This window comes from Vombatus ursinus, unplaced genomic scaffold (genome assembly GCF_900497805.2).
Source record: "Vombatus ursinus unplaced genomic scaffold, bare-nosed wombat genome assembly UNPS02009205.1, whole genome shotgun sequence".
NCBI lineage: Eukaryota > Metazoa > Chordata > Mammalia > Diprotodontia > Vombatidae > Vombatus > Vombatus ursinus.
Window position 1 is genome coordinate 47,087,140 of NW_020948983.1, and position 141,788 is coordinate 47,228,927.

General features: G+C 36.8%; 4 protein-coding genes across 7 annotated transcripts in view; 2 read left to right on the plus strand and 2 right to left on the minus strand.

The window, feature by feature from the left end:
* Positions 1-35,706: 35,706 nt before the first annotated feature.
* On the minus strand, positions 35,707-58,798 carry MCEE (methylmalonyl-CoA epimerase). The gene is made up of 3 exons (XM_027852037.1): positions 58,680-58,798; positions 51,555-51,895; positions 35,707-36,007 (listed from the first exon to the last, which is right to left on the minus strand). The coding sequence occupies exons 1-3, from the start codon at positions 58,732-58,734 to the stop codon at positions 35,855-35,857; spliced, it is 549 nt and encodes a 182-aa protein (XP_027707838.1). The 5' UTR covers positions 58,735-58,798; the 3' UTR covers positions 35,707-35,854.
* A 170-nt stretch (positions 58,799-58,968) lies between these two features.
* MPHOSPH10 (M-phase phosphoprotein 10) lies at positions 58,969-75,889 on the plus strand. 2 transcript variants are annotated; one of them, XM_027852235.1, is made up of 11 exons: positions 58,969-59,402; positions 63,110-63,770; positions 65,180-65,334; positions 65,919-66,084; positions 66,521-66,662; positions 69,476-69,543; positions 70,404-70,541; positions 71,570-71,680; positions 72,756-72,863; positions 74,445-74,675; positions 75,658-75,889. In XM_027852235.1, the coding sequence occupies exons 1-11, from the start codon at positions 59,302-59,304 to the stop codon at positions 75,805-75,807; spliced, it is 2,031 nt and encodes a 676-aa protein (XP_027708036.1). In that variant the 5' UTR covers positions 58,969-59,301; the 3' UTR covers positions 75,808-75,889. The 2 variants fall into 2 exon arrangements, with proteins under 2 accessions (XP_027708036.1, XP_027708037.1); XM_027852236.1 differs by having other exon boundaries at positions 63,110-63,764.
* Positions 75,890-78,322: 2,433 nt separating this feature from the next.
* FAN1 (FANCD2 and FANCI associated nuclease 1) lies at positions 78,323-121,522 on the plus strand. Of its 3 annotated transcripts, XM_027851735.1 has the most exons (15): positions 78,323-78,360; positions 79,666-79,817; positions 80,459-81,939; positions 85,064-85,204; positions 91,626-91,827; positions 97,164-97,397; positions 101,167-101,298; positions 103,114-103,222; positions 104,772-104,891; positions 108,707-108,871; positions 109,451-109,613; positions 115,961-116,064; positions 116,592-116,786; positions 119,802-119,930; positions 121,335-121,522. In XM_027851735.1, the coding sequence occupies exons 3-15, from the start codon at positions 80,589-80,591 to the stop codon at positions 121,470-121,472; spliced, it is 3,183 nt and encodes a 1,060-aa protein (XP_027707536.1). In that variant the 5' UTR covers positions 78,323-78,360; positions 79,666-79,817; positions 80,459-80,588; the 3' UTR covers positions 121,473-121,522. The 3 variants fall into 3 exon arrangements, with proteins under 3 accessions (XP_027707536.1, XP_027707538.1, XP_027707537.1); XM_027851737.1 differs by lacking the exon at positions 78,323-78,360 and having other exon boundaries at positions 79,326-79,817; positions 80,459-80,877; XM_027851736.1 differs by lacking the exons at positions 78,323-78,360; positions 115,961-116,064; positions 119,802-119,930; positions 121,335-121,522 and having other exon boundaries at positions 79,326-79,817; positions 116,592-116,728.
* Positions 121,523-124,081: 2,559 nt separating this feature from the next.
* Positions 124,082-141,788, minus strand: part of MTMR10 (myotubularin related protein 10) — an 80,484-nt gene continuing 62,777 nt past the window's right edge. The window contains exons 14-16 of the mRNA XM_027851494.1: positions 139,044-139,214; positions 128,616-128,798; positions 124,082-127,643 (exon numbers count right to left, since the gene is read on the minus strand). Of these exons, the coding sequence (XP_027707295.1) occupies positions 127,050-127,643; positions 128,616-128,798; positions 139,044-139,214 (948 nt within the window). The 3' untranslated portion in view covers positions 124,082-127,049. The remainder of the gene's footprint in view (positions 127,644-128,615; positions 128,799-139,043; positions 139,215-141,788) is intronic.

The following is a 141,788-nucleotide window of genomic DNA, read 5'->3' on the forward strand; positions in this document are numbered from 1 at the left end:
AGCACAGGGGCAAAAGACAGTCCCTTCCCTCAAAGAACTTACAATCTAATGAGGGAGCCAACATGCAAACAATTATATACAAAGCAAGCTATATACAGGATAAATAGGAAATAATTAAACAAGGTGGGGAGGAGGCCATGGCAATTAAGAGACATTGGGGAAGGTTTCCAGAAGAAGGTGGGTGTATACTGATGGTTCTCAATCATTATAAATCCTAAGTTTTTGAAAACTCCTATTCACTACAGCTAAGAATTTCTCCATAAATAGACCACACTGAAATGTTGCTTGTTATGCATGACTCCAGACAACAAAGTTACAGGCATTCCATAGGAGAATGATTACTTGTATCTCCCACTCTTCCCCAAAAGTAGAAGAAATGAGAACTACACAAACTTTATTATTTGAACTTCAATGAAAATATTATCAAAACCTTTTCATTGTACGTGAATCCTAGTTCACAAAATAAACATTAAATAAAAAGCTCATACATGAAATGCTAATACTTTAAATTTGATAATGAAGGGCCATCTCAGGAGAGAGTTTTAGGAGCTAAGTACCAAAGTCAAAGGGATGAGATGATTGGTAGGAGTTGGAAGAGTATAGATGAGTCAATCAGTCTATTAGCATTTATTAAGTGCTTACTATGTGCCAGGCATTGTGCTAAGCATTGGGGACCCAAAAAAAAGCAAAAAAAAAAAATAGTCCCTGCCCTCAAGGAGCTCACAGTCTAATGGAGAAGACAACATGCAAATAATTACATACAAACAAAATAAATTGGGGATAGACTATAATAGTCTTGACTTGAAAAAAATTGACTTCTTTTGCCTAAAAATGGACAGGTCCTTTTTCTGTCTGGGTGATGTGGAAAGAACATTTTTGAGGTGTTGTGCAAAATAGAATATTAACTTTTGTATATACTCAGCAAGTGATTGGGCTTCTAATAATGACTGATAAGTTGAATAGGAGCATGCACATGAAGTCAGGAAGTTATTTTCACCTCACTGAGCCTAAAGTCATAATGAAAATTCAAAAGAGATATCTCAATAGTGTTCCCCAACCAGGATTGAAATACACTAACTAAAGCATTGCAGACTTCACTGAATTTCAGAATTATTTATATTCAATCAGACGACTGACTTGTAGAAAAATAAAAGTCAGAGCCAAATTAGAAGAATAACAATGAAATGATACAGCATACAACTGAGGCAAATCCAACTCAACTTGCTTAAATAAGCTATTGATGCAAAAAAGGGGGGGGAATGGATAAAAGAACAGACATTGATATAAATGATCACTATTTTTTAAAACAAGTTTAACCTACCCAAATCAATTGTCATAAAAAGAAGATCAAAAAAATAACAGCTTCCTTCAGAGCATAAACACTTGATATTCCTGACAAGAAAAAAAGATTTAGTAGTCAAAGCCAAAACCAGTTTATAGTATCGTCATCATCATCAATTAATAGCTAACATTTATATAACACTTTAAAATGTGCAAAATGCTTTTCTTTGCAATGAGATATATTACTTATTGATCCTCAAACAACCCTGTGTATTAGGTGCTATTATTATCTTCATTGTACAGTTGAGAAAACTGAAGTTGAGAAAGATAAAAGCAGTTTCTATGATGTTTAAAAAGCTGGTTGTTAAGATAAAAGCTGTTAGCAAGAAGATTAAAAACAATCAGCAAGGAATTTCCAAAGGAGGGGGATACTCAGGAGCTCCCATCCAAAGTCCTAAAAATCATTTTTATATTTTTTCCCAAAGTGCTGGTAATTGGCTACTAGATCAATCCACTCAAGGGCAAAATTAACCCAAAGAGTCCTAAAATCTGCACTTTCTTACTTACAACATACCCAGCTGGTGTTATGGGAGTATAGGACCTTAACTCACACACACACCCAATTCCACTAGTATTATAGCCCACAAAACACAGATAATCAGTGTATGAGGTTTTCAGGTCTTCTTAAGTAGAATTCCAGAGCTTTATCCACCACACCAATGGTGTCAAACCTAGGGCCAACGGGGTGCATGCATTCCTGAATTGTTCTGAACCAGATTAAAATGTAATTGGGAAATATTTAATGAAATAAGTAATTTAATATTTAAAATATAATAAAACATAAGTAATGTTAATATGTGGTTTTCTAATTGCCCACAAGGATCCTTATGTATGGTTTAGTCATTCTTCATTTCTCTTTGAGTTTGATATCACTGCGCTACACAATCTAGCTGCCTAGGTCCATAAAATCTTTTGGAGAGATGGTAGGATACCATGAGCAGCAGCATTTCGCAAAACAGCAGAAAAGTATATGAAAAAAAAAAAGAAAACAAGTTTAAGAAAACTTAGAGAAAGACTTAATTAAGCTAGATCATGCTAAGAGGATTAAAGGATGAAACTGGAAGGAAGACAACAAGCAGATGAAAAATGGAAATCATTTGTTTATATCTACATAAGAAACTACTTTATCCATTAATCATATACCAAGTACATTTTAATCCCCAAGATGCTGCATGAGGTAGTAGAAATGGCACACAAAATAAAGGGGGTTGGAGGAAGAGCAGCAGAAACAAAAAACCATACACAAAGGAGGTCCATACCAGACAAGACATAGTTTTGAGAGTGCTGAGTGGTTGATCTCAAGACATCAGAAGAGAAAGATTCTGATCAATTACAAAAAATCATTACTACTCTCCACAAAAGCAATCGGGAAGATATAATTAATGACTAACAAGATAAAAAAGTTTTCCAATGACCACCATATGTAGCAGTTTTCAGTGATCTCAGGAACTGATTTACCTTTGCTATTGTATAATATACTTGTACCTACAGAAACAATTCTTTGTAAAGACTGATTTATCCAACCCTGAAGCAGTACTCTATGCACTCACTACCTTCTCCCATGGCTTTCTTTGCACATACTTCTCCTACAAATTGACTCTCATCTAAATAACTTAAAACACTATAGGAAAAAGAGCTACTTGGTGTAAAAAGCTTCATCTGTGACATGTAAACACCATCTTAATGGAATATAGAACCTTATCATCTTTCATTTCAACTATAAGAACCTGGAGAACCCTCAATGACTGGGAACTTAACCAGATCCACCAAGCATAATATTGAATAATTTCAACTTTGTCCATCATTGACATTCCAAGATACCACAATCTGTGAATACAGGTATTATTATAACAATCAGTTTGCTTACTGAGTGGATTAACCATCCTGATAAGTCTTAGTAATGATTATATACTTTGCTATATACTATAAAAGATATTCTATATACTTTACATACTATTCAACCTCATCTAGCCCTCTGAGATGTGACCCAGCACCAGTAGGCACAAACTTGCATAATTCTAAACCTGGAGTCAAGATGTCCTGGAATCCCAGCTCTGCCACTTATTAGCTAAGTAATCATGGACAGTCACTTAACCTCTTTGAGCCTCAGTCACCTCATATATAAGATGGAAATAATAATATCTATGGTAGTTACCTCTTGTGGTTATGGTGAAGCTCAAATGAAAATCAGTCTATCAATCCATAAACATTTCCTATGTGTCAAGTAGTGTGCTAGGTGCTGGGGATACTAAGACAAAAATGAAAGAGTTTCTGCCCTCAATAAGCTTATATTCTATCAAGAACGTATATAAAGTACTTTGCAAACCTTCAATGCTACTTGAATTTCTATTACAATTCTATTCAGCCCTAGTTGCTCATCCTCTGAGCTGTTTCGAGTCCTACGCTTGAAGGATGGTTAGTTTCCAGTCAGCTCCTATATCTGTGCTTGTACCTGTATGTTTTCTCAGTGAGGCTGAATGGAAAGTGTCTTGCTTCGGCCATAACATTTTAGCAGTGGGCCATTTGCTCTGTTCAAATCCTATATGTGGTCACATAAGACTGTTAGTGGCCATGGATATGACATATCTGCTAGTTGGTATTTCAGTGAAGTATGTGACTGGGGCTCATTGCAATTCCTACCAACTTACCTCCTTACTAGGTGGATGTTTTGTCATGTATTTCCTCTCCATCTCATGAATACCATTCTGGAAGTGGTAGATACCCTGACTGTGATGGCTTACTTCCTCCTTGTGCTGAATCTTCTATTATTATGAAGGTTGCCCACTTATTCCTGAAAGAAATGTTTTAGCTCCAAGGTTATCCCTTTCAAATCACCTCTTCTGGGGTCAATTTAGTTCAATATAATAAATTTTTATCAAGCATATGACATGCACAAAATACTTGGCTAGGTGTTAAGAATACAAAGACAAAAATAAAGTAATTCCTGTCCTCAACAAGCTTATGTTTTACTGGGGAGAAACATGTGCATAGGTAAATATCATCCCAGTGTTGTTGTTGCCTGTCTTTTGTTCTCAAAGGGGACCAATGACATCAGGGAGGTGATGTCTTAACTTGCAAGTGAATTGGATTCAAGTGAGGCAGGGCTGTGCAAAGTCACCAGCCTCACTCTCTCCTCAAAAGCCATCAGGGTCCAGTGGCAACATATAGATCAGGATGATGGAGATGACCCAGATGCAGTTAGAGACCTTGGCCATAAGATAAGTAAATAAAAAGCAATATAAAGAGGGAGAAATCTGAGGGGCGAAGGGCAAGAGAGTGAGGGAAGGCTTGAAAGTTACCTGAGCCAAACCTTAAAGAAAAGGATTTTGAGAGGGTAAGATGAGGAGGAAATTCAATCCAGACAAGGATGGCTTGTGTGAATTCATGGAGGCAAAAGATGGAGTAATAGTCCGTCTTGGGAGGAACAATAAATACATGAAAGAGAGTAATAATGCTGGAAAAGTGGAATGGGACTACACTGTATTTGTATTTTGTCCCAGAAGCAATAGAGTCACTGAAGGTTTTTTAATAGGAGTGACATGATCAGCGCTATGACTTAGGAAAAGACTTTTGGCATCCATGCGGAGAATGAATGGGAGATGAGAGAAACCGGAAGAAGGTAGACCAATTAGAAGGTTATTATACTCGTCTAGGCAAGAGATGATGAAAGTGGTGACTGTATGAGTGGGGAGAAGGAGACAAGTTTGAGAAATGTTGTGGAAGTAGGATCAAGAAGGGAAGAGTCAAGGATGACTTCAAGTTCACAAAATCTTTGTGACTAGAAAGATGGTAGGGCCTTCAACTCAAGTTTATTTCCCAATTCTAGTCTGCATTATTCATGGACCTCAAGATAAAGAGTGAGTTTTTCACATCATATTAGAACCTGTTCAATGGGCAAACAAAGTGCATGGACCAGACCCTTGAGTAGAATATCAAATGCTATATCTCAGATCAAACTGACTTGATTGTCCTACTTTCCACTCCAAATTCTATTATAAAAATGAGCACATACTGTGTCCCCCAAACCCTGGGCCTTAGCATAGTGTCTAACACATAGGAAGCACTTAATAAATGCTTTATCTATCTATCTATCTATCTATCTATCTATCTATCTATTCATCAATTTAATGCAATTTACTTGTTTACTCAAAGTCTACGCTTTTAAAATGGTTTCCATGCCCAGTTTTTTATTTTATTGTTGGACCCATTCTGTGTACTATAGTCTTGACAGTTCATGACAACCTAGGCAAGTTAGAAATTCCCCAGGAAAACTTACAATACACCACATTAGGCAGCCAATGTGGCATATAAACAGATGGTCAAATAGCATGGCACCACTGGGGAGTCCTTATGTGTAAGGAAATAGGTCTGGCTGACTGCCTAAAACTTGTATACTGATAGACCTTTAGAAATATTTCTTGAAACTGGAAGAAAAGATGAGAATCCTCTTCTTTCTTACTTAGATAGTAGCTAGGATTAATCCCATTACTCTGCATCTATCCTGTATTTCACTGGCCGTTATTGTGATTGGTTCAACTGGACCATGAGCTACTTCTATTAAGTTACATGAGTTATTTCTATTTGCCCAGTTCCATTAATCATGGGTGGAGCAGAGTAATTTATAGTCCAAGAGATCCTAGATTCATGGAGGTAACATGGTTATGCCCAGTTACTTACATGCTTGTTGAATGACTAACTTACTCTAGTCAAGTACCTAGGAGATTGGTGGGGTTATGGACTCAAGGTAAAGAGATGAAAACCAAGGCAGAATGTACATGCCCCAGAAATGGGTGATATGTTTCAATAATATTACCCTACTAAGTCTTGAGTTCCATAAATGTATTCTAGAGAGAATGAAAGTTCTAAAGAAAATGAAATGGAAACACAACAACAACACAATGGAAATGGAGGGGATAGGGCTAATGTGCTGCTACCATTAAAAAACAATCAAACAATAACAATAAACTCCCAACTCTCTCATATGTAACCAAACCATCTTGTTGATGCCAATTGCTTCCCTTTGTCATGTATTTTCTGATTCCATAACTCTAGATTTTCAGTCCTTTTCCTAACTCTTATTTAGCTCCATGAATGAAGTCTATCTTAATTCAGCATGGCTTCCCATTTGCCTCTGGGTGTCCAGAATCCAGACTTTGGGCTACCCCCGCTTTCCATGGAAGTGGTCTTTATCTAGATTCCTGCAAGTTGCCCCCAATAGCTGGCATGACCTGACTGGTAAGATTTAGAAACCAGATGGCAAGAGTAGAAATAATTTATTACAAAACTGTAAGTGTCAATTTTTCAAGGGGCATCACAGCATGAAAATTTTAATTAGTTCTCTATAATTAACAATATGATCATTGCTATTTCTACCTCTTCTACTGCAACCTGTAAGATAAGATAGTAATAAAACTTATGGTTTATTTATAGGAAAATACAATATGCTGAATTACTTCCTAATAACTCAGTGCTATACTACAAAACATGCTTTTACTCTGCATTGTCTTTGGAGACATTGTGGTAGAAATATTTTGGGACTTTGCCAAAATACATACCTATATATACATAGGTATGTATATATGTATGTACGTGTGTATATGTATATATAAATTCTAATATTAGATGAAAATATCATTTCTACTATTTTATGTTGTCAATCATTTTTCTAAAACCAAATATTGTTAGATACACGAGACTAAATAATAATAAAATGAAATAAGATATTATAAAGTAAATTAAAAAGAATGAATTTATGGGAGATTTTAAGACCACTTAGTAACTTGTAAGAAACATCTAATTGTCTACAGCCATTTAAAAATGGCTGCTATCACAGATCAATTCAGGTACTGAAAGAAGGAAGTGTCCAACTGCAGCAAAATCAGAGCTCATTACACAGTGGGGCAAGCATAAACACGTGTACGTGCCTAAAGAAATTAAATTAAAGACTTCTGAAACTGTAGTAGTAGTGCATCAGAGGACTGGAAAACTCATAGATGTCTAAGAATTGTGAATTGGCCTCTGGATTATATGAGTGTGTCAGGATGTTCTCTTGATACTGATAGTTGATGGAATAAGCCTGGGCAAGTCCCTTAACCATGTTTGCCTCAGTTTCCTCAGCTGTAAAATGAGCTGGAGAAGGAAACGGTAAACTAATCCAATATCTTTGCCAAGAAAATCCTAAATGGGGTCACAAAAAGTTGGACATGACTAAAATGACTGAACAACAACTACAAAAAACCCTGACTAGCAATTTCTCCTTGGGTGTTTTGAGCAGACTTTGTCACCTCCCAAGCAAAAGTTGTAAGAAATTATCTCTTTCCTGCTTGATAATTGTTCCTGGTTCAGAACTGGGGTTCCCTCAGAGAGGGGCTAATCCAAATTTATGGTCATGGCTCCAATATATTTCCCAGATTCTTGTTGGATCTTATGCAAATGAGTGCTATTACAAAGGTAATAAGGCAGTCTGTGTCTTGGGGTCAAATTCATTGTCCTGGCCTTTTTTAAATACAATTGAGTTACACAAAGCTTCAGAATCCCATAATGCTTCACTTACATCTTTTTTTTTTTTTTTAGGCAATTGGGGTTAAGTGACTTGCCCAGGGTCACACAGCTAGTATCAAGTATTTGGTCTGAGGCTGGATTTGAACTCCGGTTCTCCTGACTTCAAGGCCAGTGCTCTATCCACTAGACCTCCTAGCTGCCCCTCTTCACTTCATCTTAAAGAGCATTTATCTTACATTTCATTGTCTCCACCTTTGCCCCTTACTACCTTCAACTTTGCTGAAATCTACATGGACAGCCAGAAACATCATGCAATCATAGTCAGTAACTGTGATACAGGTTGCTGAGCCAAAGGGATCAAAAGCAGAAGGCTGCATCTGGAGCAGAATCAGAATGAGTACTAAGATGAAGAACAAAGTTCAAAGACATATGGTCTGGGGTCAGACCCTGAAGGGTCTGGATCCTGAAATAAACAAGAGGCACAAGTTCAACAGATTCTGAGTCTGCTTGCATCTTCAATCCCATCAACTATTACTGAGGCTTTTTTCTTATGAAGAGATTACTAGGGGTTCACAATTGTGCCCTTCATATATCTCACTTGCCAGAGATTATTATCACTGTTCCTGGGTGCTATTATCACTTGTGAAGACTGTCACTAGGACCTAGAATGCACTGGACAAAATATTTAGGCAAAGAATGTATGCCTTGCCTCTCAATGATTCAAATTCACTTTGTGGGACAACCTGAATCTTCTGAAGATCTGCACCCAAAACACATCCTTAAATCACAGATGTGCACAGTTCAACCATATATATATACATATACAATCATATACATACATATACACTCCATAGGGTGAACCTCAATTACTGAGAATAGGGACTCTTGTTCTTGATCTTAATACTCATTCTGGTGCACTCAACGCAGCCTCTGAGGCTGTGATGCAACAGAGTATGGATCAATTCTCTACTGCTTGTGCTAATTCTGTCCTGACAATTAACACCAAGAAAACAGAGGTTCTCCATTAGCCAGCATTGCACCGACCATACACGAAAACATTGGTTATAACAAATGGAGAGATTTTGAATGCTGTGGATAAGTTCATTTAACTTTGGCAGTATACTTTCCAAGCATGTATAGATGATGAGGTTGATGCACACATTGCCAGAGCTAGCTCCGTGTTTGTGAAGCTCCAAAGGAAAAGTACGGGAGAGAAGAGGTATTAGGCTGCCTACCAAGCTGAAAGCTTCCAGAGCTTTTGTGCTGACCTCTTTTCTGTATGCCTATGAAACCTGGACAATCTATCAGCACCATGCCAGAAAACTGAATCACTTCCATTTGAATTGTCTTAGGAAGATTCTGAACATCATCTGACAAGATAAGGTACCAGGCATTGGTACCTTTTTCAAGTTGAACTGCCAAACATTCAAATTCTACTATAGAGAGTGCAACTCCAATGAGCTGGCCATTGTTTGAATTGCCAAACATGCATTTGCCTAAAAGACTGTTTTACAGAGAATTCATACAAGGCAAGCACTCACATGGAGGTCAGAAGAAGCAATTCAAGGACACTCTCAAGGTCTCTCTGAAGAACTTTGGTATTGATTGTGAGACATAGGAGACACTAGCACAGGGCCATCCAACATGGTGTGCCTGCATCAAAGAAGGTACTGTGTTCTATGAGCAAAGCAGAACTGTAGTAACTCAAAAGAAACATGAGATGCACAAATTTAGAGACATTTCCTTTCCAAATATTCATACAGATTGATCAGCCAGTCGGACACATTGTACATTGACTCTGACATTGTGATGTCATTTTGGTCCTTTTTGATTACCAAGGACAACAATGACTCATTCTGTTTCTGGTCTAGACCCAGATTTCTACCTTTGGTCTTTCACTCAGCTCCACAGCCCATATCCCAGGTATTGACTCTTCCCTAATTGTATTATGTTTCTCAATGGGAGTGTATGGGGTGCTCAGGGGGGACTAGCGCCTCTAGTGTGAGGGCTGCTGAGCTTTTTTCAAGGCAGTTCATCCACCTTTGGTGTCTACCTGTCACCCAGCTCTCACATTTGTGGCTCCAAGAAGCTGTAGCATGTACAGCAGCCATACTCCAGTAAAACTATCTCAGCAGATATACTAAACCAGGCCGAGGGTAACTGGCAGGACTCAAATTCATCAGTGAGTTAGGGAGATGTCAACCCCATGCATGTGAAGGCTTCCCTTGGTGAAATGGGTAGATGAGAACAATTTGTTCCAACGGCCATAAAGGCAGCTGAAGCAGGTGCTGTGGAGCTCTTAGAGCTTGGTCAGACATGCCAAGGTCATCCACTACATCCAGGGCCATTACCAGTCGTCTTGACTTTGTCTTATCACTGGACTTTATTGACTCAGAAACAGAGAGTGAGGCTGACAACTTTGCGCACCTCTGCCTTACTTAAATCCAATTCACTCACAAGTAAAGACATCATCCATCATCTACTATTTTACCCTGACCCCATCATAATGTTTTTGGTCCCCTTTGAACATGAAGGACAAACAACATGTTTCTCAATGGCCCTGAAGTCTGGGGGAACATTCTATCCTCAATTTTCATTCACTTCTCAATTAAGGACATTTCAAGTTGTTCCTAAGAACAGGCTCAGTCCCAGCTTATGATAGAGCCCACCCTTGTCCTCTGAGTGGGGCCAGGAAGAACAGTACATTTCTGAACTGAAAGTATAATTTTCAAGGTTCATTTTTCTTAGAGTAGTTTTTTTTAATCAAATGACTAGTGTTCTAAACTATTTTCTCAGCAGTAAGTTCCACAGTGGATAAAAATTACTTAGTAGTTGAAGTTATCTGTATAAAAATTCAGAAATCTTATCAAAAGAACCAATGAAAACAAAGCTCCATAATTCTTATCTTGGTGGTATCAAAATAAATGCTCTTTTGATGATGTTGATTTTTTTTTCTTTATGGGAAATAGAAACTGTTTTGCTGTCACTGAAATAACTCTTGGCCTAAGATTATTTTAATTTGTAATTTTCCCCAGACTGGCAGTTACAAATGAATTGTGGGGTTGTGTAAACTAGTCCTTTCGAAGGGTGCTTCCAAGGTGTTCTCCAGGAAGGCCAGTCCTAGACAAAAGTATAAAATAATGAAATTTGTCTTCTCTATCTATCCCCCATCCCAACTTCCCCTTCAGTATCATCATCTTATCACTTTGTCCTCACTTCCCCATGTGCTTGGTACACACATAGTACCACTGTCAATATTGAATTCAGGGCTATGTGATGGTCTTCTCCTTAATGACATTTGTGTCCTCCTTTTCCCCAATTGTCAACAAGCTCTCAGGTGGAGAGGAGAAAATAAACTCATTGACATTAAGGTTTTCATGACTGATAAATGTGTTAATAAATGTATGGCATCTGCATTTTTATAGTAATAACTTACTATTTCCTCTTGATTTGTATATTCCAACATAACTAACTTATATTAGTCTTCTTTTTTTTTTTTTTTTGGTGAGGCAATTGTGGTTAAGTGACTTGCCCAGGATCACACAACTAGTAAGTGTCAAGTGATGTCTGGTCTGAGCCCAGATCTGAACTCAGGTCCTTCTGACTACAAAGCCAGTGCTCTATCCAGTGTGCCACCTAGCAGCCCCTTTATTAGTCTTCTTTAATCTGTATTTTAACAGATGATTCCTGGGAGCCTATGTCTTCATCTAAAAGAATGAGAGGGAAAGGAACAGGCGACAAAAACAAAGGAGGTGAAAGGGCAATCGTTCCCATTTAAGATATTGGCCCTTTGAGAAGATTTGATTTAATGATGCTAATGTATGGAGAGCAGGGAGTGTCACGTGAGGGACCAGAGAATATGGTAGCAGCAACTACTCTTGGAGGGCAGGCAATAGTATGCTAGAGTTGGCTCATACCAGCTCATAAGAGCTGATTATAAATTTTCAGTGTGATCATTTACAACTCAGAAATCAACAAATGTTATAAATTAGGGCTTGATTCATTATTTTATTGATTGTCTAGACTTAAGAAAGTAATGGAGAAAGTGTTAATAATGCAGATTAAACTTAAAAGTATGTCATGCATGCATTCTTTTTTTTACAATCAGTTACTAAACATCTACCAGGACACCAGTGATGGCAAGTCACTAGGGAGATAAAATTTCCCAGAGCAAGGATAATGGGAAGAACAATGAAGATAAAGAAGAGGAAGAGCACTTGTTGATCATGATGGAATGGCCAATAATGATTGAGAATTTTTTTTAAAATACGAAAGATGAAATATTTTGGACTTTTACACAGAGAATCCTATTTAACTGATAAGCTATATTTTTGCTGGGAAATACAATTATACTATTAAAACCTGTGCTATGAGTGAAGAAAAATGCAGAACATGTAGATATGGAAGAAATTGAAGCAGCTAAAATAGAAAAAAACACATAAATGGAAGAAATGAGGGAAGAAAAAACCACTTTTGAGAGAAGGGGGGAAAAATACCAAGTAGTATGCAATGGCTGCTGATCAAAGACAATACTTTCTTTCATAGATCCAACATCATTTGTAGTTTTCTACACCATGAAGAAGACAAGAAAGTTGTAATCCATGACCCAGACAAATATTTGGAATTGAAAGACAGGAAAAGCAAGGAGAATTCACTCATGAATTGTGAACTAAGGAAGGTGCAATCACTTGGAAATAAAGGATTCTAATCTTGCCAAACTTACTTTTGAGATGAAATCTTTATTTTCAAGGAAATTGAAGAATATGCTCCATAATTATATTATTCCATAGGTTCCAAATTCTATCATATTCAAGACGATATGATAGAAAGAGCATTCAATTTGTAGGTTGAGCCAAGAAGTATTTGTTAAGCACTTGCTATGTGCCAAGCACTGTGCTAAGGTAGGAACTGAGGATCTGAATCCTGTTATTTACTACCTGTGTGACGTCAGGATAGGCCCAGAAGCATTCTGGGCCTCACTTTCCTCATCTGCAAACTAAGGGAGTTGGAAATCTCCCTGTGCTCTCACCTGATTGGCTTTTGTATTGGAGGGGAAGCCCTGCCCTATGTGGGTAAGTAGAAAAGAATAGTGGAATGTTTAAGCTGAAAAAAAGATTTAATGAGTTCATGTAGCAGCCTTCAAGTACTTAAAGGATTGTGATGGGGAAGAAAGATTAGATTATTCCACCTGGTTCCAGAGGGGAGGAGAATCTGATGGTTAACAAAAAGAGATTTACTTGTCTTGAGCAGAGGAAGGGTATTGCAGCAAGGACAGATAGTTGATTCAGCTGAGCACAACTCCCCTGTCTCTCTGTTGCCCTTGGTCTGCTCAAGCATCAGATGATGTCTATTGTCCTGCTTGGGTGACCAGGAAGCCATGTCAAGGGCCAAATGACTGTATATCGTGTTAAGGGAGGAGGAACACCTCTCGTATGAGGGATTGGCGAGCACTTTTCAGAGCTGCTGATCCACCTTTGTGTCCAACCTGGGCCATCACCAGTCATCCTGACCTATGTCTTGCACTGGACTCAGATGACCCTAGAGGAGAGAGTGAGTCTGATGACTTTGCACAGCTTTGCCTCACTTAAATCCAATTCACTTACAAGTCCAAACAACACTCTCATGATGTCATTGGTCCCCTTAGACAATGAAGGACAAGCAACAACAAAAGGATGTCTAAGATGTCAGTCTTATTCCCCTCCTTAAATGGAGGAGTTTATGGCTCTACTCTCTAATCAGAGAGATAGAAGGTACTGTTGAGATGTAAGTAACAAGACTAATTGGATCATTTCTTAATGATGAGTTTTCTGGGGGCATGGTGGAGAACCTGAAAAAGTCCAAAATGTCTCAGTTATGCTTGCCTGAGCAAAGCTGATTCCTTGGCCACCTTCTTTTATATTCTGGTTTTTGTTTGTTTTATACTTCAGAATAGTCCAGTAACAGTGTCCTTGAAAAATGAATTCAAAGGAATTTCCAGCCCTAATGGTAACCTGAGTTCAAGAGGTTGAGAATTTCTGAATCAGGTACTGCTGGGCAGCAAGAAATGATTCCACCACTACCATCACACAGATACTACAGTCAAAAGGACTAAGAAAGCCTAAGCCAAGCCTTGACTGGCCAGAAGACCTGGATCTTGTATATTGCTGACAAAGTGATGGTCTGAAGTAAAAGTGAAGTATCTGTTTCCGGAGTCCCACAGAATTGTCTTTACCTTTGAGAGAAGAATAATATATGTGATCAGTTACAGTTTTATGTTTTCTTGTATTTGTTAAATCATATTTTTGAGTTCTTTTGCATCTAGGCATTTTTAATGTTAGAGGAAGTAAACCACTGTCCTATACCTGACACCCATATTGTACACTGGCTACCTATTCTAGGAGGTACACTGTTCTGCACTTTTGGGGGAGTTAAACGTGAGTCATACCTAAGCTTTGTATTAGAGATTTCCCTAGAGTTAATCCCAAAAGGCATTGAGAAGCCAAAGAAAGATGAAGGGAAAACAAACCAAACCCTCTCTTTGTAGCCAGTCATCCTTTAAAATTTTTTTATTTATTTCATTTTTAATTTATGGAATAAAAAAAATTTCCATAACACGGTATAATAAAAAAAAGATGATTATACATGAAACAGCAAATCTATTACGTGCAGCTTGCTATTCCTTTTAAATATATAATAAAGTTATAATGTAATTTTTTTCCTTTTTTTCTTCTCTCCCCTTTCCTCTCCCCACTCCCACCCTAGAGATGGCTATCATTAGACACAAATATGTGTATATATATATATATATATATATATATATATAATACAAAATCATTTTATACATGCTCCTATTTATCAGTTCTTTCTCTGGATGCAGATAACATTTTCCTCCATATATCCTTCATAGTTCATTTGGGTATTTATAATAGTCAAAATTACTTACGCACTGTTCTTAAAACAATGTTGCTGTTACTATATACAATGTTCTCTTGGTTCTGCTCATTTTGCTCTTCATTATTTCATTATTTCATGCTCTTCATCATTTCAAACATTATCCATGTTTTTCTAAGATCACCAAGCTCATCTTTCCTTATAGCACGGTAGTATTCCATCACAATCACATACCACAGCTTGTTCAGTCATTCCCCAATTGATGGGCATCCCCTCACTTTCCAGTTCTTTGCCAACACAAAGACAGTTGCTATAAGTATTTCAGAATACATAGGTTCTTTTCCTTTTTCCCTAATCATGTTGGGGAATAGACTTACTAGTGGTGTTGCTGGGTCAAAGGGTATATAGGCAGTTTAATAACTCTTTGGACATAATTCCACATTGCTCTCTAAAATGGTTAGATCAGTTCACAATTCCACCAACAGTGAATTAGTTTCTCAGTTTTTCTATATCCCCTTCAACATTTGTCACTGTCCCCTTCAATCATTTTACCCAATCTGAAAGGTGGAAAATTATTATCTCAAGGTTATTTTGATTTGTATTTCTCCAGTCAATAATAATTTAGAACATTTTTTTCATGTGACTATAAATTGTTTTGGTTTCTTCATTGGAAAACTGCCTGTTCATATCCTTTGACTATCAATTGGGGAATAGCTCATGTTCTTATAGATTTTACAAGGTTCTTTATATATTTGAGATATGAGACCTTTATCTGAGAAACTGTCTACAAAATCCCCCTCAATTTCATGTTTTCCTTCTGATCTTGGTACATTTTATTTGTACAAAACCTTTTTAATTTAATGTAATCAAAATTATCCATTTTATACCTTACTCTGCTCTCTCTCTCTTGTTTCCTAAGAAAAAGCATCAGGATCAGATGGATTTACAAGTGAATTCTATCAAACATATACAGATCAACTAATTCCAATATTAATAAATTATTTGGAAACTAGGCAAAGAAGAGATACTACCAAATATCTTTTATGAAACGAATATGATACTGATACCGAAACCAGGAAGAGTAAAAACAGAGGAAGAAAATTAAAGATCAATTTCATTAATGAATATGGATACAAAAGATCCCAAATAAAATACTAGCTAAAAGATTACAACAGTATATTACAAGGATTATACATTGTGATCAAGTGAGATTTATACCAGGATTGTAGGAATGGTTTAATATAAGGAAAATGATTAACATGATTGATCATATCAATAATAAAAGTTTTAAAAAGTATGATTCTATCAATAGATGCAGAAAAAACTTTTGACAAAGTACAACACTCACTTCTATTAAAAAAAAACCACTTGAAAGCATAGGTATAAATGGATTTTTCCTTAAATTGATAAAAAGCATTTATCTAAAACCATCAGCAAGTATTGCTTGTAATGGGGATAAGCTAGAAGCCTTCCCAGTAAGATCAGATATGAAACAATGATGTCCATTGCCGCCAGTCTTCCTTAGTATAAACCCTCCCTGTGAGTTCATAGTTGGAGCCATGTGTGAGACAATGGCCCTAGGGCCACAGGCCATATTGTTTTTAAAAAGGAAGTTTGCTTCCCATATTTAAAGCCTATTAGGAGATAAAAAGTTAAGGTGTATTGTTTCCTCATACGAACTTTTAGTTAATAGGAAAGACCCCTTATGGTTAGCCAAAGCATTTAATTTCATTCCCATTTAATTCAGTTCCCAGGATTGGTGAGACAGATAGCTCAGAGAGAGAAGGGGAGAAGCAGAACAACTTGGCTAATTTTCAATAACCTGAAGGATGGTCTCCATCCTCAGCATGCAGTAAGAAAAAGAAGTTGATTGAAAGTCAAAATAAGCAAGCCAGTCAATTGCTCAGCTCATCTTGAGTCAAGTTTTGACAGTATAAGTTGATAATATAATTTAAATTCATGAATTCCCACAACATATGATTTTTACAGACATGAAAAATAACTGATCGGCATCCCCATCATAAAAACCTTTCATATGCTCAAAGGCAGTAATCAAGTCACCACTTAACTTTCTCCTTCCACTGCTGAACAACCTGAGTTTCATCAACCTTTCTTGGTAAGTCTTACTTACAATTTTAAAATTATCTTTGTCATTTTCCCCAGTTTCTTCACATTTAGAAAATATGGTGATTAAATGGTATTTATAATATAGATGCATCCTTGCTTTATGCAAATATGATATATGGAAATTTAAGTTTTTAAAATGGCTTGAAAGGAAGATGACTATATTAACTTGTAAAAATTCAGCTTGTAATTTGGTCATGTATATTTGTTTGGCAATGTACATTCATTTCCCTCTTTTTACTTCTTAGTATAATATTGCTCCATTCAAAACTATTTAATACCTGTACCACAACTGATTCCAATTTTCATGAATGTCCAAACACAGATAGGCAATAATAGTAAGATTTCTATTTCAATGTATGTCTTAGCAATTCTCTTAAGGATGTTAAAACTACTTTTAAACAAACAAATGACTGAACCTCTGATAATGACCTGGTGATCTCTTTTAGGTCTTTCAATAAAAAATGAAGTGTGGCGAGATCTGCCAAGAAAATATCAAGTAACTTGGCAACATGTTGTTTCCTAGTAGTCTTCCTTCAGTCTGAGGCTTTAAACAAAATCTGGGAGTAGAAAAGGGTGAAATTTTAGATCATCTTACTTTAAAAAATGCTTTCTAATGATATAAATACTACCATTATCAACAACACAGACTAAGCACCCACTCTAAGGAACTGAAAACTCAATGAAATATTTTTAACGTCTCTTCCTTCTACAGGAAAACAAATAAAATGAAAAAGAAAGCATATACTCAAATTCTGTTAGAGAAACTTTTTTAAGGAAACCTGTGGAACCAAGTGCTAACATTAAAAGGTAAATGAGACAAATCCAATCTCAGACACTTGACACTTACTAGCTGTATGACCTTGGGGAAGTCACTTAACCCTAATTGCCTCACCAAAAAAGCAAAAAAAAAAAGTAAATGGGAGAAATCAATTTACAAGAATGGAAATGGAGGAAAATACAAGCCTAACAAGTTATAATTATGAATGGATTTAGCTCCTAATAAAGTGAGATTTGGCAGAATGAAAAAATGAAACCTAATAAGTTGCTGAATATAAGAAACACATTTAAAAAGTAAAGATAGAATGAAAGTGAATGACAGGAACAAAATTTACTCAACATCAGTGTATTTCAGAAAATTAGGAATTGCAATCACAGCTTTAAAAAATGTACTTACTATGACTAAAGATATATTCCTAAACTTTGTATGTAATGAAAACACCATTGTTAACTGTATAGACACTAATTAGCAATGTCTAAATTAGTAAGAAAAATCTAAAAATTTGTTTACAAAATAGGTAGTAATAGTCTATTGTGTATAGTAGGTTGACTTTAATGTTCCTTCCACAGAGCAGCATAAATCTAACAGAAAGATAAACCAGAAAAATACAGTGGAAAAGACTGGTGGAAAAGTTATATTTGAAAAAATGTGTTATATCTTTTAAATGGGAACATTAAAAATACATATATGTTAGGTATGCCATGGCACTTTTCTAAAAATATATACTAAGATACAAAGGAATCATAAATTAACATAAAAAAGGAATAAGTTGTAGAATTGGGGCTCTAGTCTTCTAAAGACTTTATAATACTACAAGGATAGATGGGTAGATGAGTTAAGGAAATCTAAAGAAATACTATTAGGAAATTTTTTTTTCCTGTGGGAAGTATGCTTCTTTCAGGACAATGGAATTGCTTACTATTTGCCACAATCGATTTTCAACTAATGTATTATCTCTTTCTTAGGACATCACAAAAAATACCCTCCCATAGCTTTTCAGACACCTTATGTATCTCAAACGTATTTTCTCATTTGTATACCTTGACTAATCTCCCAATTCAATTGTTTTTTTGTCACAAATATGATCTAATCCATGTATAGTTTTCCTAAAAATGAACCAATCCCACATTCTTCATATAACCCCAGCTGGATCATAAAGAATATTTTTAAAGATATTGTTATATATTATTTTATTATATTTTATTCATTATTTTTGCATCAATTTTTATTAGAGATATTGGACTACAGTTTTCTGTCTCTGCTCTATATCTCTCTGGTTTAGGAATCAGGGGCATATTTGTCTTATAGAAGGAATTTGGTAGGATTCCTACTTTATTCTTGCAAACAATTTATGTAATATTTTAATGAATGCACTTGGAAATAAATCCATCAAATCTTGGTATTTTTTTCTCTTGGAATTTCCTATATTATATTAAATTATTTAAGTACAAATTGTGTTATTTAAATACAGATTGTATTATTTTAATTCTTTGTTTCTTATTCTGTTAATCTGGACATTTTATATTTTTGTAGATATTCATCCATTTCATTTGTTATCAATTTTGTTGTAATGTAATTGAGCAAAATAATTTCTAATAATTTCATCTATTTTTTCTTCTTTTGTTGTGAATTTTGGTAATTTGATTTTCCTCTCTTTTAAAAATTATATTAGCAAATAGTTGTTTTCATTAGTTTTTTACCCCAAAAGTTCTTAATTTATCAACTTAATCATTTATAATTTTGTTCATTACCTTTAAATTTCAAAATTTCTATTTTTGTGGTTAATTAGGGTATTTCGATTTATTGCTTTCCTAGTTTTTAGTCACATATCTAAATAATTGATTCTAAAAAAATAAAAAAAATAATTGATTTGTTCTTTTACTTTTGTTGATGAATGGATTTTAAGATATTTTAACATTTTGCCCTAGGGACTACCTTTGGATATATTCTTAACATTTTGGTGCGATGTTTCGTTTTTGTTATTTTCTTAGTGAAATTATCTATTTTTTCTATTGGGGATACTGTGTGAAGTGATCCAAAGTGAATTGAGCAGAACCAGAACTCTTTTTTTTTTTTTTTGGTGAGGCAATTGGGGTTAAGTGACTTGCTCAAGGTCACACAGCTAGTACGTGTCAAGTGTTTGGTCTGAGGCCAGATTTGAACTCAGGTCCTCCTGACTTCCTGGCTGTTGCTCTATCCACTGTGCCACCTAGCTGCCCCCAAGAACCAGAACTCTTTATACAACGACCACAACATTATAAAGTGAAACAACTTTGAAAGACTTAAAACCTCTGACTAAAACACTAACCCACCATGACTCCAAGGACCATAGTCCATGAGGTATCATGCCTCCCACCTGTTGATAAAAAGGGGATAGATAGATTAAAAATGAAACATACAAGAGGCAGAACCAAGATGGCAGAGTAAAAGCAGTCGCTTGCTTGAGCTCTCCCCCAAACCCCTCCAAATACCTGTAAAAAAATGGCTGTAACAAATTCTAAAGCAGCAGAACCTACAAAAAGACAGAGTGAAACAAATTTCCAGTCTAAGACAATTTGGATGGTTGATTGGAAAGGTATATTGCACCAAGCTGGGAGAGAAGTGCAGTTCAATGTGGGCAAGCAGGCCTCAGTGAACCTATAGCAGGCCTCAGAGGACTGAATCGCAGGCAGCTGTGCCAGCTTCCAGACTTTTCAACCTGTGAACGCCAAACACAACTTAGAAGGTCAGTAGGAAAAGTCTGTTTCTGCGGTGGTGAGAGAGAAGAGCAGTGAGGTTCCAGCCCCAGTTCCCGAGCTCGGCCCTGGGGCAGCAGCTGCCTCCAGAACTTCTGGCCCACAGACTGAGGGAGAATTGAGTAGTTGATGAGATGGGGATTGCAGGAATCTCTCTGTTGGTGCAGGATTCTCTTGCCTTGCCCATTCTTGGATCTGGGTCAAAGTTCTGAATGGCGGTCTTGGGGCGAGGAGGAGCACTGGTGTGGTGGAACTTGTAGTGGCTGTGGAGAGCAAATCCTCCTCACAATTCCAAGATAGAAAAGAGTGCCTGTGGTCACTCATAGACAGAGCACAGGCCAGGAAAGGAGTAAACACCTCACCCTTGATCACATCACCTTGGAAAAACTGAAAATTTACAGGTCCCTAGAAGTATCTCTGAAAACAGCTGCACAAAACCCCCGAAGCTTGGGACAGTACATTCTCCACACTGGAAGCAGACTCCTACCTTAACAAAGAGTTTACAACTCAAGTAATTGACTGGGATCATGAGCAAGCAGTGCAAAAAGAGTCAGACCATAGAATCTTTCTTTGGTAACAAAGAAGATCAAAACATATAACCAGAAGAAGACTACACAGTCAAAACTCCTACATCCAAAGCCTCCAAGAAAAATATCAATTGGTCCCAGGCCATGGAAAAACTCAAAAAGGACTTTGAGAAGCAAGTAAGAGAAGTAGAGGAAAAACTGGGAAGAGAAATGAAAGTGATGCAAGAAAATTATGAAAAACAAGTCAATAGCTTGCTAAAGGAGACCTAAAAAAACACTGAAGAAAATAATACCTTAAAAAATAGCTTAACCCAAATAGCAAAAGAGGTCCAAAAAGCCAATGAGGAGAAGAATGCCTTCAAAAGCAGGACTGGCCAGATGGAAAAGGAAGTCCAAAAGCTCACTGAGGAAAGTAATTCCTTAAAAATTAAAATGGATCAAATGGAAGCTAATGACTCCATGAAAAATCAAGAAATTATACAACAAAACCAAAAGAATGAAAAAATAGAAGATAATGTGAAATATCTCATTGGAAAAGCAACTGACCTGGAAAATAGATCCAGGAGAGATAATTTAAAAATTATTGGACTATCTGAAAGCCATGATCAAAAAAAGAGCATAGACATCATCTTTCAAGAAATTATCAAGGAAAATCGCCCTGATATTTTAGAACCAGAGGGCAAAATAGAAATTGAAGGAATCCACTGATTACTTCACAAAAGACATCCCCAAAGGAAAACTCCTGGGAATATTATAGTCAAATTCCAGAGTTCCCAGGGCAAGGAGAAAATATTGCAAGCAGCCAGAAAGAAACAATTCAAGTATTGTGGAAACACAACCAGGATAAGACAAGATTTAGCAACTTCTACATGAAGGGACAGCAGGGCTTGGAATATAATATCCCGGAGGGCAAAGGAAATAGGATTACAACCAAGAATCACCTACCCAGCAAAACTGAGCATAATCCTTCAGGGGAAAAAATGGAAATTCAGTGAAACAGAGGACTTTCAAGCATTCTTGATGAAAAGACCAGAGCTGAGGGGCAGCTAGGTGGCGCAGTGGATAGAGCACCGACCCTGGATTCAGGAGAACCTGAGTTCAAATCTAGCCTCCAACAGATAACACTTACTAGCTGTGTAACCCTGGGCAGGTCACTTAACCCCAATGCCTAACCACAAAAAAAAAAAAAAAAAAAAAAAAAGATTAGGGGCAGCTAGATGGCACAGTGTATAGAGCACAGGCCCTGAAGTCAGGAGGACCTGAGTTCAAATTCGACCTCAGACCAAACACTTGACACTTACTAGCTGTGTGACCTTGGAGAAGTCACTTAACCTCAATTGCCTAAAAAGAAAAAAAAGAAGAAAAAAAAAGAAAAGACCAGAGCTGAATAGAAAATTTGACTTTCAGATACAAGACTCAAGAGAAACATGAAGAGGTAAACACGAAAGAGAAATCATAAGAGACTTATTAAGGTTGAACTGTTTACATTCTGCATGGAAAGATGATATTTGTAACTCATGAGTCCTTTGTCAGTATTAGAGTAGTTGGAGGGGAAAAAAATTATATGTATGTATGTATAGATAGATAGATAGATAGATAGATAGATAGATAGATAGATAGAGGGCACAGGGTGAGTTGAAGATGAAGGGATGATATCTGGAGAATAAAATTAAGGGGTGAGAGAGGATTATACAATGAGAAAGAGAAAGGGAGAGGTAGAATGGGGTAAATTATCTCACATAAAACAGACAAGAAAAGGCTTTTACAGTGGAGAGGAAACAGGGGAAGGTGAAAGGGAATGAGTGAATCTTATTCTCATTGGATTTGGCTTAAGGAGAGAATAACAACTGTCTTACCCTATAGGAAAATGGGGGGAGGGGGAAAGGGACAAGAGAGCAGGAGGATGATAGAGGGGAGGGCAGATTGGGGCAGGGGGTAATCAAAAGCAAGCACTTTGAAGGAGGGACAAGGTCAAAAGAGAGAATAGAATAAATGGGGGGAGGGATAGGAATAAGGTAAATATACTTAGTTTTTCACAACATGACTACTACGGAAGTGTTTTGCATGACTACACATGTATAACCTGTATTGAGTTGCTTGTCTTCTGAATGAGGATGGGTGGGGAGGGAGGGAGGGAGAAAATCTGGAACCCAAAGTTTTAAAAACACATATTTAAAAATTATTGTTTTCACATGCAACTCGAAAATAAGATATATAGGAAATGGGGTATAGAAATCTATCCCGCCCTACAGGAAAATTGAAGGGGAAGGGGATAAGAGAAGGGGGGGGAGAGATAGAAGGGAGGGCAGATTAAGAGAAGGGGTATTCAGAATGCATGCCATCCTGGGGTGGGGGGGAGGGATGAGATAGAGAGAAAATTTGGAACTCAAAATCTTATGGAAGTGAACGTTGAAAACTTAAATAAATAAATATTTTTTTTAAAAAATGAAACATGCATTTCTAGACATTATCATCACAACACAAATTTATTTTGATTGAATATATGTGTATTATGAGTGGGCTTTTATTTGGCAGGTGGAGTTGGAGTGTAGTTACACCAAAAAAAGGAAAGAAAGAAAGAAAAGAAAAGAAAAGAGCATTAGTGAAACATTTTTCAAAAAATACATAGAAGAGATTAGAGAGAAGTTGAGAGGGGGACACAGACAAGTAGGAAAATGTTGGTACTACCATATTAAATATTATAAATATTGAAAGGAAGAAGCTGTATGTAGTAGATTTGCAGTTTCACATAAATCCACATTTCCTGGTCCTTTTTTATTTATAGAAATGTTCATGTTTGTTGATGATTTTGTAGTTCATAACAGACATTTTAAAGCAATAAATGCCTATTCTATAAAAAAATTATTTTCAAAAATTGAGAAAAAGGGACTCTCCTAAGCTTTTTTTAATGAGAGAAATATTATTCTGATATGTGAGATGTAAAATAGAGAAAGGGAGCTATAGATCAATTTTGCTAATGGATATTGATGAATTTTTTAAAATCTTAGCAAAGAGATTATAACATTATATACAAAAAAATTATCCACTATCACCCAATTAGATTTATGAAAGGAAAGCAAAAATAGTTCAAAATTAGGGAATCAATTAGCATAACTCATCATATAAACAACAACAACCACATGATTTTGTCAATAGATACTGAAAAAACCTTAGACCAAATATTCATTTATATTAGTAATGCTAAGAATAATAAGAATGGAAGAGCTCTTCTTTACTACTACTATGACTACTAATAAGTGTGTATGTCTGTGTGTATATACAGAGAGAGAGAAAGAGAGAGAGAGAGAGAGAGAGAGAGAGAGAGAGAGAGAGAGAGAGAGGGAGAGAGAGATCCAATATTTGAAACTCCTCCAACTAGGGTAAAGAGAGGATGCTAATACTCTCCAACTCAATTTTGATCTCAGTTCATTGTCCATCTACAGTGTCTTCCCAAGTTATATATATTGATGGATTAATTAAACATACTGTCTGTCCAAATGCATAACATGGTCAAGGCAACAGGTATTTTTCATCCTTTTGTTTTTTCTATATGGAAATATCTGTTAAACGGACATGAATTTCATTGAGGCAGGCCTGTGGTATTCTGGGGCTTATTGCAATCAATACAATGGCATCCACAAACAAGAGCATCTAAAGTACCTCACCATTTACAGGAAATTGCTTTTCCATTTGGTCTTTGTACAGAACCCCTCCACAGAATGACAAAAAAAAAATTCTGTGCATTCGTCAAGCTGCATTATGCTCCACTGAATATTGATTACCAAGATCAATGGACAAAAGTATCTCTGAGTGCTTCTATTAGGGAATCTTGTATGATCTTAACATATGTGGGAAGACACTTTGTTGGAAGCAAGCCTTTAAGGCTATATTTCACTCTTCTAAAGCATATGCTTTTTTGTAATCAATAAACAGTAAACTCAGCAGGCTCTTGTAGATATCTTTCAGTCAATTGTTAATATATGGTCTGCTGCAGAAAATCATCTGTGAAAGCCTTCCTATTACTTTTTCATACTTTCATCAAAGATAACCTTGATATATGAATAGAACATTTTCATAAAGATTTTATAGAGATGAGAACATAAGTAAATATGTTTGTAGTTTCTGACTTCCTCTCAGTCATCCTATTTGGATGATAATGCCATCTGTGATAATGTTTTTCCAGTTGTTTGGTATCTTTCCCTTTTGAATCCTTGAAAATCAGTCCATAAGTACTTTCCAAATTGTGTTATCTACAGCTTGTATTTCATCTGTATGAATTTAATCTGATCCACTTATTTTGCTGATGTCATCCTAAGTGTGATTTCCATTTAGTCATATAACAATCTGGTTGTGTGATGTTGAGTCCAAATATAGCGGTTTCTATCACCCTGATGATAAAAATTGATTGTTATAAAAATGCCAAGAAATCAGTTCCATTTTTGTCTATTTGTTGTCCTTTTAGTTTAAACTGTTAATGGTCTTTAGATTATCTGAACAGTAGGATTTCTTGGCAAGCTTTCTATAGCTTTATTTTTTCTTGTACTGCTTATTTCTATTTTTGAGGCAATGCTTTTCATAATCTCTTATTCTCCTATCTCTCATGTTTTACAAGTGAGTTCATACTCTACTCTTGTTGGTGCCATGTGTCTCTGATTGGCAAGGACATCAAGTGTTTTCTGGCTGACATGGTTTCTTGACTCCTTAGGTTTCTTCATCATGGTGACTACTTTAGATTAGGTAAACTTCCATAGGAAATGGTGAAAATCAAAGTCGATACTTTTCACTTTATTCATTTCCAAGATTTCAACATCAATAGTTTATCTGAAGAATGCAAGTTAGAGCTACTGTAATTGCATGCAACATCTCATTTTTATTTTTTCTTTTACTTTGATATTGATTTTTACTTTTTCCCTAACTAGTTAATGATCTAGACATTTTCATACAAAGTGCTCTTGTGAAAATAATTTCTTTTTGGAACTACTTGTTTTCTGTCTCTTAAAATATAGTCAGTTTTGCTTATTGTGATGCTATGTCCTTAAAGAAATTTTCATGATATATAGACATAAATTTTCTGAATAGTCTACAAATTTTTACCTTTTTATTTCTTATTCTAAAACCTTATTTGTAGCATACTTTTCATTATCCTCCTGTGTCTACCTTGGGGATACATTTTAAGTATCAATCTATGTGGAATGGTTAAAAGGATATTATCCAATCTTTCATAGAATCACTCTGCTTCTTTATGCTTGGAAAATTATATTGGTGCATAAGCTGTGATTGTCTTCATGATGGTCTTTTTGCTATATTTGCTGCAAGGTGAGATTGACCAAGTGTTCCACAAATGATGTTTATTATTGCCTTGATGGAACCAATTCCACTATCTCCATTTTTCCCCCAGAAGAACCTAAAGCAATCCTTCAATTTAGCTTCAAGTTTTCTACTTTTATTTATGGCAAGAAAGTCTACATTGTTATGGCTTAGTTCCTCTAGAAGTATATCAACTCTTTGGTCATTAGACAGAGATCTCATATTTAAAATACCAACAAAACTCAATGTTTATTAACTTTTTGAAAACTATGTAATTCTTAGCATTTTAGCTCCCTTTTCCACTATGCCACCTCTAACACAGGAGAAGCAAAAAAGAAAAAAAAAAGACTTCTAACTGGATGTTCTGAAGGCCTCTTAATCTCAATATGGCCTATAACTGAGCTTATTTTCTTCCTCTCTAAACCTTTATCTCTTCCAAACTTCGCTATTTCTATTGAAAACACCATCATCCTTTCAGTGTCTCAGGATAATAATCTTGGCATTATTCTAAATACCTTACTTTTTTTTCACCCCTTATATCCAATCAGTTATCATATCTTGCTATCACTACCTTCACACAATTCTTAGATCATCTGACCCCTTCTCTCCACTCACAGAGCCACCTCCTTAGTTGAGGCCCTCATTACTTCTAGCCCAGATTATTGCAATGACCTAATTATTCTCCCTGTCTCAGGTATCTCCCCACTCCAGGCCATCCTATATACCAAAGTAATTTCACTGAAATGCATATCTGATCACGTGCTTTCCCTACTCAAGCACCTCCAGAGCCTTCCTATTGCCTCGCTGATAAAAATATAAACTCCTCTGTTTAATTTTTAAGCCAGTAGGCCCCGCCTATCGTTCCAGCTTCATTGAATATTACTCTCCTCCTGTACTCTGATCTAGTCAAACTGGCCTTCTCTCTACTCCTCACACGTGAGATGTCATCTCCCATCACTATGACTGTACCTTGTGTCTGGAATGCACTCCCTCCTTGTTTCCAATTTATGGAGTCCTCCTTTTCCTTTAAGGTTCATCTCGGGCACCATCTTTATCTCTAGCATCTAGAACATTTCCTGGCACATAGTAGGCACTTTACAAATACTTGTTGATTGATTTATTGATGTGAAGGCCAGACAGCCATTCTATACTTTATTTCATTAGTTATGTCCAAAGGATTCATGGCCCAGAGACCAATCTGCCTATGCATATTTAGTTAAGCAGGTACTCATACAACAGGGGCAGTCTGTTGTCAGTACTTGAAGCCTTTCCAATTTTGTAGAATCTGTGAAGTTTGTTTTCCATTAATATACCTAGAAGAACCAGGGTCATGTTATTTTTAGTAATATTTTACTTTTTCCCCTTTTATATGTAAAAGCAATTTTAAACATTCATTAAAAATTTTTTTTGAGTTCCAAATCTTTCTCCCTCCCTTATCTTCTCCCTCCCTGTGACCGTAAGTGATTTGTTATAGGTTATACATGTTTAATCATGTAAAACATATTACCATATTAGTCATGTTGTGAAGGAAGACACAAACCCAATGAGGAAAAATGCAGAAAGTGAAAAATAGTATGCATCAATCTGCATTCAGACTCCACCAGTTCTTTCTCTAGAGACGGGTAGCATTTTTCATAATGAGTCCTTTGGAAATGTTTTGGGTCATTGTATTGCTGAGAATAGCTATCATTCACAGTTGATCATCGTACAATATTGCTGTTACTGTGTGCAATGTTCTGGTTCTGCTCACTTCACTTTGCAATATGATGAATATTGTGGAGGGCATATGATGGACATATTAATACAGCTGGAATAACATTTTTGTCAGCCACTCTAAACTACTGATTCATATTGGCCTTTCAGTCCACTAAAATATGCAGGTCTTTTTCATATGGGCAATTATACCATATATTCCCCCATCCTGCATTTGAGCAAATGATATTTTTTATCCTAAGTTCAGAATTTTACATCTAGCCCCATGAAATTTCAACTTATTAGATTGTTCCATTGTTTCAGCCTGTTGAAACCTTTTTGGATACTAAGTTTGTCATCTAAAGTATTAGCTTCTAACTATCTTAAAATTTAGTAAGCAGATCTACATCTAAGTTCTTGATAAAAGTGTTGACCAAGGACAGAGTCTTGGGTCCTACAATTAAAGTCCTCTCTATCATCTGAATTTCAACCATTAATCAACACTTGATTTGACCAATAAACCAGTTCCAAATTCACTTAACTGTTATATAATCTAGTTTGTATGTCTCTATTTAGTCAAAAATATCATGTGTAAGTGTAAAAAATACTTGCTGAAATCTGAATATGCTAGCAGAAAGAGTATTAGATTTGAAGTCAGAGGGTGAGCGCAGCCTCTCATTACCTATATTACCTTGGACATGTTAATTAGCCTTTGCTGGCCTTGACCTTCATCTACAAAATAAGAGTGTTGGGCTAGACAATATCTAAAGCCCCTTACTCCTCCAAATCCTCTTTCCTAGCTGGTTTTCTGACAGTTGTTTAGCAGTTCACATTTAAATAACACTTTAAAGCTTACAATGTGGTTTTCTCATGAAATAATCCTTTGAGATATGTAGTGGAAGTATTAGTATCCTCTTTTTACATATGAAGAAACTGGGGCTCAGAAAAGTTAAGTGATTTGCTCATGGCCACAGTTGGTGTTGAAGCTAGGAGTCCAATCCAGGTGTCTCTGGACCTAAGCTTAGTTTTCTTTCCACCATGTAGTGAAAAGGCAGTGTATACTATTTGTAAGGACAGTGTTATGGTACACCACATTGTATAGTATGTGGTATTTTGATGCATCTCATTTCTTCAGTGTTGGTACTTCCTACTCTACCAATACAGATCTTATTCTATTTGGATCTTGCCCATATCTTTCCATAAATTATCTATGGATATTTACCAAATGCCTTTCTTGCATTTAAAAAAATACCCCAGGAGTTTCTGATATATCATCAAACTGTCCACCTTTAGTCTTCAATTTTTACTACAGAATTGGCTTATCTCCTTTCCCACCAATGTAAGTCCTTGATTGAGTACATGTCATCATTGGTAACATGCTACAGTTTGCTTATAAGCACCACATCTTTCCATCGCCTTTTGGTCATTTGCATTTTTTATTCTTCCTCGATTTTGGTCCATGATTTTAAACACATAGCATTATAAGAACATGAGTGCTTTTGCAAAATGCAGTAGTGTGGGATCTTTGAAAACACTTTGCAGTTTCCCAAATGTGATGCAAGTTAATTTTCTCTTCCTATAAGGATATAGTAATCATGCCAAAAACTAAACGTGGATTGTTTAGAATAATATCTTCTTAGTGAACTTATGCTGGTTCAAAATGATTGTTGTTTCTTCTATTAAGGACTTTACAAACCATTTAATAATCTATTTCAGCATTTTGTAATAAGTTGACATCAAACTCCCCTGGCCTATAGTTTTTTTTTATTAATTTATTTTGATTTATCAACAATCACTTCCATAAGCTTTTGAGTTTTAAATTTTTCTCCCCCTCCCTTCCCACCTCCCTTCCCAAGACAGTGTGCAATCTGATATAGGCTCTACATGTACATTCCTATTAAACATATTTTCACATTAGTCATGTTGTAAGGAAGAATTAGAGCCAATAGAAGGAACCACAAGAAAGAGGAAACAAAACAAAACAGAAGAAAAAAAAAGAGCAAATAGTATGTTTCGATCTGCATTCAAATTCCAGTTCTTTCTTTGGATGTGGACAGCATTTTCCATCTTGAGACTTTTGAAGATGCCTTAGTTCCTTGCATTGCTGAGAAGAGCTAAGTCTGTACAACATGGCTGTTACTGTGTACTATCCTCTTCTGGTTCTGCTCACTTCACTCAACATCAGTCCATATAAGTCTTTCCAGGTTTTTCTGAAGTCTGCCTGCTCATCATTTCTGATCACACAATAGTATTCCATTACAGTCATATACCATAACTTGTTCAGTCATTCCACAATTGATGGGCATCCTCTCAATTTCCAATTCTTTGCCACCACAAAAGAGCTGCTATAAATATTTTTGTGCATGTGGTCCTTTTCCCATTTTCATTATCTTTTTGGGATACAGTCCTAGAAGTGCTATTGCTGGGTCAAAAGGTATGCACATTTTTAAAGCCCTTTGGGCATAGTTCCAAATTGCTCTCCGAAATGGTTGGATGATTTCACAACTCCACCAACAATGCATTAGAGTTCCAATTTTCCCACATCATCTCCAGCATTTATCATTTTCCTGTTTTATCATGTTGGCCAATCTGATGGGTATGATACAGAGTTGTTTTGATTTGCATTTCTCTAATCAATAGTGATTTAGAGCATTTTTTCATATGACTATAGATGGCTTTAATTTCTTCATCTGAGAACTGCCTGTTCATATCCTTTGACCATTTATCAATTGGGGAATGACTTGTATTCTTACAAATTTGACTTAATTCTCTATGTATTTTAGAAATGAGGCCCTTATCAGAGACACTGGTTGTAAAAATTCTTTCCCAGTTTTCTGCTTCCCTCCTAATCTTGGTTGCATTAGCTTTGTTTGTGCAAAAACTTTTCAATTTAATGTAATCAAAATTATCCATTTTGCATTTCATAATGTTCTCTATCTCCTATTTGGTCTTTAATTCTTCTGTTCTCCATAAATCTGACAGGTAAACTATTCCTTGCTCTCCCAGTTTGCTTGTAGTATCAGCCTTTATATCTAAATCATGAACCCATTTTGACTTTATTTTGGTATATTTTGGTGTGAGATTTTGGTCTATGCCTGGTTTCTGCCGTACTCTTTTCCAGTTTTCCCAGCAGTTTGTGTCAAACAGTGAATTCTTATCCCAGAAGCTGGGGTCTTTGGATTTATTAAACAGTAGATTACTATAGTCATTGACTACTGTCTTGCATACCTAACCTATTCCACTGATCCATCACTCTATTTCTTAGCCAGTACCAAGTAGTTTTGACAATCGCTGCTTTATAATACAATTTAAGATCTGGAACAGCGATGCCCTACAGTTTTTTAAGGTTCTACCTTCTTCATCTTTTTTTTTTAAATTGAGCCTTGCTCATTTCTAATCCTGTAACATTTCCTCACTCCCCTTGATTACTAAAAGATCATGGATGGCACTTAAGCAATCGTATCTTCAGACTCTCAACTAAGCAATCTGGACACATTTAGGGTAGCTAGATGCTTTCTTGTTGTTGTTCATTCATGTCCAACTCTTTGTGACCTCATTTGAGGTTTTCTTGGCAAAGATACTAGAGTGGTTTGCCATTTCCTTCTCCAGCTCATTTTACAGATGAGGAAACTGAGGCAAACAGGGTTAAGTGACTTGCCCAGGGTCACACAGCTAGTATCTGAAGCCAGATTTGAAATCAGGAAGATGAGTCTTCCTGACTGCAGGCCTGGCACTCCATCCACTGTGCCACCTACCTGCCTCGGGTGCTCTCTTACTACCTTCTAATTCATCTTGAGTCTGAAATCCCACTTGATCCTTTTTGGTTTCTCTTTTTCAGCATAAAGACTGACCATCACAGAGAAAACATAAGTAAAGTAGGATCTATGTTAGGACAGTGTTACTGTCTTTCACTTGTAGATACCACTCCATGCATTATAAGCAGACTAAGTTGTATGAAGTACCCTCTTTGGGGCTACTCCCCAATACATATTCAGAGGTTGAGTTTCCAGGGAAATGACTACCCCAGTCTGGTCTGCAGACTTACAATAATATCTCATGAACCCCCACAGGTGTGCTTGCCCTTGCCAGTAGGCATAGCTCAAAGCAAAAGCAATTACTGAGATGACATTGTAAGAACTACAGTAATAAAATATTCTGCCTCAAGTACCTGGGGCACACTTCTCTACAATTACATAGCAACAGTGGGAAGTGTGGGCACATACATAGAGTATACCAGTAGAGAAGTACGGATATAAGGAATATACCTAGCTCTGGCAACTCACACCTCTAGCAATGCACAACCCAATATTCCTCCCTTTCTTGTAGTATCCTCATGCTGTTACAAAGTGTTTTTCCTAGGTAGAGTGCTCAGCCAAGCTCCCTTGGCATGTTGCTCTCAGCAGCTCAACTACTAATGGTCTTCCTTCTCAATTCACAGAGCTAACACTTTTTAATGCTATTTACTGCCTAAACACTGGGTTTGCTCTCTGCTGACTGCAGATATTAGTATCTCCTAATAGGTAAGGAGCTCTGTTGCAAGATGCCATGACAAGAAGAGAGAAAAATTCCCTCCTCCTAGAAGTGAGGAATAATTCCCTCTTAAGGAAGATGTTCTTCCATAGCTGATTCTTTTCTCTGCTTCCAGAAGTCACCTTTTAAGAGCTGCCTCCTACATTACCTGCATCCTTAGACTGTGTTTCACTTTTGAAAGGACCGTTAAGGATGCAGCCAATGCTTGGCTAGCCAATAGCTGGCTTCCTACTAATCACATCAGTTTTGATTAGAGGAGTTCTTTACACTTTCAAACAGAAACAAAGTATTAACTTTTCTTTACATTTTAAGATTCTAAGGCCTCTGTTCCTTGACTTTTATCTTCTAGGAGTTTATTAGTGGAATTGGGGAGAAATCAGTTGATCAGGGATGTCCTGATAAATTTTCCCTTCCCTCCCCAAAAGATTAGGAGCTATGGTGTACAAACCAATCAATTACCAAGCTGCCTCCAGACTAAACTAATTAAACTCCTCTGGGAGTGGGGCTCTGAGTTTCCTACATTCTGTACTAAAAAGGGAAAATTCCTGGGATAAAATATAGTACCTATCATCCAGGGAGCAGGTCCAGTGTGAACAGTACAATATCACTAAAAAGGTATCAGTGGCCTTGCAGCATCAGAGACCTAAGTTGCCTCTCCAGATGTGTGTGCTGTTCACACATGTTCCTTGCATGTCTCTCCCTTCAAATATTCTCTTCTTTCATTCTTCCTGCTGAAGCTGCATTTGTGGGACAGTGTGCCCCAAACTTGTATATGAAATCTTTTGTTGCTCCTTTTTTAAAAAAAAATTCCATCTCAATAAATGCCTTTGCTTTGAATTTAAAAAAATTAGTACCCTTCACCTATCTATATTTCCATTGAGTATTCCATTTGAAATTTTTGCCAAAAACTTTGCTTAGCTCTTACTATGTTTCTAAGTTCATTCCCTAGGATTAATACTCTCTATTTCCCAGTTGTGGACGTTGCTTTCAAAATGTCAAAAAGTGAAGGATTTGTGGTTTTTTGGTATGAGAATTCTTTCCATCTAAACAAATGGCAGCTCACCTATAATTTAGTGGATAAGCCTTAATAAGTTGCCAGAGACTCACAGAGACAGAGTGACTTGCCCATGGTTATATAGCTAGTAAATACATTTGACATACATTTGAAATTTGGTCTTCCTAACATCAAGCCTTGCACTACATCCACTGCACCAAGCTGACTCTCTTTTAAAAAGTATATTAAACAAGACTCAGGGTCACCTTCACACCATATTGAGATATTAGAATGACTTTATCAGACATGGATATGTAGTAGAAGAAAATAACCACTACATTGTCATAAATGAAAGACATATTAGAGATTAAAAAATAAAATATGAATTAAAGGCATAAAAAGGTATATTCAACAAGAAAAGAAAGGAAAAAGGATATAACACAGGGCCAAAGGTGGTAAAACTTTAGGTAAGCCAGAAAGGAGACACAGAATAAAAACACTCTATTTGCTTGATTAATTCATTTGTTTTTTTCCTTGTTAAAGGTTAGGAGTTTTGAATAAAATTTTTCTTTGTCTTATTTACGTTTTTGTTTTTATTGACAGTTTTTTAATTTACAATTGTAGTGAATGTTTTGGAGATGCTCTCTTAACTGTCACTGGCAATGATAGGTAAGTTCTCCAGACAGTAACTACTACCTATTCTCTTAGGGCTCTAGGGGGAGCGCTAAGTCATGAGTCTACATGGAGGTGCTTCCTTCCATGATTATTAGTTGATATCAATTAATCAGACTTTATTAGCTGTTAAAAACAAGTATTTACTTCAGTGGTATAGATGATACAAAATATCCCCCCAAAGACCTGTGTTCATTTTTTACTTTTTCCTAACTGTATATATAAAGTCCAGGGGAAAGTGAGTTCAAGTTTGGAGATCTTGGAGATCTTGGAAGACCTTGGAGATCTTCCAGGGTAAGTCCTGGAAGTCCTTTTGCTGGAGTCTTCAAGATGTTCGCTTTAGCATTGGTATTTTCCTGCTGAATTCCCTTGTAGAGCCTTGAATCTGCTTTTCTAAATCATGTGCAAATTTTCTTTGGCACCTGTTGCAGACACTGCTGCTACTGTTGGTATTCTGGGGATGCTGCTAGGATGCTGATGAAAAGCCTTAATTTTCTCACTATCAGAAGTCCACAAGGTTCTCTTTTAGTCATGTGGGGAAGGACGAAGGGAGATAAAGGCCCAGGCACTCTTCTCTCTCCCAAGTGACCCCTTAGAGCTTGGCTGGAAGATTCCTACCCTAAACTATTACATTCTAAAAAATAAACAAACATACAAAAAAACAACCCACAATTCCCAACTGGATCACTATTTTAAAGATTACTCTCAGGGTCTGACCAAGTTTCCCCAACCAATTTAAACACGCTTCCTGTGTAACATCATTCCCGTTCATCCAGTGGTTTTCAAAGATATCTAAATTTGGTCAAAGTTTTTCCTCGCTTAGTCTAAAGCCTATGACTGATTAATTCAGTAAGAAGTATTCTTATCTGGTTAAAATATCAGGGCATAGCATCTTAACACTAACTTTAAGTGGGATGAAATAATTTGATTTACTCAGTTGCCCCCCTTACACAATACATTTTTTCAAAAGTATATTTATGTATGTTTTCCCAATTAGAATGTAAACTCTGCAAATGAGGAGTTTCCATTTGTTTTGTATGCCTGCAGAGGTCCAATAATCAGTACTATGTTCAAGATATGTCATTAACAAACTGACTTATTCATGGAGCTGCCCAGCCACAGATCCAGTCATCTGTTTATTTACCTATTCAAACTTCCACCTATGCTTCCATTCTCTTGTTCTAATGTTCCAATACCCAAAACAGTTTGGCCCAAAGTAGTCTGCTCTGAAAATCAGTTGGTCCCAAACAATCTAGAAAGCTTTAGTTTAAATGAAAAACTCGTCAAAAAAAAAAAAAAGAAAAAAAGAAAGATTTGTCCCCAAATTGCTTGCAGAACAGCTTGACTGTTTAACAGGATAGTCCTAAACATTTGACCATCTACATCTCCATCTCCATCTCCATCAAGGTGTCAATGCACGCACTGCTTTGGGGGATAATCTCTCCATACAGAGAGCACACATTCTAGTCTAAGTATACAATCCTCTGATGTAACTGGCACACACTATTCAAGAAGTATTCATACCATTTTAAAGATATGGATAATTTTATTTCCATAAACATAATTTTTACAACTGTATTAAAGGTTTGAATAACCGCTTCCCCACAGATCAGAGAAAAATAAAATAAATAATGTTTTTGTTATTTTATCCATTTAATCTTCTGTCAGTTTGATGTTTGAATTTTTAAATCAAGGCATAACTCAGGATTTGAACAAAGATCACATACAAGTTAATATTTCATAGGGGATTCTCTCATTATAAATTTTTCACAACTTTAGATTAAGCTTCTTCGAGTTCTACAAGGACTCCTCCACAGTCTTTAGGATGAAGAAAAATGACTGGTTTGCCATGTGCACCTATTTTAGCCTTGTCACTCAGAATACGGATCTTCTTTTGTTTTAAATCTGCCACAGCTGCTTCTATTTCATCCACCTTGTGAAAAGAAAAAAAAAATGTGTTTAAGGACATCCAGTCACCAAATCCTGATGCTGAAATGATCCTGGAGAGATCATCTAAACCAGCGGTGTCAAACTCAAATAGAAACAAGAGTCACTAATCCATAATAAGGATCCCTGTGGGCTATGTATTTATTTAGTTTTAAAATGTACTATTACATAAGTTTTATTGTATTTTTATTTTGTTAAATATTTCCAAATACATTTTAATCTGGTTTGGACTACACCCGTTGTAGGCTGCTTGTGACCTGCCAGCCGTATGTTCTAAACTACATCCTTTGTCTTCCGTCAGGACTACACAAATCATCCAAAACACATTAGAATCTTACTTTTAAAAATTTCCAGGGAAGGAGATTGCTGAATTTCTCTTTGTTAGAAATTGTAATTCTCATGGGTAAATTGTATGAATTGAACTACATGTCCACTGAGGTCCTTTATACCTCTCAGATTCTGTGAAATTCTTTCCTACTATCCACAGGTGCCTCATTTATCTTTCAGACTAAAAAAAGCTGGGTACCATCCTGACTGCAAAAGCTTCATATGTGGATAGAAAAAAAGCCTTATTGCTTTCAATGAGTTCCAGTCACCAAGCCTGGATAAATCAACACCCATGGGTACTGAAAGAACTCACACATGTGAATGCTGAGCCACTGTCAGTGATTTCTGAAAAATCTTAGGAGAACAGGAGAGGTGCCACACAACTGAGAAGTGCAAATGTCCCCATGCTCCAAAAATGGAAGAAGGTGGAATCCTCAAACTACAAACCTATGACATTTACTTTAATCCCTAGCAACATTCTTGAACATATTAAAGTGATGAACTGTGACTGCTTGGAAAAGGAAGAATGCTTTGGAAGAGCTGGCATTGCCATTAGTTTCATTTATGGAGAGAATGTCAATATCAGTATGGTTCAGTTCCTACACTAGAATTCCTATTTGCTTTGAACAATGATCCCATACTTAGAATACCAAGACTTACATTAGTTAAACTAATTGTTTTCAAACTGTTTGAAAAGGGTGTGATTCTTAGAACTGTCTTTGCTCTTTTTTTAGTGCTTTGCCACATTCACTATAGAAACTACAGGAGGACTATTTCGTATTTTATTTCATGGGCTGTCATGGCTAGAGAATTCAACACCTAATGACCAATCTACTGGTGATAAGCCTCTTTAGAATATGATCTTATGTTGTATTAATAGAGAAACAAGGTCCAAAATGAGGAAATGATAGTCTGGGGCAGCTAGGTGGCACCATGAACAGAATGTGAGTTCAAATCCAGTCACAGATAGCAGTAAGGGGAAAAGAAATGCAATTTGATAAAAACTACTGGGAAAACTGGACAGCTGTCTAGTTTAGACCAACACCTCATGCCATATACCAAGAGGAGTTCTAAATTAATACATGACTTAGATATAAAAGGTCACATCATAAACAAATAAGAGGTACAAGGATGAAATTATCTTTTGGATCTATAGATAAGTGAAGAGTTTATGACTAAATAAGCAATAGAGAGGCTTATTCAAGTTAAAATGTTCAATTTTGACTACATTAAATTTAAAAGTTTTTTTTTTTTTTTAGCTAGGGAATGGAGTTAAGTGACTTGTCCAGGGTCACATAGCTAGTAAGTGTTATGTGTCTGAGGCCGCATTTGAACTCAGGTCCTCCTTTACCCAGGGCCGGTGCTCTATCCACTGTGCCACCTAGCTGCCCCAATTTAAAAGTTTTTGCATAAGGAAATTAATGTAGTTAAAATCTAGTAAACTAGTAAATAGGAAAAAAATCTTTGCAATAATAATATGATAAAGGTCTCATGTCCAGTCTTTGCAATAATAATCTGTTAAAGGCCTCATATCCAAGATAATATAAGAAACTGATTTAAATTTCTAAGACTAAACCATTCCCCCAATAAATAAATGTTCAAAGATATGAACAGGCAGTTTTAAAAGGAAGAAATCTGACTTATCAACAACCAAGTGAAAAATGCTCTAAGTCACTAATATTTAGAGAGATGAAAATTAAAGCAACTCTGAGGTTCCACCTCATAATCATCAGACTGGCCAAGATGACAAAAAAGGAAAATTACAAATGTTGGAGGGGTTGTGGGGAAAAAAGCATACAAATACACTGCAGGCTGAGTTGTGAACTGGCCTAGCCATTCTGGAAAGCAATTTGGAACTATACCCCAAAAGATACTAAAATATGAATACCCTTTGACCCAGTATACTACTATTACTATACCAATACTAGGCCCAATAACCCAGAAAGATCAAAGAAAGAAAAAAAAAGATCTTTATGTATCAAAATAGATGCAGCAGCTCTTTTCATAGTAGCCAAATATTGGAAACTATGGAGCTACCCTCCTAATTAGAGAATAGTTGAACAAATTATGATATATGGATATAATGGCATATTAGTGTGCCATAAGAAATGACAAAATGGACAGTTTCAGAAGAAAATGGGAAGCCCTCTGTGAAATGATGCAGAATGAAGTGAGCAGAACTAGAAGAACAATTTTTACGACAACCATGTTGTAGGGGAAAAAACACACACACAAAAAATTGAAAGACTTTATTACTCATATCACTGCAATGATAAGTCACAAGTCCAGAACACTGAAGATGAAACATATACTTCCTGCCAGAGAGATGATGAACTTAAAAATGTAGAAACTGGCATACATTTTCAGGCATGACCAATGTGAGAATTTGTTTTGCTATACTCTGCAGGGTTATAAGAGTATTCCTTTCCCTTCCTTCCTTATTTCTTTCCTTCTTTCCTTTTCTTTCTTATTCATTTATTTTTTTTGAAAAAGAGCCATTTCAATTTAGGGATGATGTTGGAATTCAGGTTGCAAAGGATTAAGAAGAGAAAAGAGGAGAGGAAGTAGAGGTTAAAAAAATAGCTTTTTCTAAAAGTTTGACTGAATAAGAGAGATGCTCATTTAACAGAATGATAGAGTCTAGTGAGGGTGTTTTGAAGATGGGGGAGACTTCAACATGTTTGTAGGGAAGGAGGAAGGAACCAGTAGGTAGGAGTTGAAGATTAGAGGAGAGGAAAAAGAGAGAAAAGGAAAGAGAGGATATGAGGGGGCAATCTACTGGAGAAAACAATAGACGATGGGATTAAAGGAATGTGTAGTGGGGTTACCCTTGGTAAGATAATAGCCCACTTTGTCAGAAAGAGTAAAGGAGGAGAGAATGGGTGAGGGGTGTCAAAGAGCTAGGAACTACAGAGGAGAGAAGAAGGAGATCACAGCAAACAGTTGCTATTTCAACAGTAAAGTATGAGGTAAGGTTCTTAGCTATGAGACTGGTGGAGGGAAGAGACAGTGTGGAAGGTTTAAGGAAAGAAGAAAAGTTTTGGTACAGGTAACATTGAAAGTAGGATAGAAAATCAGGGAAGATTAAAAGGACTGACTTACTAATAGTGAGTAGCCAGTTGAGATTAGATAACATAAACCCATATTCAGTGAGTTGTTCAATACAACTCTTAAGGTTAGGCAGTGATTCCCCCATATAATACCTATTTAGAAAAAATCTTAACTATCTAGCACCCTTAGGAAATAAGTATGGGTAGCTGTTTAGAAGATGGTCAAGGTTTTACCCTTTTAAGTGCTAAAATTCTTTTTAATGATTTTAGATGGAAATATTTCAAAAATGTTTTCCTTACACCTTTATAAAAAAATTTCATTATGAATATTAGTTACTATACTGTGCTATATACAATCCTCAATGGGCTCCCAAACTCCATGGTTTTGAATTTTTGTATATTGTTGGGCCTACTTTTAGTTTATTTTTTTAATATTCTCCTTTGATATCATTCATGAATTCTCAGTGTTTATCAGGGTACCTGTCTATTTCCAGTCTGTTGCTTTTAATCTGCTGTGGGTTTTTGAAACCTATGTCAGTTAGGGTCCCTAACTAGGCTGGATTCAATATTGGAAGGTTCGGTGTACTAAGACTCTCTATGGTTTGTATTCTCACCCAGAAGCCTCCTTTGAGAATAACAGAATCTGTCTCATACCTCTTGAATGACCCTCCAGCTCCCTGCAAGCATCAAGCTTCCAAAACAATAAACATAGAATAGGTTTATTATAAGAATATAAAGAAAAGAAAAGGGATTAACATCCAAGCCCTTCTAGCAAGAATTAGAATTCAAGTTCATGACTAAGAAGTGAAAGAGGCAAAAGGCTCACATTCATATATTATAAATACTTTCTTCAAGAAGATATAAGGCACTGGATATGGTTAATCTCAAATATAGAAAAAAATTGAAATAGATTATATCTTAACAGACAGAAAACAGTTGATTACTAATGTGGGAGTAATTTCTGAATCTGCCTTCTTATGTAGTCAAACCATAGCCTAGCTACTTCAAAAGTAAAAAGTTAACACCAAATTATAATAAAAGGATAAAGATAAGAAGATATTGCATGCAATCACAATAGCTTCATTGAAGCTATTGTGAAAAAAATATTGACTCTGAAAAATGAGGCATGGATAGAGATTGATCCTGATTATCATTATTTCTTAGAGAATTTGATGTAAAGCAGTTGCCAAATAAAAAAGCCAACATTAAGTAAATATTATTAAGGGCCTACATGAAGTACTAGGGATCTAAGACAAAAGAGCCCAGAAACCATCTCAGCCAACAAACATCCTTTACAAATTATGAAAGAGCTTCGGGAAATGAGTTTACAGAGCTAAAATAAGTCCTTTAAATGTTTATTAGTTACTTTTTAGAAATAGGGAAAATATATAGAAAGTAAGAAGGTATAAAAAGGAGATCAGAAATGATGTATGCTAAAAGTCAAGGTTAAGAGAATAGGTAAGAAACACTGTAATGAGTAGATTGCAAATGTTCTTTCTTTCTTTTCTTTTCTTTTCTTTTTTTTTTTTTGACATGTGCACATGAAGGGAAATAGCAAAATAAAACCAAGGGCATTTTGTGTCTTTTTAAAGTGAAAACTTCAGTGAAAGGCCCAGATCCCCTTTCTAGTACTAGTTAGGATCAATGTGTCTAAATGGACTTACCCAGCAGTAAATTTCATATTGAGGCTACTTTAAAATGACAAAAGAACAGGTAAGATCTAGAAGTGGCCAGCTATGGTGAATCTGTGGATGTTTTTCTATCTGGGCAAGGAAGGCTAACGTTGCCTTCTAGCCTTCCCTAAATTAACTGAAGCTGGATAGTATAATGTCATTAAACAGCAATAAACAACATTCTAAGGGAACAATCCTTTAGTCAGCTGTGTAGCCATCCAATAGTAATATAATATAAAGCACATAAATGTAGGTTGTTGCTAAAAATTCTTTATGGAATGGAATCAAAAGTCTTATTCAAAGTCCAAGTATATTATATTGACATGTCCACATGGCATGTAACTATCATCGAAGGAAATTAATTTGGTTGGACATATTTTGTGGAAATAAAATCATCCTATTGTGTCGCTTTGTCTTTCCTAGATTTTTTTAAATCAACTAATGAAATATTCTGTATCTTCTCAGACCCTGAAGGTAAGTTGATTGAACTTTAATTGCTGCAATCATTGCTGTTTCTTTTTTAAAAGCTGGGCACTATAATTATTGATTTCTAGGCCTCGAGCACTTTTGTATTATAAGAGCTCTCAAAAATAACCAAAAATGGTATTAAAATAAAATCTGCAAAATCCAAAAGGACATGTCACCAGGCTCTGCTGATATGGATAGTTTTACTTTAAAATTTTTAAACTTTTAAAATTTAGACACATTACTTTTAAACTTTTAAATTTTCAACTATTTCTTTCCCTACTTTAGTTTGATTTCCAGCTCTACTATCATAAGTAATTGTTTGGTCATAGTTTTTTTTTTATTTTTAGTATTTTCCCTAAAAAAAGAGGAAGCCATTTATCATCTATTGGTGTTTTTTTTAACTGATAAAATTAAATAGCATTTTTCGGTTGCTTTTTATATCTCTTACAGCGTGTGTGTGTGTGTGTGTGTGTGTGTGCTTTGTCTGCTTGCTTTGCTTTCTTTGACTTACTATAAGAGAATGTGTTTTCTTTGTATTCCTCTGATTTCTGCCTTTGAGGTCTCTATAGTTTACCGTTTAGCCAAATGGATTTCATGCTGTCCTTTATGTACCTATCATTGTTGTAATTTGTTTTTGTACACACAATAGAGTATGTTTGTGAGGTATTCAACTATCATAAAATCCTTTGCCTCTTAGAAACTGCCTTCACCCCTGCTATTGCCCTAGGTTTCCTGAAATTAGCCGTTCTTAAAATTTTCTTTTTCTCCTTTTTCTCAAAGGGATCCTAAATTCTTTCATCTTGTGTTCAATCTACTAAGGTTTAAATTCACCTTTAAATAAATCTTCAACAAATTCTTTCTTACAAAAAAATCGTTTATTACTTCACTTCCTGTGCATAGGTTACCCCAAGATATTCCAAGGACCCAGTTGGTAAGCTAATGCTCTGGCTGAAGGAATGCTAGCTTCAGTGAACCTTTTCTTTTAAATATATTTACAAGACACGTGTTCAATAACTTCTTACAGAATTTTGCTGGATATTGTCATCAAGTTTCTTGGTTGGCAGTTTCTAGTCAGTCAATAAGTATGTTTTAAGTATCTACTATGTCTCAGGCACTGTGCTAAGCAACCGGGATTTTTTTTATAAAGGCAAAAGACAGTCCCTGTCTTCAAGGAGTTCACAATCTCAGTGGAGATACAACAAGCAAGCAAATATGTACAAACAAGCAATATATAGAATGAACAGGATATCATTAACAGAGGGAAAGCAATAGAATTGAGAAAGGTTGGGAAAGGCTTTCTATAGAAGATGAGGTTTTATGTAGGACTTGAAGGAAGCTATGAAAGCCAAGATACTTTCACCTGAATAAAATTCACCACAGCTGGCCACTTCTAGATCTTACCTGTTCTTCTGTCATTTTAGAGTAGCCTCAATATGAAATTTACTGCTGGGTAGGTCCATTTAGCCAGATTGCTCCTAACTAGTACTAGAAAGGGAATCTGGGCCTTTCATCGAAGTGAAAGTGGAGATGAGGAGGGAACATACCTTTTACTAATCCCTGAGCACTGGAACATTTGTCTGTATCCAGTTTTCTGGCACTTCTATTTTCCATTATCCCTTCAAAGATTTTTTTTTTTTTTTTAGGCATTTGGAGTTAAGTGACTTGCCCAGAGCCACACAGCTAGTAAGTGTTATGTGTCTAAGGCCGCATTTGAAATCAGGTCCTCCTGACTCCAAGGTCGATGCTAACTATCCACTGGGCCACCTAGCTGCCCCAAAAGATTCTTAATAGTTGTTCCATGATCACAACTTCAAGTTTTTTTCAGTACTTTGGGATGTGACTCATCTTGTACACTTAAATTTATTTAAAATTTCCATGTGCATTTCTACTATCTTGGACTTGAATTACTTCTTTATTATGTTCTTTCTATTTTTTCCAATCTGAAGAACATGATCCCTCATGGGAAACAAAGAATGGCACAGAACTTGAAGATCTTTGCTTTCTGCCACTACACTGAATCTATCACTTTCTAATTCTTGCTGTCTAAAAAGTCATCCCTCAAATGGAACACAATTTATAAAATCTTTTTTGTTTTCCTTAGCTATTCTTCACAAACTTCCACTTATTCTGGATATTTGTACAACTACCTTAAGAACTTACTCCACCTAGCATTATTCTTAAAAGTTTATGTAATTCTTTTATGTTAGTCTTGAGTGCCTCTCTGTCACCTTTTATAGAAGTCTTTTGGTTTCTTTGATGACAATAAAAAAACCTTTTTCTTCTTCTCTAAGATAATTTATTATTATGTAGTCAGAATTTTGCTTTTTAATACCACTTCTCTTTTAAGTTGTACTCACTTTTATACTCTATGAACCTATGCCATACCTATCCAAGCTTTTAAAATGTTTTCCTAAATCCTAATGTAATATCCCATCTATCTTCTGCATCCTTTCCCCTCTAGATTACAAGCTACATAATTATATTATCATTTGTTTCCAAGGCTCCTATCACTTGTACATCAAACCAATTCTTCCTTGTTCATCAGAATTAAGTTCTAAATAGTAGTTTCTCTCTTTACCTTTTAAGAGATTAAGTTTTTGGCAAGACTAGTCAAGAATTTAAAAGACACTTGGGTCTTAGCAGAATGAAATTGCCTACAGATATTAAAATAATTGATACTTTTAAACATTTTCTAAATATAGTAATGCCTCAGTAATCTGGACACCATACTTTTGGTACCTCAGATACTCAAAATAGCACTAAACTCAGAAATGGAAGAAAGAGAGGAAGGAAGGAGAGAGCACCTGAGGAAGGCCTTGAATTGAGGGAATGATTATAAAGGAGAAGATAGGAGAATGAATGAAACATAGGATACAACCTGAACAAAGGACCAAAGCTGGGAAATGGAAACATTAGTTTGAGGAAGAATGAAGAGTTTAATTTGACTAGAGAGTAGAGTATTTGAAGGCGAAGAGTGTGAGAGAAGGCTTGAAAGACAGATGGAAGCCAGACTGTGACAGGTCTAAAATGCTAAGGCTAAGGAATTTGGATTTGAGTAGAAAACTGGCAGCTTTTGAAGGTTTTTGGGAAGAAATGATATCATCAAAGCTGTGCTTCAGGAAATTACTCTAGCAGTGATGGGTAGGATGTTTGGGAGCAGAATAAAGGCTTGAAGACCTATTGCGGCTTATGAAAATCGTCAAATGAGACATCAGAGCCCCAAATGAACAAATGTAGTTTGATTGAATTAGGTTTTTTTTTTCCCCTAATGGGTGGCTCTGACATTTCAAAGCAAGGTATAGCAATAAAAGGTTAAATATAGCTAGTAAGAAAAAATCACCAAGCCATGAAGCCAAAAAGAAATTCAAGGCTTTTTTTTTTTTGTAGGAAAATAACTTCTGGATATTTGTTATACAATATTAATGAAACTGTTATATTGCAGCAGATACCTTCAGGGTCAGTCAGTTAAATATTTATTAAGCACCTACTATGTGCCAAGGCTTTGCTAGGCACTGGGGATACAAAGAAAGGTAAAAGACAGGCAATCTCTGCTCTCAAAGAGCTCAAAACCTAATGGAAGAAACAATGTGCAAATAACTATGTATAAACAAGGTATATACTAGATTAATTTGGAAATAATTAAAATAGAGAAAACATTAGAATTAAGTAGAATTAGAAGGGCATCCTGCAGAAGGTGGGATTTTAGCTGGGACTTAAAGCAAGTCAGGGAAGTGAGGAGGCAGAAATGAAGGAAGAGAGCATCCAGGCATGGAAAACAGCCAGTGAAAACGTCAGTCAGAAGATGGCCACTCTAATTGGAGGGACAGCAAGGAAGTCAGTGTTCCTGGATTGCACAGTATGGGGAAGGGTGTGGGGGGCATAAAACAGTATGAGGTGTAAGACTGAGGGAAACAGGTTATAAAGTGCTTTGAACACCAAACAGAAGTCAGAGGTAACTACATAAAACTGAGACAGAAAGAGATTAAGTGATTTGCTCGAGGTCACACAGCTAATAAGTGTCTGAGACCAGAATTGAATTCAGAAGTCTTTCTGACTCCAGGCCCAGTGCTCTATCTATTGTACCACCTAGCAGTCTCTGATAGTAAGTTAACTGGGGAGGTATAAAAGAGTTCTGTAGTATGAATGGTTTTGCGATTTTCTCCAGTTTGGTTTAGCAACACAAGCGAAGGAGAAAAGGCAGTGGATGGTAAAAGTGGTCCAAGGCTGAGAGGCTTGGGAAGGCATGATCAGCATATGATAAGGGGGCAAGGGGCTTAATAGATGAGGTCAGTGTAGAACTGAACTGGTTCACCAAGGGAAAGGGAAAGGAGGAAAGTTTAGCTAGTACAAGAGTGATAGCCTAGGACAGAAATAAGAGATTAAGGTAATGAGGGTTAAGATCATTTCAAAACTGCATGATTATCTGAAAACAGCAAAGCTAGTATATTTCTAGATTCAACTAATATTTATTAAGCATTTGTTATATGATAGGTACTAGGGTTACAAAGTTGAAAAGTACATAGTTTCTGCCCTCCAAGAGTAGAATTCATCCTGAAGAAGCTGGCTTACTGTCCTGTAATAATTTTGCCATGTTCCTACTTGCCAATGATATTTCTCATTACAATCAGTGAACTGGTGAAAAAAGGTTAGGAAAAGTGAGTTCTATGCTCAATTCTGCTTCTGATTCATGTGATCTACTGATTACTTACTTGTTCTTTACCTCAATTTCTCTATCTGCAAAATGAAGATATTTATCTTTTCCTCAACAGAAATGTCTACAAAGTATCTATCAAGTATTAGATTTTAAAAACTGCAGTGAGTCCTATCTCTGATATTGTTAAGGAGGTCTATTATATAATACTGAAGCATTAAATAACCAGGTCTTTCTAGTACTATAGATCTGGAATCTCTAAATTTCTTTAAGAGCACTGCATACATACACTCACACACACACACACAATATATATGTTTGCAAATTATATACATGTGTACTACTATATTAATAGAAATTTAAAATTATGAGATAAAGATGAAATGAACAATTTAAAATTTCATTTCTTTTTTTGTTTGTTTTTTTTTTTAGGCAATTGGGGTTAAGTGACTTGCCCAGGGTCACACAGCTAGTAAGTGTGTTAAGTGTTTGGCCTGAGGCCAGATTTGAACTCAGGTCCTCCTGACTTCAGCGCTAGTGCTCTATCCACTGCGACATTATGAAATGTCCCTATAAAATTTCATTTCTTAAGAGTTAAAGTATCTTTTTGTTCTCCAAGAGAGCAATGTAATTGAATATCCTTCATTATTTTTGAGATCTTTGTTTAATACTTCATGATAGTGACTAAAGGGCCTGGTTCTAAGTTTTAATATTTTCTTTCTTCATCCCAATGAATTGTCTTGCACATGCTATGGAGTGAGGATACCCCACTTTGGAAATCTCTGTTCTTGACCATTAAAACTCTATAGACATCCGCTTTGCTACTCCTTTGCCAGGGTCTCAGACAGACATGCTTTAGCGAATCATGTTTTAGTGACCCTCCAGAGGATATAAATCCATTGAGTTATACTATACATATAAGAAACTTGAAGTTCTGAATTCAGAATGAACTAAATGGAAATAGCTGGAGCTTATTTCTAGATACTTTAGTCATTCAATTAACTTCTTAACATCTCCATAACATACGAATTCCTCTACCTTACTCACAGGGGCATTAAAAGACTTAATTAATGATTGTGATGAGTTTTGAACTCCTGGGATGTGTTGCTAATATAATTTAAAAGTTTCTTCACTCATCTATTGACCTTAATTTTGATCTGCAGTCCTTTTTCTAAGTTAGGTGTAGCACTCTATGGAAGTCGTGTCATCTTTTGTAGCTTTTAGGTTTACATGAGACGTTTCCAATTCATACCTATGTAGAGTGAATATCTAAATTAATAAAATAAGTTTTAATTGCATTTGCACCCAATGACAAGTTACCATAGCAACTAAAAATTGGGGGATTCTGTCTAAGCCCTCAATAGTATTTCAGAGTGCCACTTACTAATTCTAATCCACTAATTGCTTTCAAGATTGTTGCACTAAGAAACATAGAGAATGGTTCCTGAAGTTTTAATACTAGGTGATTAATAAATCTGAAGCATGATTAAAATATTCTACTTATGACAGAAAAAGATAGGGAATATAATGAACTTAAAGGATCACTTTGCCCCTTACATAAAGAATATTTTAATGGAATTGGCTTTACAAAGAGAAAGGTGCCTTTGGACTTTTGCTAAAATTGATACTGCCATCTGAATTGTTTCTCTTCCCTCCTCAGGCCTTCTACAATAACTCTCTAATGACCCTCACAGGTCAGAACCTTACCTTACAATTTACTGAGAAAATGGAGGCCATCTGCCATAAACTCTGTTTTCTCCCCTTCTCTACATCTCACAGCTCTATGACATCCTCCTCCTATCTTCCCTTCCGCGCTGTCATCTCTGATGAAGAAAGGGCTGTTATCTTTGCCAGGATCGACCTCTTGATCCCCATCTTCTCTAGCCAATTTCTCCCATAATGATGTCTCCACTCTCCCTAATCTTCTGCCTCTCCCAATCTCCTAATTCCTTCGTGGTATTTACAAATATACCCATCTTACCTATTCTTAAAGAAACAAAAACAAAAACAAAGACATCTCTAGACCCTTCCCCCTCGGGCTGTTGTCCTCTATCTCTCATCCCCTTCTCAGCCTCTGAGAATAAGAGGTTTATGCCTATTACTTCCACTTCCTGTCATTCTCTTCATAGCTCTTTGAAATGTGGAAACCGAAATTGATCTCTCCAAAGTTACCAATGATCTCTTAACAACCAAATTCTGTGGCCCTTTCTCAGTTCTCATTGACCTCTTCGTGTAACTGTTGACCATCCTTTCTTCTCAGTTGCTTTCTTCTCTCTGGGTTTTCATGACTGTACTCTCTTAGTTCTCATCCTATCTGGCTCTTCCTCAGTTGCCTTTGCTGGTTTATCATTCATCTCAAGCACCCCTGCAGTGGCTATCCTAATTCCTTTCCTTTTCTCTCTACATTATCTCTCTTGGTGACCCCATTAGTTCACATGGGTTTATGATCCTTATGATTAAGACTCTCATATCAATTTTAGTCTATCTCCTGAACTCCATATCATGAAATACTTATTGGAAAGTTTGACATGAATATCCCACAGACACATTAAACTCAACATGTCCAAAACAAAACTCACTGTCTTCCCCCAAAACCCACTCCTTTTCCAAACCTTCCTATTTCTGGAGAGGGTAACATCATCCTTGCAGTCACCCAAATATGCAACTTTGGCATCAGTCTCAACTCCTTGTTCTCCCTCACTCCATTTATCCAATTAGCTGCTCAATGGTGCAATGGATAGAGCACTGGGCATGGAGTCAGGAAGACCTGAGTTCAAATTTAGCCTTAGTCACTTAATGGCTGAATGATGCTGAGCAAGTCACTAAACATCTATTTGTGGCAGGTTTGTCATCTGTAAAAAAGAGAAAAATGATGGCACATACCTCACGGGGGTATTACGTGGATAAAGTGATATGATATTTGCAAAGTTCTTTGCAACCCTTAAAGTGTTATTTAAATATTAGCTACTATTAAATCTTGTCTTTTCTGTCTCCACAATATCTCTTGAATCTGTTCCAACCTCTTTATTCACATGGCTGCCACACTAGTATAGGTCTTTATGACCTCTCACCTGGCTTATTGTAATAGCTTCCCAATTGTGCTCCCTGCCTCAAATCTTTCCTTACTCCAAACTACTCTCCACAAAGCTGCCAAAGATATTTTTCTAAAGTACAGATCTGACCATGCTACTCTCCTACTTCATAAATTTGGAAGGTTTTCTATTACCTCTAGGAGCAAATATAAACTCCTCTGTTTGGCATTTAAAGTTCTTCACAACTTGGCCTGACCTACTCTTCCAGATTTACCACATATTACTCTCCTTCACACCTACTGTGGTCCAGTTAAACTGATCTTCTTACTGTACCTCACACACAGCACTCCATCTCTCATCTTTGTTCTTTTTACATTGTCTCACATTTCTGGACTTGTTCCCTCCTCACTTTGTCTTTTTAGGATTCCTAGTTATATTCCTTCAAGGCTCAGCTCAACTTCTACCTTCTACATGAAATCTGTCCTAATTCCCTTACATGCTAATTCCACCCTTCCCAAATGATGCTGTATCTATTTTGTGCCTCTCTCCTGTGTATGTGTTGTCTCCCACAGCTAAACTACAAGCTCCTCTAAAGAAGAAATTATTTCATTTTTGTTTTTGTATACCTAGTACCTTGCACAGTTTCTGATACAGAGTAGCACTTAGTAAATGTTTGTTGATTGATGCACTCAATTGTCTATATAAAACTCTTCAAAATACTTAATTACATAAGCTAGGTTGCATTCTGACTCACTTTAAAACTAGTTTTCTTGTAACTTATATGGTGAAATACTGTTCTAAATAATGTGTATTTGAAATTGTTCCAGTCACATCTCTCCTTTCTTACCTAGAGGTTAGTTATTCACTAAGTTTAGGTATCTGAAAGGCAGCTCAAATCCAGAAAGCAAACAAAAAAGTTCCCTTGAGACCCAAAATATATTTTACAAAGTCCATATACTACATGAATACTTTACTCTTTCCCCTGAAGCAAATTAGTCTTATTTTAAATGTACTTCACACACACTTGGCATTTTGTCTTCCCAGGTCATTGCAAGTAAATTTGATTCTCTGGTTACCTAGCTTATAGGGTTCAAGGCGAATCAATGAATGACTGACAATGAATGAAAAAAACATTAAGGGCTCATTCTGTGTTTAGTACTGTGCTAAGCAGTGGAGATACAAATGGGAAACCAAGACAAGTCCGTTCTTAAGGAACTCACATTCTAATTGAGGGCATCAACATAAATTGCTACTTTGTTGTTCATTTTAGTCATGTTAGATTTTTTGTGACCCCATTTAGGGTTTTCTTAGCAAAGATACTAGAGTGTTTTGCCATTTCCTTTTCCAGATCATTTTACAGATGAGGAAACTGAGGCAAACAAGGTTAAATGACTTGCTCCTGGGTCACACAACTATCAAGTTTCTGAGGCCAAATTTGAATTCAGGAAGATGAGTCTTCCTGACTCCAGGCCTAGCACTCTGTGCACTATGGCGCCACCTAGCGGCACTATTGCTGCAGGGTGGATGTAAGTACCTGGTGGTCTACTGGCAGGTCAGATGGTAATGCGAAGAGGTCTGGAGGTCAGAGTAGATGGTAAGACCAAGTGTAGTGGAGATGCTAGAGACAAATAAGATTAAAGTTTCTAGAAGCGATAGCTGACAGTAAATGAGTCACTCTAAGAGGTCTGGCTTTGCTTTCTGTGTTAGTCTTAACAGAGCTCTATTTAGTGACCAATCCTCATCTTTGTAGGCTTCCGTGGTTTTGAATATAATGCTATGATCCATTCTAAGAAAGACCTGAATTACAGGAGACATCTATGAATAAACCCAAGATTCTTTTGGATTATAATTGACCTATATTCAGATTCAATATTTTATTTTATTTTATTCTTAAGGTTCTGAAAAATGAAGTCTAACTAAAATGTGACTTTCTGTACCTCAAAAGTCAAGTCTTATCTGAATACAAATAAGACATTATGGAGCAAGTACATTCTTCTTGAAAGACTCAAGTTTTTTCTGGGCATTGTTATTAGATACAAATCAAATGTTAAAAATCACACAAACCCTTAAGAGAAAAAATGACTCCCAAGACATAGACTTCTGTAGATTTAAAGAACAGTTAGTTGTATTTCATTAGAAAATGGTGAAAGTATTTTAGTATTTTCTTAATGTCTTGAGGGCAGACTGCGTATATAATGTTTTGGGAATATTACCAATATAATCCATGGAGATCTCTAATAAAAGTTGTTTTAATGACATCAATAGCCTTAGAAAGTCAAAGATAATTGTGGGGAAAAAAATATTTAAAATATTAGGTAAGTAATCACAATACCTCGATGCAGATATGATGCATTCCTCCAGCCTTGTTTTTCTGCAGAAAGCCTTCAATCGGACTTTGGTCTCCCAAGGGATGTAGTAATTCAAGCTTAGTATTTCCAAGTTCCACAAAAACAACAGAGACACCATGTTCAGGAACAGGGACCACCTCACTTACCTGGGCCCCTAGCATATTCTTATAGAAAGATTTGGCCATCTGCAAGTCAGGTACTGCAATCGCTACATGATTTAATCGACCTAGATTCCACAAGGTTTCTGGAACATTCTGAGACAGAGAGTGTGATCCTGAAAAAGTTCTTACTGTTGGAGTGAGAGTTTGCAGCCTGATGAAAGCCCCTGTAAAATTGAACAACAATGGTATAATTCTTTTGAAAATCAATGTACAACTTTTATAATTTTAATAAAAATCTAAATATGCATATTCTACTGTACTATTATTATTTTAAGGGGTACTATAGACTATTTAGAAATATAAAAAAAATAAAAGGAAATGCTTCTATCTTCTCCTGTGTATACCTAACACTTTTAGGAAATTATGAAACAAATTCAGAGAAGGTAAATGAAGAATTCCTAGCATGAATGCTTAGCTCTGTTCATTATAAATAACTACTGTCATAACAGAAAACTTCATTTTAAGCTTCACTTAAGACCAGTAAAAAGAAGACATAGTTCATAATCATTTTAAAACTGATTGATAGAATTGAAAAGATAATCACATATTTAAGTAAGTAGTATTTTGGTCATCCACTGATCCTACTCTAATGCCTCATTACAGTGTGGAGTTAACCTTGGGTTGAAATAGATCTGTGATTTCAATGGTATAGTGAACTCCCAGAAAGGAAACTTCTACTAATGAAGACCAGTATTTGCTCTACAAGTTATAGTTTTAGAGTCACCTGGAGTCGTGAGAGGTTAAGGGATTTGCCCAGGGTCACAAAGCCTGTATGTATTGAGGAAACTGGGGCAGCTAGGTGATGCGCGGATATAGCACTGGGCTTGGAATCAGGAAGATTTATCTTTGAGTTCAAATGCAGCCTCAGACACTTATTAGCTGTGTGACCCTGGATAAGTCACTTAACCCTGCTTGCCTCAGTTCTTCATCTGTAAAACAAGTTGGAGAAGGAAATGGTAAACCATTCCTTTGCCAAGAAAACTCCAAATGGGGTCATGAAGAATCAGATATGACTGAAATGATCTAACAACAACATAATTTAGGGAATTAAAACATCAAGTAGTAGTGGGAATTGAGTGAACCACTCTGATTCCATCTTGTGACTCAATTCTGGAGCTAGCTCAGTTCCTTTTCTATTTAATTATGGGTCTAGTCCAATTTTTGTCTTGTGAGAAAACTTTATTCAAAATTGTGAGAAAACCTTATTGCATTGTTTTAAACCTAGCTCTGTGTGACTAGGAAGCTAGACCACCTGTTGCTTAGAGACCCTTAACTAATGACCTAGGTTATGCTGACTAGCAACCCAGTCAGATCCAAAGAGTTTTCTCAAAATTCTGCATCTCAAACAATCCATATGTCTTATCTGAAAATCGGTTCCATCCTCGTCAATCAGTTATTGTTTCTATGTTCCTTTGATTGAATACAGACACATGGGGGGAGTGGGACACCTCTTTTTCTGATTTTAGGGAATCTCACCTGTTCACTCTCCCCCCTCCCACTTTGGAAAGTCCCTAATCTTTCCTCCAATTAGAAATCAAAGTACATAATTTTGTATCCTGGTTAATAATTTTCTTTTAATTAATTGGTCTTAGTTGATTAATTGTTTTTAATGAATAAAAATCTGTCTCCCCTTGTATTCAAGGTCCATTGCCAAGCTGAGGAACCCTGGTTCCAATGTGTTATGCAATTGGCATGCATTGCTTAATAAATCAATATGCTCAGAAGTTTGAACATTTGTTTGCTTAGTCATTTCATATTTCACCTGCCATAGTATCCAAGAAGGGACTTGAACTCAGGTACTTCTGACTGAGGCTAGTCCTCCATCCATTATGCCACACTGCCATGCCAGCATAGTTTGCTGAAGGCAAGTATAGCAAACTCCAAACTCTGCCTGATTCAATATGGCTCAGTGACAGTATATCTGTTGTCCTAGGAGGAGTCCAGTGAAATTCAGAAACACTAATTACCAGGTTAGCTGCAGTGTGATTAATCTGACAGCCAGGCTAACTCTTGTAACACTATCTCCTAAATTGTGGATGTGCTTCAATCTTTGTAGGTGCTGGGAATAGTCACACCAACAAAATCACCAATCCCTAAAGTATACCACATTTCACCAAGAGGTAATAAGGTATAGAACAAGAAGAATGAAGGTTCTCAAATCCTACGGTTAAGCTCATTAAAATGAATAACCTTCAGCAATACAAAGTTCCATCCATATGACATTAAATTGGAAAAATAGTGAATTGAGAAGAAAAATAAAATTTAAACTGAAGATCATAGGAAACACTAAAACTACTTATCAGAATTCCCTCTAAAGTAGCAGTTATTATTTTTATTCCGCTCCCACCCCTCCTATTATAGGATAAAGGAGAGAAATGTGCAACTAGTTGTGGGACAATTGAACACCTATCTTTGAGATAATTATACGTGCTTAATGATCAAAACAGGCTTTTAGGGCAGGTTTAGAACAGGAAGAGACCTTATCTATCAGCTAGCCATGGATGAAATGCCTCAAGTGAAAAAAAAATTGATGTACAGAAAGATTGTGCTATTTCAAAGATCACATGAGTTGTAAGTAGCAGAGCTGGTATTCAAAATCCAGTTCACTCACTTCAAATTCAATACCCTTTACACATTTCAGAAACACTTCCTCATCTATTTGTTACTGAGATTTGTTGTTCTTTAAGTATCAAGCTTTAAAAAAACCTTTTTTAATGCTCATCATCACATAAACAAAACAATCTAAAATCAGAATTATGGTAGCATAAGGTTCAAGTATAATGTCGATTATAAAAAAAATTGATGTTAGAGCATAACATTTAGCAGAAGAAAAGACTAAGCAACACTGATCTGTTGCTGACTCTTAAAGAAAAACACTTTGATAGTATACAATGTTACTTATTTACTGAAGAAAGCAAAAGATTACATTCCGACAAAATTTGGGGTCACAAAACGGAATTTAAGGGCCCCAGAGTTAAAGTCTTTTCTGTTATTAACACTGTACAATGGAACTCTGAGGCTAAAAAGCGCTAAAACAGAATGGAATCTTTCTCACATTCCATACTATGTTCTTTAATTACTGAATTACCCCAAAGGGGATTATAATGGTCTTCACGCAGAGAACCCATAACATAGCCGGTTCCCAAGGACAATGGTCTGATGAAGCCCTGGTGTATTGGAGTTTTAAAGTCAGTCTTACAAATATGTAGACATATCCAATCAGGCTGATATTTTCTACCACATTATTCTGTGAAAGACTGAATGAGCTCTAACTTTATCTGCTAGCATTTATATCAAAGGAATAGTAAAATGGTAAGCTAGCATGCAGTGAGAGAATTGGATAATGTGCAGTATTATCTGTAGTGGCTACAAAATTGGCTCATGTGGACAATGGGCTGGTAAAAGTTCTTTTTTTTAACTTAGCAGTCTCCAAAATTGTTCATAATACTGTTTAAGGTAGTTCCATGCATCTCCCCAGTTGCCTCGCCTTGTCATTTATTGTTAGTCTCAAGTGGTACTAAAAATCTAGCTCATGCAAGACTGGATTTCACATCATTATAACACATGCATTATTGAATTAATTCTAAATGATTCCTTCCTTTTCCAAATTCTTGTGCATTGATATTTGACTTTTGCCATACACTTAATCACATCCTAATTTCTATGACAGTTTTGTGTACGACAGACAGCAAGGTGAAGTGGACCTAGTGATTAAGTCATTCATACCACAGTATAAAAGTCCTATGCTTGGAACCATAAATTAGACCAACAACTAGCTGTGATTAGTAGAAGTCAAGGCTTGGATTATTTTTTATTAGAATAGGGGAATGAACAAGAAAAAAAACAGGACAATTCTGGAGCAGGGGGGCAAACCTAAAAGGGATGAGGGATACTACACAGATGGTGGCAATAGGACACTGACCATTTGGAAAAAAGAAGATGCAGGAGATGGGAAAAGGGTTCAAAGAAGGAAGTCAAGATATACTTTGCAGTTTTACTTAATGCTGTGGCAGTAGGTCCTACACTATTGAAAATCAACTCATATGGTGCCTGTGGATGCCAATGCCTGAGTTAAGATTTAAGACTAATTTAGAAGACTGCCAACCTCAGCCTCACCTAGGTTGGCTCAGGTCTCCACTTCAGTTCTGTATTTTCCTGTCAAAACAACAGTTAATCCTCTGTTTGGAGGAATAAAAAAGAAAAAGAAAAGGGAAAAGAAGAAGAAATGCACAATCATTTATTCCACAAATATTTATTAAATGTCATGTCCAAAGCATTGTCCTTCATGCCAGTGAGGTATACAAAGACCATCTAAATACAGTTCCTACAAAGAGCTTATATGTACCCAAATACAGTTCAATAAAGAGGTCCAAAGTGATATGGGAATTCAGAGGAAGAGCCGCTTAACTGCAAAGACATTTTCACAGAGTATGGTATCTGAGCTAGATATTAAAAGATGAGTAGGAATAACATGTATGGAGCTGGCAGTGGAGGGCATTTCAGGAAGCAAATGTGAGCAAAAGCATGGAGAAATAGGGAAAAGCTCAGACAGTGTTAAGTACAGCTTGGCTAAAGTTTGATTGGGGCAAGTGAAGAGAATGGAAAAGCCTGTTTACACTTCCTGCCTCCACTTTCATTCCTTTTATGCTTTTCAATTCCTCTGCAAAATGGCTTCTGACATTATTATCTACCTTAAACTGCTCTCCTCGAAAGCTACCAATGATCCTTTACCAGCTAAACTGAATGACCCTTTCTCAATCTTCAGTCTTCTTGTTCTTTCTATAGCATTTGATACTCTCTCCTATCTGGATTTTGTGATACTCTTCTCTCTTGGTTCTCCTCCTGTCTGATCACTCCTCACTTTCTCTTGCTGGATCATCATCCTTGTCACATCCCCTAATTGTGGGTGTACCCCAAGGATAGGTCATGGGGCCTTCTAATTTCTCTCTGTAGTCTCTCACTTGGAGATATCTTCAGCTCCCATGGGTTCAAGTATCATCTCTGTGCAGGTGACTCTCAAATCAATCTTGAGCTTCAGTCCCATATCACTAACTGCCTACCGCCCATTTTGAATTGGATATCTCATGGGCATCTCAAAATAAATTATGTTCATTATCTTTCCCCCAAATGCCTCCCCCTTTCCCAAATTTCTCTATTACTGTTGAGGGTATAATCATCCTTCCAATGACTCAGGTTTGTAACTAGGGTATCATCTTTGACTCCTAACTCTTCCTTGCCCAACATATCCAATCATTTGCTAAATTTTGGAATCCTATCCTTACATCTCTTGAATATGACCCCTTCTCTCTACTTAGGACCTAGTTCAGATATTCGTTCCTCTTCCCTGAATTCTTACAATACCCTAATTGGTCTCTCCCCACCCCAATCCATCTTATATACAGTACCAAAGTGCAGATTTGACTATCTTAGTTCTCTACTCAACAGATTCAGTGTCTTCCTATTACCTCTAGGATCCAATATAAACCTAATATATAAATCTAGCTGCTAATGCCTTCCCATTCAAGGTTGCCTTATATCTGCTTTATTTGTGTTTAACATATACCTACATGTTGCTTTCTTTCCAGTGTAAGCTACTTGAGGCCTATGATTGGTTTGTTTTTGTTAGTATCCCAGCTACTACCACAATTCTAGATTATTTAACAAATTACACACACACACACAAGCACACCTTGAATGGCAGGTTAAGCATGGCCTTTACTCATTAGGTAATTTGGTGCCTTTTAAGGAGAACTGCTTTAGGAAGATTAATTGGGCAGCAACTGGTTAGAACCACTTGGAAGGGGAAGAAATGGAGGCAGAATTTAAGTTAGGAAGCAGTTATTAGACTGTGAGCTCCTTAAGAGCAGGGACTGTTCTTTGCCTTTTTCCCCAAGAGCTTAGCACAGAGGGGCAGCTAGGTGGTGAAGTGAATGAAGTGCTAGGCCTGAGGTCATAAGGACTCATCTCCCTGAGTTCAAATCTGGCCTCAGACACCTATTAGCTGTGTGACCCTGGGCAAGTCATTTAACCATTTGCCTCAGTTTCCTCATCTGTAAAATGGGGATGATAAAAGCTCCTTAACTCTTAGAGTTGTGAGGATCAAATGAGATAATAATTGTAAAGCACTTAGCATAGTGCCTGGTACATAGTAAGCGCTACATGAATGTTAAGTTACTCTCATTAGCTTCTGTAAATGCAACGTGTTCACCATCATTATGGGATATAATCATAAACCATCATAGATGTTTTATAAGCTTTGGATCTGATTCTTTTACTACTTTATGGGGTATAATTTAGATTGAAAGAACACACTTTGAATGCCTTCTTAAATGACCTTTACCCAACTTACTTAATCTCCACTGACCTCTGGGGATGGTAGGTTGCCACAAACAGCATTTACCCTGTTGGCCTCCTCAGCAGGAAGGACTACCTTGTTCTATTCAGGGGTTTTGAATATGAAGGACGGTTTCGTCCCCAAATGGTTTCACCTCTCCCTAACCACCCCCCACCCCTTAAAAAAAATCCCAGTTCAATCCACAATTGCGGAACACTGATAAAGGATGTCAAAATGTTTAGGTTTTCTCCAGTGGGTTGGAAGAGGGACCCAGCTACCCTTGATTGGGTTAGGGGGCACTTTGCTCGCAGGTTCTGCCTAATACAGCGGAGTCGGAGGTCCTGGGTTCAAATCTTGACTCAGCACTTACTACCTGTGTGACCTTGGTCTTTTTGAGCCTCAGTTTTCTCATCTGTAAAATGGGGAAGACTAGATGATCTCTAAAGTCTCTTCCAACTCTAAACCTTTTCCTTCACCTTCGTCCAGTTTGCTTAAGACCTCTAAGTCCACTCTGCTCCCTGACAAGAAGCGGAGGCAGGTCTCCTCAGCTTCGGACCCGACCGCCCACCCCGCGCCCGCCTTGAGGAATCTCACACCAGCCCACAGGTATTCACCTACTGCCCGGGCCGCCACTGACAGACTCCGGACCACCTTCTGCACATGCTCCATCTTCCGAGGGGGTGGGTTTGATGGGAGAGTGAAGGAGGCGGTGGCTCGCGCGCGGCCACGTGATTGCGACGGAGGGGCGTGCCTTAGGAGAAGGAGGGGCCGGAGAGAGGTGAGGGGCGTGCCTTAGGAGCGCGTGCGACTCCTGCGATTGGTCGAGCGTCTACGAGGAGGCAGGCTCGGCTGTCTATGATAGGTCGAGCTACTCCGACGGCTTTCAACTTCAACTTTATTGACAGTCTTGCAGAGAACAAAGTTCAAAATCGATCTAACGACCATTCCGCGCTTGCAATGGGATTTTCTAATACTAAAGACTCTCCACCCAGCCTGATAAGCAGTAGTGGCCCTTGTTACGAACGGCTTCGCAGTGACTTCCCTCGGGCTCTTCTTTCTGTAGCGCAGGCGCCGCGGCAATAGGTCTTGAACTGAGGCCAGAGAAGGAGGGAGGAACTTGTGTGTTGTGGAACCCTCGTCCCATAGTCAGAAGTTCTCTCGGGACGGATAGGCTTCTTAGTTGAGCGGTTTCCGGAGTTTCCTGTTCCGCTCCATGTGAGACCTGGACTGGCCAAGATGTCGGAGAAGAAAAGTTTACGGGGTAGGCGCCAGCAGACACTGGAGCACTGTCTGAAGGAGCTAGGCACTTCCACGGCTCACCCGGAGCAGTTCCTCACGTAAGCATCCTGATGTGCGAGAGCTCCGGGGGAAGTCGGCGTGGAGGAGGCCAGGAGGCCTCAGCTCTCGGTTTCGCCCCTTTCCCCCGGGCTCATCTGGCCGTGGTGTGGGGCGGGAGAAAAGATGATTTATCGTTGTTACCCCAGCATAGCAGTCTGCTTGGAGGCCAAGCGCTGCGACAGTCTAGTCTGGGCAGTTAGACCAGTGATTTTGCTCTCACGCCAAGGGTCACCACCAGACCCCTCGTGACAGTAGTATTTGGGCATTTCAGCAAATAAACATTTGCCAAGCACTGGAGATGCAAAGAAAGGCAAAAGACAGCCCCTGCTCTCAAGGATCTCACAATCTAGTGCCAACAACTGTGTACAAACAAGCAATATACAGGTGGTAGATAATCAACCGAGGGAAGGCGTGGAGTGAACGGGAAAGACTCCCTGTAGAAGGTGAGACTTAGCTAGGACTTGAAGGTAGATGAAGCAGATTGAGATGGGGGCAGGAGAGAATTCCAGGCTTGGGGACCAGCCAGTGAGAATGACCGTGGTCAGGGACAGAGAGAGTCACTGGATCAAAGAATACCTGGGGGAAGGGGGAAGATGTAAGAAGACTGGAAAAGTAGAGGGGGCAGATTACAAAGCGTTTTGAACACACCAGACAGACCAGTTGGATCAATCAGTCCTGCTAAATTTGCTTATAGCAGTTTTCAAGGGTCTCATCGCCAGTTTGAGATCTTTGTAAACGGTTGGGGTTTGCCCTTCAAGTATTTGAAGATCTTTCATGTAGACAAGAAAATAGATTGGTTCCCTTTGGTTTCAAAAGGCAGAACTTGGAGTAATGGGTTCTAGTGGCAGAAAGGCAGATTTGAACGTGATATAAGGAAATACAGCCTAATTAATAGAACTGTCTAAAAGTGGAATAGTCTTCCTGAAAGGGTAATGGGTTCCTTGTTACTGGAAGTTTTCATGCAGAGCCTTTCCATAATGTAATGAAAGGATTTCTTGGTCCAAGGCACAGTGTGTTTGGTGTGCTCCCTTACTTCCATTTCTGCCTTTAGATTCTGTAATTCTATTGAGGAAGCAGTACCTGAGTTTAAGAATTTAGAGAACCCCCACTATCTTGGAGTGTGTTCAGAAGAGGAGACTTGATAATGACATACAAAGGTTAATTGAAGGAATTAGAGCTATCTAGTCTAGAGAAGATTCATTGAGTAAATGTCAGCTGTCTTAAGCTGTTGTATAACAAGGACTAGATTTATTTTGCTTGACACCAGAGAACCAGACTAGAAACAGTAGGTAAAAGGTGAAGAGAGAAAACTTAAATACCAGAGCTGGCCAAAGTAGAATGAACTTTCTCAGAAGGTAGTGAGCTCTTTACCACCAGAGAAGTTCAAGTGGAGTCTAGGTGACCATTTGTCATATTGTAGTGGGGATTTCTGTTCAGGTGTAGGTTGGACTAGATGCCTGGATGTCTCTTCCAATCCTGAGAGTCTAAGTTCCATTATATCTGTAAGTAAGGTAAGAGGCCTAAGTATTAGCAATTATACTTTGTTAAGGCAAGCATCCTAGACCTTTGGAAGATTTAATGGATGACACATTTAAGAATTGCAAAGGACAAAAAGGCTTAGATGGGTTGTAACCTCTACAGTATACAGAATATGTACATTAATGATAAGGCCACCATTATTTTAACATTTTATATGTTGTACATGTCTTACAAACACACTACTTCTGTGCATGACAATGACAACAGCTCATGATTATCAAGCATGTATTATGTGTCAGGCACTATGCTAAGCAATGGAGATACGAAGAAAGGCATACATAATCCCTGCCCTCAAGGAACTCAATCTAACGGGGGTGGGGGATTAGGGAGAGACAACATGCAAACAACTGTATGGAAAATAGAGATTGGTAGAGAGAAGTTTCCTGGCATGGAAGACAGCCAGGGAAAATGCAAGGAGTATGGAGTGTTTTGTGTGAAGAACAAGGAGGCCAGAGTCACTGGATCATAGAGTATGTGGAAGGGAGTAAGGTGTAAGAAGACTAGAAAGGTAAGAAGGAGCTAGGTTATGAAGGGTTTTAAAAACAAGAGGATTTTATATTTGATCCTGAAGGTAATAGAAACCCATTGGAGTTTATTGACTAAGGGAGTGATGTGGTCAGGTCTGCTCTTTAGAAAGATCGCTTTGATAGCTGAGTAGAAGATGGATTGGAGTAGTATAGATCCTCAACAAATCAATTAGCTAGAATAATGGTAATAGGGGCAAGGGTGGCATGAATAATTGAATCTTTTACTTATTTCCAAACTCAGTTTTATTGTAGATTTTTTTAACATCCTCAACAAACTTTTACAATAAGTTACTGAGTAGAAAAATTTCTCTTAATTTTACTACTCAGTAAAATGATGTGGGCATGTGATTATGTTTAATCCATTTTTAAAAATTGAGGGTATACAACTCTTTTCTGGGAGTAAAGAATTAAAAGTTGAGGGGAAACCCATCAGTGAGGAATGGCTGAACAAGTGGTATGTGATTATGATGGAAAACTGTTGTACTATAAGAAATGATGAGCAGGATGCTCTCAGAAAAACCTGGAAAGACTTTCATGGGCTGATTGTACTATATACAAAGTAACAGCAATATATTAAGATGATCAGCTATGAATGACTTAGCTATTCTCAGCAATACAATGATCAAAGTCAACTCTGAAAGACTTATGATGAAAAATGTTATCCATCCCCATATTGTGGTTGGTTTAGTCTCGTGGGATGGGATCTGGTACTCTGCCCACCCAGGGACACCAAAAACTGTTTTGGTTTCATGTTGTGTTGTGGTGGCACTATCTCAAAGAATTCCCACCTCTAATATAAGTACAGGCATTCATTGAGGATTGGCATCTCTCATGAAGTAGGCAAGGTTCCAAGAGGAACCAGCAACTTTAGTGAAAGCAAGATGGATTTTTTGTAGGGTAAAGATGTAATTACGTAATAGAAATTTTGAATATTAAAAAGGCAGGAAGGATTTGTTAAGGGATTAGGTAATGTGGAGGGATCCCTTCTGTGGTTCGGGGGTCAGACATTGTCATCGTGCTGCACTCCGATTGGCTAGCTATCGTGGTCCTGTTTGGTCAAGATGGATAGGTAGGTATTGTGGTCCTGTCTTGGGCTAACTGGTTGATGTGATTGTGATTGAGTATATTCAAATATATGAATTGGATCTGGGCGCAGTGGCTAGCTAGAGTCAGTGGCTATATTGAGTCTGGGGGCCTGTGGTGTGGTTAAAGTCAGATTGTGTAGTTAAATCAGGACATACCTGCTGTTCAGTGGGGTCCATAAGGAAGTTAGAATATTGGGGCTGGGAGCAGCTTTATTAGGATTCCATCCCCCAGAGAAAGAACTGATGATATCTGAATACAGATTGAAGCATACTTTTTTTTTTTTGAACTTTATTTTTCTTGAGGTTTTTTTGTCTATGTTTTCTTTCACAGCATGACTATTAGGGATTTGTTTTGCATGACTACACGTGTAACTTATATCCAATTGCTTCCCTTCTCAATGAGGGGGGCTGGGGAGGGAGGAAAGGAGAGAATTTGGAACTCAAAAGTTTTAAAACGAGAAAAATAAAATACTAAATAAAAGCTAAAAAAAATTGTGACTATAAAAATGTGGAAGGTATTATTTTAAATTCATTAACCTTTTCCTCTCTTGATAGTGTTCAAGATGGATTGGCTATAAATTTTACATCTTTAACAAAAGCACTTTATGATTTACATAAAGCATTGAAGACTGATGTCATTCTTGGGAGCCCTCTAAAAGAATTGGTGATAGAAAACTTTGATGATGAGCAGATTTGGCAGCAACTAGAATTGCAGAATGAACCAGTTTTACAGTACTTTAAGAAAGCTGTTAATGGAAACGTTAAAGACAAGGAACTCTCTCTTCTCCCCGAGAGTGAAGAGGTTGACTCAGAGATGGATATTGATGAGGAGGAAATAGAACAGAATTTAGAGCTAGAGCAAAAGTCAGATCTAGGTAATGATGGTCTTAAAGAAGAAATTAAGAGAAATAAAAAGTTATATAAAGTTGAGGTAGAGAAAAGTTCAGATTTTAGTGATGAGGATTCTGACCTTGACTTTGATATTGATAAACTGGAACGTCAAAACAAGAAGCCAAAAGTATTTATTAAATCAAAAGAGAAATCCATAGTAGATGATAAATTTTTCAAATTGTCTGAAATGGAGTCCTTTTTGGAAGATATGGAAAAAGAGGAGAAAGAAAAAAAGGAAGATGATGAAGGTGACGTTAATTATTTTGAAGAAATTATTTCTGATGAAGATGGTGAACTATTTACAGACTCTCCAAAAAAAGTAAAGGTATTCTTTTGTCTAATGATTAGGTTTTGCCCTTTTTTAAAATGGATATTTAAAGTATCTTTAATATAAAAAGGGCTTCCTTTCTCACAGTTCATTGGTGCTCAAGTGAATAATTCAGTTATGTTAAAGCAAATAAAAATGACCTAAAATTTTTCATGGAACTCATCACTTTCTTATCCTAATCCATCTTATTGCTATGTAAGTTATAAGTATATATTCTCATAAAACTCAGCTTTCCCATTAAATCTCAACCAACCAAAATAGAAAGGTTAGGGCATATAGCATTTAATAATTTTAAAGTACATTTAATATTTCTTTTACACTTGATATGGGTGTGCTTAATCTTTGTTCTCATCTTTCCCTCTAAACCTATTCCTTTCATACTCTCCAGTATCTGTCCAGAAGATCACTGTCCTTCTAGTCACCCAGGTTTGAGTCATTGTCAGAGTCATCCTTTACTTCTCAGTCCCATTTATCCAAAATATCCAGTCAGTTGCCCAGACTTGTCAATTCTACATTTAACATCTCTTGGATCCAAAGTGTTCTCTCAACCCATAAGGCCACCTTCTAGTTCAGGGCCTCATTGTTTCTTGTCTCTACTATTGTAGTGGCCTCCCAATTGGTTTCCCTGCTTCAAGTCTTTCCCTACCATTCCATCCTCTAGTTGCTGCCGAAGTGATGTTCCTAAAGCATAGGTCTGACTGTATCACTCCTCTGCTCTGTAAATTGAAGGGTTCCTCATTACATCTAAAATCAAATACAAACTCCTTCATGTGGTCCTCGAGACCTTTCACAACCTGGACCCAAACTGCCTTTTATATTCCCCTACTTACCGACCTTGCTGTTTTCTCATGTATGATACAATATGCCCCTGTCCAAGCTGTCCCCTCTCTTACAATCACTGCCTTTTCACCTCTGCCTGTTAGAATTCTCTGTTCCTTTCAAAACTTAGATCTTCTACATGAAATCTTTAATGCTGTCTGCTGCTAGTGTATTTCCCCTCCCCAACCATGATCTTCTATTTATTTTGTATGTACATGTGCATAATATACGTATACACTCATGTACCTTTTGTCTTCCTTAATATATTGTATGCTCCTTGAGAGCAGAGACTGTTTAATTTCTGTTTTTATATTCCTAATGTGTAACACAGTAAATGCTTATCAATTGATCTTTCTTATATTGAGATATAGAATTCTGTTCTCTCTTACCAAATTTAAATATTTCTATATGCTTAAAAATAAATGAATGAACTGCAGGCAGTATTTTTCTTTTATTTGTAAATGCTAATTTCAGTTTTTAACTTTTATTGGAAAATAATCTTCAGCATGTAGAAAGAGCTTTTAAAAAGCTTATCTTTTAAAATCATTTTCTGGCCTTAAGCAGAAGGTTTAAATGTTTTGTTTTAGTCAGGTAAAAGTTCCAGAAACCTAAAATACAAAGATTTCTTTGACCCGGTTGAAAGTGAAGACACAGCAAGTGATAATGATGAACTGGGTCAGGATGAAGATGAAGATGAGGATAAGGATACTGATCTCGAAGAAGAGGAAGAAATTTCTGAAGAGTAAGCATTTTGAATCATCCTTTTTAAATTGTGTAATGTAATTTGTCCATCAATTTTTGTGTAGTTATAAGAGGAGTTGTCATATGCTTCAGTTAGGAAGGTATTACTTTATTATTGTAAGATGTTAATTTAACCCTATAGAACCCATATTTATCTCAGTGTGTAGATGGGGGAGGAGGGAGGGCTTTATAATAGCTTATAGTTTTGCTATACAGTTCTTTGATTTGTTTCCTATTTTTAATAAAAATCACTAACGTCAACATTATGCCATCAGTTATTAGAAATTATGAACTAGTAAGTTTGCAATTTGAATATATTTGTTTAAATGAATGTTGTTGAATATTAATATATTAAGTGAATATTATGAATTCTTTTTTTTTAAGCTACGTACAAATTGGTTTAAAATGATTCCTTCTTGAGTTTTTATAAGTTTTCATGACTTTGAAACTATAGGAAACTTGTTAGATTGTTGGGTGTGGTGTATTTAAAATGGAAAAGCTTTATTATTGGAAAAGAATTTTTTTTCCTTTCACAGAAGATACATGTAAATAGTATTTCCTTTGCTAAATGTTGTGATGGTTTAGGGATGAAGATGATGAAACTGAAGAAAATGAGAATAAACAACATGAAGTTGGGAAAAGAGTAACCTTTGCTTTGCCTGATGACAAAGAAACCAAAGACACAGATATTTTCAGTGAAAAGAATACTTCTGATGGAGTAAAATCCTCTTTTGAGCAAAGACAGGAGAAGGTAATGTACACTCAATATATATTGTACAAAGAAGCAAAACATTTGATTTGTAATAGCTGTGTCTTGTCATTTCTTAATGTTGGTTGAGAAAATGTATATAAAGTTATTTTAAACTTTAAAGTGGTATATAAATGCAATCTGTTATTACTATATGAATATTAATATAATATTTTCTTAAGTCACTGAAGTCTTCTTCTAATGCATGGAGGTCACCCATGTGGTCTTGAAGGCTATGCCTGCACAAGTTCTGGTAGATACTGCCAAGCTGGGAAGATAGAGTAGGTCCAGTCTTGTCCATTGCCTGGTCTAGACGTTCAGAGAGTTTTCCCCAGATTGGCAACCACCCCTCTCAGAGGCCAGTATTTATGGAGCCTATCCCACCAGTGCAATGAAATACGAAGTAATGAAATAAGTATTTTTCTCCATTTATTCTCAGATGGCAGAAAGAATTAAATCTTTAGAGAAAGAGTTGTTGGAACAGAAACCCTGGCAGCTTCAAGGGGAAGTGACAGGACAAAAAAGACCAGAAAACAGCCTTCTAGAAGAAACATTGCACTTTGACCATGCAGTCAGGATGGGTAAATGTATTCTTTGTACTTTGATATTTGTTTATGTGCCATATTTAAGATAATATTTAATAAGGAATTTAACATTTATTTTCTAAATAGTGAATGATGCTTAATCCTACCTATGTGAACCTTAGCATTACTTCACATCCCTGGGCATCAGCTTCCTCCTCTATAAACAGGGGAGTGATTTAATAAGTCTTTACAACTGTCTTGTTTGATCCTCACAACAACTCTGGAAGGTAGATGCTATTACTATCCCCTTTTTACAAATGAGGGAAGTGAAGCAGATGGGCGAAGTGACTTGCCAGGATTACATAATTAGTGTTTGTGGTTGAGTTTGAACTCAGATCTTCCTAACTCCAGATCCAGTGCTTTATTGAGTTGAATCTTATATGATAAAATTTGATAGAAATAAATCTTGCACCTGGGTATAAAAAATTAGCTTCATAAGTAAAAGATGAGAGAAGCATGGTTATACCATAGTTCTGTTAAAGATCTAGGAGTTTTGATGGACTGCATGGCCAGTGTGAGTTAGCACTGTGATGTGGCATCCAAGGAAGCAAACATGATCATGGGCTGCATTAAAAGCCATAGATTCCAGGAAGAGGGGGATGATAGCCCTGCTGTACTATGCCCTCATTAGACCTCTTTTGGGATACGGTGTTTAGTTCTGGGCACTATGGCTTAAAAAGTACATTGCTTAACTGGAGAGTATTCATAGGAGGATAGTGAAGGACCTTGAGTCCATATCATATGAAAATCAGTTGAAGAAATTGGAGGTGTTTAGCTTGGAGAAGAAGAAATTTTGAGAGGAGATGTCTTCAAGTATTTGAAGGACTGTCACGTGGGATAGGGATTAGACTTGCTGCATTTGGTCCCATAGAAGAACCAGGAGCAATAGGAGAGATTGGAAAGAAACAAATTTAAGGTTAATATCAGAAAAAACCTTCTTTACAATTAAAGCTATCCAGAATTGGAATGCACTGGTTTAAGAAGTGGTGGATTCCCCCTCCTTGCACATCTTCAAGTAAAAGCTGGACAACTACTTGCCAGGTATTTTAGGGAGATGTTGGAGTAGGTGGCCAGTGTGGTCCCTTCTAACTCTCCAGTTATGTTAGTAATCTCTGACATCGGCCTGTGAGGATAACTGAGGGCTAAAGCCCTGTACATTTAGGGGAAAGGAGTGTCTTAACAAAGAATGAATGAAGTAAGTGGCTAATTTGTAGGGTTTCTAGACATAAAACACCATTATTTCCCCTTAAGCAACAAGAAGAATCTCCTGGCGTGAGTGGTTGGCTAGTTCATGACCCAGAAGTTGCTGATATGGAAGAAAATTTGCCTTTCTCTTACCATGGCCCAAAATGATGCTCATTTGTCCTGTAAATACAAACATATTACATTAAACTAAGAGGCAGCATAATATGGACAAAGTGTTGGATTTTAAATCGTGAAGACTTGGGTTTGAATCCTTTCTCAAATACTGTGTAACCCTGAGCAAATCAAATAACCATTTTCAGCCTCACTTTGTTCATCTGTAAAAATGTAGGTACATGTAATGCTTAGCCCAGGGTTGCTGTGAGGCTCAAATTAGATAATGGTTTTTTATGAAAACCACATTGCAAACCTTAAGGCGCTATGTAAATGCCTTTTATTACAGATAAACTGTGCTTTGGAGTTTAATACTTCTTTGTTGTATAACAGGGGAAATTATTTAGATTGTGATATATAATTTGATAATGTGACAATACAAATTTAAAATTTAATGTCTTCATTGGGATGTTATAGGTTTTTTGCTTTGGATATATGTAATTGTAAAATATTATAACTGGTATATTGGTTTTAAAAAAAAATAGAACTTAGGCAAGTGTTTATATTTTTAAGGTTTTAGAATCCTTTGTATTCATCACAACATTGGTAATTCTAATTAAAACATATTTGGAGCCTCTTTTAAAATTGTCCATGAGCCTATGTCACATTCTTTAAGATCCCCAGTGATGTCAAATCCTTGTCATTTGAACATGAATCTGATTTTTGGAAATAGCCAAAAGTCATTTGAATCTTCACAAGGAGAATGAGGAAAGTCATTAAGTTGGGTAATAAAAAAAAAAATATGTATTGTGAATGATTCTTAAGTTGACTCTAACAGAAATTCCCCCAACAAATTTTTTTTTAATGTTTTAAACAATGACAGCATTATAGAATAGTCTGTGAAGGTGATTAGCTTGAGAAACACCACCTATGTGAAGATAATATACATACTACATACATACACACACATATATACGTACACACATGAAAAAATGCTTTTCTGGCTATTTGGGGATAGGTTTTGCGGGGGTCAGATAGAGGTCTCACTTTTGTCACACCTTTTATACTAGTTAATGGAAATAGCATTTTACAAATCTTGTGTAGTGATCTTTAATTTTTAAAAGTACCTTCACAACTGCTGTTTCATTCTCATGAGAACCTTTTAAGGATGGCAGGGCAAGTGGTATTCCCATCTATTAATTGCTATCCTATTAATTGCCAAGGAAATTGAAGCCCAGAGTCTACAGTTTTATAGCTTGAAAGTAGCAAAATCAACTATAGTCCAACTCACTTGACTCCTGCTGTAGACTCTCTTTCTTCCATCAGTTGATTTAAAGTCGGCTTGGACTTATTTTTAGTTCAGACAGTCCTGGTACAAGACTTTTGCTTTTTCTAAGGCGTTGTGATCAATAGAAAGGACCTCTGCGTGGGTATTGAGATATTTTTAAAAATAATAGTGCATTGTTGTTAAATATTTATTATTTTAATAATCTATTTAATGTTCTTTTTTGTAGCACCTGTGATTACTGAGGAAACCACTTTGCAACTTGAGGATATCATCAAACAAAGAATAAAAGATCAGGTTAATGAGATTGCATTTATAGCACTGACATTTCCAGAAATGAATATAAGATTCTTTGAATGTTGATTGGAGCAATGATCTTTATTTTTTGTTTATTTTAACAGTTCTCAAATATTTTTATATACTTTTCACTAAAAATTTGAGTTTAGACAAGGTTTTACAACCTTTTTTATTATGGAGATTCATTCATTTCTTTGTGATTAGTGTGGGTGGAGTGAAATGAGGAGAAACAGTTCAAGCCATTTCCATGCTTTGATACCTTGCTGATATTTTAAATTTTGAGGAGGTACAAGGAGCAGGATGTGGTTAGAAGCCATATGTTTCCTCCCTATAATGTCATTAGGGAAAGAGTGGATAGTGACATCTATTGGACTTTGAAATCAGTCTGATTATAGTAGACAGCATAGGGATCCTTGCTCTAGACACATCTTATAACCTGATCATTTTATATTTAGTAAATAAAAGTTTTATTTAATTGGTCTTATTCTGGGACCATTTAAATAAAGCTTAACTAGCTTTATGTCCCTTCACCTATCTTTGCTTCCCTAATGTAAAATGTATAAGAAATACTTTTTCTTCCCTTTACAAAGTATACTTGATTATTTTTTGTTGTTGTTGTTTTTTCATGGCAGGCTTTATGTTAAATAAGCTCTCATGGGGAAATCTGAGTGTTAATAGTATTTTATGCACAAGTATTATTAACATCTTGGAAGAATTTATTTTTGCTTCTGTTGAAACACAGTAAAACAGTCATGTTTTAGAAATGAATTGTTCCCTCGTATATATTCCCTGCAAATTTAGGAAGGCTATACCATAATATAAAATTATTGAATTAAGATATTCCCCTATTTATTTTTTAGGCTTGGGATGATGTAGTACGTAAAGAAAAACCAAAGGAGGAGGCATTTGAATATAAGAAGCGTTTAACATTAGATCATGAAAAGAGTAAATTGAGCCTTGCAGAAATTTATGAGCAGGAGTACCTCAAACTTAACCAGGTAAGAAACCTTGTAGCACAAATCCTTTGTTATTAAAGAAAGAAAGTAGGGCTTTTCACGAATTTTCTTTTTCGTTCTTGTAGTGGTTTAGATTGGGTAGGTTTTCTACCCAGTTAAATTGGGTAGAAAAATAACATTTTTATTGAAGGTGTTTTCTGAGAGATAATAGAAATACTTTTTAATAGGGTTTTATTTTTCAAATTTCCTAGGATAAGTGAAACTATCTTATTGTTACAACAATATTATTTATCTATAATTGTAACTTTTCAATGGTACTTTTAAAATTGGCATACTGTTTGTAAAACAAGCCAAATGAACTTATTCCTATGGAATATGGGATTCCCCCCCACACACACCTAAATGGAATTATGTAAAGAAAACTTCATTAATTAACCAGATAGGTCATATACTTGTGATTCTAGTAAATACTAACTGAATGAATTCTCATTATATAATTTCTTAGCAGAATGTTCAGATTTTGCTTGGGAATGGGAAAGTTTACTAGATTTGGTAGGGATTGAAGGCATTCTATAATTTGGAGCTGGTAGAGAATTTTGTGTCTACTCAGGAGTTAATCTGGGGTTTGGGTTTAGTTGAGCTTCCCCACCTCCCTCCTAGAATAGGCCCAAACTCCAATTTAGTCCTTGAGCCATTCTAGTCTTCTTTAAAGTTTTAGCGACTGAGAGCGACTGGGGTCATGATTTGGAGTTAGAGCATGGAGGCAAATAGCCATTCACCTTCCTGTTTGTTTCTTATCTAGTCATACTTGAGACACTCTGACCTTACTGTGGTAATGATTTCAGTAGAGAAAATAGAGAAATTTGTGAACTATTGTCAAATTCAGTAACATTCTCTATTTTCGAAAGAGATAACTTGCAATTAGATACCAGATGGCAGTCTATATGTAGCAGTTAATGGGCCTCCTAAAGGGCCCCTTAAAACAAAAGCCCAAAATTGTTATTAGGACAATGGAACTATCCTCAGGTACTGTTGTGTTCTGAGATTTGTTACCGAATTCATTATCTTAGGAAAAGAAAGAAGAAGAAGAAAACCCAGAGCATGTAGAAATTCAGAAGATGATGGATTCACTCTTTCAAAAACTGGATGCTCTTTCTGACTTTCATTTTACACCTAAGCCTGTAAGTATATTAGGATTTAAGATTCTTGTGAATTGTAGATGACTTGCTCCTTAGTCTGATACACAGAACTTTGTACAATCTAACTCCTACCTGCCTTTCACATCCCACTGCTGCTCACTGCCCCGCTTCCTTGCCTCTGTTTTGTTACCATGTATTACTCACCAGTGTGCCTGTTACCTTTCCCTAACACTGTGCTCTTGCTCATTCTTGTGTGTTTTTACCTCTCCATTCCACTCATCTAACTTTTTGTCAATCCAAAGGCCCAGCTTTCCTCAAAGTGTTCCCTAGATTCGACACTTATGACACTTCTTGTGAGTGATGTCCCTAACTAGCATTTGTTTAAACACTTGTAGTGATAATGCTCAGTCTCAAGATGGAGCCCATTCCATGTTCATATAGCTTTAGTTTTTAGGAATTTATTCCTTATGTTCAGATTCTTCATTTGCTTCCCTGTCATGTGCATTCATTCATCTTTCTTCTTACCTCTTGGACCAAGCAAAATGTGTGATCCCATTTATAATGTCTTTCTGTTGTAAGAGAAAGTAAGTTTGCCTTTTGGTTGCTTTCCACTCTCTTGTTTGTTTTTGAGTATTTGCAAATTGATAAATGTATTCTGGCATTTTTTCAGATATCAAAATTAAACTGATTGGTCCTCAGTTTACGCACTTATAAAATGAGAGAGCTTGACTAGATGGCCTCTAAAGTCCTTTCCAGTTCTAAATCTATATTTCTTTGATCTCTGATGTCAGCTGTCATCTCTCATATCCTCCTTAACAAACCTCATCAGGATCTGAAGACTGTAATGTCTTAGATTTTCCTTTTCCCTCCTAAAAATGGGCTTTGGGCAGGTCTCCAAAAAGTGATGACTTCACAATTATTTCATCAGGACCATTTTGATCTGATCATATTGAAGTTTAGGTAATCAAAGTATTTAACCTGAATGTTATTTCATTTACGTATATTTTCATTACATCACATATGCCTTACAAGATTTCAGATCAATAACATTGTAACTACTCTTCTGTACTTTCAGAGTGATTCCTAAAATGTTATTTTCTGTTATTTCATTTTCTAGCCTGTTCCGGAGGTTAAAATTGTCTCTAATCTTCCTGCTATAACTATGGAGGAAGTAGCGCCAGTACATGTTAGTGACGCAGCACTCCTAGCTCCAGAGGAAATCAAGGTAAGAAGCAAATATTGAGAACATGCAGTTTTATAAATTACACATTTGTAATTTAGGTATTTGTGCTTTTGAATGTGTTTTTTGCTTATTTCCTTTGTGAAGGGAAGGTTTATATAGTAGATTATATGTCTATAATGATAATGTCATCATTATTGTCCTTTCTAGGGATGTTCACACAGATAATATTGTGATATAATATTTAAACTTTAAATCTTAATCTTTTTTTTTTCCTGGTTATCAAGAGGAATAGAAAAGGGTTAAAAAGCAGCTAGTAGAAATCAAATGGTACATAAATGCCTAAAAGACTAATAAAGAGGCAGCAGTTGTAGTATATGGACAGCCATAGTATGTAGACAGCCAGCCTTGGCACCAGGAAGACCTATTCAAGCCCCGCCTCTGATATAGGGTAGGCTGTGTAACTATAAGCCAGTCACTTATTTTCTCAGGGTTTCTGGCAACTCTTTAGTAATGCGCATTACTAATCTGTGTCAGTGAAGACAGAAGATAGCCGAGTCCACAGGTCTGAACCAAGGGAAAAAAAGATACAATTTTAATTGTATCTGTGATGTTACCTTTCTTTCTTTCTTTCTTTTTTTTGTTACGTTTCAATAACAAAAATTATTCTAAATAACCCCATGCCAACTGCATTGGTAAAAAAAATCTACCAGGAGATTTTTTTTTCCTTTTAACTTTTATTAACAATGGAATCTGGCATTAATAATGGAATTAGAAAATCTGGTTAAAAGTTGGATATACTAGATATATATATGTAGGTAATCTCTTTTATGTACAAATATTTTATATATTTGAATGGCTGCTTCAGACAATGAGTTACCTGTCCTGCTGGCCTCTGCCCAAGAAACTAGTCCATTCTCATTGTCTCTGCACTCTCACTCCCATTCCTTGCCTATGTGGCAGAGGGATGGTGGTCTTTGCTCCATTCCATCACAAGCCCTGGTCCTACATGCATCAAAAAAAAACCACTTCAGATCCCAGCTCTGCCACTTATTACCGATGTGACTTTCGGCAAATCACATAACCTCCTTAGGCCTCAGTTTTCTTACTGCAAAATTAGGGTCTTTAAAATCTTTTAAAGTTCTAGATCTATGATACTATGAATCCTGTTTTCAGCTGTTGGTTCCCATGTCCTTCTATCAAAACTTCATCTTTGAAGCTGCATGTGGTTGATCCTTACTTTTGAGATTGTATCCTGATTTGGAATTTTAAGCATGTTTTCCCACTGATATATTATAGATAGTGATTTACTGATTATCATCACAGTTCAGCTACATTGTGGGTCAGCCCGGGAGCCCAACTCCAATTTATTTTATTGTTTCCACGGAAAAATGTGCTTCATATTTTCAAAAATAAATTTTTTAAAAGTAACTTTTGGAATGTGTCCATTAATAATGTGGAAGACTGCCTACATGTCGTATCAGATTTATGTCACTGATTTGTTCTGGAATTATGAGGCTCTTATCACTGTATTTTAGTTTCTTTTTCTGTAAAATGAGATTACTTGATTCTACTTATTCCTTGAATTTTTAGGGTGAATGAAAGGTATTGTTTCTGTTTTTATAGGAGAAAAATAAGGCAGGGGACATAAAAACAGATGCAGAGAAATCTGTCACAGACAAGAAACGAGAACGAAGAAAGAAGAAATATCGTAAGCGTATGAAATTAAGAGAAAAGGAAAAACGGCAAAAAATGTTAGCAAAAACTAAGCCTGAACAGTCTACAAAATACGACAAAGCAGAAGCATCTGCACAATTAAAGAAACTAACTAAAGCAGGCAAAGCTTCTATACTAAAGGTAAGGCATGGCTGAATATGACTGATTAGAAACATAAATACCTTTTTTTTTTTAAATGAGAGCATTTGTGTAAAAGTATATGTCAAGATGACTGCTGTGTTTGGGTGACCTTAATACATATTTGCTTCAATTCGTTTTGCCTCTATTGGGTGAGTCAGTTTCAATGGCATTTAAGTTCCTTTTTAGTTCTAATTATATAATCAGCATATGCTATAACAGAATAATTGATGATGTAGCAATCTAGGTAGATTGTTGATTGACTTAAATTACGACTTTCACCATGCTAGGTTGGTTATATTTTGTTTCAAATATTTTTTTGAAAACTTAGTACAGCTCTTTTGCCCTTCAGGCCTTATTGTTTGTAATTATTCCTTCCTTGTAAGAAAAATTGCACTAAAACATGTCACTGAATTAAAAGAAAGAACTAGCTACAAAAGATCAGTTTCATATAGCACAAAATTTATTTATTTTAGTGTTTATTGGTGTTTGATTCAGAGAGTAAAGTGATTAAATACTTAGAAGCTGAATTTATTGACTTTTTATAGCCTCTTTCTATGCCCCCACTTGCATACACTTATTTCTCAATGTTTTAGACTGAGAATTGATGAAATTTGGATTCCTATATTGAAATTGCTGTGTTTATATGAACCTACTTTCCTGAAACAAATAACAGCCTATTCTGTGTCTGCAAAGTAAGATCAGCTACTCACTGGTGTTTGCTTTTATTTATATTTCTGGTGGTAGTGATGGCTTGCCTAATTCTTTTGTTGGGGAATAGCGGGAGACATATATGAGAGCAAGAAAGAAATCCACCATATTTAGAAATTATACTGTAGCAACTCCATCAAAAAAAAAGGAATTTATTATTAGGGTGTAGGTATATGACTTTTTACATGACCTTTAATACGCCTTCAATTAAGTAAAAAAAGAAACTTTTATTTTGTAGAAATACTTTTTATACATGCTTTGTTTCCTATTGCAGGATGAAGGTAAAGACAAGGCCTTGAAGTCATCTCAAGCATTCTTTTCTCAATTACAAGATCAAGTGAAAATGCAAATACAGGATGCCAAGAAAACACAAAAAAAGCAGAAGAAGAAAAAAGAAATTTCTGTTCATAAACTCAAGCTGTAACATATTTTATCATAATGTAAATGTTAAACTAAGCAAATACTGATTTCATCATCCTGTTTCTTAATAAAATTTTGGATATATTTTTCTTTTCTTCATAGCAAATATTTGTGGTTTCTTAAGTTTTGAAGACTAAACCTGTAGATGTTTGTGAAGCAGTGATGCTTCCAATCCATTAAACATTTATCAGGTCCCTACTATGTGCCAGGCACTGTGCCAAGCACTGAGGATACAGGTAATAAAAAGATAATCCCTGCCCTCAAGGAGCTTACAATCTAATGGGGGGTGGGGGAACAACTACACAAAAGGAGTCAGGAAAGCAGGGTGGGAGGACAAGGAGGGGAGGACACCAGGGGATTCCTGGCAGTTGGGCAGCTTGTTGCCTGGATTTGAAACCAGGCGGAGCAGCAGAGTGGAGTGAGCTGAGAGTCCAGTTTCTGCCCTCTCTAAAGGAAAGCTTTGGGAGGAGTTTGGTACTCTGCCCTCTGGACCCTCCAATTAAAGGGGAGAGGCTGAGGGAGGTGGTGTTAATTAAAGCCAGAGTTAGTAACATACCTGGTGGTGAGATTAGAGGTGATGTACAAAATTGATGGCATTTTGTAGATGAAACTATTTTACTGGTCAATAAAATGATCAAAATTGGGATTTTTTTTTTAAAGTAGTGTGACGTATTGTACTGATGCATCCACACCTTCACCTAGACTTGCCTTTAATTAATGGTAGACATGTGCAAAATCATTGATCAAGGCAATACAGTCTATAGCTTTGGAAAAGCACAAATCTACTTACATGGGGATCATGATGGGGGAATGACCAAGGAGTGGTTTTTGCACTTTCAAAAATCTTTTTTTTTTTTATTCCCCTTTGAATGCACTTCTGGAGCACTTTATTGGGGAAGGTTTCAGTTCATAGATTTGAAAACTGCCTTGTTTTCAAAATTGTTGGGTTCTCACCTGAACCTGGAGGGGTCTAAATTAAACCAGTTAGCGATCCATACTTGGGATCAATAGAGGACAAGATAATGAGTAACAACAGAGGGAACTGAAAAAAGAAAGTGAATTAAAAGCAGGGTGGCAGTCTATTGGAAAAGTAGGCTGTTGTAGTGCTATCTAAATCATCATCTTCCCATAGTTTTAATTTAATTTAGCCAATTACAAGTGTAAGCCCCTATATGTTCTAATAAGGGAGACTGGAGATTAGTGATGAAAAACAGTTCTGACAATCTGATCTGGAGGGAATGTACAGGAGACACCTGTAGTTTGAATTGATATTAAAGCTGATTCTCAGCAGAACCTCTCCAATGCTGTTAAAAAGGAGTCTGGAGGGAAAGGAATAAGCATTTAAATGGTGCCTATGATATGCCAGCCTCTGTGCTAATACAGATATCCCATTTGATTCTCACAATAATCCTGGGAGGAAAGTGCTATTATTTCCATTTTACAGTTTAGGAAACTGAAAGATTAAGAAACAGTCATACAGCTAGTGTCTGAGGTCATATCCGAACTCAGGGTTTCCTTTCTCCAGGTCCAACTTCTGCTGAGCCACTAGCTGCCACTATAAATAAGCGTGATAATGTTGGGCCACAGCCTTTATTTAAACAAGCTGAACTAAAAAGTTTCTAGTTAGAATAGGTAATGTTGAAACTTGGGTGAAAAGCAGAAAAGTTTAGGTTTTGCTTTCCCCTTTAAGGTACAAGCCTGGGAGACCCCTGAGCTAGGAAGCCAGGCTTGATGAGCGATTCTGCCTAGCTCTACTAGCGATCGCTTCCATAGCACTTGGGAAACATTTTTTGGCTTAGTTTGATCCTCCAAACAAACCTGTAAAGTAGAGATATCCCCTAAAGGACTATGTTCAAATCCGGGACCCCAAGCAACTTTGAAAGGGTATAGCAAAACAAACCCAAGGCAGTGAAGGTGATCCTTAGGTCTGCCATGGATATCTGAGTGGTATTTGGACAAAATATACATGGCATATATAGTGCTTTAAGGTTGAAAGAAACGCTTTACAAATAGCTTATCTTATCCACACAACCCTGGAGATAGATTCTAGCATTATCCCCATTTCACAGCAGAGGAAACTGAGGCTAAGTGATTAGCCCAGGGTAACACAATTTGTAAGTGTCTGAGGCTGGATTTAAACTCCAGGTCCAGCCTGAATATTTTTCTGTACGAAGCACTCATTACCTCGAGGTAAGACAAGCATTTATTAAGGGCCTATTATGTTAAGCACTTTACAAATACCTCATTTAATCCGAAAGTAGGTGTTATTATTGTCATCCCGACATTTTACATTTGCTGGGGCTGGATTTGAATTTATGTCTTCCGGATTAAATGCCCATCACTCCATCCACTGCCCCACCCAGCTGTTTAGGAAGAGGGAGAGGACAGTCACCAGAACACTTTCTTCAGCTGACCTGGAATGGAAAACTCCAGCCTGCAACCCAAGGTTTAAAAGGGATCGATCGCTCGACGCTCCTCCTGTTGTGCCTGCGCGGCCGAAGGTGCCCAGAGAGAGATAGATTGAGGATGTCTGGGGAGCATTGGAGCGCGGAACCAGGTGAGAAAAGGGAAACCGCGAGGCAGAAGGCGGATGATTCCGGGCCCTTCTAACCCCGGCGCTTTTGGAGAATTCATCGCCCCCTCCCTCGCGACAGATCGGGGGGGTGGGGCGGGAGGGATTGGGGGGGGAGTAGTGGGAGGTGCGCGCGCATCGGGCGCGTTCTAGGAGACCGTGTGCAGCTCGGGATGGGGGGATGGGAGCACACGGACCGGGCGACCTCACTCCCCACCCGCTTGGCTGCCTCTCCCCCAGCGCTTTTGTAATTATCCTGGGCCTTTGCAGGACTCTGCTGTGTGTTTTGTTCTGTGCTGGGCTGGGGGAGACGGACAAAAATGGAGCAATGCCTGCCCTCAAGGAGTTTACCCTCTGCTGGGGGGAGGGGCGGGGAGACAATACGTACCCTGATAAGTCAATACAACCTAGACCCGGTAGGTAGAGTAGGGCTTAGAGAGCTGGATTTGGAGTCAGCAAAACTGGGTTCGAATTGTGTTACACGTGCCTATTAACTGAGAGACCTCTTTGATCCTCAGTTTCCTTGTCTGTAAAATGAAGCTGAATTTGATGACCACTAGGCCGAGTCCAGCTCCGAGCTTACTGTCAATCCATAAACATTTATTAAACATTTACTGTATGCTTGTCCTTAGGGAAATAAACAAAAATTAAGGAATCCCTTCGCTTAGGGAACTTGAATTTTACTGGAAGAAGACAACATTCATACAAATGAGTAAATGCAAAAAGACATATTTGGTATGTTTCCCGACTGGAAGTAGAGGGAAGTATACACAAGGAACTATTTAGCTCTCTTGTTAAGTCAGAAAGCATTTATTAAGCCTATGTGCTGGTTCAGTTCAATAAACATTTATTAAGCCCCTGCTATATGCCAGGCACTGTGCTAAGATCTGATTTGATCCTCACAACTCTGGGAGGTAGGTGCTGCTATTCCCATTTTACAGTTGAAGAAACTGAGGCAGACAGGTTAAGTGACTTGCTCATGATCACACAACTAGTAAGGGTAGATTTGAAGTTGGGTCTCATTGTGCCTCCTAGCCACCTCGCTGACATGAGAAAGGAAAAGGATTGCATCTCTGACCAGAAGAGTGTCTTAATTTAGAGAAATATTCAAAATTACTGTGAACCCTGTTTTCTTAGTCATCCTATGGAGTCTGAATTCCTATGTAAGAATTAATTGTATGAGAACTCAGAGGAATAGTTAAGTGTAGCTATTAGTATTTTGGATACTTTGGGCTATCTGGATTCTGGGGACAGAATACTCATATCTGATCATCTCTTTCTACCTTTCAGTTCTGCAGGCTGTACCAGGAAGCTTTTACAAGGATTCTAGATTAACATGAGCAAGAAAAATAAAAATTTCTTATTTCCTCTTTTACATCAGTGCTGTTCCAAAGAATGGACAGAAGAAAAGTTTTTGGGAAAGTCTATGTGACTGATTTGTGGTATGTAAAGAGAATGTTCCTGTTGATTATGATCATGCAGTTTTAGTTTAGAAATATTAATGATATAATGAAACAGTTTATGGTTCTTAAAACTTTCAAATAAGCCACCTGTTTTTACAATTTGATTTTCGTATCTCGGATCATTAAATTTTAGAATTGGAAATAATATTAGAGATCACCCAGGCCAGCTCATTCTTACTAATAAGAAAATAGGTCTTACTACCTCTGACTCCTTTGCAGATGTAGGAGGTACACAGATTTTTTTCAATGTGTTGTTGATCAGGTTTGCTAAATTTTTCTCTCTTCCTCTTTTTCTTTTAAAAAATTATTTGTTATAAAGGATGCTCGCTGGGAGGAAGGAAGGGTTGGAATGCTGGAGGAAATCCAGGTGATAGAAAAACAAAAGAAATAAAAATATTTTTTAAAAAAGAAAATCTTAGGTAAAGAGACTGCTGAAGTCACACAACTTCTGCCAACTAGTAGGTGGCAGAATGAGACTAGGGGCTAAAGGCAGAATTTTCTATCTCCTATCTAGTGGCCTTCCTCTAAGCCATTCAGTGTTTAAAACATTTGATTTTTTTCATCTCTTTCCTTTTGTTAAATTACTAGATGTTTCTAATAAGTCTTTTCTTTACTTGTAGGAAGAAGAAATTGTCCAGGCAAAGAACGTGAAACAAAACAATTCCAATTTTTATCACTTTGGAATTAGAACGTCAACATTACTCTCTTTTTTATGAAGCAACATGTGTTGTATAATTTCTTGTTCTTAAAATGTCAGACAAATCTCCTGAAGGAAAAAGACCTCGTAAAAGTTTGTCAAAAAGTAAAAATCAAAAGAATGAAACCAGGGCTAAAAAAGGGCTATTCAAATCCAATTCTGTTATTTCATTTTTTAACAGTGTGCCCCCAGCCAAACTTGCTTGTCCTATCTGTGGTCAAATGGTGCCAAGATATGACTTAAATAGGCATATTGATGAAATGTGTCAGCAGAACAAGTATGAAGTAATTAAAATTGATACGGCAGAATTTGAAAGCTCAGTAAATCCAAATCTATCTCCAGGTAATTTAGCCAAAACAGCCTCAGGGTATACACCTTCAAAGCAATCTTTACCTTCACAGATAAATTTGAGCCCCATCAAAAGTGATTCTGCAAAAAATGATAAGATACAGAAAACTAGTCCATACTTTAAGAACAGTGGTAATTTAGTAAGCAGCTGTGGAGAAGAGTTGAAACATCAGACAGTGAAAATTATTCCCTTAGGAAGCCTGTCATCAAAATTGTCCAGACGATACGCAGAAGCTAGAAAATTGGTAGCTAAAAATGAGAAACTAGAGAAACATGAAGTTCTGAGGACACAAAGTTTGATGCCTCTAATTGTTAATCAAGTAGAAGCCAACTGTGCCACAGATGGGGATGAAGATCAGGTTTTGGGAAGTGGATCTCAAAAGGAAAATATTTTTGTTTCTGAAAAGCCTTTTGGATGCCTTGATAAAGAAAGTACTGCTTCTAAATATACCTTAGAAGACACAGAAATATTAGAAAATGAAAGTCAGACTGATACCCAAGAATGTGAAATATCATTACCCACACTTGATTTTATAGAAAAAACTTGTAGTAGTAAATTGTCAACTTCAGAGAATATTCTTAACACAGAGAAGAATTTTGAAGTTGTGGGTAGCAAAAGTAGAGAGGGTATAGTACAATCAACTGGATATAATCAAGTAATAATGACTGCTGTCTCAGAAGGCCAAACTCAGAGGCCCCAAAATACTTTCACACCAACTAATTTGGGTATGAAATGTAATAGTCCTGTAAATACTTATTCTGAAAAGGATAACACAAGAACACTTCAGAAGGACGGTCACATTGACTTAAAAAATGAAATCATTCATGATTCTGGTTTTTTGGAGCCCTGTGAAGAATTGGAGCCAGCTGATGATGAATCAGAAGAAGTAAATCAGGGTAGTGGTAACTTGGACTTGACCTCTGATTTTTCAGAACATCCGTATTATCTTAGGAATTTTCTTACGGTACTAAAAGCAGTTTTTGAGAATGAAGATGATCTGAAGCTCTTTGATGAACAGGATATGGAAATCTTAACAAAGTTTTATAAACTATCAGGTATCCAAAGAGAGAAAACCAAAAGACTGTTTCCTCTTGTGTGAAAGAATTGTTTCAGTTGTGCTGGCTTCTACCTTGTGTCTGTTAGTTGAATGTAGTTGTACTTTCAGAATCACAACAAAAGTAAATTTATGTAATAGATGGTAGCTTCTTAAGATAGCTTATTTATTAACAAGTTCTTGACTATAGGACTTCATATGTAAGGGAATGTCTTTGTATCTAATAATACTTAATTCTATGGTATTGCAGTATCTTATAGATGATAGTGTGGTTATAATGAAAGTTCATTTTATTAAGTGATATAAAACGTTTGATGTAAAACAGACTCACGTTTTAAAAAAAATAGAGCAATCTTAGAAAAGTATACGTTCTGTTGTTTAGCAAGAAAAAAAAGTTGGGGAGAAGTTTGCTATTTTTTTTTTTTACTCTCCTCCTTTTGCAAGTATTATATTAGTTGCATGGACCATTGGACTTATTCTCAAGTAAAGATGAAAAAGAAATGGAAAGTACAGAGTCATAACAGTAATAAAAGTAAGTTTTTAAAACTTACAACCTGCCTCTCTTCATGGGAAGTCAGTTATATCTAGAATTGAATAGTCCAAATTTGAAGGAAAAGTCACTTTAAGATTTGTTACATAAAAGGAATGCCTACAGGAAACTGAGATCTCACTAGAGTTGCAGAAAGCTGACTTTGGCCTTGCTAGCCTCTAGCATACAGGTTACCTACATTTACATAGATACCATACAAGTGGCTAATAACATTTAAATATTGCTGATGAGCAAGGGTTTATAATAACGTTTAAAACTTGCAGATGAGCAAGAGTTCTATTGTAGGTCTCTGTGTGGTGATCATTTTAGTGTTCCCTAGTTATTTTATATCTTAGCATGTAAAAACATCTCTTTGGGGAATATTATCTACCCTGCATCCCTCTCTGCTTCTTTCTTTTACTTAAAATAGAAGAAAGGACATAATGATGTCAAGTTTACTATCCTATCAAGAATATTCAGAATTCTACTGTCTAGTTCAGACTGAATTAATGAGAATTGTCATGAATTCAGTTTGAATAATTAATGGGTTATGTGCTTCATTATAATTCAGAAGTGTGATCATTTTCCCTAATGAAACTTCTACATGTTTAGTTCTTATGCACCTCTCTCAAAGGCAAATCTTTTATAATCATATTTCTTTGTGTTATTTGAAATCCATTGCTAATTGTTTTTGTTGCTTTTATAAAAATAAGAAAGGAATGTGGTTAATTGCTATGTAGGTTATAGAATCTTAGAGCTCTAAAAAACATTAGAGATCATATAGTTTAACCTCATTTTGCAGATGAGAAAACCAAGGCCCAGAAAATGTGACGTGCCAAGATTGCAAACTAGTTAGTGAAAAAATTAAGATTACAACTAGGATATCCTGATTCCTAGAACAATGCTTGTTCAAAACTAGTCATTTCTTTAGTTTATGAATTTTTCTCATGGACAAAAATCTAATCTAGTTAGACTGTCTAATAAAATCTAATATCTAGATATTAAACGAATATCTAATCTAACAATTAAAAAAACAAACAACAGTTCAGTTTTGGTTTGGACTCCTATAAAAATTGAAGGTAAGTTTGTAATAGCCCAATTTGAGTCTCTGGATAGATTTCAAGGATCCATGAACTTGGATAGGAAAAAACAATTACATCTTTATTTTCACTAACATCTGACACCTAGCATTTCTGTCAATTGTGAATTTAAAAAAAAAAACAACCCCATTATTCTGAGGAAGGTTCTATAGACTTAACCAGACTGCCAAAGGGGTCTAAGATATAAAAGTTTAAGTACCCCTATGATAAGCTGTACTTGAAATTAGAAGATTAAGCTGTATAATAGGATAGTAATGTTTGTATGTTCTGAGTGTTTTGTATTGAAAGAACTTAATTACATGCCATAAGTAACTGTAGTTGAGTTTTTAAAGGTCCTGTTTTAAAAATGGGATTTTTTTTTCTTTTTTAGTTTTTGTAGGAAAGAATTGACTTTTCTTAGTTTAGTGGCAGAGTTGAAAAGAAAGATTCTTGTTATAATTTTAGACTGTATTGTAACTTAGCAGTTGTTTAGGCAAAGAACACTAGCTTAACATTTTATGAGTCAGAAAGATCCCTTTCAAGGAAAATAGCAGCAGGCAAGGAGAGGTTGGGATTAGCTTACGATATAGTGACTTCACTCAATTCTCGGAATTCAGAAATAGTCAAATGGGGAATGCAATCATAAATATTCAAAGGACTTCTGAGGCCATCACATCCAATACTCTCATTTTATAGGTGATTCGGCTGAGGAGTTTTAATTGACTTGCCCAAAATCAAACAGCTAGTAAATGTACAGAGCAGGACTTAAACCCTTATCTTCCTAACTTAAGGTACAGTGCCCTATCCACTATGCTCAATGATGTTTCCCAAGGAGACTCATTTTAATCTGAATACAATATATTCCTTCTTAAAAACAAATTCTTTCAATCTGAAATAAAAAACCTTAATTTTATCATCTGTAAAATAAGAGAGTTGGGGGGCAGCTTCAAATCCAGGCTCAGACACGTAACACCTACTAGCTGTGTGACTCTGGGCAAGTCACTTAACCCCAGTTGCCTCACCAAAAAAAAAAAGAGTTGGAGCCCATGATCTCTAACTTCCTTTCTGACTCAAAACCCTCTCATCCTGTCATCTCTTCCAAAAAGAGATGAAAGATTTCTTAGAAGAAGTACTTTAATTCAGTCTTGTAAACATTTTCACTTCAAAGATCATATTTGCATGTACACTCCTGCAAAATAATGGAAGTCTAGATGGCACAATAGAGGGAGTACTGGACGTGGGAATTAGGAAGATCTGAGTTCAAAGCCTCAGACAATTATTAGCTGTGTGACCTTGAGCAAGTCACTTAACCTCTGTTTCTCTCAGTTTCCTCACCTGTAAAATGGATAATAGCACCTACCTCTGACAGTGCTTGTGAGGTTCAAATGAGTATTCATAAAGCATTTAGCAGAGTACCTGGCAAATAGTAGTTACTATATAAATGCTTGCTATTGTTAAATCTATAATAGTCATTTTTATGAAGAAAATTAATATTTTTTCCCTTTTAATCACTGTAGCAAGTGGGCAGAAGTTATATGTAAGACTTTTTCAACGCAAGCAAGTTTGGATAAAAACTAACAAGATAGATTATGGAGAGATTGGTCAAGATTTATCATCAGCGATTGAAGAATTAAAGCAAGTAGGCTTTCTACAGACAGGTATGACTAGTAACAAGAAATGTGAAATGAGCATAATGTCTGAATTGCTTTTAGAATAACATAAATACAACACTGTATGTCTGGTTGGTAATCAGTAAAAATTAATTCCTTCGTTTTTTGAATTATTGGCAGTTTCAGTCTTCTGTTTGGGATAATTAATCATTTGAAACTGAGATTGATCAAAGCCCAGATTAAGAATGCTGAGAAAACTAAAAGTTGTCTGCTGTTATATGATCCCAGTTGATGCTGCTATACTTGGAACAGAGAAAAATAACTTAAGAACACTTGCATTAGCAAGTACCACAAAAAGGAAGAACTTATCTTTTCTTGATTTCTTCCTTTGTCAGGAATCTGAGCTGTTCCTCAGAGACTCTTACCGCTCTTTTTTTTTTTCAATTTAATTTTTTTATTTTTGGTTTTCAACATTTACTTCCATAAGATTTTGAGTTCCAAATTTTCTCTCCATCCCTCCCCCCACCCCATGATGGCCTGCATTCTGATTCCTCCTTCACCCAGTCTGTTCTCCCTTCTATAACCACCCTCCCCTTCTCTTATCCCCTTCCCCTTCTATTTTCCTGTAGGGTAAGGTAGATTTCTATACCCCTTTGCCTGTGTATCTTATTTCCCAGTTGCATGCAGAAACAATTTCTAACATTCATTTCTAAAACTTTGAGTTCCAAATTCTCTCCCTTCCTCCCTCCCCACCCACCCTGTTGAGAAGGCAAGCAATTCAGCATGGGCTATCCATATGCATTCATGCAAAACACTTCCATAATAGTCCTGTTGTGAAAGACTAAGTATATTTCCCTCCATCCTATCCTGGCCCCCATTTATTCTATTCTTTCCTTTGTCCCTGTCCCTTTTCAAAAGTGTTTGCTTCTGATTACTCCCTCCCCTAATCTGTCCTCCCTTCTATCACCCCTCCCTCTCTTATCCCCTTCCCTCCTACTTTCCTATAGGGTAAGATAGATTTCCATACTCAATTGGGTGTGTATTTTATTCCTTTCTTAAGCCAAATCCAGTGAGAGTAAAGTTCACTCATTTCTTCTCATTTCCCCGCTCTTCCCCTCCACTGTAAAAGTTTTTTCTTGCCTCTTTTATGCAAAATAATTTACCCCATTCTACCTCTCCCTTTCTCCTTCTTCCAGTACATTCCTCTCTCCCTTAATTTTTTAGATATCATGCCTTCATATTCCAACTCATCCTGTGCCCTCTGTCTATATATCTTCCCTCTAACTACCCTAATAATGAGAAAGGTCTCATGAGTTACAAATATGATCTTTCCATGTAGGAATGTAAACCGTTCAACTTTAATAAGTCCCTTATGATTTCTCTTTCCTGTTTCCCTTTTCATGCTTCTCTTGAGTCTTGTATTTGAAAGTCAGTTTTTCTATTTAGCTTTGGCTTCTCAAGAATGCATTAAATTCCTCTATGTCATTGAATGTCAATTTTTTCCCCTTTCATTGATTACACTCAGTTTTGCTGGGTAGGTGATTCTTGTTTTTAATTTTAGCTCCTTTGACCTCTGGAATATCATATTCCAAGCCCTCTGATCCCTTAATGTAGAAGCTACTAAATCTTGTGTTATCCTGATTGTGTTTCCACAATACTTGAATTGTTTCTTTCTGGCTGCTTGTAATGTTTTCTCTTTGACCTGGGAACTCTGGAATTTGGCTATAATATTCCTGGGAATTTTCCTTTTGGGATCTCTTTCAGGAGGTGATTGGTGGATTCTTTAATTTCTATTTTACCCTCTGGTTCTAGAATATAAGGGAAGTGTTCTTGATAATTTCTTTTTTTTTTTTTTAATTTTTAAAAAATTTTTTTATTTTTAACATGTGTTTTTAAAACTTTGGGTTACAAATTTTCTCCCCTCCTCCCTTTCCACCCACCCTCATTGAAAAGGCAAGCATCTCGATATAGGTTATAGATGTGTAGTCATGCAAAACACTTCCATAGTAGTCCTGTTGTGAAAAACTAAGTATATTTTCCTTCATCCTATCTTACCCCCCCATTTATTCTATTCTCCTTTTGACCCTGTCCCTCCTCAGAAGTGTTTGCTTTTGATTATCCCCTCCCCCAATCTGCTGTCACCTCTGTCAACCCCCTGCTCTCTTGTCCCCTTCACTCCTTATTTTCCTGTAGAGTAAGATAGATTTCCATACCCCATTGTGTATGTTGTTCCCTCCTTAAGCCAAGTCCTATGAGAATAAGATTCACTCATTCCCTCTCTCCTTTCCCCATTTCCCATCCACTGTAAAAGCCTTTTCTTGTCTGTTTCATTTGAATTATTTTACTTCATTCTACTTCTCCCTTTCTCCTTCTCCCAGTATAATCCTCTCTCACCCCTTAATTTTATTTTCCAGATATCACCCCTTCATCTTCAACTCACCCTGTGCCCTCTATCTATCTATCTGTACATACATATAATTTTTTCCCCCTCCCACTCTCCTAATACTGACAAAGGACTCATGAGTTACAAATATCATCTTTCCGTGCAGGAATGTAAACAGTTCAACCTTAATAAGTCTCTTATGATTTCTCTTTCCTGTTTACCTCTTCCATGTTTCACTTGAGTCTTGTATTTGAAAGTCAGATTTTCTATTCAGCTCTGATCCTTTCCACAGGAATGCTTGAAAGTCTCCTATTTCATTGAATGGCCATTTTTTACCCTGAAGGATTATACTCAGTTTTGTTGGGTAGGTGATTCTAGGTTGTAGTCCTAACTCCTTTGCCTTCTGGAATATTATACTCCATGCCCTCTGGACCCTTAATGTAGAAGCTGCTAAATCTTGTGTTATCCTGATTGTGTTTCCACAATATTTGAATTGTTTCCTTCTGGCTGCTTGCAATATTTTCTCCTTGACCTGGGAATTCTGGAATTTGGCTGCAATATTCCTAGGAGTTTTCCTTTGGGGATCTCTTTCAGGAGGTGATCAGTGGATTCTTTGAATTTCTATTTTGCCCTCTGGTTCTAAAATATCAGGGCAGTTTTCCTTGATAATTTCTTGAAAGATGAGTCTAGGCTCTTTTTTTGATCATGGCTTTCAGGTAAGTCCAATAATTTTTAAGTTTCCTCTCCTGGATTTATTTTCCAGGTCAGTTGTTTTTCCAATGAGATATTTCACATTATCTTCTATTTTTTCATTCTTTTGGTTTTGTTTTATAATTTCTTGATTTCTCATGGAGTCATTAACTTCCATTTGCTCCATTTTAATTTTTAAAGGTTTATTTTCCTCAGTGAGCTTTTGGACCTCCTTTTCCATTTGGCCAATTCTGCTTTTGAAGGCATTCTTCTCCTCATTGGCTTTTTGGACCTCTTTTGCCATTTGGGTTAGTCTATTTTTTAAGGTGTTACTTTCTTCAGCATATTTTTGGGTCTCCTTTAGCAAGCTATTGACTTGTTTTTCATAATTTTCTTGCATCATTCTCATTTTTCTTCCCAATTTTTCCTCTACTTCTCTTCCTTGATTTTCAAAATCTTTTTTGAGCTCTTCCATGGCCTGAGACTGATTCGTATTTTTCTTGGGGTCTTTGGATGTAGGAGCTTTGACTTTGTTGTCTTCTTCTGGTTGTATGTTTTGATCTTCTTTGTCACCAAAGTAAGATTCTGTAGTCTGACTTTTTTTTCCTCTGTTTGCTCATCTTCCCAACCAGTCACTTGACTTTTTAACTCTTTGTTAAGGCAGGCTCTGCTCTCAGTGTGGAGAATGTACTGTCCCAAGCTTCAGGGGTTTTGTGCAGCTGTTTTCAGAGATACTTCTAGGGACCTGTAAGTTTTCAGTTCTTCCAAGGTGGTATGTTCTAAGGAGAGGTGTTTACTCCTCTCCTGGCCTGTGCTCTGGACTGTGAATGACCATAAGCACTCTTTTCTGCCCTGGAAATGAGAGGAGGGTATCCTCTCCACTGCTGTCACAAGCTCTGCTATGCCAGTGCTCCTCCTCCCCCAGGACTGGGACCCAGATCCAAGCATGGGCAAATCCTGCCTCATCACCAGCAAAGAGATCCCTACAATCCCCCTCTGATCAGCTGCTGGATCCCCCCACCATCTGTGAGCCAAGAACTCTGGAAGCAAGCCGCTGCTTCTATGGCCACCACCCTGAGGCTGCGCTAGGGCCAGCTGGACCATGTGCCTCTCACCCAAGTCCAACAGACCTTTCCCACTGACCTTCTCCCAGAAAATTTCCATTCAATTTCTTATGCTGACCCTTGATATATTGAAACCGTGTTGGGGAAAGTCTCAATGTGGAAGGGATAACTGTAATTGGTTTCTTTGCTTCAAGATGCCCCATTCCAATCCATAGTCCAAAGTCACCAAACTGACTTTGCTAAAATGTAGAACTGATCATGTCCCCTGCTCAGTAAACTCCAGTGGCTTCTTATTACCTGTGATTCAAATATTAATTCTTGTATTTGACATTTTAGGCTATTCACAATTTGAACCTTTTCCAGTCTTTTTATGCATTATTCCCTGCCATAAATTCTGTGATTTAGCAATACCATCCTACTTGCTTTCCAGCACATGACACTGTCTCCCACCTCTGTGCCTTTGCTCTGGCTATCCACCATGCCTAGAACATTTTCTTTCTTCACCTTAGCATCTTTCAGGACATGGTTCAGATGCCACCTTCTCCAGGAGGCCTTCCTGATCCTCACCAGCAAAGCCTTCCCCTCTAATGTTCTTTTCTATATCCATGGTAGATATACATATATATTTACATGTTCTCTTCTCTTTTGATATATAAGTTTCTTGAAGGTAAGGACTGCTTTTTGTGTTTTTGCCAGTTACCTGGCACATAGTAAACCTTTAAAAAATGTTTGTTGATTGATTATTTTTTAAACTTTATGCCAGTGGAACACAGATTTTGGGAGGACTTAGGAAGTTCAAAAGGCCTGGAGTACAGACCTTATCTATTTGTGGGAAGGTTTTTTCTTTAGAGTCTTGGCTCCTCTGCTTTTTTTTTGAAGGAGTGGAGAGGGCAGAGGTGGGAGTGGGTGATGGCTCTACAATTCATGAAGACTGATAATGTTGTTGATGTCTGTGTTAGTAGATGGAATTACCCACAAGGAAGAAATGGCTTCTTAAAGTATTAAGGCTTAAGATTGTAAGCTACATGATCATTTTAATGAATTATTTTTATTAATTAGTAAAAGGATCATTTTCATTTTGTAACTCATTGCTTAGTTTAGTGCACAAAGCTGGTGATTACTAAATGGCTTTTTTGTAGATCCATGATTGTTTCCTTCCCCTTTGAATGAGAAACTCTTATAATTAAACAAACAAAATTAGAAACTAGACTACAATAGAACTTCACAGAATCACAGAATCTGAGTTGGATTTGGTCTCTTACAGTTACCTATTTAATCATTCATATTTCTGTGAAGAATCAGAATTTAACCATTTCAGCCTTTGAGTGGCCTCAGAGGCTATTAAGCCTAACCTATGCCTGAACAGTCAAATGAGATAATACTTGTAAAGTGCTTAGCACAGTCCCTGACAGATAGTAGGCACTTAATAAATGCTTGTGTCCTTTCTTTCTTCCTTCCTTCTCTTCTTTACCCCTTACTTTCCTTCCTTCTTCCCTCCCAAGTGGTCATCCAGCCTTCTGAAGCCCATTAGTGATGCTGCCCTCCTGAGGCTTCCCATTCCTTTCTTGGAAAGAAAGTTTTATTTTTAACATCAAACCTCAGTATTCTGCTCTACAATTTACACCCATTTCTCCTAGTTTTTCCTTTTAGAGGCAGGCAGAAAAAATCTAATTCCTTTAAAATGTGATAACCCTTCAAGTACTTGTAGACAGATATCATATGCTGTCTCTCAAGATCTTCCACCTAACTGTCTTTTTTCACCTGGATAAATATCCTCAGTTCCTCAGAGCTTTCACTAAGTTTGAGAATTTTAATTGGTAGGAAAGGGAATGTGTGTGCGTGCGTGTGCGTGTGTGTGTGTGTGTGTGTGTGTGTGTGTGTGTGTGTATTCACATAAATATATGTGATTCTTGAAGACCAAATTATCAAAGGTCAAAGGAATGAAACTGTAATGGTAGAATTTCAGGCACTGTACAAACCTAGGGAGGAGAAACTCAATAGGTGGAGCCCCATCTGAGATCCTGTCACACTATATAAATTATAGTTTATTTACTCACTTAATTGTTAGAATAGCCTAAGTCTTGCTGAAGAAAGTTCTGCTGATTCTTGGGAAGAGTACATGCCTTCTTGGCCCTGTTAGCCATTGCTATATCATTAGAGGATAAAAACCATCCTTTTTACCTTTTTAAAAATTATGTCCCACTGGCAAAAGAGCTGGAAACTGTAGATGCTCTTGGGAAAGAATTTCCATGAGATTGTTGTTGAGAGGTTATGTTTGTAGAAATTTAAAGACTTATTCCACTTTAAATGCTTATGCTTCTTACTTCCCTAGAATCTGAATTACAAGAACTCTCCGAAGTACTTGAACTGCTTTCTGCTCCTGAGCTAAAAACCTTAGCAAAGACATTTCATTTGACAAATCCCAGTGGACAGAAGCAGCAACTGGTGGACACATTCCTCAGGTTGGCCAAACAGCGTTCAGTCTTCAGTTTTGGCAAGAATCAGCCTGGCATTGGTGCAGTGATTTTGAAAAGGTGCCATTGTGTTTTAATGCATTAAAAACTTCCAACTGCCTTTATGAGTTAAAGAAATAATGCTTTCACACGCTGTATTCATTGAATAAGTCGGGTGCTTATTTTAACTGGTTTGAATGAAAAAACAAACAAACAAACTGTAATTTCTTTTTCTTAAGATTAAAAATATGACCATTCCTAGCTTGGTGTATGGACAACACAGGCCTGCTTTTAACACTGTAGGTTTTTCAAAGGAGAGGCAAGATCTTCTGTTTTCAAAAACAGAGGAAGTAGAGGCAGCTGGATTATGCAGTGGATAGAGCATCCTCCCTGGAGTCAGGAGGACCCGAGTTTAAATCTGGCCTCGGACACTTAACTAGCTCTGTGACCTTAGGCAAGTCACTTAATCCCGATTGCCTCCAAAAAAACAGTAACAGAGGAAGCCGCATGGCATAGTAAATAGAGAACCAGTCTTGGTGGCGGGAAGGTCTAGGGTTCAAGTCTCCCCTTTGACACATACTAGATGTGTGGCTTTGGAGAAGTCACTTGCCCCCTCAGTGCCCCAGGGAACTCCTAAGAGCAGAAGTTGCCAAGTAGTTTTCATTCTGTCATTATCAGTGAAAACAGTTTCCTCACTTGGTATTCTCTACAATGATGAAATCACATCTGGTCAAATAAATAACATATAGTACTAATTCCTGTCAAAGAAAAAATAATAAAACAAATTGGTGAGTTATACCTTGTAATTAATATATTGAAATCTTATCTTGACAGAAATTTTTATATTCCCATGTGATTTTAGTATAAAAAGATTCAGTTCAGGTCTTTAGTAGTCCTAATATTTTAATACACTACCTTTCCTGAGCACAAATGGCCAAGAAGCTTTTTTTTCCTGTAGTTATATATATGTGTGTATATATATATATATGTATATATATATACATATATATGTGTGTGTGTGTATATATGTATATATATATATACACATATATATATTTTTTTGGGGGGGGGGGTGAGGCAATTGGGGTTAAATGACTTGCCCAGAGTTACATGGCTAGTAAATGTGTTATGTGTCTGAGGTCAGATTTGAACTCAGGTCCTCCTGATTCCAAAGTCGGTGCTTTATCCACTGCACCACCTAGCTGCCCCCTGTAGTAATATTTTTAATCAATATTTATGACACATCAAATATACTTTAACATTAGGGATGCCTAGATAGAAACACAACTTACTACCCCAAATGAAAATAAGATGGATTTTTTCATTCAAAACCTCAGACAAAGATGCGTATAAGGAATCCCTGTTTTGAAAATGGTTTTAGTTCTGACAATTTACATTTTGCACTGTTTTCATAGTAACCTATGCATGTGAAAATTCTAAGACCATGGGCATATTGTTTCACTTAAGAGCTCTGCCCTTCAGGTTTTGATGATTAAATATATTTTGACCTTTAGACATAGAGTTTTTCACTAAATGTAGTTTTACAACTCTGAAAAATAAAACTCTGAAAAATGTTCCACCGAACTTGCATTTATGAATATTGCCTTTCACTGCTTAGATGACCTGAAGTGACAAAGAAGGCTATAGAAATGTTTAGAATAGGGGCAGCTAGGTGGTGCAGTGGATAGAGCACTGGCCCTGGAGTCAGGAGGACCTGAGTTCACATCTCATCTCAGTCCAGACACTTGACACTTACTAACTGTATGACCCTGGACAAGTTACTTAACCCCATTGCCTAGGCAAAAAAAAAAAGAAAAAGAAAAAAAGAAATGTTTAGGATTTTCTAACATTGCTTCCCATTGAGATTTTTTAACTTCACTCCTCATGTCAGTAACTTCCAACTTTCAGAGTATCATGAACTCAATTTTTTAACATGAGCTTCTCAAACAGATCTCCAATTTCAATATGTATTCCTTTCAGTGATGTAGATTGCAGCTCATCTCTGCCTGGTCACGTGAAATATTTTAAGTAAGAATTTTTAACAGAAATTATGTTTTCCTTGAGATAAGCATAGATGTAACAGTACAGTAAAATGGAAAGAAACCATTTGATCTATCTCTGACCTTTGATAAGTCAATTAAACTCTCTGAGTCTGGGCTTCCTTATCTGTAAACTAGTGATAACACCTATCTCACAGTGTAATTGTGGGAATTAAATGAGATAATGCATGTCAAATGCTTTTTAAATTGAATGTTGCAAAGGCTTCTGGAAGGTGAACTGTAAGCATTCGGAAGAAGTGGCCTTTTCATCCACACAAAAGAAAAAACACCAAGTGGATAAAGAATGTCTACTGCCCAGATCATGACATGCAGTATGATGGATAAGTTAGAGCTTATCCATCAGTATATGTATGTGTGTATACATGAAGACACAGAGGGACATTTTATACACAGACAATACCCCCTTTATGTGTATATGTATATATACACATCCATACATGCATACATAAATGGGATGTATGCATGTATATATGTATGTGTGTGTGCATGTGTGAGACAGGTGGTACAGATAGGCCATGAGTTACCCTAGAATTAAAAAAAGAAGTAGAGAGCTAGGTTGTCTTCAGGAAGTTGTAAAACTACTTTAATAACCTCAAACTCCTCCTGGAAACAATGGTCTATCTTTTTAATATCAGTATTCTACTGGTATTCTCTAGTTGTAAGACATGAAACACTATAGCCCCCAAAGAACTAAAGATGAGTATCGGCACACAGAGGGCAGTGGGGAGAGTGTGAGCAGGCCGTCACACATAACAGTAAAGGAGCTTTGAAGAACAGGAGTAAAAGATGCCATCAGGGAGACATACGATCAGAAGAAGGACTGGTAACATGGATAGAGCAAGGGATAACCACTGGGCAGCCTGGGAGCTGTACTGATATCTTTGCAGTGTCATGACAAAGCAAGGAAGGCCCCTAGTATTTTGGCTCTTCTGTGGCAAACTTAGGGAAGAACATATACAGGAATTGTACAGGACAGGTTGCAATCTGCATTGTTGAAGGAAACCTCGAAATCTTTGAGATCACAGATCCATTAGAATATTATTCATAATAAGAAGGTAAAATGATAGATTTTGCAAATATTGGCCCCATCAAATACCAAGAGAACAAAAAACTTTACAGACTAAAAAAAAACAAGAACTGATAGCATATGCCAAGGTTAATTGATTATAGAATGTGAGATAATTAAAGTATTATAAAGTTCCTAAGTGGATAGCATGTTGGGCCTGGGTTCGGGAAGACTCATCTTCATGAATTCAGTTTGACCTCAGATACTAGCTGTGTGAGCCTGAGCAAGTCTCTTAATCTTGTTTGTCTCAGTTTCCTCCTCTGTCAAATGAGCTGGAGAAGGAATTGGCAAACTACTCCATTGTCTTTACCAAGGAAACCACAGGTGGGGTCACAAAGGTCCTAGACATAACTAAAACGTCTGAACAACAACAACAAAAGTTCCTATGTATCTTTTATACATGTAGCACTTTCTTTATATATTTTATGTTGTTTTATTCTTTGGGCCCAAAAACCTTCCTAGTAAATACAAATTATGATATCCTACTTTGCATGATACTTTGCAGGTTTCAGAATGTTTTCACCTACATATGGAATCTCATTTGATCCTTATAACCCAGTGAAGTAGGGGGAATTGTATTAATATTATTTTCTTTTTGCAAAAGAGAAAGCTGAGGCCCAAAGAGGCTAAATTTTACCCAGTATCACATACCTAATAAGCTGTTAAAGCCAGAATTATAACCTGGGTCTTCTGACTCCAAATCCAGTGTGCTTTTCACTGCACTAGGTTAGATTATAAAAGAAATTAGGTCAACGGATTTGGTCACTAATCTTAGGAAAAGGTTTTTTGTTTGTTTGTTTGTTTTTTGGGTTTTTTTTGGCAAGACTATTTTAGTTTTTACCTCAAATCACTATCAAATAAGATTTTTAACCTTCTTAGAAATTTATACAGACCCCAGATTTGCCCATCATTAAAATTATTGCACAATTTTCTACTTAGTTGCAATAGAAAATGTTTTCTGCTGCTGTAAAAATTAACATTTGTACTTCACATATATATATTTATGCATTTTATATATATATTCCCCCCCCCATTAAAATGAGAGATATCAATAGGGGGCATTTAAAATGTCTTTAAGAGTCTTGCTGGATTGCAGCAGTTGGTCTGATCATAGTGTTGTTTCATTTTGCTTATGAGGATGCTTAAAAAGCATCAAATTACCTATTATTATTCACAGTCATACTTCCTCACCAGTTAAAGTTTTACAAAATACTTGCCTGATAACAACCCTAAGAAGTAAGGTAAATAGTATTATGTCCATTTTACTGATGAGAAAACTGAGGCTCGTGGTGTCAGACAACATGTCCATGATCACCCAGTTAATAAATATAAGAGCTGGAACTTGAATCCAGGTCTTCTGGCTGTTTATGCTATGTCATCTTTTTAAAGAAACAAAAAAAAAGGTTTGTTGATACATTTTTTACACCATAGTCATTTTTTAATACACACTTCCCCATAAACCCTATCTTGGCACTAAGAAAAACCTAACCAGCAATGGCATGTGACCGTATTTGCAGTATTCCACATACAGATTTCTTCACCTCTCTGCTGAGAGGAAGGAAATGTTTTGTCATTTGTCCTTCAGGACCAACGTTAGCTATGCCATTTAATCTGGGTTCAGTGACCTCTTGTTATTTTTGCTTATGTTATTGTGGTTAGGTCTGTCCTTCTCCCTGGTTCTGTTTTCATTGTTGTGTACTAGGTCATACAAGCCTATCTACATTTTTATAAATGCATTGTATTTGTCGTTTCTATCAGCATAGTAGCGTTCCATTCCGTTCATAGTCCATAATTTGTTCAGCCACATCCTATTCGGTGGGCCCCTGCTTTGTTTTCAATGTTTTGTCCTCACAGAAAGTCCTGTACTGTCTCAAGCAATCCCTGCAAATAGCTGTGGAATAGAGCTGGTCCCCAGAGGTGGAAACTGATTATACTGTACTGCCTGGCTTTCATTTGACTGCTATACCACTTCCAAATGCAAAATGATGTGTCTCTCTACCAAGGAGTAATAATAATAATGAGAATTCACATAAATCTCTTTCATTTGTTTGAAAAAGGGATTGGGATCAGGAGTTGAGAATTGCTGATGTTGAATGTGTAATTTTTTTGCAATGATTAATAACTTTTTTGATATTTTAATACCCAGGTTTTTTTCCATCACAGAATGAATATATACTCTTTAGGGTTGGTTTTTTTAAAAATTCTTTAGTGATAAAATAATTTTTAAACAATCTGCATTTAATATATTTAAAATGATAATAGTAAGGATACATTATAAATTTTCTTTCTAGGGCAAAGGATTTGGTAGGACAGTCTGTAAGGATCTGTAAAGGTCCTCGGGCTGTTTTTTCCCGTATTTTGCTGCTATTTTCATTGACTGATTCAGTGGAAGAAGAAGATGCTGCTTGTGGTGGGCAAGGCCAACTTTTCACGGTACTAATGGTCAACCTAGGCCGAATGACTTTTCCCAGTTACACAATAAATAGGAAAACACCAGTCTTCCAAGATAAAGAAGATCTCATCAGGTAGGATTATGCCAGATGATTTTAATAGCTAATGTGTTTTTGATTGCCAGTATTATTCAGAATAAAAACAAACTTTTGAGTTTTTTGTTTCATATGTGGAAATAATGAATTTTGTAAGTATATGAACTACATAGAAACAGTACTTAGAATTAGTGTGCCAAAGTCATTTGCTTTGGGTAGTCAATTTTCCTGATTTATTATCCTACTTCACTTCCTTTAATTCATTATTTTATCTCACTCTAAATAATATTTTTTAAAATGAGATACTTTGTTTTCACTAGCAAGACTGAAGATGATCACCTTATCTTTAATAATAGTATTTTTTTTCAATTTCTCGCTCTGCGATTTATTACTTATATGTAACCTTAAGTAAACTGTATGACCTCTGAGACACCTCAAAGTTTTCAATTGATGATTTTCAGAACCTGAGATTAGTGAATCTGCATGAGATGGGATAGGTTAAGATACAACTATATTGATATCTTTTATTCCCCAGTGAATAACCAGGTATTGGAAGTGGTTGCCCAATTTGATATTTTTTTTTTATGGTAATTTATTTATTTATTTTTTTGTTTTCAACATTTACCTCCACAAGATTTTGAGTTCCAAATTTTCACCCCATCTTGCCCCTTCCTCCACCCCGAGATGGCATGCATTCTGAATACCCCTTTCCCTAGTCTGCCTTCCCTTCTATCTCTCCCCGCCTTCTCTTTTCCCCTTCCCCTTCTCTTTTCCTGTAGGGCAGGATAGATTTCTGTACCCCATTTCCTGTATTTCTTATTTCCCAGTTGCATGTGAAAACATTTTTTTTTAAACATGTGTTTTTAAAACTTTGGCTTCCAAATTTTCTCCCTTTCTCCCTCCCTGCCCACCCTCATTGATAAGGTAAGCAACTAAATATAGGTTATATATGTGCAGTTATACAAAACACTTCCATAGTAGATAATGCTGTGAAAAACTAACTCTATTTTCCTTAATCTTATCCCATGCCCCCCATTTATTCTATTCTTTCTTTTGACCGTGTCCCTCCTCAGAAGTATTTGCTTCTGATTACCCCCTTTCCCAATCTGCCGTCCTCTCTATCATCCCCCTGTTCTCTTGTCCCCTTCCCCCCCTATTTTCCAGTAGGGTAAAAATTTCCATACCCAATTCAGTGTGTATGTTATTCCCTCCTTAAGTCAAATCCTATGAGAGTAAGATTCACTCATTCCCTCTCACCTTCCCCCGTTTCCCCTCCGCTGTAAGAGTCTTTTCTGGTTTTTTTTTTTTTTTTTGTGAGATAATTTACCCCATTCTACCTCTCCCTTTCTCCTTCTGCTGGTATAATCCTTTCTCACCCCTTAATTTTATTCTCCAGGTATGACCCCTTCATTTTCAACTCACCCTGTGCCCTCAATCTATCTATCTATCTATCTGTCTGTCTATCTATCTATCTATCTATCTATCTATCTATCTATCTATCTATCTATACGTACATATAATTTTTTCCCCTCTAACTACCCTAATACTGACAAAGGTCTCATGAGTTACAAATATCATCTTTCCATGCAGGAATGTAAACAGTTCAACTTTAATAAGTCTCTTATGGATTTTCTCTTTCCTGTTTACCTCTTCATGTTCCACTTGAGTCTTGTATTTAAAAATCAGATTTTCTATTCAGCTCTGGTCTTTTCATCAAGAATGCTTGAAAGTCCTCTATTTCACTGAATGACCATTTTTTTCCCCTGTAGGATTATACTTAATTTTGCTGGGTAGGTGATTCTTGGTTGTAATCCTATCTCCTTTGCCCTCCGGAATATTATGTTCCATGCCCTGCGGTCCCTTAATGTAGAAGCAGCTAAATCTTATGTTATCCTGATTGTGTTTCCACAGTACTTGAATTGTTTCTTTCTGGCTGCTTGTAATATTTTCTCCTTGACCTGGGAACTCTGGAATTTGACTACAATATTCCTAGGAGTTTTCCTTAGGGGATCTCTCTCAGGAGGAGATCAGTAGATTCTTTCCATTTCTATTTTGCCCTCTGGTTCTAAAATATCAGGGCAGTTTTCCTGGATAATTTCTTGAAAGATGATGTCCAGGCTCTTTTTTTGATCATGGCTTTCAGATAGTCCAATAATTTTTAAATTCTCTCTCCTGGTTCTATTTTCCAGGTCAGTTGTTTTTCCAATGAGATATTTCACATTGTTTTCTAATTTTTCATTCTTTTGGATTTGTGTTACAGTGTTTTGATTTCTCATAAAGTCACTAGCTTCCAATTAATAATAGTATTAAAGACATACACATTTTCCTAAGTAGTGTTACGTGATGTATTCAATCTTTGACTCTATTGAAAATGGAATTGTGATAGATGTCATAACAAAGTTTTACCTCCCTAACACATTTCTACTGCCCTTTGAATAGTAAATACTAACTAATAATGGCTATTACCATGTTACTAAGAAAAAAAAATGGTTAAAAAGTGGATAAATGATAGCAGTGATTGAAACTTGGAGATTAAATCTGTTATCTTTAGATACGAAAAGTTTAATTCATTCAACAAGCATTAATTAAATACCTCATATGGACCAGGTGCTGGGGATACAGACAGAAGTGAAAAAATTCCTGCCTTCACGGAGCTTAAAATTTTAGTGTACTAATGAAATGGTCTTTCTTTGATTTTCCAGAAACCTATTTGGGCTTCTTCAGACCTGTTTGAAATTATTTGTCTTTGAGTTCTCTTTTCTCAGGAGGTTTTGCTATGAAATTGTTTATGACCTTTGTATGTATCCTTTGATACAGAAAAGTATACTTAAAAGAAATTGTTACACTGTGTAGTTTTCTGTTTATTACTTTGACAGTGTGACAGACTCTCTTCTTTGAAAAGTGAATCCAAAGGAAAATAGTTTAAATATGACTGCAGCAAATGTAAAGGCTCAATGGCAATGTTAGAGTCGATTTTTTTTTTTTTACATCCTAAGGGCTAATGAGAGATGATACCCTTCCTTTGAGGTTTATTGATTTCGGAAAATCCATAGGTGAAACTCGTCACAGTTGTGAAATGGTCAGATGGCCCCTGCTCTGGTTTTGTTAAAAAACAAAAACCAAAACAAAACAAAACCAAAAACCTTCTGTCTTCACTTGGTTTAGACTGTCTTTAAATGAACAGGCTGCCTTTGCTTAAGAATAGACTAACCCTACTTTTGTCTTCTGCCTTGTCAAGTCATCAGCAATGTTTTCAAAGCCTTCATGGCTCACAAATAATAGGTTCATTGTTTTTTGCTGGTACACACGGTCTCTTTATCTCATATAAAGGCAACTGGATATATGACATATTGTTAGCCATTCAAATTAATGTTACTGGCATTGTTTTTGAAAGACCCCAGTAAATTGGGAAGGACACCTGTGTTTGAATGAATAGTTTATCAAATATGTACCACAGTAACAAGAAAAAGTTAAAAACTTACTCTCAGAGATAGATGGTGAGTAAAGTGCTTCAAAGTACAGACTTCTCTGTTTAGCTCTGTATTTTATAATTCTTCTGGTCAGTGAATTATTTCACGGAACAAAATGTGTTAGCTCTTCTAGGTTACTAGAGTATTAGTAAATTATTGCTATGCTAAAAGTATTTTGCCCCTAAGTAATACTGACTAGATTGGACTACTGTCCTTTTCTAACTTTGAAAAATTCATCTTGGAGAGAAATTAAGTATAAGAAATGGATTACATTTCATTCATTTTTATACAAATGCTTTTTTGACTTGCCTTTTCATTATGACTTTTTAAAACATCAGATATGCTTCAGCTACTCATATGTTGAATGATATTTCTACTATGATGGTTAATGGGAAATGGAAGGAAGCTAATGAGCTCTGCAAATGTGCAAAGGAGGATTGGAACAAGCTAAAAAATCATCCATCCCTAAGGTAATAGCTTAGAGCAGTGTCTTCAAATGCACACCCCAATGAACATGCTCAGTTTATGTAAGACTTATTGTGGGGTTAGGGGAGCATGAAGATCATGCTGATTAATTCTGTGGTCAAACCTACAATATAACTGGAAGCATTATATTTCTTGCTTATTTACATACTGTTGTGTGAAGTAGAAACAATCCAAAAGCTTAAAATGAACTCATATAAGAAAGTGTACTTTTCTGAGCACCAAAAATGTGTGAACAATAATCTGTTTTTCACTTGTTGTCATTTAATTGGCTGCGGACCAGTCAGCTGAATTTGAAATGCAGAAGAAACAAAGAAATGGTGCAGAGGTTACGGAAAACATACAAGGTTTATTCATCAAATGGAAATTCAAGTGGGTACAATTTTGCAGATGAAACTAGAGTGAACAGTTGCTTTAAATGTTCCACCTGGTCAGCACAGGATGTCTCACATCATATTATATGACAATTACTGAGCATCTTCAATATTTAAATATTATCAAGAAATTCTGTCCTATTTATTCTTTTCATCATAAAATATTTACAAAAATTATAAAATATAAATATTTATAAAATATTTATCAATGAAATCCTTTTATTTTTAGAATATTTAGAGCATTAATCCCATAAGGAAATAGTTTTTACTTAAAAAATAACTACTCATCCACCCTGAGGGTTATTCCTTTGGAAGGTAACCCTTGTTATTAGATTCTGGCTTGTAGGTAAAATAGTTGGTGAGTGGCCAGTAGAGTGACCCAAGAATACTGGTTCTTTTGTTTAATGCTGTAGGGAGCTAGCTTCCTTCACTAATGTAGATTGGCAGCTGTTTTGCTGCCTAGAGCCTTAGAAGAGTTGCCTGAGATCCTGAGAGAAGTGACTTGCTTGGGGTTTCACAGCCTCTGTGCATGTGTCAGAGGTGAAACTTGAGCCTGCTTCTGCCTGACTCCAAGTCCAGATCTTTATTCACAATGCTGGACTGCATCTCAAGGATGTGAGGATAGATACTAAAAACCTGGACAGAATTTCATTTGTATTTGTACTTAGGGTGTGGAAAAGCATATGAAACGTAGATGGCTGAGGTGCATACTGTGTGGTTTTAAAGACATTCAGCTTATTTTTAAACTTTTGATGACTGTTTTTTTTTTTTGTCTGAAAACCCCATATTGCCTTGTTATTGATGTCCTCCACTAAAGTCTTACTCTAGTGCCCAATCATGGCATGGAGGTGATCTTGGATTCATGGAACACAAATTCTGGCTGATCCTGCCAAGGTGGAAATGCTTTGAGTGTGGACCTGATAACAAACTGTTATCCAAGGATCCCAGCCCTACCCCAAACCAGTTTTAAAAATATTATCACTAAAAGCTGGGTCATCAAATGGCATTTTTTTTTTAGTAATAGACATCTAATTAAGGGGAAGGAAATGAGCATTTATATAGTACCTACCATGTATCAGGCATAGTGCTAAAGCACTTTACAATTATTATCTCATTTGATCCTCAAAACCACCCTTTGAAATAGGTGATGTTATCCCCATTTTGCAGTTGAGGAAACTAAAGCAAACAGAGGTCAAATGATTTGCATAGGGTCACACAGTTAGTATCTGAGGCTAGATTTGAACTCTGGAAGATCTGACATTAGGCCCAATGCTTTAGGCTCTGTACCACTTAGATGCATTTAATTAAGCACAAGAGATTGTGATCTGCATCCATGTAAGTAATATCCACTCTGAAACCCCAGATCTGTGCATGTATTATCAAACCTGTAATTAACATTAAATTCTTGGTATGACAACTTTATTTTAGATACCATGAGGATTTACCTCTTTTCCTGCGGTGTTTTACTGTTGGGTGGGTTTATACAAGGATTTTCTCTAGAGCAGTTGAAATACTACAAAGACTGCACATGTATGAGGTATGTTGGATACTTTTCTGCTCTTTTATATATAACAAAAAAAATCAGATTTCGGCATGATTTAATCTTATTTTGCTATCAAGGTAGCTCTGCATTTTTTCATACATTTTTGTAGCCACTAGTAATATAGTTAAAATAATCAATTGGGCCCAGCCCAATGTAGTATAAAATAATATAGGTAATTCACTAGGATTTTTTTTGGGGGGGGAGGGAGTTGGGGGAAAAGAGGAAGAAACTTCTTAAGATTATTAAATATTATTGGAACCCTTACCCTGTTTCCCCTTGTGATGAATGAAAAGTCTGAGAGACATTTCTGGGTAATTAACAATCAATTTTATTAATTATGGCTAGCAGATAATTGATAAAATGATGGTCATTTGTCTTTCTCTCGTAAGCCAAAGAGAAACCTTGGAAGGTCACTGAATGCTTAAAAAGCCTTTGGAAAAGGGGGTGTACCTGAAGGTGGAAATCAACTCTGATTGGTTAACATTCAGTGAGGGGTTGGACATATTAATGAGGAGATGGGCAAAAAGTCTTCAGCTTTTCCTGCAGAGAATATGACCTAATCATGAAACTCATCCACGTCCAGCAATCTGGACAAAAGAATTCATCTCTACCCAGACCTCGCTGGCTGGTTTTTCATTTCATAAGCTGGGTCACCCTAAATTCTAATAGAAGGTCCCAAGGACAAGGGCTTATTTCCTGAGGGCAAGACTCACCTAGATTGGATTCTGCTTGTATGGTTTTCTAGGTGGGTAGGGTCCCCATAACCTATAGGGTTTTATTTCTGAATGAGGAAATAGAAAAGGAAAACCTTAATATTAATTAATAATTGGTTATTAATATAAGAGAGAAATAATAATTTCTCTCACCTTCTGTTGAATAGATCTGATAGGATGTACATGAGAAAAGAGAGATAAAAAGTAAAGGTAAAATGCAAGTTTGATATGAAAATAGACTCTCACTTATGTCCATTTTTCACCAGGTATCATAGATTATTTGGAAAGGAAATAACTGGAAGTAAAAAAAAAAAAAGCCAGAAACTGACTGTGTGCTTACACCAGGAATAGTTTGTGAGAAATGTTAAGGTTTACTTCTGCTTCTGGCATTTCTGTATTGTAAAAGGTCATTGTGAAAAGATGACTTCATGTGTTAGTAAAGAATGACTATAATAAAGTTATACCTGGGCCAGTTGTTCAGTTGACCAGAGTATGGTAGTTTGAAAGCACTGTTTTCACAGGGGCCAGTTTGCATGGCCTGGAGAAAAATTGTGAAAAGTTAATGCACACAAATCACATTCCTGAAACCTGACTGACCTTCTCAGTACTTAATTACAAGGATGACTTGATGAAAAATGTGGTTATCCAACTCATCCTTACTACATGAGAGATAACTCAAAGTGCATGTGAAATGAATAGCGTGTGACCAGCTTCATCTTTGAGTGGAAATGTGATTTGTGACTCCAGTTGGTGATATTAACTGGTTTATAGATTTAATTCATCTTGAATTAATTTTCATTTGTCTAAATGAAAGCTTCTTGTTGCTATAGGAAGCAGTAGAGGAACTTGAAAATCTTTTGTCACAAAAAATATATTGTCTTGAGAGCAGAGGTCGATGGTGGGACAGACTGGCACTTAATTTACATCAACATTTGAAACGTATTGAACAGGTATCATTATTAAGTAACACATTTTTTAAAATATGTGATCAACTGCTGTGCTACAATTTTGAAAGACCATGTAAATCTTTTAAGTACTTGAGTATGATTCTTGAAAAAATATAGTAATTAAAACACTTATTTCTTTGTTGGGTCATTTTTGTTTGTCTATCCTCCCCCCTGCCCCAAGAAAATTTCATAAGGATTCTAAAGGAAGTTTTCAAATAGAAGTCTGACCCTTAATATTTATTGTTAATCAAAATTAATTTTAGATTACAATGTCCTCTTAGCAGAATATGTCATATGCCCTCCAATAGAATATATGCTCTTTGAGGACAGAAACTGTTTTCATATTTTTCATTGTATCCACAATTCCTAGAGCACATAATAGATACTTAAGAAATGTTTATTAAATTGAATATAGGATATTCTCATGAAAGTTGTAGATACCCTAATCATCTTAAATGTGGATTAAGTTTGTTATGTGAGGGTAAATATGTTAAGAAACAAACTCTCAATATTACTCAGTACACGTGTGCAACTACTTGAATAATTTTATTGAAGTCTCAAAAGAATAGATTAAACTCAATCAGTATTGATCATTTACATGATGCAAAAAACGTTGTGGGGGAAATAGAGATAATATAAGACCTTCTTTGCCTTCAAGAAACTTTACACCCTAATGGAAGAAATAAGGCAAAATATATATGCAGAATAACGATTCTTCTTGGCAGAGATACTGGTTTGGTTTGCCATTTCCTTCTCCGGCTTATTTTATAGATGAGGAAACTGAGGCAAACAGGGTTAAGTGACTTGCCCAGGGTCACACAGTGAGCCTAGTCAGTGTCTGAGGCTGGATTCGTACTCAGATCCTCCTGACTCCAGGTCTGGCTCTCTATCCACGTGCCACCCAGCTGCCTCCAACAACAGCAACAACAACAACAACAGCAGCAAAGGAGAATGTGATAACTGTCAGAACTATATGCGGCGTGCTGTAAGAGTTTAGAGTGAGGCTCCATAGGATCATAGGACTCTTATTGGAAGAGAATTGAGAAGTTGTCTAGTTCAGCCCCCTTATCTTGCAGATAAGGACACTGAGGCCCCAGAATAAAGGGCAGAATCAGATTTGAACCCAGGTCCTCTGATTCTAAATCCAGATCTTTCTCCATCTCAGCATTCCTATCTGAGTGATCAGAGGAAGCATTTCGAAAGAGGTGGATTTAAGCTGGGATTTGGAATGTGTAGGATTTCATCAGATAAAAAGTGATGAGAGAACCCTAAAAGCAAAGGTAGGGGGCAAAGGTAGGCTACAGGCTAAGAAAGCAGGTAGCGAAAGACAGACTGGAAAAAATGGGTTGAAGCTAGAATGTGGCATTGAATGCTAGGCCTTCAGACTGTATTTGGAGTGGCATTGTATTTGGTAGGCATTACAATGTAAGCTTCTGGAAGGCAGGGACTATCACTTATTTTAGTCAGAGCCTAGCACACAATAACTTGTACACTGTAAGCATTTAATAATGCTTTGCCTATCATGAAGAGTACTGACTTGAAGTTTTTTTTTTTTTTTCTGAAAAGATTTTTGAATAATGAAATGATCAGGATTCTATTTGGAGAAACAATCTCCCAAGGGTATAGGCGATGAATAGGAAGAGGAAGAGACTAGGGGTGGAAAACCAGTTAGAAAGTTCTTTGTGCTAACTGAAGTTATTGTTGATAAAAGCCTGAACTAAAGTGATGGAAGAGGGAGAGATAAGAAAGACACTGTGGAGGCTTAAGCAGTAAGACCTAGGGAACAAGGAAGATGGAGGGAGCCAGAGATGATAACCAGGCTTTGCTCTTGACCGATTGGAAGAATGCTCCTGCCATGAACAGAAATAGGAAACTTGAGTCAGAGTGGGTTTGAAGGGTCAGGAGAGGGAAAGGCATTGTATTTAGGATGTGTGAAGTCAGTGGTACGTACCCATGAGAGATCCCAGGGAGAAGGGACAGAGAGGAAGGGAACAAGCATTTATTAAACGTTTACTGTGTGTCAGGCACTGGGCTAAGTGCTTTAAAATGATGTTATTTGAGCCTCACAGCAACCTTGTGAAGTAGGTGCCATTATTATCCCCATTTTACAGTTGAGGAAATTGAGGCAGACAGGTTAAGTCACTTGCCCAGGGTCACACAACTAGGCAGTTTCTGAGATTGGCTTTGAACACAGGTCTTCCTTGTTCCAGGGTCAGGGTTTTATGCGCTCCTCTAAGTAGATAATGATAAAATATGATACTACATGTTCTGCTCATTTTCTTACTATGTTATCCCATGATTAAGAAAAACAAAGTTTTGAAACCCTTTACAGTACTTTGTTACATGATTATATAATTTGTTGAATGATTATCCTCATACCATTGAATTGGTTCACCTGTTCTTACCCAATACTGTGATTAGTGGAGTAGAAGAGCTTTGAATTAGAAAGTGGTTTTGTTGGCTGGCATTATCAGAGGGCAGAGTAGGGAATCAAAAGACTATTAAGCACAGCTGAATCGGAACAGTAGCTCTTTGTATGTCCAGTTGTTGGTTTCACCCCCATCTTCATTCCAGTCTTGCATTTGTATTGAATGGTTGAATCTGATCCTCTTTGGGCTTTTGTTTTTTCAACTGGCACATTAAGCAAGTTATGATGACTTCAGGGTGGAAAGAACTAACCATGGAATGTAGAAATAGTGCATATTTCTTTTATGTTGCAAATCTAAAAACCTGCTCAAAGTGTTTCAAGTGAATATCTTTTTGATTACCTCCATGCTTTTTTAACTGAGGTGAAACAGTAAAGATGCTCCAGAAAGTCTTTTGGCTTTGTTTGCTTTCCTTCATTTACCTGTAAGCTTAGAATTGATATCTAGATTTATATCAGATAATGCTAGGGTTGCTTATCTAAAAATTATTTTGTATACTTTCAGATACTTAAGTTTTCTTCAGCTTTCATTTTGTTGCTAAAGAATGCCAATTCCTTAAGCCTTTCCTTATAGGACTTAGTTGACAATCCTTGAAAATTCTTATTCTACCCTTTCTAAACCTCTGTAGTGAAGGAATGAACAACTAGATAGCACATTATAATAAAGAACTGACTACAAAGGCAAGCAGGGAGGCTTCCTTTGCTAGTCCTGTGTGTTGTGTTTATCCCATGCTTTTAAAAGTAAAAATGCTTTTTACAATGTCTTACTGCCTTTGACTTAAGGATCTCCTTGTAAATACATGTTTAACTAATCATTTCTTGCCTTGCATTTACTATTTAAGTTTTATTCCTCTAAACTCGACCCTAAAAGCTGCTGAGTTGTTTCTTTGTTTGTTTGTTTTTTCCTTCAGATTGAGAAAGTGGGAAGAACATTTCAAAGAAAGGCTAAAACCCAGTTTCTAGTCCTGGCTTTCTTCCTACCTATTTATGTAACCTTAGGTAACTTACTCACCTCTGGGCTTCAGTTTCCTTGTCTATAAAATGAAAGGGTTAGAACAGATCTGTGATTTAGTGCTTATTTGGCACTTTGGTTTCTGTGGTTCAAAAGTTCTTCACAAAGATTTAGTAGCCAGTATTTATTGTGCTCCGTAACTGAGTACGAGGGGCAACTAGCTAGCATCATGTAGTTGATAGGTTGTATTTATCATACATTTAGATGTACTATGAGGAATATCAGAGGGAGTTTCAGAACTGGATAAAGCAAAATTCAATACAGCAACCCTGATTTTTAAAGTGTTTATTTTGCTAAGCTTAATAATTCATAGCATCCCACTAAACTAAAGAAAAGTCTGCCATATTTAAGATTTTCAGGTGTGATTGTGTTGTACCCTAGGCTATTCACTGTATCACAGAAGGGTTGTTGGATCCACATGTACGAACAGGACATCGTTTTTCTCTTTACCAACGAGCAATGCGACTAAAAGATTCTCCGAGTTGTAAAAAATTCAGCCACCTCTTTCATAAAATGCCAGTTATAACTATTCAGGATGTTACCCATGTGAGTAAATATCCTTTGGTTTTCACATAGTCAAGATTAACCGACTATACTTTCTCTTTTATACAGCCAACAACTTAAGAACAATCTATTTTTATTTTATCTTTTAACATTAGAAATTTTCTGTTCACATTTTGAACAAATTCTGTTCTTTTTCCATGTTCCTATCTATGAGCAGTTGCTCACAGAACGTGTGATTTACTCCAAACATACAAAGTCCAGTTTTTTTCTTTCTTCCTTTCAAATGAATAAAATTTCTTCTCTTGGTGGTTTTCTTTATACCGCTGAGGAAAGAAGCTCCCCGTGGCATTTTGCTAGTTTTTTATCCTGAGTTGATTCCAGAGCAATCAATTCCAGCAGTTACATGCTGTCACTGGGGCGGGTAGGAAGTGGGGGAACAACAGTATAAATTCTACATTTATTATTGTTGTAAGATTATCAGTTATATACTTATGTTATCTACTGAAAATGTATCTAGGTCTGGCCATGGCCCACTGAATTAAGAGAACATTTTGTTACTGCATGAAAACAGTTGTTTTAAGTTAGGTTGATTTGTTTTGATACCTTTTTGATATTGTTCAGGTGACCATAAAAGGGAAAATGTGTCCTCAAAGTGGAATAGGAAAGTCTGTGTTTCTTATGGAGGAAACTGATACAGAAGGAGATGAATTTACTCCAAGCACAGTCATGTGTTCGGTTGAAGAACTAGCTCTAGCCTATTACAGGCAGAATGGTTTTGACCAAGGTAATATAACCAACTTTTTAAAAATAGTTTTTAAAATGTCTTCTATTTTTACATCACCTATATTTCTTCCTGTGTCCAGTCAGCACATTACAAAGTCAGACATTCCATGACTCCAATTCTACAAAGCAGCAAAGGATGACATCTTCTCATAGTTCTTCTTTGGTGTCACACTTGTTCTTTATAATTTCACAACACTCAGGTTCAGTAGTTTCATCGTTGTCCTTCTTTCCATTTATATTGTTGAGGTCATTGTGTAGATTGTCATCTGGCTTTGCTTACTTCACTTTGCATGTAAGTGTTTCTGTGCTTTTTTGTGGTCATCATTTCTTAATGCACAGTAACATTCCATTCCATTCATGTACCACTTTTTGTTTAGCCATTTCCCAGCCAGTGGACATCTACTGTGTTTCCAGTTTTGTTACCACAAAGCTGAGCTATAGAGCGCCAGGCCAGGAATCAGGGAGACCTGAGTTCAAATATGGCCTCAGACACTAGCGGCATTTCTCTGGGCCAGTCACTTAAGCCTGTTTGACTCAGTTACTTCATCTGTAAAACAGCTGCTATAGCTCTTTTTGTGGAGGCAAAGAATTGGAAATTGAGGGAATGCCTGTCAGTTGGGGAATGACTGAACAAGTTGTGGTATATGAATGTAATGGAATACTACTGTACTATAAGAAATGACGAGCAGGCAGATTTCAGAAAAACCTGGAAAGACTTACATGAACTGATTCTGAATGAAGTGAGAAGAACTAGGAGGACATTGTACACAGAAACAGCAACATTGTGCTATAATCAACTATGATTGACTTAGGTTTTCTTAGTAATAAACAATGTTCCGAGACAGTTCCAAAAGACTTATGATGGAAAGTGTTATCTACATTTAGAAAAAGAACTATGGAGTCTGAATGCAGATTGAAACATACTATTTTCCCCTTTTGTGTTTTTGTTTTTGTTTTTTTGTGGCTTTTCCTTCTGTTTCTTTTTTCACAATATGACTAATGTGGAAATATGTTTACATGATTGCACATGTATAACCTATATCAGATTGCTTGCCTTCTTTGAGAGGAGGAATAGGAGGCAGAAAAAATTTGAAACTCAAGCTCTTATAAAAAATGAATGTTGAAAACTATCTTTACATGTAATTGGAAAAAATAAAATAAAGTTAACAAAAAAAAAAAGTGCTGCTATAAGTACTGTGGTATATGTGGAGACTTCCTTCCTTCTTGTCAGTGACCTCATTTGGTAATATGCCTAGCACTGGACTCTCTGGATCAAAGGGTACAGACATTTTAGTTACTTTATTTGCGGAATTTCAAATTGCTTTCCAAAATGGTTAGATTAGACCCATAGATCCACCACCAATGTGTTAATGTGACTTTCCACAATTCCTCTAAGTATTGACTGTTTGTGACTTTTGTGATATTTATTACCTTGGTCAATGAAACATCAGAATTATTTTGATTTTCATTTTTCTTATTAATAATTTGGAACATTTTTTCAGTAGTTTACAGTTCTTATTTTGATAACTGTTTGTTCATATCACTTGACTACTTAGATATTTGTGGAATATCTTTTGCTCAGGGAAACTAACCGGTAGGCTCCTGCAGTAGTTCAGCGCAATAGTGATGAGGGCTTGCAAGAGGTTGGTTGCTGTGTGAGAGTAGAGAACACAGCATATACAAGAAATGTTACAAAGGTAGAAACAACAGATCTTGACTACTGTTTGGATGGGGTGGGGGGGTGAGAGAGAGTGGGGAGTCAGGGTTGACACCTGGGTTGTGACCCTGGGTGACTGAGAGGATGGTGGTATTTCTTGATAGTAATAGTAAAGTTTGAAAGAGGACAGGGTTGGGGTGGGGAGAGAGGAGAAGATGAGTTTAGTTTTGGACATGTTGAGTTTAAGATTTCTATAAGACATCCAGTTTGAGATATCTGTTGTTTTCTTTCTATGCTTTAATTCTTCCCTGTTTAAGAATTAGGACTATAATGTTTCACAAAGGAAGTTTGGTAGAGTATTTTTTTTCTCAATTTTTGAGAATAATTTGTACAGTAGAGGTATTAATTGTCCTTTAAAAGTTTGCTGGGATTGTCTTGTGAACCCGTAAGGGCCAGTTTTTCCTCCCCTTTGGTAGTTCCTTTACAGCCATTTCTTTAATAAGGTTTGACTATCTAAGATCTCTATTTGGCATTCTGTTGGTTTGAGTATTTTACATTTTTGAAGGCATTTCTCTATTTCTTTTGTGTTCTCAGTTTTGTTAACATAGAACTATCGTTTACTTCCTGTCTTTTGCTTGCAAAGAGGGCCTTTCCCAACCAAAAAAAACAATACATTAGAGAAAAAAGGAAAAGAAAAGAAAACCAAGCCCTTTTTCTCAGAGGTCCAGTGTTCCTTGAGCATGTGGGCTTCTCACCACAGGGACTAAGGACCTTGGATTGACTGGAAATCAGCCCCTTACCTTTCGGATCAGAAACCAAACTGATTTGCCTGGTCCCTTAACTTTAGGGGCTGGGGTCCTTGCCCTTTACCTTTCCTATGAGGAGGCCGCTCTATTCTGGACTCAGTCAGCTTTGTTCCTCAGTCATTTCAATCGCAGCTGACTCTTTGTGACCCCATTTGGGGTATTCTTGGTAAGTATACTGGAGCAGTTTGTCATTTCTTTCTCCAGCTCATTTTACAGGGTTAAGTGACTTGCCCAGGGAAATGCAGCTAGTGTCTGAGGCCATATTTGAACTCAGGTCTCGCTGATTCTAGGCCTGGCGCTCTATCCACTGCACCATCTAGCTGCCCCTCAGTCAGCTACTAAGTGTCAAAACATAACTGGCACTGAATTCTAGGGGTACTGGGGTACTTTACTTTCTTCCTTTCCTATTAAAGGGATCTCTTTCTTGAGTCTCCATCCCTACCCCACACACACATCCTAGGTTTAATCACTAACTTAAAAAGGAAAAGAAAATAAAGATTTCTGTTTCAAAAAGGAAAACTTAGCCCTACAGAAGTTCCTAAATCATGTGGAGTAATCCTAGAGCTGACTTCATCATCCCCCACTCCTACCCTTCAGTGGGAAACCAGACTGTCCTTGGTGAAAACTATTTTATGATCCCATCAACACATACAGGAGTGGGGAACCTGTGGCCTGAAGGCCACATGTAGCCCTCTAGGTCCTCAAGTGCAGCCCCTCGACTGAATCCAGATGTCACAGAACACATCCCCTTAATAAAAGGATTTGTTCTGTAAAACTCAGACCCAGTGAAAAGGCCACACCCAAGGCCGTTTCCCCACCCCTGCATAAGGCCATCCACTGTGGTCTATGAGATTTTTAAGATGTCTTTCTACAGGAGGCACATTCGAATTTCTCTCAGGGTCCCCATACCATAGTTAGTCCTCTTTGTAGGCAGATTTCCTTTGAGTCCCTATTCCCAGAGTCTCCTGGAATATTCCCCCAGGAGACACCTGCCACTGCAAGGACACATATGGGAATTCCAAATTCGACCAATACCAAGACAAATAGGCTGAGTTAGAGGCTAAATATAATATCATGTAAGCCCTGAAGAGGGGTGAGACTCCCAGGAGAAAGAGATTAAGCTCTTGGAGTTGAATGTCTGGGATTTCTACGCCAGTAGGCAAACATTATCCAATGGACCTGATTTCCAAAAGGGTCTCAGACAAGCTCATGTCACAAATAAAGGCAAGCAGTCTGGGTCTCATAGAAAGTGAAAGCAAATAATATGAACATTTATGAACTACCATAGTATGCTCTAAGCAATCTACTAGTCACTAGTGTTTTAGGGTTCAAAATCCAAAAATTTCTCATGTTAACTGAAGTGTGCATACAGGATTACAGTAATATAATAGATAATGGTACATAATAACCATTCTTACAGGCAAAGATTGTCTCAGAAGAATTCATTTGACTTTTAAAGATATATATCCCAAAACTGAAAATTGCAGTTTAAAAGAAAGAGGAAAAAATGTTCTTATTTCTCCAGTGGATCCAGGGTGTCCAATAATAAAAGTCCCAGGTAGAGAATCTCTCCAGTAGGTTTTCCAAAAAGCAAAGGGCTTTACATTTATCCTGAATGAGGTCTCCTCTTTCCCCGATCTACCCCATGTAGCTCATAGAAGTTCTAAGAATTCTTATCCCATATCCCACTTACACAAATGCATCTCAGGTTTGGGATCATCCCAGTGATTCCCTAATGCCATTGGCTTGAGCGTCCACCAGTGTTTCTCCCCAGCCCCTGGGGCCACACTGACTCCTATGCCACCCTGGTCCCTGGAAAGAGTAGGCTCAAACTTAAGGCAGTTTCTATACAGCATTTGTCCTACCATTTTAACTTCTAAATGCACTATAGCCAATGGATGGATGTGTCCAGGTCTTTGCTATTGCTGAGTTGGATCAAACTAGTTGGTCATTTTTCTGCCCTAGTCAGACCACATCTGTTCCTTTTTTTTTTTTTTTTTTTTTGGCTAGGCAGTGGGGTTAAGTGACTTGCCCAGAGTCACACAGCTAGTAAGTGTTATGTGTCTGAGGCCAGATTTGAACTCAGATCCTCCTGACTCCAAAGCCAGAGCTCTATCCACTGTACCACCTAGCTGCCCCCAGACCACATCTATTTCAGGAGCTCATTTATTTAAAAAAAAAAATCTTGCTCCTTCTCACTTAAATTCAACCTTTCCAAAACTGAACTCATTATCTCGCCCCCTAAGGCCTCTGCAACCCTCTCCTCTGTTATTGTACACCATCCTCCCATTCCCTCTGGCTCACAATGTAGGTATCTTCTTGACTCTTGAAGTCTCTTATCTCCACCTCCCTCACCCCATATCTAATCTGTTGCCAAAGTCTGTCTATTTCACCTTTGTAATAACTCTTGAATATACCTCCTTCTCTTTTCTGACGCTGTTATCACTCTAGCATAGACCCTCATCACCTCAGTTTTGTCCTGTTGCAGCAGTCTGCTGGTTGGTCGGCCTGACCGAAATCATTACACAATAGATAAGTAATAAAGGGATATCAACAAGTAGTTCTCAAATTGTTTGATGCTGGCTTCCTGGCAGTTCAGTGGACAGTACACTCCATCCCTTGACCGGGTTTTCTCTGACTGTTCCCCATGCCTAGAATGCTCTCCTTCCTCATCTACACCTACTGACTTCTTGAAGTCCCATCTAAAATCCCATTCCTATTTGTCCTGCATATAGCTTGTTTGTACATATGTGTTTACTTGTCTCCTGCATTAGACTTTGAGTTTCTTTGGGGAAGGGCTGTGTTTTGCCTTTTTTTGTATCCCTAGGGCTTAACACGGAGCCAAGCACATAGTAGGATTCTTAATAAATGCTACTGACCCACTGTGAGGCCAGTTGCGTAGTATTCAATTCCCATTTAGTACATACTTGCCTTTAATCTTCTAAAAACAAATAGAAATATCCTTAACTATTATCCAGAGTGATGGGAATCCTCCTTCTGGCCATTTTTATATCTTCCTTTCCCTTCTTTCTAATTGCTGCTGACCAGGGATCAGATTCTATATCTTGCCTCTTTGCTTTGCCTTGGTTTTACCATTGAGAGTTTCAATATATTACATATCAACACTTCTTCCATGTCTTTCTGATGGGGTGATGGGACCTGGATCCCTAAAAAGAAAAGACCTTTGAAAGCTACCCAGTCCCTGAATTTTCCCATACATTTTAGCACCCCAGCTCTCTGCCCAAGGCAACTGGCCCACCCCAGCCTGCCTAGCTCATCTAATTAGCTTGCTTGACAGTCCTTTCACTGTTGCTCTTAGCCCATGCAGACTACTTAATATTCCTTTCACTATTTCACCTGGCCTACCCCAGACTATTTACTACTCCTTAATCCCATTCAGATCCTTTCACTGTCCTTTTTGTATATAAGCAATAGTCTCACCCCTATTAAGTTGCAGGTTCACTAGGAATCCTGCCCACTTCTGTTGGCATTACAGTAAACTGCTCCTTGACTAGAAGAAGGTTTGAGTGTGTGAATTCATTTCAGGCAGACTCTGCCCTGTACCCTGGCATTTCAGGGTTTCCAGCAACAAAATGACATAGTTGATAATATCTGAAAAAAGGATTTTTAATTATCTCAGGAATAAAATTTTGCTACTCTAAACCAGGCTCCCTTACGTAAACAAATGGCAATACCAATACATAATGTATTTTTTTATACTACGTGATAGTCCTCAAAAAAATTTGTTAATAATTTGAAAGCTAAGTATTTGGTAAATGTTCATCTGTTTGAGGGGTTGTTGCAGTTAATTTAAAGGAAATTAAACTTTGTCATATTTTCATTTTATTACTGCAAATCAGAATATCTATATGACTTTTGCCCTAGGTATTCATGGGGAAGGGTCTACATTTATTACTCTATATAGCTTTCTACTATGGGACATCATTTTCATGGATGGGATACCAGATGTTTTTAGAAATTTCTATCAGGTATTTATATATATTTTTATAAATCTTTAAGCAATTTTTCTAATAATTCATTTTTTGCTATTTAGTTTCATATGTAATAGAAGATTGAAGACATTTATTTTAAATTTTTTGATATTCTTGATTATTTTATTGTACTATTTATGATTACTATATACTATAGCATACTATGTTATGCTATATACTTAACATATTGATATTTTAAATAATTGTTATGTTGAATTCCAAATTATTAGTAAATTAATCTTAGATCTTATGAATTCAGAATATGCCATATGGATATTAAGCTCTATTAAGCTCTCATTATTTAGCCTAAAATACCCTTTTGAGGTTATATCAGCTATAAAAAGTTAGCATCACAAATTGCTTTTACACAATCATCTTTATGGATGCATCACCTTTTAAGAAAAAAGATTTAGATGAGAATGACATTTTATTTAAATTGACCTTTAAAAACTTGACAGTTTTTGAAAATTCCTCTAATTCCAGTCAGTCACCATATTACAGAGCATATTTACATTTCTATACAGGCATTCCCATTGGATTTGTATACAGACAGCTTCTATGAAAATAGACGAGATGCTATTGAGTCTAGGCTCCAGATGATTCACAAGGCTTCTCCTGAGACTCTGAAAGAGTGGATTGCAAATGTATGGAATGCTCAGGAGGGTAAAGTAGCATCAGGAGTCAACTGGGACAGGTTCTCTTCTCTTCAGCAAGCACAGGTAATGGGGAAGTGTTTGACATCCTACCCTAGGTTGGCCAAATAAATGGGGGGCAGCAGCATCTTCCAACAGCCAAGCACTATAGCATCCCTTTTTCTATCCCTGAATCAACCAGTTTCTCACTGTACTTATCCAGCCCCACACCTACAACCAGAAACTCTTATCTGCCTTTGCTGCTTGGACTGTTTGCACTCCTAATACTATTTCCAGATTCATTCTTCCCTTGTTGTTTGTCCTTTACTCTCAAAGAGAACCATGACATTAGGGAGGTGATGCCATGACTTACAGGTGAATTGGATTTAAATGAGGGAGGGCTGTGCGGCCACCAGCCTTACTTTCTCCTCTAGAGCTATCCCTTAAAATATAAACCAGCATTACGAGATACTTCCATTCAGAGCAGGTGGAGGTAGGACAGATAAGTGGCTAACCAGAAAATTTATTTAGAAGAACAAGTCAGTAAAATATATTGGTCAATGATGTTTTATATGTTTTCTTGAGCTTAGTATAATTGACTTACAGGCAAGGAAAAAGTATTTGATCTACTGGGAGCACAGGGTATGTCCAGATTAGGTTGGACTCATTGTCCATCCAACCCAACATTCTTTTATTAGCAAAAACCTCAAGGTAAGTGCTGTTGCAAGGCGTGATTGACATCAACTCTTAAGGCTATGCATATCATCTCTTACTAACTGTTGATTGCTTTGTCATTTAAAAATTTGTTCAGATGCTTTTGGGAACCAGTTTTGTTTTATGTCCATTTCCAGGATTACTGAATGTCCTAAGTATTATTATATGCTTTTTGAAGTCATATATGCAGGTGGGAGATTATGACCCTCTGCATTTGGAACTTTACACTAACACCTTTGATTTTATTTATCAACTGGTATCTGGTGTACATAATATAATTCTGTAAAATCATGATTTAGATGCATATATGCATTTATATTTTTCTACATAAATCTCAGTTGTTAAATTAGATTATTTTCAATTTTATTATTGCTTTATAAACAAAAAAAAATTTTACTACAAAGTTTGAGATAACTATGCATCAAACTAAATAGAAATAAAAATAGAGAGCAAGAATTGCATGAAGTACAGTGTCTATGTGACATAAGACTAGCATGGAAACATAGTTTGAACCCTGTGTGATACAGCAAGATTTTCTTTTGCCTACTCTCCACTCCCACGGCCAGCACCTGGGTTCGGGCTCTTGTCACCTCTCACTTGGACTATGGCAGTAGCCTCATAATTGATCTCCTTGTCTTAAGTCTCTCCCAGTTCTGATCTTCCATCCTCCACACAGCTGCCAAAGTGATTTTCCTTAAATGCAATTCTGACCCTGCCTCTCCCCTATTCAATAAATTTTAATGGCTCTCTTTTACCTCTAGGATAAAATAGGACTTCCTCTGCCTGACTTTTAGAGCCCCCACAACTTATCTTTCCAGCTTAACTATACATTACTGTCCTTCCTTCACTCTACAGCCCAACATAATTGGCCTCTTTTCTGTTTTTCACTCTACTCCAGTCTTCCTGTTTTAAACTCCTTACCTCCCTCCTCCACCTCCTCACCTCCACATAATAGAATCCCCTACTCCCTTTAAAAACTCAGCTCAAGCACTACCTGCTAAATAAAGCCTTCTTGATTCTTCCTCTCCCTAGTGCTAGTGCCCTCTCTCCTTAAACTATCCATTATTTGGTATTTATTCTGCATATACACACATACATATATGTATATATACACCCACACACATGCACACACGTTTTTGCCTACTCTCCCCCTCCCACTGCTCCTAGCAGTAGGCTCTTTGGGACCTGGAATAATTTCCTTTCCTTTTCGTTGTGTCTACAGTGCCTAGCACATAATAGTTGTGTAATGAGTGTTTGTTGATTAATTGATTGATGTGTTTAACAAAGCCATAACTAGGACAAGATGACTGGAACTTTGCCCCCAGGTGCCAAAGTTTAAAAGGATTTTGCTCCTTCCCCTTGAGTCCTCCAGCCTACTGTCCCTATACCTCACAGTCTTCTTGTACTATGCCATGTCCCCCAGATCTATAGTGTGGCTATCCTTGTTCCCTCACCTGGCATCCATCCATGTTACTAGCCTCTTCTGGACCCTGGGCTGACACCTACCATCATTTCCATCTTCTGTATCCCAGTGATTCACTGCAGATCTTCCAGACATTCTTGCAACATCCCAGGCTTGAGTCTTCCACCACTGTTCCTACCCTCACTATTGGGTCCCTTATCTGTCATCTGGGGGATTGTAAGTCACTGATGATAGTAGGGAAGTGCAGGCTACCCTTCCCCCATCAAGTGGCACCTGAAAGCCACCTGTGGTGCAATAAAAGTAAAGGTCAATTCATGCTGGAAGTGGGATCCAAAGGCCTTCTCTTACTCCAGAACTAATCTCATAATCTTTATCCACCCACCCCTACACTTGTTTCAGAAGCCAGAATTCCTAGCTGTGTTTCTGCTGTTTAGAGTGCTCATTGGATAGGCTAAAAATGATTACTGTATTTTCTGCCTATAAACCCCAAATCTGGTTCATATAAAAAGCCTGAGCAGCATAAAATTGGTACTTTGTTTTGTTGTATTTTCCCCACTCTGGATCCATAATTTCATTGGTATAGAGAACTCTTGGTGAAAAAATTCCATTCACCAATGAAAGTCTTTCAATCATCATCTTAGAAAGTTGCCTGAGCTACTAAGAGGTACATTGACTTGCTTAGGGTTACATGGCCAGTATTGTATATAGCAGAGGTGAGAGTTGAACTCAGGACTTACTTATTCTAAGATAATTTTCCATCTACCATGCCATGCTTCTTTCCTTTTCATCATATGTTTATGTATATTTTCCTTTAAAGAAATTATTTACTTTAAAAGATCTCATTTTGGGAATTCAATGAGTTGGATTAATATGGTACTTTTCATTTATCCTAAGACCAGAGGTGCTTACTGCTTTTTAAACTGACAACAAAAACAGATTAAAGAAGTTTATGTTTTGCCTTAAAGGACCTGGTATCCTGTTTTGGAGGACCTTTCTTAAGTGGCGTTTGTAGACTACTAGCTACAGACCTTCGGCATCATAGAGGGGGTCTCCCAGATCTGGTTGTATGGAATACCCCCAATAATCACTTTAAGGTAAGCTCTGACAAAACTTGAAAGTCATATATCTAATTATATTAATACTTTCCCTCAGTTTACCTTTGAATTACTGAATGGTAATTACCAATAATTCTAACACCCAATATCATAATAGCTTTTGTTTTTTAATATTTCTGCTTTTCTAACGCACAAATCCATATACTTCCATATATCATTTCTGATTGTAACTTTGTGCTTGGAGAGCTGAGGGACATTAGCAAATGTAATTTTTTTTCAAATCAATAAGAAGGGTATAGTCATCACTGTGCTTGTCTGTATCCTTTTTTTTTTTTTTTTTTTTGTTTAGGCAATTGGGGTTAAGTGACTTGCCCAGGGTTACACAGCTAGTTAAGTGTCAAGTATTTGGTCTGAGGCTGGATTTGAACTCAGGTCCTCCTGACTTCAGGGCCAGTGCTCTATCTACTGTGCCACCTAGCTGCCCCATGTATTCCCTTCTCAACTGCCTTTTCCTCTGGTGTATTTTTTTTTATCCTGGCATCAAATTATAATACTCTTGTTGTAATGATAGTGATAGTAATATTACTATCAAAGTCATGACATCACTATCATTATTTCTGCAATCCTCATGTAAATTCCCCCCCCCAAAAAAAAGGCCTTCATTGTAACAAATAGGTGTGATCAAGCAAAATGAATTTACATTCTTATTCTGCCTCTCTAGCCCTTCATTTTTCTGCCAAGAGGAGGGCAACATGATTTATCATCTAACTTTCGGAGCCACAGTTAATCATTGCGTTGATCATAGTATTTAAATGTTTCATAGTTGTTTATAGTATTGTAAGCATTGTATAAAATGTTCTCCTGACTGTTCATTTCACTCTGCATTAATTCATACAAGTCTTCCCAGATTTTCCTTTCATTATTTCTTAATATTCCATCACATTGATAGCACATATTTTATTCAGCCATTCATTCCCCAGTAGATTAATGCCCGCTCTGTTTCCATTTGCTGTTGTTGTTTTGCTGTAACACACAGTTTTTGTACAAATATTTTTGTGCATATGGGTCTGAATTTCCTTCTTTTTTTGATCTCTTTAGGACATATGTCTAATAATGGGATCACTTAGCACTTCTATCCTAAGATACTAACTTGAATTTCTTCAACAATTATTGTTGCAAACTTGTTAATTTATGTTTGGAAATAAATCGCTGCTATGAGGTTCCCCTCCTTCCCCTCCTCCTCCTTTTCTTGTGAAGTATTTTCTTGGTCATCTTACCTTTTATGAACTTATGTAGCAAAGGAAAGATGCCTTTTGAATGGTTAATTTAAAAAAATAAGTACTTGCAGTTGGTAAAAACAAACAAAAAACCTGCCTTGATGTTATAAATTTTGACAGCTATTCATTTAAAGCATTAATCACATTTTAACTTTTTTTATTCTAGTTGGTAGAAGTTAAAGGGCCCAATGATCGCCTTTCCCACAAGCAGATGATTTGGTTGGATGAACTGCAAAAATTGGGAGCCCAAGTAGAAGTCTGCCACGTGGTTGCAGTTGGAGCTAAGAGCAAATGCCTCAGCTAGAGATTACAGAATTTGGGTTATGTTTTGTCACTTGCTGCTGGGTTTTTTTTTTTCCCCTTTCCAAAATAAAAATTACTGCTACACTTTACATGCTTAATTTTGACTGTTTCTGTTACCAGGTTTAAGGACTCATTTTAGCATAATATGAAGGTACACATATATTAATCAGACACTTAAATTGGTATTTGTCCAAGGCAGTTTCTCCTTTTTTCTCTTTTTTTTTTCCCAATCCATTGTCAGACTTGCACACAGATACAGAGAATGTGGCAGTGGGCTAAGGTCAGTAATAAGCACTTTAGCTATTGTATTTTCATCTAAGCCCTCCAACCTTTAGTTTTCTTATCTCCAAAATGGAAATAGCAGCATCTGCCTCACAGAATGTTACGCTGACTACTCTTTTAGATGTGTCCACATCACATTTTTGAATCACAGTTGCTTGATTTGATACTATTAGAACACTTGCTACCTGGAGCAAGACTGTAATACTGCATCTTGAGGCTGTTTGCGTTGAAAATGCTCCTTTTCTCCTCGTCTTCATCTCACTTCACTCAGACATCTTCCTCTACTGTCATCTCTTTCACTCTGGTCCTTCTCCTTTGCAAAGTGAACCCTTCTACATGCACTCTTGATCGGATCCTTTCCAAACTTCTTCAGCAGGTTGCCTTCATTAATCATCCCCACTCTATCTTCTGTCTCCATTATCTATTGGCTCCTTGCCTGCTATTTACAAGCACGTCCTTCCTTGAAAAATCCTCTTGATTTTACTATCCCAGCTAGTTATTCTCTTTCCTCCTCTTTGTAACTAAATTCCTTGAGCAAGCTGTCTGCCTTTAGTGGTGCCATTTTTCTTACTCAAATAAACCTGTTGTAATTTGATTTATGACCTCATCTTTCAATTACAGCTGCTCTCTCCAGAGTTACCCATGATGTCTTAATTGCCAAATCAATTGGATTTTTCTGTCTTGATCCTTGACACTGTTGCGCTCTTTCCTCACTAGGTTTGCATGACATTTCTCTCCTGGTGCTTTTCCTGCCGGTCTGGTGGCTCCTTAGTCTCCTTTGCTGGATTTTCCAATAGGTAAAGCCCACCAACAATAGTTGTCTTCCAAGGTTCTATTCTGGGCTCTCTTCTGTGCTCTGTACCATTTCATTTGGTGATCAGTTAGGTCAATTATCATCTCTCCCAACTAATACTCCATTTTCTGTCACCAGCTCAGCCTGGTTTTGATTTGCAATAGGTAATTGGTCTCCCTCATACTCCGGTAAAACCTCCAGTTGCCAAGGTGATTTTACAAAAGTGTACATCTGAACACGTCACCCCTCCTGCTTAATGAGCATGAGGTCCCCATTATCTCCAAGAGCAAATATAAACTCTGGTTTGGCATCTAAAACTTTTAATAATGGATCCTTCCTAATTTATACCTCACACTCTTCCAGGAACTCCAACTCTGACCTAGTTGTACATATACCCACTTATTTATATATTTCTTCCCCATTAGAATGTAAGCTCCTTGAGGGCAGAAACTGTATCTTTGCCTTAATATCCCTAGCACTTAGCACAATATCCCTGTATCAGCCATACTATGGGTTATGTCAACACAAGTAGCAAGCCCAAGAATTATCCATACACACACACACAAACACACACACACACACACACGAGACACTCCCTATGCATGGCAAATATAATCTAATGCTTTATTCCCACTAGTACAATTCATCAGAAAATACTTTATTAGAGATTATACTACACAAATGTTTAGTGCCTTTAAGCTGTGTAGCTACAAACCTGATTGGAAAACTAAATAGCAAGTAGTTGAAATTCTTTAAATAGGAAGTTTTCTGCATTTCCATTTCAGATGCAAATATTCATTTAAAAAACAAACATACCCTCCATCAGTTCAATGTGCAATAAGCACAAGTTCAATGTGCAATAAGCACAATCAACAGTGCTGATCAAAAGTATTTCCTTGTGGAAACAGAATGTGGCTTTTTCCCAGAATGTCACAAAATTCAAACATACTTATGATCTATTACTAGTGGCCTCCAAGAGCTGTTTCTTTGACATGCAAATGAAAGAACAATTAATGAATAATTAACATGGTGCATTTAGTCAGGAGAAACCTGATTCCAGCTTAGTGACCATTTCTAAGCCTAAACAAAAATAGGCAATGATCCCTTATTTGGATGCCTCCTCATGGAATGGGGGTGATCCTGGACCTCAGAAGGCAGCAGTCCTGGGAGGACTGGTCTACCCACAACTAAACTAAATCCCACAAAACTGTGGTAGTTCCAGCTCTGCTACTAAAATTAGCTATGTGACCTTGGTAATTAAACTTCTCTGGCCTTGGGGTGCCTCATTTATATTAACCCCTTGCATCAATCAGTTATTCAAAAATGTTAAGTAAAGAACCAGATTTTTACTTGGCCATGACACACATAGGCACATACAAGCTTGAGGTATAGAAAAGAGTTAATGCTGTAAATATAAATATAGTAAAACATCTCAGATTGTTTATGTAAGGCAGCCAAGCTGACAAGGTCTTTGAACCACTCAACTACACATGTGACAAAGGGATGACTATATTGATGATGAATACAAAAGTCACTCACTGAGGAAAGATAAACTTTATTCAACAATCAAGATCTCCTTCACATTCACCACCTCTTACTGACCAAATTTCTAATATTCCTGCCAAATCCTATTTAACTCAAGTAACAGTCATTGTTAGGCACAAAGGTTTCAGATTTCACTTACTATCAATTTTTACAAAACCCAAGTTTACTGCTATAAGCAATTACTGTAACTAAAAGATCTGTGGAATAGTTTTCACCTATTAATTAAGACAAGTCATCTTTTACTTAAATAGAAGGTTAGAAACATTTTTGGTTTTAATATAAATTTCCATCTGAGAATAAATGGCCAGGCACTGTACATGTTGAAGTAATATTGCTGAAAGTACATTGGCACAATTATTGCAAAAATAAGGAGGTTTATCAGAATGTTAATATGGAATTCTACATTATTACAGATTTCTTTGGTACAGTATATATACTGTAGTTGCAATCACATCATTTCTTGTTAGCAGTAGCTAAGTGCAGCTTTGTTTCACCCACTCTAATTGCCAGGATTTAAAATTTCAGCAGTTGTTAATTTTGTGTACAATATGGAACAATAATCATTGTAAGAGACCAATGACAACCAATGCAGATTTTCACTAGAAAATGATATAAAAATAAGCTTATAAAGATTTTTCTATCTTTATAAATCAGTATTAGTAGTACCTAATTTTAAAACTTGTAAAAAATTTTTTTAAAGTTAGAAGAGATGAATTGTATGGGTAAGGGGAGACAACTGTAGAAAATGAGTTAAATCCAATGTTTGAATTCGTAACAGTCTATATAGTATATTAACAATGAAGCAGCTTCAAAAAAAGGAAGGAAACAGTTTGAAACGAATGGGAAGGAAATCTATAGCACTTTAAGGGAATAAGAACTGATTTTCAATCAATAAGCCATTACAAATGTTTATATAAGAAAAGGTTCCAATATAAACCAAAAGTAATCCTTATTTTTATATCCAAAAGGCTAGCAAAACCTTGACTTTATAAACAAGACAAAATTCTTAAGACAAGTTATAAAAACATCTCTACCTCTTTAGTCCAAGCAGGAATAACCACTCAAACAATTTTGTAAAAACGCAAATTATTCATCAAATAGAAACAGCTACTCATCAAATATACAGGTACGACAGTCTTAGAAAACCTTTAAAAAAATAGAAAAATTTATTGTTCCTGGGCAGTAGTCACTTTTTCAAAGTGAAATATACTGACTAGTTAGTTATTTTACTTAGTCAAATTTTTAAAGATCCCAAATGAGTTGGCAGTTTAAGAAACTGTAAACGATCTGGCTACTTTTTAAGAATACGACCCCTTAAACAGGGAATGGGGAGACAGGGAAAAAGTGTAGGAAAAAACCTCAAAATCAGGATCCTATATTGGAGATCTTGTACCCAAAGCTTTAACTTGAATATGTCTTAGGCTAAGGTTTAAGTCACTACTGGAAAGGCTGGGGTATTAATGCTATTGCAATGAATATGTGCATATTACAATCGTTTAATTAGGGGGCTGGAACAAAATATCCCCAAACAAATGTGAAGTGCACTTCTGTGTCCCTATTTCCATAATCCTTTTTCACTTTTGTCTCTTTTCTCTCAATGTTTCTGACAAAAATAGATAGGAAAAAGGCTCTCTCTTCCCTGCTCAAAGTTAGCAGTAGTATTTGAGAAATCTTGTGTCTTCCACTCTGGTCCTTTGGACTCAAGTTTGTTTATCCTTTGTGGACTATTTAGACCTCATATCTGACTAGGTGATCTGAATTTTTCGAATAAGACATCAAAAAATGTATCAAAAGTTAAATTTATCAAAAGTCAGTGACACACACAATGAATACTTCCTTTTCCTTAGATAGCAGATGTTCCCTTCCAGAGGGAAAAACCAAAATTTGAATCTTCACAGTATCTACTGAATTTTTCCCAATATAAAAATGAACAATTAGCATAACAGAAAAAGAAACATTTCATTCTGTGACAATGACTTAGTAAAGTTGAAATTAAATCTTTCTGCCAAGATCTTTCTAAATAAAGGTTCATTCTAAATGACACTTTCAAAGGCATTCTATATACTGGCACTTAATGCTCTATGCTGTTTAAAATCCAAATAACGGCTTTGCTAATTTCCAGTTTGTTTTATGAATCTGAATATGAAAATGATGTTTACAATACACATTAGGATTTTAACATCCTATTTAAAAATGAAATTACATTTCACTGTGTAGTATACATACATATCTTAAAATTCATTTCAATTAAAGGCACTTCCAAGGCTATAATTATATTATCTACAGCAAACATTTTACGATTAACAGTGCATATAATTTTAAAGTTAGCTCTTGTGTAGTAAAGGGAAGCTCACAAAACTTTAAAACCCTGTCCTAAAGATTCTTTATTTAACAAGATGATTTGAAAAAATAAATTATGGCCACAGTGCACTAATATAAGTATTAGTTGAAACCAATTAGAAATAATGTAACTATAGAAGTATGTAAATATAGAAACACTAAAGCCTACTTTCAAAGTTTTGCTCCCACACTTGTCAACTTATTTTTGGCAATATATTATATGGTTATTCTGGATTTTTTAAATATTTGCTTTTGCTTCCTTGAATTGCTAATCAGAGAAACCTCATTTGGTGGTTGGAAAAGAGATGCAGCAAAAAAAAAAATCTGATTAGCATAATCATATTCATCCTCTAAATAAAACTTTTGCTTGCACATCACCTGAAAATAAGCCAGACCTATGAAATTCAGGGAAAGAAAAAAATCAAAACCAAAGTTTATGCCTACTTTAAAAATTGTGCGATTGAAGCATGATTCAGTCTGCTTTTAAATATTTGTGCAAAATTCAACTATTATTCTTGAATACAAAATTATTACAGCTTCAGATGCCACAGTTAGCAGTGTTAACTTGGAGGAAAAAGATTTATCATTTTCTCCCAAATGTTCACAAAATATTACATTTTAGTCCTCATTTGCTAGAGTCTCAGTAGACAACCATATTTTGGCACCACTTAAAAATTTGCTTAATGGTGTTCCTAAAATGCTTCTTCTGCAAAGGTTCCCTACGGGTGAAAATGGAAATGAAGAGGAAAGAAACTCCGGAGTCCCAGATGTATCATTTAGACCACTTGCTTTAAAGTACATCCTACTCTGATCCAGTTCTGAAGAGCTAGCTTGTGTGGGACTGCTCTTGTTTTGTCGAAGACTCCTGCTGAGCATATCTATTTCATCTGCCAATAGAGATACTTTGTGAAATGCTGTAATGAAGCCGCCATTATTAATCTGGGCCTCTGGAACCCAACGGAAGTAGCAGAGTTTCCACAGTTTTATGTGTATTCCAGAGAGGCGGGGCAGAATTACACCATGTAGGTCAACAGGTTTTGAAAACCAGTCTCTAAAATATTGCTCCATATCAGTGCTCTGGCTGTCAGTTTGCTGAAGATCTGTCTTCAACTTCAATATTAGTGAATTTCTCCTTGGAAGCAAATCTTGGTCACTGATGATTCCATTCTTAAAAGAAGGTGGCATTCCTCTCAACGTAGAGCTGTAATTTTTCTGCATGGGGAAGAGATTTTACATGTTCATTATTTTCTAATTCACAAAAATAATAATGATTTAAAGTTTTTAAAATAAACTATTTTACATACATACAGCCTCAAACAACTTTAAACCATTTAATTTTCTTCCTTTAGAATACTACACTTACTTTTCTTTTTAACTTTACAAGCTTGATAACTATGCTTTTTTCTGCACAACTAAAGGTTTTACCTATATCTTTATTCTGAAAACTTTCCCCTTCCTAAACAACAGGAAGGAATATTGAGTAATGAGGGGCTAAGACTTTTAGTTAGAAAAAAAAATGTCAAATGACATCACTCATGAAACTGCATATAAAAATGAGTACACTGGAAAAGAAAAATCAGAACTTGAGGCAATTTTAGTAGAAAATATTTTTAGAAAACCTTTATTAAGATTTTAAGTATACTCTTACAGTGTAGCAGAAGAGGATAGACTATGAGGGGTCTGAGCTTCAAACCTGGAATTCTATTTATTAATTGTATAACCTTGGGCAAGTTACTTCCCCTCTAAAATCCTCAGTTTGCTCATTTTATGGGCAGCTAGGTGTCACAGTGACAAAATGGAGTCATTCCTGACCTGGAGTCAGGAAGACCTGAGTTCAAATTCAGCCTCAGGCACTTGCTAGTTGTATGATCCCAGGAAAGTCATTTAGCCTCTGTCTGCTTCATTTCCTCAACTGGAAAATGGGGATAATAATAGCACCTAGCTCCCAGGGCTGTTGTGAGCATCAAATGAGGTAATATCTGTAAAGCTTTTGGCACAGTGCCTGGCACAAAGTGGGTGCTATATAAATGCTTAATTCTCAATTCTCTTCCTCTTCCCTTTCACCATGTTATATGCAGAGCCACAAGGTTTGGCTATATTTTGTTGTAACTTTTGGTTTTAATGTAAACAAAACATGGAAGCAATTATTAAAGGTCTGTGTTTTCAATATATTTTCATAATTACCTTTGTCCGCTTAAATGATTTCACTGACCCATTTTGTACACATGGTGCACTCTTTCCAATGTACAAGGGGTTGTTAAAAAGGGTTCGATCCTTTGCTGTAAACTGAAGGGACCAGTCCCAAACAGAAGGAAATTTTAAGCCCTTTTCATCACCCAGTTGTATATTTTTGCTAATAGCAAATTCCTGAAAAAAAAAAGTTATTAAACATAATTATATTTATTGTGAGAGGACCCTCACCACCCCTCTAAATGACAAAAAATTAAACATTGCATTTTAACAGACAATATGCAACTGACTACTGATGTCGAAGTTATTTTCAGACCCAGCTATCTCTCTGTACAGTCAGACTGTAGACTTGTTAAAGCAAAGATCAAAATCAACACCAAATTTAAAAAATGGGAATAAGAAGACAAAGGGTGGAAGTGGGGCATCTCCAATTCGATTTGTGTATACCTAGTGACGGTGAAAAGTGGAAAACTATTAAAAGAACACAAAAATAAACCATCACCATTTCCTAGTGAGGTTTAACAAATTTAAATAAATTGCTGCAATAAGGAGAACAAGAGCCCATAAGCTATCTTACTTAGCACCCCAAAACACTTGATCCCTTTCCATGAAGAACCATATGCAAAGGCAACACTAATACAGAATATAAATTAACTTGTAAAATCTCAGAGGGAAGCAGTGGGTGAGTGAGCAGTATTGCCTCCTGAAACAGTAAAAAAATGGCAAAGAGAAAAATGCATTCACAGAAAGTTTAGTTAAGAGGCCAACCTAAGCCAAATCCTCCTGAAGGCTTCTAAGGATGCAAATGGAAAGAGGCCAATGAAGAAAAGAAAAATAGAAAGTATCAGTAAATATTTCTATAACACTTTTCTTTATCAATGACAGTAGAGCCACCATATCTGGACTTTAATATCAGTTTGCTACATGAACAAGTAGGAATAATGGTAAAGCAAATACGTTACTAGGTGTGATGGTAGGGATGTGAATTGAAACAATGTTCTAGAAAAGAATTTGGAATTATGTGAAGTCCCAACAATCCCACTACTGCCCAATATGACCCCAAAAAAGTCAACTGCTGAAAGAAAGGTCTTAAATATACCAAAATACTCAGCAGGATATTTTATGGTAGCAGATACCTATTCCTTGAAGAATGACCAAACAACAGTAAATATGTAGTGGAACACTGTTGCGCAGCAATAAGTGACATATATGAATAATTCAGAGATTCTAAATTCATATTCACACAACTGAGAATATCTGAAAGAACTGATTTTGAGCAAAGAAAGCCAAGTCAAAAGAACACACATGACAACAATAATGTAAATGAAAACACTGTAAGAATACAAATTAAATACAATGGCCAAACTTGGTTTCAAAGGTGCTATGATAAATACACTACACTATATATCCACCCCTCCTCCTCTAAGCAGATACTTGGTAAACCAGGTATAATGAGCTACTGTTGATATCAAACATTCATTTTTCATATTAATAATCGGTCAACTATAAAAGTAAAAAGTAACTCAGGCACATTTAAAATTATTATTAAGTAATGTTGCTTAACTGTTTTTGGAAAATGTACTTTGTGTGAAAATTTTGGTGACAGATGAGTATCTGGTCTAACAATCAACTTTTTTTAAAAAGTTATGGAATATTCAATACTTTCTGGTTAATAATTGCAGGAAAATATGCAAAAAATTTGAGAAAGTTTTCCATCACAAATGGTTAAAAAACAAAACTGTTGCTAAATAAAACAAGATTAATGAACTGAAGATGCATTTTAATAAATTAGAAAGCCAACAAATAAACCTAAAAATTAGCACAAAGAGGAGATACTAAATTTCAAGGAGAAGGATTACCTATATAAAGAAGTAAAACTAAAAGATGGTTCTATGAAAAGACTAATAAAAGTGATCAATCTTTAGCCAACCTGATTAAAAAGCCAAATTTATAAAATAGCAAAGCGAAATGACAACAAAACCAGAAGAAAAATAGAATCATCAGAATTTCCTTCAGTTTTGTATATTGCCAACAAAGTTGAAAATACGAAAGAAATAGAGGAACATCTTCAAAAATATGAAAAACCCAAACTCACTGAAGACCAAATGGACATCTCAGATAATCATATCTCAGAAAAAGAAATAAAACTAACTGAATAACAATAAAAATAAAATTAAAAATGCTATAAATTATTACTAGTAAGAAAAATGCAAATCAAAACAACCCTGAAGTGAGTTACCAAGTATTTATTATTGATTTACTATGTACCACACACTGTGCTAAGCACTGGGAATATAAATAAAAGAAGAAAGAAAATCAGTCTCTGTTACAAAGGAGCCAGTAGTCAGGCTAAACCTGCAATGGGGTGAAAGTGAGCACTGAACCTACCCGACAGGTGAGTTGGGTCTCTGGAAAAAGATCCAGAGACATCTGTCCTTTCTCCCTCATACTGGAGAGCTCCTGGCTTCACCTACGCCCACCCCTTGAAAACTTCTGACACCAATTAATAACAGGATTTTATTGAGCCAATCTCTAACCTGAGACTGAGGAAACAGCAGGCCAGAGACAAAGTGCCAATAATCAAGGCAGCCATTTAATGATTTAGTTTCATTATGAGGAACGGATTTGCAAATCAGGAATTCTCCTGATCTGAATCCCACCTTGCTGAAGCAAAGACAGAGATTATATACATAAATCAAGCGGGAAGGGAGTAGGAAAGGTGGATTACAAACAATGGTTTCCACGGCTTGATTGGTTTCCCTTGAGAAACCCACAAATCCTACAATCCAACAATGCTGGAGTCAAGTCTTTGGGAGTCATGACCACCTCCCCTAGAGCACAGAACCAGAGTTCTGTGATGGGAACAGGTCCTACAATCTTTGATTTGCTTCACTTAAGGTACATAGCCAGGGATTGTGAGCATTGTCAAAGTCTGATTGATAGTCTCTAGCTGCATTATGAGCTGACTCACAAGCTGAAAACGGCAATTCTTGACAATTTAAAATTAGTACATTCATTACATATATCATATAGATTAATATAAAAATCATAATTCCCTTCTCATTGTGGACCTTCTCATTGTGAATCAACGCATTTTGGAAAGCAATTTGGAATGATGCAAGCAAAGTGACTAATGTCTAAACACTCTGACCCAGAGATTCCACTATTAGGCTTATACACACAATAAAAAAATTATAGCAGCACTTTTTGTAACAGCAAAGAATTGGAAATAAAATGGAAGCTTATTTATTAGGGAATGGATAAATAAATGATAGTATAAATGAAATGGACTGCAATTGCTGTAAGAAACAATAAATATGATGAATATAGAGACTCATGGAAAATATGAACTGATGAAATAAGACATAAGCAGAGTAAAAAAACAAAAAAACCCAATGTACACCATGACTATAACAATGTAAGCCACAAAACAATCAAAAGTGGATACTGCTAAATTACAAACACGCCTCCAAAGAAGTGACCCTTCACTGGTTTTCTTTGTAAAGATGAAAGGACCATAGGTGTGATACAATGCATACATTTTCAGACTTTTTTGATTTCTTGATCAGCTTTATCGATTTCTCTTTTCTTTAAAAATATTGTTAGTTATATGTATGGGATCACTCTCTGGGAAGGGGAAGGAAACCAGCTTGGCAATGTAAAAAATATATATCAATAATAATTTATTTTTTTAAAAGTTAACTTGTGTTCAGTACTTTCGACTAATCATTGCAGAGAAGGGTTCAGTAATTTTTAGAAATGTTTCCATCAGAAATGGTTAAAAATAAAATAAGTTTTGGCACTTTTAAAAGTGAACTTCAGTTATATGGAAAATTCACATATGGATTTCCATCTTCTCTGACCACCTCAGATAATGTAAGTCACCTGGAAAATCTATGATTCCAGAAAGGATAATGTATTCTAGTTAAAAGAAAAATTGTTTCAACAGCATTTACTTGAAGACTGCTACCATAAACACCCAATTCTTTTCCCAAGTCCTCTTCCCTAGGTTAAACACCTTAAATTCCTTCAATCCATCCCACTTTGACACTTACTATTTATAAGCCCCAAGGAACTCCGTGTAACCTCCCTGGACCTGAGCTTACTCACATATAAAACTCTGACTACATGGCCTCTAAGGTCTGCCCCTTCTAGCTCTAAATCTATGAGCTCTCTTTTGGACCAGATACAGCCTGTTTGTCTGTCTTGAACTGTGGCTCCCTGAAATGAACAACATACTACATGTGAGATCTGACCAGGGCATATCTTCTCCCTCAATTTAGTTACGAGGTCTCTCTTAATAATACCAGGGACAGCAACATGTCACAGTAATTTCCAAATGAGTTTGCAGTTCCCTAGAAACTCTTACATCTTTTTGCACAGCCTTGTACATCTTCAAGCAGAGTTTTGATAGTGGCAGGTGATTCAATCACCCCTGGGAGGTAGTGTTATTATTATTCTTATTTTATAGGTGGGATACAGGGCTCTGGGTCACTGTTCCAGGGCTAAGAAAAGTGCTTGCGGTCGCTCATGGATCAGAGCACAGGCCAGGAAAGCAGTCTCCACAACTCTCCTTGGATTCTTGGATGCATTCTTCCACCTTGGAAGAACTAAGGGCTTGCAGATCCCTCAGAACTAGCTCTGAAAAAAAGTGCCTAGCAGGAATGAAAATCTCTCTTGGAGAAGTGTGGGAGATGATGAGGCTAGAGATGTCTGCTCTGCCTCCCTTGCAGTCACACACAACTAGAATCCCTTGAGGTCCCTTGCTCCACTTAGGGTGCCATATCCTTACTTGTGGGTGCTTATATTTTGTAAGATATTTTGGAGTTTGGGGGCTAGATTTTTTTCTAAAAGCTGGGACAATTTATTCTTTGTCTTGTGCAGTTTTCAATTATAATTTCTTGAAATGTAGCTCTGAAAAAACAGGCTTTAAAAAAAGTATGACGGTTTTAAAGGATTCCATTAATTCTCTCACCAGCCCATTGTGTTTCAAATGCAGCTACCAGACTATGCCTGTAAACCCAAATCACTCTGGGTTCATTAAATGGCTAGTTATAGCCCCCAGCCCAAGCCTCAGTGCTCACTGTTTAGATTTTGGTGGCTTTTCAGTGGAGTTCAACTCTTCCTGACTTGACCCCATTTGAGGTTTTTGTGGCAAAGATACTGGAATGTTTTGCCATATTCTTCTCTAGTTCACTTTAAAGATGAGGAAACTGAGGCAAACAGAGCTAAGTGACTTGAGTTTCTGACACCAGATTTGAACTCAGGTCTTCCTGACTCCAGGCCTAGCACTCTATCTACTGCAACTTAGCTGCTCAAAGTGATGGCTCAGAATGAATATAAATAACAACTGTTTTCAGTTTGAGGCCAGAAACTTTAAGGGTCTTCTCCTCCCCAACTTATATTTTTGTGATGATAAAGTAAGTCATTTTTTTGGTCTCAATTCTTACCTAGGTCTTAGTTATTGAATGGGCTTTGCCTCAGACAAACCAAGGCCTAACAAAGACCTTAATTTAGGAAGGCCAAGGTCAATATCCACTGTATCATGGGCCATAGCCAGTCATCTTGACTTCTGGTCTTGCCACTGAACTTTGATGACTCTGGAGGACAGTGAGGCTGATGACTCTGCCAGGCTCTGCTTCACTTAAATTCAGTTCACTTCAAAATTGAGACATCATTCTCACGATGTATACTTAAATTAATTTTCTGAATTCTCATGTTCAAAATTTCACTACAGCACAATGTCTCTCTTCGGCACTAGCCAAGCTTTACCTTGTATTACATTTGTTTGGAAACATGTCAACTATTTTTTCCCATCCTCCAGTTCACCCCCAAATAAAACAGGCTCTTCAAGTACAGGGATTGTCCCTCTCTCTGTATCCCCAATGCTGTGAAAATGTAAAGAAAGTTGGCCTCAAAGCCAGGAAGACCTAGTCTTGCCTCTGACACACAATGGCTGTGTAACACCGGGCCAAGTTATTTAATCTCTTGTTGTCCTACAAATTGTAGAACTGCTTATCTACATTGGTCAAGGGAGTTTTCTTACTGAAATTGCAGTTATAGGCCCTATCTCTAGAGCCTAAGTATCAGATCTGTCACAAATAACACCTGCCTCAAGCACCTGATGTGTTCCCATAATAGAAGGAAGATAGCTAAAATTATCTTTGGATTTATAATTGGGTTGTTACTGCAAAGGTTAGGAAACAGCACAGTAGCAGTAAATCAGTGGCCACAGTTTCCTATGCATTGCAAAGAACCAATATTGACTAACCTCAAGATTATATTAGATTATATCACTAATAAGAAATACTTATAATAAACCAAAGGAATATACTCATGTTTGGGTTTTCCAAGTTTTTTTTTTCCCCTTAAAAAAAAGGCAAAGGCAAATTAAATTATAACATAGCAATGCCAGGTAAAACAGTAAATTAGCATGAGAAAGCTGAGATATTGCTATTTATGTCTATAGAGTATCTTTCATTCAAGGTATATAAGAATATTTATAGTACTGAGGATGTCTTTCAGAACATAAAGAATCAGGAGGAAGAGAAGGGAATAAGCATTATACAGCACTTACTATATGCCAGGCACTTTACAAACATTATCTCATTTGATCCTCACAACAAGCCCAGGGAGGTTGGTTCTGTTATTATGTCCATTTTACAATTGATGAAATCCAGGCATAGGGAAGTTAAGTGACTTGCCCAGGGTCCCACAACTAGTGTCTGAGGCCAAATTTGAACTCTGGTCTTCCTGACTCCAGGCCCAGGGCTTTACACTATGGTATCACCTAACTGCCTTAAGAAGTAAACAAAAGGGGGCAGCTAGGTGGTATAGAGGATAGAGCACCGGCCCTGGAGTCAGGAGGACCTGAGTTCAAGTCTGGCCCCAGACACATAAAACTCATTAGTTGTGTGACTCTGGGCAAGTCATTTAACCCAACTGCCTCACCCAAAAAGAAAAAAAAAAAAAAAAGAAAAGTAAACAAAAAGAAGACCTATAAATAACCATGCTGTGATGTAAAAAGGAGTTATTTCTAGAGTCAGAGGGTAGACCATTTTGAGGGCCATGGAGATTGTTTCCTCATCAGTAAAGTGAGAAGGTTAGACCATACAGTCTCTGAGGTCCCTTTCAGCTCAAGTTCCTTAATCCTATTAACAGAGAGCTCACAAAATCCATGTAGTCCTCAGACCATCAATTAGACCCTACACTAGTATGATGATATATTACTCATTATAAGAGTATACACATTATTCCCCTTCTCACACTTACTGGTCTGGCCAAACAGGCCTTCTCTCTGCTCTTCAGACAGGGCATTCCACTGCTAGTCGTCTTTGCCTTTGTTGCTCTGACCACCTCATGCCTAGAATATACTTCCCTCTCACATCTATCTCACCAAATCCCTCTTCCTTCAAGAGGCTCTTCTGGTCACTGCCCTCCTGGTCTGTGCTCCTGTCCTTAACAAAGGTAGGGCTCCTGCTCCTTTCCACCTTGGACTTGTGACCCAGAACTAGGTAACGGATAACCGAGCAGCCTAATACTGCCTGATCCTGCAACTCAGTGCTAGCACACGAGGGTCCATCCCTATCTTTTTTTAACCAGGTATTCTACTCTTATTGTCCCTGGTTGCTGCTGGTGGTACTGGTGATCCTGGTACTGCTGTTGCTGTCATCATGTCCAAGGTCCACCTGGTCTGCCCTCACCCCAGTGCCTGTAGACCGCTCTTTCTGTCTTCCTGTGCTGCCCTGGGCTGGAAAAATGATTCACTGTGACTCTTTGTTGGTATTCTCATTCAAAATTCAATTTGATAGCTTTTTAAAGTTGGTTAGGAGTGTGGTAAGAGAGCAGAGAAAAAAATGCTCACTTCATGCTTCCATCTTGGCTCCGTCCCCTACAAAATCTTATCTAATACCCGCAATTTGCTCTCTTGCCTAAATTACCTTATAAATTTTCCTATTTTTTTCTGTATATGTTTATATATATATACATGTTAACCTGATCCAATTGAATTTAAGCTCTTTTGGAGTAGAACTGTTTCATTTTTGTATCTGCATCCCCAGTGCCTAGCATAGTACTTGGCATAGTACGTGGAACATAGCAGACATTTACTAAATGCTTTTTGTTTGATTGAAGAATAGTTTCCTAGAAACAGGCACAATGACAACTGTAAGAAATAACAGCTAACAATAAGAGAGGAGATAGAAAAAAATAAAAAGTTGACTTAAGAAATCAAAAAGGACGACTCACGGTCCATTTTAGATGTCACCTAAACTAAAAAACCCTATATTCCTTAATAAACCCTTAAAGTCATCATTTTATACTAACTGATATTTATAATGGTAGCCCTAAGTCATCAAGAAAAAAAGTTATTATTGACAATTTATACCTCAGAATCCTAAATGCATTCTATTACAGTATATTCTCTTAAAGGCAAAAACTGGCCTCAGAGTTTGGGATTAAGTTCTTAAACACATACTGATTATGTGATTCTGGGCAAGTCTTTAACCTCTCAGAGCCCCATGCAACTTATAGCCATGTTGCCAAAACAGATGCTAATCTTCACTGGCAGGGGGATTTTCCTTACTAGAAGATCCTTATACCAACGAATTCATAAGTCCAGTTTTTAAAAAATATTGTTTTAAAGGCAGGGAAATATGTAGCATAATTTAAAAATATTTCTATCAAAAATGTTTTAAAATTTTTGTATACTAATGGGGTTACATAAAGTTATTTAGAAAACTCTATTACCTAGAATGTCTCTTTCCATAAGGGATTCATGGTGTAATGTATATATATTTAAAACAAAGTTATGTATGAAGTGAGTTCCATCTACTGGAAAAACCCTCTTTGATTTGTACTTTGGCCTTGACGTATTCCACAATAACGTCAAAGGACCTTTGCCTATTTCAAGGGTTCTTAAGCTGGGGTCCGTGAATGTGTGTGTATGTGGGTGCGCGTGCACGCGCGCGTGTGTGTGTATATGTGTGTGTGTTTAAAACATTCTAATAACTGTATTTCAATCTACTTGGTTTCCTTCGTAAAAAGCATTATTCTGAGAAAGGCTCTGAAGGCTTCATCAGACCAGCAAAAGGGTCTACAACACATAAAAATGTTAAGAATCCCTGCTACTGATGGTGAGATCCTCCCAATACTCCTGTTTCTACTGATTGTATAAAGCTCTTAAACACTACTGCTTACTGAAAATGAAGTTCATAATTACTCAAAAGTTTGAAAGCCTATCTACACACAAAAAGATAAAAGCAGATGAAAAACACTTATTGTCCATCGAACTCATCCAATTAACAGTACCCAATATTAACAGACAATGTGAATGGCTATTACGATGGAGGAGAGTGAAATTAACTGTCTTTAGGAAACTCCACAATGCTTTTAATGACAAGATTCTCCCGAAATACAGGATGATCTTTTTAAGAAAAATATACTCCTAGTAATGGTGCACAGCTGTAATGGAATGCTTCAGTCTAGAAAGAACCAAAGTTGAGCTTCAGTCAAAGGCAATGGAGAAACATGTTGTGCCATAAGCAGGCTATCATAAACAAGGAATCATATTGAAGACAAAACACTAAAGAAGTTATCAGAGAAATGTATGACCAGAAAAAACAGCACAATTACAAAGCTGGAGTAAGGAATAACTAATAGATATCCCACATGGTCCACTTGGATCCATACAAGTCTACCTCAGGACAGACTGAACAAGAGTTGTGCAGGATGGGCAAGCACAAGTGTGTTCTAATCACTATGATTGGTGGGAGTGCATGCAACAAAAGAATGATAGATCCATTGGAGCACCAAAACATTACGAGCTGCCCACTTGTAACAAAAGTGCAAAAAAATAGTAAGCTAGTATTTTAGAGCCCTTAATGCAAAAAGAATCCTGGATCTGGCTCACAGCACATGTTTTTTAAAAGGCCTAGCCCTAAAACAGGAATAAATTATTTTTATACCCATATTTCATGTACAGTCTATTAGTTGATTTCTTCAAATACTGCTTTTAAAAGTCTTTTTGTTACTTCTTATTCATAGTTTAGCCAGTGACTGAGTCTCTGTAGGTTGATGGACTGTTACAGAAAAACATGTTCTCCATGATTGCCTTAATCTAAAATGATTATACTATAATGTATTTGACATTCTTAGGTTATAACTCAGCAATTATACACTAACAAAAAAATTCTCTCTCCAAAGCAAGCTTTCTCACTCTCTTCCTTTCTACTCTGTACAGAGAAATGATCTTGCTTTTTTCCTCCACTTTAATGAAATTCAGAAAATATTCAGCTCACTAACTGTCCTATAGATCCATAACAATGTAGCAACAGTCCAAATATATGAAAAATATTAATTTTTTAAAAAAAAATCTAACAAGAACATGCAAATGTAATAAAAGAATGAAAACACTATACTTACTGTGCTTTGTTTTACTCGTTGATGAGGGCAGTTGAAAAGAAAAGTGCCAAACAATGAGATCCGTGTACTGTCATACAGCACGGTTAAATAAGTTTCTGAAAATTCAAAGGCTGCTGGATATTGTTCTAACAGCTGCCAGATGGAGTCCAGAAATAACAAGAATAAGGGAGACTAGCAAAAAAAAAAACCCACAAAATTAGTACCTCAGCTGTTCACATTTATGAGCTTATCTATTTTCTTTAAAATGATAACAAAGAATAAACTCAAGGGAGAAAAAAACCACAGCCAAAAGTACTTGGTCCCAGGAACATTGTTTATTTGACTTAATAAATCAAAGTTTAAAGGAACAAATAGTATTAAATCCCCAGTTACAATTAGTCTAATGTGCACAAAACTAAATATCTGTAATAATAATGGCTCACATTTATACAGCATTTTGTAATTCAAGTGTTAAATTCTGTCCCCTACTAAAACACTACACTTTATTTTTTTAAATGGCACAGATGAGGCCTACTATAAGAAAATATGATGTACCAAACTCTGACTAAAAAAAACACATAATTCAGAAGCATATTTTTATATCATAAAAAGATTCACTATAAGGTTTCTTTACATAACAAACTCACACAGAATGTTCCAACAGATAAAAAAGGCAATATGTGGTATTCTGAAATACTATTTCATTACTCATTCCTCACTAACGCTAATCCCTCTCTATGTACCATGATCCACAAGTCAGTCCTCTCCTTTGTATTTTATACCTCTGCTTTTACGCCAACTCCTTCCCTTTTTGCCTACGAAAACGTTCAGATTTCTTCAATCCTAAAATATTCCTGATTTTCTATTCTAAATTTAGCTACCACATGTCTCCTCTCCTCCACTAAATTTCCATAAAAAAATTGCTTTTATTCAATGAATCGACTTTCACACTCTTAACCACTTCCAATGTGACTTCTGCCACAATCACTTGAGTAAAATTACTTTCCTGATGGTTACCAACAACCACAGATTTGAATCATGAAATTCAAGTTTCCTTTTTTTTTTTTTTAAAGTTCATCTTCCTTGATCTCTCGGTAGCATGTGATAAAGCTGATCACATCCTCTAGCGGATAACTGCCTTCAACTTCTGACATCATGGTCTTCTGAATCTCCTCCCACATTTTTAAAATGCTCCATTCTCCTTGCCTTCAGTCCTAGACCTTCTCACTTTTGTTTAGTGACCTCAATGGCCTCCATAGATTTGAAGATTATCTCTATATTGCAGATGACTTCCAAATCTGCAATCACAGCCCTCAACTCTCCTGAGCTCTAGTCCCCAAATCTCCAACTGTCTTCTAGACAGCTACACTTAAATGTTCCAAAGAGATCTCAAACTCAACATGTCCAAAACTGAATCTGTCACCTTTCTCCTTAAAGGCATTCCTCTCCCAAACTTCCTTATTTCTATTAAGAGTACCACCATTTTTCAAGATTCACAATCTGAGAGTCATCATTAACTCTTCACTCTCATGCACCACTCACATATTCAATTCACATCAAGTCTCCTTGATATCTACCACATCTTAATATTTCTCAAATCTGTCTCCTTTTTATTCATACCCAAACTACTCTAGTTCTATAATAAGAGGCTATATTATAATAGCCTCCTAATTGGTCTTTCTTCTCTCCAACCGGTTCTCTACCAAACTTATATTCCCTTATATGGTAGATCTGACCATGTCACATCCCTATTCAAGAAGCTTCACTGGCCACCCACTGGCTCTAGGATAAAATACAAACTACTCTGTTAGGTATTTAAAACCCTTTACAATCGGGCTCCAAGCTATTTCTCCTGGCTGAATATACAAAGGTGACCCAACAGTCTTAGAACAGTTTTAAGCCTTAATCCCTTAAAACTGCCCTAAGACTTTTGGGTCACCTTGTATATCATTCCAGCAAAGCTGGTCTAATTTTGTACCCTATAAAGCCCATCTTTCCTTCTGTCCTTCATATGGGAAATGCTGTCTTCACTTCTACCTCTTGCAAATGCTAGCTTCTTGTAAGGCTCATTTAGTTGCCACTATCTTCCAGAGGCCTTTTCTAAATACTTCCCCTTTACAGTGCCACCCCCTGTGCATCACCTTGTATTTATTTTTTCTATCTCCTATATTTACTTACCCGTGAACATACTTTATCTTCTCAGAAAAATGAAAGCTCCCTGACAGCAGGGATTGTCACCGTTTTGTATTTCTATCCCTAGCACCTAGCACATCTGGCAGAGAGTAATTACTTAATAAACGCTTGCTAATTGTTGTTCTCAAATCTGTTAAGACGAATGACCTTCAAGGTTCTGTGCTTGATGCTCTCCTTTCTGTATACTCTGTCTTAGTGACAGCATTTTCTCTCATAACTTCAATTATCACTCCTATATAGATAACTCCCAATTCTGCATCTCTGGGCTTGATTTCTCTTCTGAGAACAAGACTACCATCTTCAGCTGCCTGTGGGAAATTTCCACTTGGATGTCCAACCCACATTCTCAAGCTCAATGTCTGAGCTTGTTTTCCTCCTCACTAAAATCATTCTTCCTTTTAACCTCTAAGGTATCACTATTCACTCAGTCTCTCCTGTTCAAAACCTTTGGTTACGTGTGTGTGTTTGTGTATTATATATCTATATATACATATAGATATATAAAATTTATATATAAAATACAGATGGCACTGTCACTAACTCCATGGAGAGGGGGAAGGAAAAAAATATGTA

What these genes read in the sequence shown, in the direction of transcription:
- FAN1 (XM_027851735.1), top strand. Translation starts at nt 80,589, where the DNA reads ATGTCAGACAAATCTCCTGAAGGAAAAAGACCTCGTAAAAGTTTGTCA. An exon ending in AAAAATCATCCATCCCTAAG is followed by an intron (nt 101,299 to 103,113) that starts GTAATAGCTTAG and finishes ACTTTATTTTAG; the next exon opens with ATACCATGAGGATTTACCTC. An exon ending in ATTTGAAACGTATTGAACAG is followed by an intron (nt 104,892 to 108,706) that starts GTATCATTATTA and finishes GTTGTACCCTAG; the next exon opens with GCTATTCACTGTATCACAGA.
- MPHOSPH10 (XM_027852235.1), top strand. Translation starts at nt 59,302, where the DNA reads ATGTCGGAGAAGAAAAGTTTACGGGGTAGGCGCCAGCAGACACTGGAG. An exon ending in CACCCGGAGCAGTTCCTCAC is followed by an intron (nt 59,403 to 63,109) that starts GTAAGCATCCTG and finishes CTCTCTTGATAG; the next exon opens with TGTTCAAGATGGATTGGCTA. An exon ending in ACTCTCCAAAAAAAGTAAAG is followed by an intron (nt 63,771 to 65,179) that starts GTATTCTTTTGT and finishes GTTTTGTTTTAG; the next exon opens with TCAGGTAAAAGTTCCAGAAA.
- MCEE (XM_027852037.1), bottom strand. Translation starts at nt 58,734, where the DNA reads ATGGAGCATGTGCAGAAGGTGGTCCGGAGTCTGTCAGTGGCGGCCCGG. An exon ending in AGTGGCGGCCCGGGCAGTAG is followed by an intron (nt 51,896 to 58,679) that starts GTGAATACCTGT and finishes TCAATTTTACAG; the next exon opens with GGGCTTTCATCAGGCTGCAA. An exon ending in TGCATCATATCTGCATCGAG is followed by an intron (nt 36,008 to 51,554) that starts GTATTGTGATTA and finishes TCTTTTCACAAG; the next exon opens with GTGGATGAAATAGAAGCAGC.